General features: G+C 51.4%; 64 pseudogenes; all 64 read left to right on the plus strand.

Moving 5' to 3' along the window:
• The first annotated feature begins 50,056 nt into the window (after positions 1 to 50,056).
• LOC141052968 (5S ribosomal RNA) lies at positions 50,057 to 50,175 on the plus strand (annotated as a pseudogene).
• A 273-nt stretch (positions 50,176 to 50,448) lies between these two features.
• On the plus strand, positions 50,449 to 50,567 carry LOC141055781 (5S ribosomal RNA; annotated as a pseudogene).
• Positions 50,568 to 50,840: 273 nt separating this feature from the next.
• Positions 50,841 to 50,959, plus strand: LOC141057114 (5S ribosomal RNA; annotated as a pseudogene).
• Positions 50,960 to 51,232: 273 nt separating this feature from the next.
• LOC141052976 (5S ribosomal RNA) lies at positions 51,233 to 51,351 on the plus strand (annotated as a pseudogene).
• A 77-nt stretch (positions 51,352 to 51,428) lies between these two features.
• LOC141052983 (5S ribosomal RNA) lies at positions 51,429 to 51,547 on the plus strand (annotated as a pseudogene).
• A 1,629-nt stretch (positions 51,548 to 53,176) lies between these two features.
• On the plus strand, positions 53,177 to 53,295 carry LOC141058330 (5S ribosomal RNA; annotated as a pseudogene).
• Positions 53,296 to 53,371: 76 nt separating this feature from the next.
• On the plus strand, positions 53,372 to 53,490 carry LOC141052991 (5S ribosomal RNA; annotated as a pseudogene).
• A 77-nt stretch (positions 53,491 to 53,567) lies between these two features.
• Positions 53,568 to 53,686, plus strand: LOC141058951 (5S ribosomal RNA; annotated as a pseudogene).
• Positions 53,687 to 54,155: 469 nt separating this feature from the next.
• LOC141052998 (5S ribosomal RNA) lies at positions 54,156 to 54,274 on the plus strand (annotated as a pseudogene).
• Positions 54,275 to 54,547: 273 nt separating this feature from the next.
• On the plus strand, positions 54,548 to 54,666 carry LOC141055788 (5S ribosomal RNA; annotated as a pseudogene).
• Positions 54,667 to 55,331: 665 nt separating this feature from the next.
• Positions 55,332 to 55,450, plus strand: LOC141058686 (5S ribosomal RNA; annotated as a pseudogene).
• Positions 55,451 to 55,526: 76 nt separating this feature from the next.
• LOC141053006 (5S ribosomal RNA) lies at positions 55,527 to 55,645 on the plus strand (annotated as a pseudogene).
• A 1,041-nt stretch (positions 55,646 to 56,686) lies between these two features.
• Positions 56,687 to 56,805, plus strand: LOC141057116 (5S ribosomal RNA; annotated as a pseudogene).
• A 469-nt stretch (positions 56,806 to 57,274) lies between these two features.
• Positions 57,275 to 57,393, plus strand: LOC141053010 (5S ribosomal RNA; annotated as a pseudogene).
• Positions 57,394 to 57,666: 273 nt separating this feature from the next.
• Positions 57,667 to 57,785, plus strand: LOC141055792 (5S ribosomal RNA; annotated as a pseudogene).
• A 273-nt stretch (positions 57,786 to 58,058) lies between these two features.
• On the plus strand, positions 58,059 to 58,177 carry LOC141051801 (5S ribosomal RNA; annotated as a pseudogene).
• A 665-nt stretch (positions 58,178 to 58,842) lies between these two features.
• LOC141057130 (5S ribosomal RNA) lies at positions 58,843 to 58,961 on the plus strand (annotated as a pseudogene).
• Positions 58,962 to 59,234: 273 nt separating this feature from the next.
• On the plus strand, positions 59,235 to 59,353 carry LOC141053014 (5S ribosomal RNA; annotated as a pseudogene).
• Positions 59,354 to 59,430: 77 nt separating this feature from the next.
• LOC141053018 (5S ribosomal RNA) lies at positions 59,431 to 59,549 on the plus strand (annotated as a pseudogene).
• Positions 59,550 to 60,018: 469 nt separating this feature from the next.
• LOC141053031 (5S ribosomal RNA) lies at positions 60,019 to 60,137 on the plus strand (annotated as a pseudogene).
• Positions 60,138 to 61,562: 1,425 nt separating this feature from the next.
• On the plus strand, positions 61,563 to 61,681 carry LOC141057138 (5S ribosomal RNA; annotated as a pseudogene).
• A 273-nt stretch (positions 61,682 to 61,954) lies between these two features.
• On the plus strand, positions 61,955 to 62,073 carry LOC141055439 (5S ribosomal RNA; annotated as a pseudogene).
• Positions 62,074 to 62,346: 273 nt separating this feature from the next.
• LOC141057145 (5S ribosomal RNA) lies at positions 62,347 to 62,465 on the plus strand (annotated as a pseudogene).
• Positions 62,466 to 62,738: 273 nt separating this feature from the next.
• On the plus strand, positions 62,739 to 62,857 carry LOC141053038 (5S ribosomal RNA; annotated as a pseudogene).
• A 77-nt stretch (positions 62,858 to 62,934) lies between these two features.
• Positions 62,935 to 63,053, plus strand: LOC141053046 (5S ribosomal RNA; annotated as a pseudogene).
• Positions 63,054 to 63,522: 469 nt separating this feature from the next.
• On the plus strand, positions 63,523 to 63,641 carry LOC141057153 (5S ribosomal RNA; annotated as a pseudogene).
• Positions 63,642 to 63,915: 274 nt separating this feature from the next.
• LOC141053050 (5S ribosomal RNA) lies at positions 63,916 to 64,034 on the plus strand (annotated as a pseudogene).
• Positions 64,035 to 64,111: 77 nt separating this feature from the next.
• LOC141053056 (5S ribosomal RNA) lies at positions 64,112 to 64,230 on the plus strand (annotated as a pseudogene).
• Positions 64,231 to 66,243: 2,013 nt separating this feature from the next.
• On the plus strand, positions 66,244 to 66,362 carry LOC141057161 (5S ribosomal RNA; annotated as a pseudogene).
• Positions 66,363 to 66,831: 469 nt separating this feature from the next.
• Positions 66,832 to 66,950, plus strand: LOC141053066 (5S ribosomal RNA; annotated as a pseudogene).
• Positions 66,951 to 67,223: 273 nt separating this feature from the next.
• On the plus strand, positions 67,224 to 67,342 carry LOC141055796 (5S ribosomal RNA; annotated as a pseudogene).
• A 273-nt stretch (positions 67,343 to 67,615) lies between these two features.
• On the plus strand, positions 67,616 to 67,734 carry LOC141058570 (5S ribosomal RNA; annotated as a pseudogene).
• Positions 67,735 to 68,007: 273 nt separating this feature from the next.
• On the plus strand, positions 68,008 to 68,126 carry LOC141053073 (5S ribosomal RNA; annotated as a pseudogene).
• Positions 68,127 to 68,203: 77 nt separating this feature from the next.
• On the plus strand, positions 68,204 to 68,322 carry LOC141053081 (5S ribosomal RNA; annotated as a pseudogene).
• Positions 68,323 to 68,791: 469 nt separating this feature from the next.
• Positions 68,792 to 68,910, plus strand: LOC141053087 (5S ribosomal RNA; annotated as a pseudogene).
• A 1,237-nt stretch (positions 68,911 to 70,147) lies between these two features.
• Positions 70,148 to 70,266, plus strand: LOC141058387 (5S ribosomal RNA; annotated as a pseudogene).
• Positions 70,267 to 70,342: 76 nt separating this feature from the next.
• On the plus strand, positions 70,343 to 70,461 carry LOC141053091 (5S ribosomal RNA; annotated as a pseudogene).
• Positions 70,462 to 71,698: 1,237 nt separating this feature from the next.
• On the plus strand, positions 71,699 to 71,817 carry LOC141057168 (5S ribosomal RNA; annotated as a pseudogene).
• Positions 71,818 to 72,286: 469 nt separating this feature from the next.
• Positions 72,287 to 72,405, plus strand: LOC141059258 (5S ribosomal RNA; annotated as a pseudogene).
• A 273-nt stretch (positions 72,406 to 72,678) lies between these two features.
• On the plus strand, positions 72,679 to 72,797 carry LOC141055802 (5S ribosomal RNA; annotated as a pseudogene).
• A 273-nt stretch (positions 72,798 to 73,070) lies between these two features.
• Positions 73,071 to 73,189, plus strand: LOC141057176 (5S ribosomal RNA; annotated as a pseudogene).
• A 273-nt stretch (positions 73,190 to 73,462) lies between these two features.
• LOC141053101 (5S ribosomal RNA) lies at positions 73,463 to 73,581 on the plus strand (annotated as a pseudogene).
• Positions 73,582 to 74,246: 665 nt separating this feature from the next.
• On the plus strand, positions 74,247 to 74,365 carry LOC141053105 (5S ribosomal RNA; annotated as a pseudogene).
• Positions 74,366 to 75,414: 1,049 nt separating this feature from the next.
• LOC141053110 (5S ribosomal RNA) lies at positions 75,415 to 75,533 on the plus strand (annotated as a pseudogene).
• Positions 75,534 to 76,002: 469 nt separating this feature from the next.
• On the plus strand, positions 76,003 to 76,121 carry LOC141053116 (5S ribosomal RNA; annotated as a pseudogene).
• Positions 76,122 to 77,358: 1,237 nt separating this feature from the next.
• On the plus strand, positions 77,359 to 77,477 carry LOC141058464 (5S ribosomal RNA; annotated as a pseudogene).
• A 76-nt stretch (positions 77,478 to 77,553) lies between these two features.
• Positions 77,554 to 77,672, plus strand: LOC141053121 (5S ribosomal RNA; annotated as a pseudogene).
• Positions 77,673 to 79,497: 1,825 nt separating this feature from the next.
• Positions 79,498 to 79,616, plus strand: LOC141053126 (5S ribosomal RNA; annotated as a pseudogene).
• Positions 79,617 to 79,889: 273 nt separating this feature from the next.
• Positions 79,890 to 80,008, plus strand: LOC141055808 (5S ribosomal RNA; annotated as a pseudogene).
• Positions 80,009 to 80,281: 273 nt separating this feature from the next.
• Positions 80,282 to 80,400, plus strand: LOC141057183 (5S ribosomal RNA; annotated as a pseudogene).
• Positions 80,401 to 81,057: 657 nt separating this feature from the next.
• LOC141057186 (5S ribosomal RNA) lies at positions 81,058 to 81,176 on the plus strand (annotated as a pseudogene).
• A 469-nt stretch (positions 81,177 to 81,645) lies between these two features.
• LOC141053128 (5S ribosomal RNA) lies at positions 81,646 to 81,764 on the plus strand (annotated as a pseudogene).
• A 273-nt stretch (positions 81,765 to 82,037) lies between these two features.
• LOC141055814 (5S ribosomal RNA) lies at positions 82,038 to 82,156 on the plus strand (annotated as a pseudogene).
• A 273-nt stretch (positions 82,157 to 82,429) lies between these two features.
• Positions 82,430 to 82,548, plus strand: LOC141057193 (5S ribosomal RNA; annotated as a pseudogene).
• A 273-nt stretch (positions 82,549 to 82,821) lies between these two features.
• LOC141053133 (5S ribosomal RNA) lies at positions 82,822 to 82,940 on the plus strand (annotated as a pseudogene).
• Positions 82,941 to 83,017: 77 nt separating this feature from the next.
• On the plus strand, positions 83,018 to 83,136 carry LOC141053137 (5S ribosomal RNA; annotated as a pseudogene).
• A 469-nt stretch (positions 83,137 to 83,605) lies between these two features.
• LOC141057202 (5S ribosomal RNA) lies at positions 83,606 to 83,724 on the plus strand (annotated as a pseudogene).
• A 273-nt stretch (positions 83,725 to 83,997) lies between these two features.
• LOC141053143 (5S ribosomal RNA) lies at positions 83,998 to 84,116 on the plus strand (annotated as a pseudogene).
• Positions 84,117 to 84,389: 273 nt separating this feature from the next.
• Positions 84,390 to 84,508, plus strand: LOC141055821 (5S ribosomal RNA; annotated as a pseudogene).
• A 273-nt stretch (positions 84,509 to 84,781) lies between these two features.
• On the plus strand, positions 84,782 to 84,900 carry LOC141057210 (5S ribosomal RNA; annotated as a pseudogene).
• A 273-nt stretch (positions 84,901 to 85,173) lies between these two features.
• LOC141053152 (5S ribosomal RNA) lies at positions 85,174 to 85,292 on the plus strand (annotated as a pseudogene).
• A 77-nt stretch (positions 85,293 to 85,369) lies between these two features.
• Positions 85,370 to 85,488, plus strand: LOC141053158 (5S ribosomal RNA; annotated as a pseudogene).
• Positions 85,489 to 85,957: 469 nt separating this feature from the next.
• Positions 85,958 to 86,076, plus strand: LOC141057219 (5S ribosomal RNA; annotated as a pseudogene).
• A 273-nt stretch (positions 86,077 to 86,349) lies between these two features.
• Positions 86,350 to 86,468, plus strand: LOC141053163 (5S ribosomal RNA; annotated as a pseudogene).
• The last annotated feature ends 43,777 nt before the right edge of the window (positions 86,469 to 130,245 follow it).

Below are 130,245 nucleotides of genomic sequence, written 5' to 3' on the forward strand. Positions count from 1 at the left end.
CAGATCGCAGCCGCTAAGCAGCTTGAGGCCGGGCCAGTACCGGCATGGGAGACTGGCTGGGAATCCCTGGTCCTGTTGACATTTTGAATGTTTTTTTTCCAAGCTTGCCCTTCCGAGTTTATCCTTCTTGAAAAGAACGTCAGAGATGGCACGCTTCCGTCAACGGCCATTCTAAGCTGAATATGCATGCCCTCGTCAGATCGCAGCAGCTTGAGGCCGGGCCAGTACCGGCATGGGAGACTGGCTGGGAATCCCTGGTCCTGTTGACATTTTGTACGTTTTATTTCCAAGCTTGCCCTTCCGAGTTTATCCTTCTTGAAAAAAACGTCAGAGATGGCACGCTTCCGTCAACGGCCATTCTAAGCTGAATATGCATGCCCTCGTCAGATCGCAGCCGCTAAGCAGCTTGAGGCTGGGCCAGTACCGGCATGGGAGACTGGCTGGGAATCCCTGGTCCTGTTGACATTTTGTACGTTTTTTTTCCAAGCTTGCCCTTCCGAGTTTATCCTTCTTGAAAAAAACGTCAGAGATGGCACGCTTCCGTCAACGGCCATTCTAAGCTGAATATGCATGCCCTCGTCAGATCGCAGCTGCTAAGCAGCTTGAGGCCGGGCCAGTGCCGGCATGGGAGACTGGCTGGGAATCCCTGGTCCTGTTGACATTTTGTACGTTTTTTTTCCAAGCTTGCCCTTCCGAGTTTATCCTTCTTGAAAAGAACGTCAGAGATGGCACGCTTCCGTCAACGGCCATTCTAAGCTGAATATGCATGCACTCGTCAGATCGCAGCAGCTTGAGGCCGGGCCAGTACCAGCATGGGAGACTGGCTGGGAATCCCTGGTCCTGTTGACATTTTGTACGTTTTATTTCCAAGCTTGCCCTTCCGAGTTTATCCTTCTTGAAAAGAACGTCAGAGATGGCACACTTCCGTCAATGGCCCTTCTAAGCTGAATATGCATGCCCTCATCAGATCGCAGCCGCTAAGCAGCCAGAGGCCGGGCCAGTACCGGCATGGGAGACTGGCTGGGAATCCCTGGTCCTGTTGACATTTTGTACGTTTTTTTTCCAAGCTTGCCCTTCCGAGTTTATCCTTCTTGAAAAAAACGTCAGAGATGGCACGCTTCTGTCAACGGCCATTCTAAGCTGAATATGCCTGCCCTCGTCAGATCGCAGCCACTAAGCAGCTTGAGGCCGGGCCAGTACCGGCATGGGAGACTGGCTGGGAATCCCTGGTTCTGTTGACATTTTGTACGTTTTTTTTCCAAGCTTGCCCTTCCGAGTTTATCCTTCTTGAAAAGAACGTCAGAGATGGCACGCGTCCGTCAACGGCCATTCTAAGCTGAATATGCATTCCCTCGTCACATCGCAGCCGCTAAGCAGCTTGAAGCCGGGCCAGTACCGGCATAGGAGACTGGCTGGGAATCCCTGGTCCTGTTGACATTTTGTACATTTTTTTTCCAAGCTTGCCCTTCCGAGTTTATCCTTCTTGAAAAGAACGTCAGAGATGGCACGCTTCCGTCAACGGCCATTCTAAGATGAATATGCATGCCCTCGTCAGATCGCAGCCGCTAAGCAGCTTGAGGCTGGGCCAGTACCAGCATGGGAGACTGGCTGGGAATCCCTCGTCCTGTTGACATTTTGTACGTTTTATTTCCAAGCTTGCCCTTCCGAGTTTATCCTTCTTGAAAAGAACGTCAGAGATGGCACGCTTCCGTCAACGGCCATTCTAAGCTGAATATGCATGCCCTCGTCAGATCGCAGCCGCTAAGCAGCTTGAGGCCGGGCCAGTACCGGCATGGGAGACTGGCTGGGAATCCCTGGTCCTGTTGACATTTTGTACATTTTATTTCCAAGCTTGCCCTTCCGAGTTTATCCTTCTTGAAAAGAACGTCAGAGATTGCACACTTCCGTCAATGGCCATTCTAAGCTAAATATGCATGCCCTCGTCAGATCGCAGCTGCTAAGCAGCCTGAGGCCGGGCCAGTACCGGCATGGGAGACTGGCTGGGAATCCCTGGTCCTGTTAACATTTTGTACGTTTTATTTCCAAGCTTGCCCTTCCGAGTTTATCCTTCTTGAAAAAAACGTCAGAGATGGCACACTTCCGTCAACGGCCATTCTAAGCTGAATATGCATGCCCTCGTCAGATCGCAGCTGCTAAGCAGCTTGAGGCCGGGCCAGTACCGGCATGGGAGACTGGCTGGGAATCCCTGGTCCTGTTGACATTTTGTACGTTTTATTTCCAAGCTTGCCCTTCCGAGTTTATCCTTCTTGAAAAGAACGTCAGAGATGGCACACTTCCGTCAATGGCCCTTCTAAGCTGAATATGCATGCCCTCATCAGATCGCAGCCGCTAAGCAGCCGGAGGCCGGGCCAGTACCGGCATGGGAGACTGGCTGGGAATCCCTGGTCCTGTTGACATTTTGTACGTTTTTTTTCCAAGCTTGCCCTTCCGAGTTTATCCTTCTTGAAAAAAACGTCAGAGATGGCACGCTTCTGTCAACGGCCATTCTAAGCTGAATATGCCTGCCCTCGTCAGATCGCAGCCACTAAGCAGCTTGAGGCCGGGCCAGTACCGGCATGGGAGACTGGCTGGGAATCCCTGGTCCTGTTGACATTTTGTACGTTTTTTTTCCAAGCTTGCCCTTCCGAGTTTATCCTTCTTGAAAAGAACGTCAGAGATGGCACGCGTCCGTCAACGGCCATTCTAAGCTGAATATGCATTCCCTCGTCACATTGCAGCCGCTAAGCAGCTTGAGGCCGGGCCAGTACCGGCATAGGAGACTGGCTGGGAATCCCTGGTCCTGTTGACATTTTGTACATTTTTTTTCCAAGCTTGCCCTTCCGAGTTTATCCTTCTTGAAAAGAACGTCAGAGATGACACGCTTCCGTCAACGGCCATTCTAAGCTGAATATGCATGCCCTCGTCAGATCGCAGCCGCTAAGCAGCTTGAGGCCGGGCCAGTACCGGCATGGGAGACTGGCTGGGAATCCCTGGTCCTGTTGACATTTTGTACGTTTTATTTCCAAGCTTGCCCTTCCGAGTTTATCCTTCTTGAAAAGAACGTCAGAGATGGCACGCTTCCGTCAACGGCCATTCTAAGCTGAATATGCATGCCCTCGTCAGATCGCAGCCGCTAAGCAGCTTGAGGCCGGGCCAGTACCGGCATGGGAGACTGGCTGGGAATCCCTGGTCCTGTTGACATTTTGTATGTTTTTTTTCCAAGCTTGCCCTTCCGAGTTTATCCTTCTTGAAAAGAACGTCAGAGATGGCACGCGTCCGTCAACGGCCATTCTAAGCTGAATATGCATTCCCTCGTCACATCGCAGCCGCTAAGCAGCTTGAAGCCGGGCCAGTACCGGCATAGGAGACTGGCTGGGAATCCCTGGTCCTGTTGACATTTTGTACATTTTTTTTCCAAGCTTGCCCTTCCGAGTTTATCCTTCTTGAAAAGAACGTCAGAGATGGCACGCTTCCGTCAACGGCCATTCTAAGCTGAATATGCATTCCCTCGTCACATCGCAGCCGCTAAGCAGCTTGAGGCCGGGCCAGTACCGGCATAGGAGACTGGCTGGGAATCCCTGGTCCTGTTGACATTTTGTACGTTTTTTTTCCAAGCTTGCCCTTCCGAGTTTATCCTTCTTGAAAAAAACGTCAGAGATGGCACGCTTCTGTCAACGGCCATTCTAAGCTGAATATGCCTGCCCTCGTCAGATCGCAGCCACTAAGCAGCTTGAGGCCGGGCCAGTACCGGCATGGGAGACTGGCTGGGAATCCCTGGTCCTGTTGACATTTTGTACGTTTTTTTTCCAAGCTTGCCCTTCCGAGTTTATCCTTCTTGAAAAGAACATCAGAGATGGCACGCGTCCGTCAACGGCCATTCTAAGCTGAATATGCATTCCCTCGTCACATCGCAGCCGCTAAGCAGCTTGAGGCCGGGCCAGTACCGGCATAGGAGACTGGCTGGGAATCCCTGGTCCTGTTGACATTTTGTACATTTTTTTTCCAAGCTTGCCCTTCCGAGTTTATCCTTCTTGAAAAGAACGTCAGAGATGACACGCTTCCGTCAACGGCCATTCTAAGCTGAATATGCATGCCCTCGTCAGATCGCAGCCGCTAAGCAGCTTGAGGCCGGGCCAGTACCGGCATGGGAGACTGGCTGGGAATCCCTGGTCCTGTTGACATTTTGTACGTTTTATTTCCAAGCTTGCCCTTCCGAGTTTATCCTTCTTGAAAAGAACGTCAGAGATGGCACGCTTCCGTCAACGGCCATTCTAAGCTGAATATGCATGCCCTCGTCAGATCGCAGCCGCTAAGCAGCTTGAGGCCGGGCCAGTACCGGCATGGGAGACTGGCTGGGAATCCCTGGTCCTGTTGACATTTTGTATGTTTTTTTTCCAAGCTTGCCCTTCCGAGTTTATCCTTCTTGAAAAGAACGTCAGAGATGGCACGCGTCCGTCAACGGCCATTCTAAGCTGAATATGCATTCCCTCGTCACATCGCAGCCGCTAAGCAGCTTGAAGCCGGGCCAGTACCGGCATAGGAGACTGGCTGGGAATCCCTGGTCCTGTTGACATTTTGTACATTTTTTTTCCAAGCTTGCCCTTCCGAGTTTATCCTTCTTGAAAAGAACGTCAGAGATGGCACGCTTCCGTCAACGGCCATTCTAAGATGAATATGCATGCCCTCGTCAGATCGCAGCCGCTAAGCAGCTTGAGGCCGGGCCAGTACCAGCATGGGAGACTGGCTGGGAATCCCTGGTCCTGTTGACATTTTGTACGTTTTATTTCCAAGCTTGCCCTTCCGAGTTTATCCTTCTTGAAAAGAACGTCAGAGATGGCACGCTTCCGTCAACGGCCATTCTAAGCTGAATATGCATGCCCTCGTCAGATCGCAGCCGCTAAGCAGCTTGAGGCCGGGCCAGTACCGGCATGGGAGACTGGCTGGGAATCCCTGGTCCTGTTGACATTTTGTACGTTTTTTTTCCAAGCTTGCCCTTCCGAGTTTATCCTTCTTGAAAAGAACGTCAGAGATGGCACGCTTCCGTCAACGGCCATTCTAAGCTGAATATGCATGCCCTCGTCACATCGCAGCAGCTTGAGGCCGGGCCAGTACCGGCATGGGAGACTGGCTGGGAATCCCTGGTCCTGTTGACATTTTGTACGTTTTATTTCCAAGCTTGCCCTTCCGAGTTTATCCTTCTTGAAAAGAACGTCAGAGATGGCACGCTTCTGTCAACGGCCATTCTAAGCTGAATATGCATTCCCTCGTCAGATCGCAGCCGCTAAGCAGCTTGAGGCCGGGCCAGTAACGGCATGGGAGACTGGCTGGGAATCCCTGGTCCTGTTGACATTTTGAATGTTTTTTTTCCAAGCTTGCCCTTCCGAGTTTATCCTTCTTGAAAAGAACGTCAGAGATGGCACGCTTCCGTCAACGGCCATTATAAGCTGAATATGCATGCCCTCGTCAGATCGCAGCAGCTTGAGGCCGGGCCAGTACCGGCATGGGAGACTGGCTGGGAATCCCTGGTCCTGTTGACATTTTGTACGTTTTATTTCCAAGCTTGCCCTTCCGAGTTTATCCTTCTTGAAAAAAACGTCAGAGATGGCACGCTTCCGTCAACGGCCATTCTAAGCTGAATATGCATGCCCTCGTCAGATCGCAGCCGCTAAGCAGCTTGAGGCTGGGCCAGTACCGGCATGGGAGACTGGCTGGGAATCCCTGGTCCTGTTGACATTTTGTACGTTTTTTTTCCAAGCTTGCCCTTCCGAGTTTATCCTTCTTGAAAAAAACGTCAGAGATGGCACGCTTCCGTCAACGGCCATTCTAAGCTGAATATGCATGCCCTCGTCAGATCGCAGCTGCTAAGCAGCTTGAGGCCGGGCCAGTGCCGGCATGGGAGACTGGCTGGGAATCCCTGGTCCTGTTGACATTTTGTACGTTTTTTTTCCAAGCTTGCCCTTCCGAGTTTATCCTTCTTGAAAAGAACGTCAGAGATGGCACGCTTCCGTCAACGGCCATTCTAAGCTGAATATGCATGCCCTCGTCAGATCGCAGCAGCTTGAGGACGGGCCAGTACCAGCATGGGAGACTGGCTGGGAATCCCTGGTCCTGTTGACATTTTGTACGTTTTATTTCCAAGCTTGCCCTTCCGAGTTTATCCTTCTTGAAAAGAACGTCAGAGATGGCACACTTCCGTCAATGGCCCTTCTAAGCTGAATATGCATGCCCTCATCAGATCGCAGCCGCTAAGCAGCCAGAGGCCGGGCCAGTACCGGCATGGGAGACTGGCTGGGAATCCCTGGTCCTGTTGACATTTTGTACGTTTTTTTTCCAAGCTTGCCCTTCCGAGTTTATCCTTCTTGAAAAAAACGTCAGAGATGGCACGCTTCTGTCAACGGCCATTCTAAGCTGAATATGCCTGCCCTCGTCAGATCGCAGCCACTAAGCAGCTTGAGGCCGGGCCAGTACCGGCATGGGAGACTGGCTGGGAATCCCTGGTCCTGTTGACATTTTGTACGTTTTATTTCCAAGCTTGCCCTTCCGAGTTTATCCTTCTTGAAAAGAACGTCAGAGATTGCACACTTCCGTCAATGGCCATTCTAAGCTAAATATGCATGCCCTCGTCAGATCGCAGCTGCTAAGCAGCCTGAGGCCGGGCCAGTACCGGCATGGGAGACTGGCTGGGAATCCCTGGTCCTGTTAACATTTTGTACGTTTTATTTCCAAGCTTGCCCTTCCGAGTTTATCCTTCTTGAAAAAAACGTCAGAGATGGCACACTTCCGTCAACGGCCATTCTAAGCTGAATATGCATGCCCTCGTCAGATCGCAGCTGCTAAGCAGCTTGAGGCCGGGCCAGTACCGGCATGGGAGACTGGCTGGGAATCCCTGGTCCTGTTGACATTTTGTACGTTTTATTTCCAAGCTTGCCCTTCCGAGTTTATCCTTCTTGAAAAGAACGTCAGAGATGGCACACTTCCGTCAATGGCCCTTCTAAGCTGAATATGCATGCCCTCATCAGATCGCAGCCGCTAAGCAGCCGGAGGCCGGGCCAGTACCGGCATGGGAGACTGGCTGGGAATCCCTGGTCCTGTTGACATTTTGTACGTTTTTTTTCCAAGCTTGCCCTTCCGAGTTTATCCTTCTTGAAAAAAACGTCAGAGATGGCACGCTTCTGTCAACGGCCATTCTAAGCTGAATATGCCTGCCCTCGTCAGATCGCAGCCACTAAGCAGCTTGAGGCCGGGCCAGTACCGGCATGGGAGACTGGCTGGGAATCCCTGGTCCTGTTGACATTTTGTACGTTTTTTTTCCAAGCTTGCCCTTCCGAGTTTATCCTTCTTGAAAAGAACGTCAGAGATGGCACGCGTCCGTCAACGGCCATTCTAAGCTGAATATGCATTCCCTCGTCACATCGCAGCCGCTAAGCAGCTTGAGGCCGGGCCAGTACCGGCATAGGAGACTGGCTGGGAATCCCTGGTCCTGTTGACATTTTGTACATTTTTTTTCCAAGCTTGCCCTTCCGAGTTTATCCTTCTTGAAAAGAACGTCAGAGATGACACTCTTCCGTCAACGGCCATTCTAAGCTGAATATGCATGCCCTCGTCAGATCGCAGCCGCTAAGCAGCTTGAGGCCGGGCCAGTACCGGCATGGGAGACTGGCTGGGAATCCCTGGTCCTGTTGACATTTTGTACGTTTTATTTCCAAGCTTGCCCTTCCGAGTTTATCCTTCTTGAAAAGAACGTCAGAGATGGCACGCTTCCGTCAACGGCCATTCTAAGCTGAATATGCATGCCCTCGTCAGATCGCAGCCGCTAAGCAGCTTGAGGCCGGGCCAGTACCGGCATGGGAGACTGGCTGGGAATCCCTGGTCCTGTTGACATTTTGTATGTTTTTTTTCCAAGCTTGCCCTTCCGAGTTTATCCTTCTTGAAAAGAACGTCAGAGATGGCACGCGTCCGTCAACGGCCATTCTAAGCTGAATATGCATTCCCTCGTCACATCGCAGCCGCTAAGCAGCTTGAAGCCGGGCCAGTACCGGCATAGGAGACTGGCTGGGAATCCCTGGTCCTGTTGACATTTTGTACATTTTTTTTCCAAGCTTGCCCTTCCGAGTTTAAACTTCTTGAAAAGAACGTCAGAGATGGCACGCTTCCGTCAACGGCCATTCTAAGCTGAATATGCATTCCCTCGTCACATCGCAGCCGCTAAGCAGCTTGAGGCCGGGCCAGTACCGGCATAGGAGACTGGCTGGGAATCCCTGGTCCTGTTGACATTTTGTACGTTTTTTTTCCAAGCTTGCCCTTCCGAGTTTATCCTTCTTGAAAAAAACGTCAGAGATGGCACGCTTCTGTCAACGGCCATTCTAAGCTGAATATGCCTGCCCTCGTCAGATCGCAGCCACTAAGCAGCTTGAGGCCGGGCCTGTACCGGCATGGGAGACTGGCTGGGAATCCCTGGTCCTGTTGACATTTTGTACGTTTTTTTTCCAAGCTTGCCCTTCCGAGTTTATCCTTCTTGAAAAGAACGTCAGAGATGGCACGCGTCCGTCAACGGCCATTCTAAGCTGAATATGCATTCCCTCGTCACATCGCAGCCGCTAAGCAGCTTGAGGCCGGGCCAGTACCGGCATAGGAGACTGGCTGGGAATCCCTGGTCCTGTTGACATTTTGTACATTTTTTTTCCAAGCTTGCCCTTCCGAGTTTATCCTTCTTGAAAAGAACGTCAGAGATGACACGCTTCCGTCAACGGCCATTCTAAGCTGAATATGCATGCCCTCGTCAGATCGCAGCCGCTAAGCAGCTTGAGGCCGGGCCAGTACCGGCATGGGAGACTGGCTGGGAATCCCTGGTCCTGTTGACATTTTGTACGTTTTATTTCCAAGCTTGCCCTTCCGAGTTTATCCTTCTTGAAAAGAACGTCAGAGATGGCACGCTTCCGTCAACGGCCATTCTAAGCTGAATATGCATGCCCTCGTCAGATCGCAGCCGCTAAGCAGCTTGAGGCCGGGCCAGTACCGGCATGGGAGACTGGCTGGGAATCCCTGGTCCTGTTGACATTTTGTATGTTTTTTTTCCAAGCTTGCCCTTCCGAGTTTATCCTTCTTGAAAAGAACGTCAGAGATGGCACGCGTCCGTCAACGGCCATTCTAAGCTGAATATGCATTCCCTCGTCACATCGCAGCCGCTAAGCAGCTTGAAGCCGGGCCAGTACCGGCATAGGAGACTGGCTGGGAATCCCTGGTCCTGTTGACATTTTGTACATTTTTTTTCCAAGCTTGCCCTTCCGAGTTTATCCTTCTTGAAAAGAACGTCAGAGATGGCACGCTTCCGTCAACGGCCATTCTAAGATGAATATGCATGCCCTCGTCAGATCGCAGCCGCTAAGCAGCTTGAGGCCGGGCCAGTACCAGCATGGGAGACTGGCTGGGAATCCCTGGTCCTGTTGACATTTTGTACGTTTTATTTCCAAGCTTGCCCTTCCGAGTTTATCCTTCTTGAAAAGAACGTCAGAGATGGCACGCTTCCGTCAACGGCCATTCTAAGCTGAATATGCATGCCCTCGTCAGATCGCAGCCGCTAAGCAGCTTGAGGCCGGGCCAGTACCGGCATGGGAGACTGGCTGGGAATCCCTGGTCCTGTTGACATTTTGTACGTTTTTTTTCCAAGCTTGCCCTTCCGAGTTTATCCTTCTTGAAAAGAACGTCAGAGATGGCACGCTTCCGTCAACGGCCATTCTAAGCTGAATATGCATGCCCTCGTCACATCGCAGCAGCTTGAGGCTGGGCCAGTACCGGCATGGGAGACTGGCTGGGAATCCCTGGTCCTGTTGACATTTTGTACGTTTTATTTCCAAGCTTGCCCTTCCGAGTTTATCCTTCTTGAAAAGAACGTCAGAGATGGCACGCTTCTGTCAACGGCCATTCTAAGCTGAATATGCATTCCCTCGTCAGATCGCAGCCGCTAAGCAGCTTGAGGCCGGGCCAGTAACGGCATGGGAGACTGGCTGGGAATCCCTGGTCCTGTTGACATTTTGAATGTTTTTTTTCCAAGCTTGCCCTTCCGAGTTTATCCTTCTTGAAAAGAACGTCAGAGATGGCACGCTTCCGTCAACGGCCATTCTAAGCTGAATATGCATGCCCTCGTCAGATCGCAGCAGCTTGAGGCCGGGCCAGTACCGGCATGGGAGACTGGCTGGGAATCCCTGGTCCTGTTGACATTTTGTACGTTTTATTTCCAAGCTTGCCCTTCCGAGTTTATCCTTCTTGAAAAAAACGTCAGAGATGGCACACTTCCGTCAACGGCCATTCTAAGCTGAATATGCATGCCCTCGTCAGATCGCAGCCGCTAAGCAGCTTGAGGCTGGGCCAGTACCGGCATGGGAGACTGGCTGGGAATCCCTGGTCCTGTTGACATTTTGTACGTTTTTTTTCCAAGCTTGCCCTTCCGAGTTTATCCTTCTTGAAAAAAACGTCAGAGATGGCACGCTTCCGTCAACGGCCATTCTAAGCTGAATATGCATGCCCTCGTCAGATCGCAGCTGCTAAGCAGCTTGAGGCCGGGCCAGTGCCGGCATGGGAGACTGGCTGGGAATCCCTGGTCCTGTTGACATTTTGTACGTTTTTTTTCCAAGCTTGCCCTTCCGAGTTTATCCTTCTTGAAAAGAACGTCAGAGATGGCACGCTTCCGTCAACGGCCATTCTAAGCTGAATATGCATGCCCTCGTCAGATCGCAGCAGCTTGAGGCCGGGCCAGTACCAGCATGGGAGACTGGCTGGGAATCCCTGGTCCTGTTGACATTTTGTACGTTTTATTTCCAAGCTTGCCCTTCCGAGTTTATCCTTCTTGAAAAGAACGTCAGAGATGGCACACTTCCGTCAATGGCCCTTCTAAGCTGAATATGCATTCCCTCATCAGATCGCAGCCGCTAAGCAGCCAGAGGCCGGGCCAGTACCGGCATGGGAGACTGGCTGGGAATCCCTGGTCCTGTTGACATTTTGTACGTTTTTTTTCCAAGCTTGCCCTTCCGAGTTTATCCTTCTTGAAAAAAACGTCAGAGATGGCACGCTTCTGTCAACGGCCATTCTAAGCTGAATATGCCTGCCCTTGTCAGATCGCAGCCACTAAGCAGCTTGAGGCCGGGCCAGTACCGGCATGGGAGACTGGCTGGGAATCCCTGGTCCTGTTGACATTTTGTACGTTTTTTTTCCAAGCTTGCCCTTCCGAGTTTATCCTTCTTGAAAAGAACGTCAGAGATGGCACGCGTCCGTCAACGGCCATTCTAAGCTGAATATGCATTCCCTCGTCACATCGCAGCCGCTAAGCAGCTTGAAGCCGGGCCAGTACCGGCATAGGAGACTGGCTGGGAATCCCTGGTCCTGTTGACATTTTGTACATTTTTTTTCCAAGCTTGCCCTTCCGAGTTTATCCTTCTTGAAAAGAACGTCAGAGATGGCACGCTTCCGTCAACGGCCATTCTAAGATGAATATGCATGCCCTCGTCAGATCGCAGCCGCTAAGCAGCTTGAGGCTGGGCCAGTACCAGCATGGGAGACTGGCTGGGAATCCCTGGTCCTGTTGACATTTTGTACGTTTTATTTCCAAGCTTGCCCTTCCGAGTTTATCCTTCTTGAAAAGAACGTCAGAGATGGCACGCTTCCGTCAACGGCCATTCTAAGCTGAATATGCATGCCCTCGTCAGATCGCAGCCGCTAAGCAGCTTGAGGCCGGGCCAGTACCGGCATGGGAGACTGGCTGGGAATCCCTGGTCCTGTTGACATTTTGTACGTTTTATTTCCAAGCTTGCCCTTCCGAGTTTATCCTTCTTGAAAAGAACTTCAGAGATTGCACACTTCCGTCAATGGCCATTCTAAGCTAAATATGCATGCCCTCGTCAGATCGCAGCTGCTAAGCAGCCTGAGGCCGGGCCAGTACCGGCATGGGAGACTGGCTGGGAATCCCTGGTCCTGTTAACATTTTGTACGTTTTATTTCCAAGCTTGCCCTTCCGAGTTTATCCTTCTTGAAAAAAACGTCAGAGATGGCACACTTCCGTCAACGGCCATTCTAAGCTGAATATGCATGCCCTCGTCAGATCGCAGCTGCTAAGCAGCTTGAGGCCGGGCCAGTACCGGCATGGGAGACTGGCTGGGAATCCCTGGTCCTGTTGACATTTTGTACGTTTTATTTCCAAGCTTGCCCTTCCGAGTTTATCCTTCTTGAAAAGAACGTCAGAGATGGCACACTTCCGTCAATGGCCCTTCTAAGCTGAATATGCATGCCCTCATCAGATCGCAGCCGCTAAGCAGCCGGAGGCCGGGCCAGTACCGGCATGGGAGACTGGCTGGGAATCCCTGGTCCTGTTGACATTTTGTACGTTTTTTTTCCAAGCTTGCCCTTCCGAGTTTATCCTTCTTGAAAAAAACGTCAGAGATGGCACGCTTCTGTCAACGGCCATTCTAAGCTGAATATGCCTGCCCTCGTCAGATCGCAGCCACTAAGCAGCTTGAGGCCGGGCCAGTACCGGCATGGGAGACTGGCTGGGAATCCCTGGTCCTGTTGACATTTTGTACGTTTTTTTTCCAAGCTTGCCCTTCCGAGTTTATCCTTCTTGAAAAGAACGTCAGAGATGGCACGCGTCCGTCAACGGCCATTCTAAGCTGAATATGCATTCCCTCGTCACATCGCAGCCGCTAAGCAGCTTGAGGCCGGGCCAGTACCGGCATAGGAGACTGGCTGGGAATCCCTGGTCCTGTTGACATTTTGTACATTTTTTTTCCAAGCTTGCCCTTCCGAGTTTATCCTTCTTGAAAAGAACGTCAGAGATGACACGCTTCTGTCAACGGCCATTCTAAGCTGAATATGCATGCCCTCGTCAGATCGCAGCCGCTAAGCAGCTTGAGGCTGGGCCAGTACCGGCATGGGAGACTGGCTGGGAATCCCTGGTCCTGTTGACATTTTGTACGTTTTATTTCCAAGCTTGCCCTTCCGAGTTTATCCTTCTTGAAAAGAACGTCAGAGATGGCACGCTTCCGTCAACGGCCATTCTAAGCTGAATATGCATGCCCTCGTCAGATCGCAGCCGCTAAGCAGCTTGAGGCCGGGCCAGTACCGGCATGGGAGACTGGCTGGGAATCCCTGGTCCTGTTGACATTTTGTATGTTTTTTTTCCAAGCTTGCCCTTCCGAGTTTATCCTTCTTGAAAAGAACGTCAGAGATGGCACGCGTCCGTCAACGGCCATTCTAAGCTGAATATGCATTCCCTCGTCACATCGCAGCCGCTAAGCAGCTTGAAGCCGGGCCAGTACCGGCATAGGAGACTGGCTGGGAACCCCTGGTCCTGTTGACATTTTGTACATTTTTTTTCCAAGCTTGCCCTTCCGAGTTTATCCTTCTTGAAAAGAACGTCAGAGATGGCACGCTTCCGTCAACGGCCATTCTAAGATGAATATGCATGCCCTCGTCAGATCGCAGCCGCTAAGCAGCTTGAGGCCGGGCCAGTACCAGCATGGGAGACTGGCTGGGAATCCCTGGTCCTGTTGACATTTTGTACGTTTTATTTCCAAGCTTGCCCTTCCGAGTTTATCCTTCTTGAAAAGAACGTCAGAGATGGCACGCTTCCGTCAACGGCCATTCTAAGCTGAATATGCATGCCCTCGTCAGATCGCAGCCGCTAAGCAGCTTGAGGCCGGGCCAGTACAGGCATGGGAGACTGGCTGGGAATCCCTGGTCCTGTTGACATTTTGTACGTTTTTTTTCTAAGCTTGCCCTTCCGAGTTTATCCTTCTTGAAAAGAACGTCAGAGATGGCACGCTTCCGTCAACGGCCATTCTAAGCTGAATATGCATGCCCTCGTCACATCGCAGCAGCTTGAGGCCGGGCCAGTACCGGCATGGGAGACTGGCTGGGAATCCCTGGTCCTGTTGACATTTTGTACGTTTTATTTCCAAGCTTGCCCTTCCGAGTTTATCCTTCTTGAAAAGAACGTCAGAGAGGGCACGCTCCTGTCAACGGCCATTCTAAGCTGAATATGCATGCCCTTGTCAGATTGCAGCTGCTAAGCAGCTTGAGGCCGGGCCAGTACCGGCATGGGAGACTGGCTGGGAATCCCTGGTCCTGTTAACATTTTGTATGTTTTATTTCCAAGCTTGCCCTTCCGAGTTTATCCTTCTTGAAAAAAACGTCAGAGATGGCACGCTTCTGTCAACGGCCATTCTAAGCTGAATATGCATGCCCTCGTCAGATTGCAGCCGCTAAGCAGCTTGAGGCCGGGCCAGTACCGGCATGGGAGACTGGCTGGGAATCCCTGGTCCTGTTGACATTTTGTACGTTTTATTTCCAAGCTTGCCCTTCCGAGTTTATCCTTCTTGAAAAGAACGTCAGAGATGGCACACTTCCGTCAATGGCCATTCTAAGCTGAATATGCATGCCCTTGTCAGATTGCAGCCGCTAAGCAGCTTGAGGCTGTGCCAGTACTGGCATGGGAGACTGGCTGGGAATCCCTGGTCGTGTTGACATTTTGTACGTTTTTTTTCCAAGCTTGCCCTTCCGAGTTTATCCTTCTTGAAAAGAACGTCAGAGATGGCACACTTCCGTCAATGGCCATTCTAAGCTGAATATGCATGCCCTTGTCAGATCGCAGCAGCTTGAGGCCGGGCCAGTACCGGCATGGGAGACTGGCTGGGAATCCCTGGTCCTGTTGACATTTTGTACGTTTTATTTCCAAGCTTGCCCTTCCGAGTTTATCCTTCTTGAAAAGAACGTCAGAGATTGCACACTTCCGTCAATGGCCATTCTAAGCTAAATATGCATGCCCTCGTCAGATCGCAGCTGCTAAGCAGCCTGAGGCCGGGCCAGTACCGGCATGGAAGACTGGCTGGGAATCCCTGGTCCTGTTGACATTTTGTACGTTTTTTTTCCAAGCTTGCCCTACCGAGTTTATCCTTCTTGAAAAAAACGTCAGAGATGGCACGCTTCCGTCAACGGCCATTCTAAGCTGAATATGCCTGCCCTCGTCAGATCGCAGCCGCTAAGCAGCTTGAGGCCGGGGCAGTACTGGCATGGGAGACTGGCTGGGAATCCCTGGTCCTGTTGACATTTTGTACGTTTTTTTCCAAGCTTGCCCTTCCGAGTTTATTCTTCTTGAAAAAAACGTCAGAGATGGCACGCTTCCGTCAACGGCCATTCTAAGCTGAATATGCATGCCCTCGTCAGATCGCAGCCGCTAAGCAGCTTGAGGCCGGGCCAGTACCGGCATGGGAGACTGGCTGGGAATCCCTGGTCCTGTTGACATTTTGTACGTTTTATTTCCAAGCTTGCCCTTCCGAGTTTATCCTTCTTGAAAAGAACGTCAGAGATGGCACGCTTCTGTCAACGGCCATTCTAAGCTGAATATGCATTCCCTCGTCAGATCGCAGCCGCTAAGCAGCTTGAGGTCGGGCCAGTACCGGCATGGGAGACTGGCTGGGAATCCCTGGTCCTGTTGACATTTTGAATGTTTTTTTTCCAAGCTTGCCCTTCCGAGTTTATCCTTCTTGAAAAGAACGTCAGAGATGGCACGCTTCCGTCAACGGCCATTCTAAGCTGAATATGCATGCCCTCGTCAGATCGCAGCAGCTTGAGGCCGGGCCAGTACCGGCATGGGAGACTGGCTGGGAATCCCTGGTCCTGTTGACATTTTGTACGTTTTATTTCCAAGCTTGCCCTTCCGAGTTTATCCTTCTTGAAAAAAACGTCAGAGATGGCACGCTTCCGTCAACAGCCATTCTAAGCTGAATATGCATGCCCTCGTCAGATCGCAGCCGCTAAGCAGCTTGAGGCTGGGCCAGTACCGGCATGGGAGACTGGCTGGGAATCCCTGGCCCTGTTGACATTTTGTACGTTTTTTTTCCAAGCTTGCCCTTCCGAGTTTATCCTTCTTGAAAAAAACGTCAGAGATGGCACGCTTCCGTCAACGGCCATTCTAAGCTGAATATGCATGCCCTCGTCAGATCGCAGCTGCTAAGCAGCTTGAGGCCGGGCCAGTGCCGGCATGGGAGACTGGCTGGGAATCCCTGGTCCTGTTGACATTTTGTACGTTTTTTTTCCAAGCTTGCCCTTCCGAGTTTATCCTTCTTGAAAAGAACGTCAGAGATGGCACGCTTCCGTCAACGGCCATTCTAAGCTGAATATGCATGCCCTCGTCAGATCGCAGCAGCTTGAGGCCGGGCCAGTACCAGCATGGGAGACTGGCTGGGAATCCCTGGTCCTGTTGACATTTTGTACGTTTTATTTCCAAGCTTGCCCTTCCGAGTTTATCCTTCTTGAAAAGAACGTCAGAGATGGCACACTTCCGTCAATGGCCCTTCTAAGCTGAATATGCATGCCCTCATCAGATCGCAGCCGCTAAGCAGCCAGAGGCCGGGCCAGTACCGGCATGGGAGACTGGCTGGGAATCCCTGGTCCTGTTGACATTTTGTACGTTTTTTTTCCAAGCTTGCCCTTCCGAGTTTATCCTTCTTGAAAAAAACGTCAGAGATGGCACGCTTCTGTCAACGGCCATTCTAAGCTGAATATGCCTGCCCTCGTCAGATCGCAGCCACTAAGCAGCTTGAGGCCGGGCCAGTACTGGCATGGGAGACTGGCTGGGAATCCCTGGTCCTGTTGACATTTTGTACGTTTTTTTTCCAAGCTTGCCCTTCCGAGTTTATCCTTCTTGAAAAGAACGTCAGAGATGGCACGCGTCCGTCAACGGCCATTCTAAGCTGAATATGCATTCCCTCGTCACATCGCAGCCGCTAAGCAGCTTGAAGCCGGGCCAGTACCGGCATAGGAGACTGGCTGGGAATCCCTGGTCCTGTTGACATTTTGTACATTTTTTTTCCAAGCTTGCCCTTCCGAGTTTATCCTTCTTGAAAAGAACGTCAGAGATGGCACGCTTCCGTCAACGGCCATTCTAAGATGAATATGCATTCCCTCGTCAGATCGCAGCCGCTAAGCAGCTTGAGGCTGGGCCAGTACCAGCATGGGAGACTGGCTGGGAATCCCTGGTCCTGTTGACATTTTGTACGTTTTATTTCCAAGCTTGCCCTTCCGAGTTTATCCTTCTTGAAAAGAACGTCAGAGATGGCACGCTTCCGTCAACGGCCATTCTAAGCTGAATATGCATGCCCTCGTCAGATCGCAGCCGCTAAGCAGCTTGAGGCCGGGCCAGTACCGGCATGGGAGACTGGCTGGGAATCCCTGGTCCTGTTGACATTTTGTACGTTTTATTTCCAAGCTTGCCCTTCCGAGTTTATCCTTCTTGAAAAGAACGTCAGAGATTGCACACTTCCGTCAATGGCCATTCTAAGCTAAATATGCATACCCTCGTCAGATCGCAGCTGCTAAGCAGCCTGAGGCCGGGCCAGTACCGGCATGGGAGACTGGCTGGGAATCCCTGGTCCTGTTAACATTTTGTACGTTTTATTTCCAAGCTTGCCCTTCCGAGTTTATCCTTCTTGAAAAAAACGTCAGAGATGGCACACTTCCGTCAACGGCCATTCTAAGCTGAATATGCATGCCCTCGTCAGATCGCAGCTGCTAAGCAGCTTGAGGCCGGGCCAGTACCGGCATGGGAGACTGGCTGGGAATCACTGGTCCTGTTGACATTTTGTACGTTTTATTTCCAAGCTTGCCCTTCCGAGTTTATCCTTCTTGAAAAGAACGTCAGAGATGGCACACTTCCGTCAATGGCCCTTCTAAGCTGAATATGCATGCCCTCATCAGATCGCAGCCGCTAAGCAGCCGGAGGCCGGGCCAGTACCGGCATGGGAGACTGGCTGGGAATCCCTGGTCCTGTTGACATTTTGTACGTTTTTTTTCCAAGCTTGCCCTTCCGAGTTTATCCTTCTTGAAAAAAACGTCAGAGATGGCACGCTTCTGTCAACGGCCATTCTAAGCTGAATATGCCTGCCCTCGTCAGATCGCAGCCACTAAGCAGCTTGAGGCCGTGCCAGTACCGGCATGGGAGACTGGCTGGGAATCCCTGGTCCTGTTGACATTTTGTACGTTTTTTTTCCAAGCTTGCCCTTCCGAGTTTATCCTTCTTGAAAAGAACGTCAGAGATGGCACGCGTCCGTCAACGGCCATTCTAAGCTGAATATGCATTCCCTCGTCACATCGCAGCCGCTAAGCAGCTTGAGGCCGGGCCAGTACCGGCATAGGAGACTGGCTGGGAATCCCTGGTCCTGTTGACATTTTGTACATTTTTTTTCCAAGCTTGCCCTTCCGAGTTTATCCTTCTTGAAAAGAACGTCAGAGATGACACGCTTCCGTCAACGGCCATTCTAAGCTGAATATGCATGCCCTCGTCAGATCGCAGCCGCTAAGCAGCTTGAGGCCGGGCCAGTACCGGCATGGGAGACTGGCTGGGAATCCCTGGTCCTGTTGACATTTTGTACGTTTTATTTCCATGCTTGCCCTTCCGAGTTTATCCTTCTTGAAAAGAACGTCAGAGATGGCACGCTTCCGTCAACGGCCGTTCTAAGCTGAATATGCATGCCCTCGTCAGATCGCAGCCGCTAAGCAGCTTGAGGCCGGGCCAGTACCGGCATGGGAGACTGGCTGGGAATCCCTGGTCCTGTTGACATTTTGTATGTTTTTTTTCCAAGCTTGCCCTTCCGAGTTTATCCTTCTTGAAAAGAACGTCAGAGATGGCACGCGTCCGTCAACGGCCATTCTAAGCTGAATATGCATTCCCTCGTCACATCGCAGCCGCTAAGCAGCTTGAAGCCGGGCCAGTACCGGCATAGGAGACTGGCTGGGAATCCCTGGTCCTGTTGACATTTTGTACATTTTTTTTCCAAGCTTGCCCTTCCGAGTTTATCCTTCTTGAAAAGAACGTCAGAGATGGCACGCTTCCGTCAACGGCCATTCTAAGATGAATATGCATGCCCTCGTCAGATCGCAGCCGCTAAGCAGCTTGAGGCCGGGCCAGTACCAGCATGGGAGACTGGCTGGGAATCCCTGGTCCTGTTGACATTTTGTACGTTTTATTTCCAAGCTTGCCCTTCCGAGTTTATCCTTCTTGAAAAGAACGTCAGAGATGGCACGCTTCCGTCAACGGCCATTCTAAGCTGAATATGCATGCCCTCGTCAGATCGCAGCCGCTAAGCAGCTTGAGGCCGGGCCAGTACCGGCATGGGAGACTGGCTGGGAATCCCTGGTCCTGTTGACATTTTGTACGTTTTTTTTCCAAGCTTGCCCTTCCGAGTTTATCCTTCTTGAAAAGAACGTCAGAGATGGCACGCTTCCGTCAACGGCCATTCTAAGCTGAATATGCATGCCCTCGTCACATCGCAGCAGCTTGAGGCCGGGCCAGTACCGGCATGGGAGACTGGCTGGGAATCCCTGGTCCTGTTGACATTTTGTACGTTTTATTTCCAAGCTTGCCCTTCCGAGTTTATCCTTCTTGAAAAGAACGTCAGAGAGGGCACGCTCCTGTCAACGGCCATTCTAAGCTGAATATGCATGCCCTTGTCAGATTGCAGCTGCTAAGCAGCTTGAGGCCGGGCCAGTACCGGCATGGGAGACTGGCTGGGAATCCCTGGTCCTGTTAACATTTTGTATGTTTTATTTCCAAGCTTGCCCTTCCGAGTTTATCCTTCTTGAAAAAAACGTCAGAGATGGCACGCTTCTGTCAACGGCCATTCTAAGCTGAATATGCATGCCCTCGTCAGATTGCAGCCGCTAAGCAGCTTGAGGCCGGGCCAGTACCGGCATGGGAGACTGGCTGGGAATCCCTGGTCCTGTTGACATTTTGTACGTTTTATTTCCAAGCTTGCCCTTCCGAGTTTATCCTTCTTGAAAAGAACGTCAGAGATGGCACACTTCCGTCAATGGCCATTCTAAGCTGAATATGCATGCCCTTGTCAGATTGCAGCCGCTAAGCAGCTTGAGGCTGGGCCAGTACTGGCATGGGAGACTGGCTGGGAATCCCTGGTCGTGTTGACATTTTGTACGTTTTTTTTCCAAGCTTGCCCTTCCGAGTTTATCCTTCTTGAAAAGAACGTCAGAGATGGCACACTTCCGTCAATGGCCATTCTAAGCTGAATATGCATGCCCTTGTCAGATCGCAGCAGCTTGAGGCCGGGCCAGTACCGGCATGGGAGACTGGCTGGGAATCCCTGGTCCTGTTGACATTTTGTACGTTTTATTTCCAAGCTTGCCCTTCCGAGTTTATCCTTCTTGAAAAGAACGTCAGAGATTGCACACTTCCGTCAATGGCCATTCTAAGCTAAATATGCATGCCCTCGTCATATCGCAGCTGCTAAGCAGCCTGAGGCCGGGCCAGTACCGGCATGGAAGACTGGCTGGGAATCCCTGGTCCTGTTGACATTTTGTACGTTTTTTTTCCAAGCTTGCCCTACCGAGTTTATCCTTCTTGAAAAAAACGTCAGAGATGGCACGCTTCCGTCAACGGCCATTCTAAGCTGAATATGCCTGCCCTCGTCAGATCGCAGCCGCTAAGCAGCTTGAGGCCGGGGCAGTACTGGCATGGGAGACTGGCTGGGAATCCCTGGTCCTGTTGACATTTTGTACGTTTTTTTCCAAGCTTGCCCTTCCGAGTTTATTCTTCTTGAAAAAAACGTCAGAGATGGCACGCTTCCGTCAACGGCCATTCTAAGCTGAATATGCATGCCCTCGTCAGATCGCAGCCGCTAAGCAGCTTGAGGCCGGGCCAGTACCGGCATGGGAGACTGGCTGGGAATCCCTGGTCCTGTTGACATTTTGTACGTTTTATTTCCAAGCTTGCCCTTCCGAGTTTATCCTTCTTGAAAAGAACGTCAGAGATGGCACGCTTCTGTCAACGGCCATTCTAAGCTGAATATGCATTCCCTCGTCAGATCGCAGCCGCTAAGCAGCTTGAGGCCGGGCCAGTACCGGCATGGGAGACTGGCTGGGAATCCCTGGTCCTGTTGACATTTTGAATGTTTTTTTTCCAAGCTTGCCCTTCCGAGTTTATCCTTCTTGAAAAGAACGTCAGAGATGGCACGCTTCCGTCAACGGCCATTCTAAGCTGAATATGCATGCCCTCGTCAGATCGCAGCAGCTTGAGGCCGGGCCAGTACCGGCATGGGAGACTGGCTGGGAATCCCTGGTCCTGTTGACATTTTGTACGTTTTATTTCCAAGCTTGCCCTTCCGAGTTTATCCTTCTTGAAAAAAACGTCAGAGATGGCACGCTTCCGTCAACGGCCATTCTAAGCTGAATATGCATGCCCTCGTCAGATCGCAGCCGCTAAGCAGCTTGAGGCTGGGCCAGTACCGGCATGGGAGACTGGCTGGGAATCCCTGGTCCTGTTGACATTTTGTACGTTTTTTTTCCAAGCTTGCCCTTCCGAGTTTATCCTTCTTGAAAAAAACGTCAGAGATGGCACGCTTCCGTCAACGGCCATTCTAAGCTGAATATGCATGCCCTCGCCAGATCGCAGCTGCTAAGCAGCTTGAGGCCGGGCCAGTGCCGGCATGGGAGACTGGCTGGGAATCCCTGGTCCTGTTGACATTTTGTACGTTTTTTTTCCAAGCTTGCCCTTCCGAGTTTATCCTTCTTGAAAAGAACGTCAGAGATGGCACGCTTCCGTCAACGGCCATTCTAAGCTGAATATGCATGCCCTCGTCAGATCGCAGCAGCTTGAGGCCGGGCCAGTACCAGCATGGGAGACTGGCTGGGAATCCCTGGTCCTGTTGACATTTTGTACGTTTTATTTCCAAGCTTGCCCTTCCGAGTTTATCCTTCTTGAAAAGAACGTCAGAGATGGCACACTTCCGTCAATGGCCCTTCTAAGCTGAATATGCATGCCCTCATCAGATCGCAGCCGCTAAGCAGCCAGAGGCCGGGCCAGTACCGGCATGGGAGACTGGCTGGGAATCCCTGGTCCTGTTGACATTTTGTACGTTTTTTTTCCAAGCTTGCCCTTCCGAGTTTATCCTTCTTGAAAAAAACGTCAGAGATGGCACGCTTCTGTCAACGGCCATTCTAAGCTGAATATGCCTGCCCTCGTCAGATCGCAGCCACTAAGCAGCTTGAGGCCGGGCCAGTACCGGCATGGGAGACTGGCTGGGAATCCCTGGTCCTGTTGACATTTTGTACGTTTTTTTTCCAAGCTTGCCCTTCCGAGTTTATCCTTCTTGAAAAGAACGTCAGAGATGGCACGCGTCCGTCAACGGCCATTCTAAGCTGAATATGCATTCCCTCGTCACATCGCAGCCGCTAAGCAGCTTGAAGCCGGGCCAGTACCGGCATAGGAGACTGGCTGGGAATCCCTGGTCCTGTTGACATTTTGTACATTTTTTTTCCAAGCTTGCCCTTCCGAGTTTATCCTTCTTGAAAAGAACGTCAGAGATGGCACGCTTCCGTCAACGGCCATTCTAAGATGAATATGCATGCCCTGGTCAGATCGCAGCCGCTAAGCAGCTTGAGGCTGGGCCAGTACCAGCATGGGAGACTGGCTGGGAATCCCTGGTCCTGTTGACATTTTGTACGTTTTATTTCCAAGCTTGCCCTTCCGAGTTTATCCTTCTTGAAAAGAACGTCAGAGATGGCACGCTTCCGTCAACGGCCATTCTAAGCTGAATATGCATGCCCTCGTCAGATCGCAGCCGCTAAGCAGCTTGAGGCCGGGCCAGTACCGGCATGGGAGACTGGCTGGGAATCCCTGGTCCTGTTGACATTTTGTACGTTTTATTTCCAAGCTTGCCCTTCCGAGTTTATCCTTCTTGAAAAGAACGTCAGAGATTGCACACTTCCGTCAATGGCCATTCTAAGCTAAATATGCATGCCCTCGTCAGATCGCAGCTGCTAAGCAGCCTGAGGCCGGGCCAGTACCGGCATGGGAGACTGGCTGGGAATCCCTGGTCCTGTTAACATTTTGTACGTTTTATTTCCAAGCTTGCCCTTCCGAGTTTATCCTTCTTGAAAAAAACGTCAGAGATGGCACACTTCCGTCAACGGCCATTCTAAGCTGAATATGCATGCCCTCGTCAGATCGCAGCTGCTAAGCAGCTTGAGGCCGGGCCATTACCGGCATGGGAGACTGGCTGGGAATCCCTGGTCCTGTTGACATTTTGTACGTTTTATTTCCAAGCTTGCCCTTCCGAGTTTATCCTTCTTGAAAAGAACGTCAGAGATGGCACACTTCCGTCAATGGCCCTTCTAAGCTGAATATGCATGCCCTCATCAGATCGCAGCCGCTAAGCAGCCGGAGGCCGGGCCAGTACCGGCATGGGAGACTGGCTGGGAATCCCTGGTCCTGTTGACATTTTGTACGTTTTTTTTCCAAGCTTGCCCTTCCGAGTTTATCCTTCTTGAAAAAAACGTCAGAGATGGCACGCTTCTGTCAACGGCCATTCTAAGCTGAATATGCCTGCCCTCGTCAGATCGCAGCCACTAAGCAGCTTGAGGCCGGGCCAGTACCGGCATGGGAGACTGGCTGGGAATCCCTGGTCCTGTTGACATTTTGTACGTTTTTTTTCCAAGCTTGCCCTTCCGAGTTTATCCTTCTTGAAAAGAACGTCAGAGATGGCACGCGTCCGTCAACGGCCATTCTAAGCTGAATATGCATTCCCTCGTCACATCGCAGCCGCTAAGCAGCTTGAGGCCGGGCCAGTACCGGCATAGGAGACTGGCTGGGAATCCCTGGTCCTGTTGACATTTTGTACATTTTTTTTCCAAGCTTGCCCTTCCGAGTTTATCCTTCTTGAAAAGAACGTCAGAGATGACACGCTTCCGTCAACGGCCATTCTAAGCTGAATATGCATGCCCTCGTCAGATCGCAGCCGCTAAGCAGCTTGAGGCCGGGCCAGTACCGGCATGGGAGACTGGCTGGGAATCCCTGGTCCTGTTGACATTTTGTACGTTTTATTTCCAAGCTTGCCCTTCCGAGTTTATCCTTCTTGAAAAGAACGTCAGAGATGGCACGCTTCCGTCAACGGCCATTCTAAGCTGAATATGCATGCCCTCGTCAGATCGCAGCCGCTAAGCAGCTTGAGGCCGGGCCAGTACCGGCATGGGAGACTGGCTGGGAATCCCTGGTCCTGTTGACATTTTGTATGTTTTTTTTCCAAGCTTGCCCTTCCGAGTTTATCCTTCTTGAAAAGAACGTCAGAGATGGCACGCGTCCGTCAACGGCCATTCTAAGCTGAATATGCATTCCCTCGTCACATCGCAGCCGCTAAGCAGCTTGAAGCCGGGCCAGTACCGGCATAGGAGACTGGCTGGGAATCCCTGGTCCTGTTGACATTTTGTACATTTTTTTTCCAAGCTTGCCCTTCCGAGTTTATCCTTCTTGAAAAGAACGTCAGAGATGGCACGCTTCCGTCAACGGCCATTCTAAGATGAATATGCATGCCCTCGTCAGATCGCAGCCGCTAAGCAGCTTGAGGCCGGGCCAGTACCAGCATGGGAGACTGGCTGGGAATCCCTGGTCCTGTTGACATTTTGTACGTTTTATTTCCAAGCTTGCCCTTCCGAGTTTATCCTTCTTGAAAAGAACGTCAGAGATGGCACGCTTCCGTCAACGGCCATTCTAAGCTGAATATGCATGCCCTCGTCAGATCGCAGCCGCTAAGCAGCTTGAGGCCGGGCCAGTACCGGCATGGGAGACTGGCTGGGAATCCCTGGTCCTCTTGACATTTTGTACGTTTTTTTTCCAAGCTTGCCCTTCCGAGTTTATCCTTCTTGAAAAGAACGTCAGAGATGGCACGCTTCCGTCAACGGCCATTCTAAGCTGAATATGCATGCCCTCGTCACATCGCAGCAGCTTGAGGCCGGGCCAGTACCGGCATGGGAGACTGGCTGGGAATCCCTGGTCCTGTTGACATTTTGTACGTTTTATTTCCAAGCTTGCCCTTCCGAGTTTATCCTTCTTGAAAAGAACGTCAGAGATGGCACGCTCCTGTCAACGGCCATTCTAAGCTGAATATGCATGCCCTTGTCAGATTGCAGCTGCTAAGCAGCTTGAGGCCGGGCCAGTACCGGCATGGGAGACTGGCTGGGAATCCCTGGTCCTGTTAACATTTTGTATGTTTTATTTCCAAGCTTGCCCTTCCGAGTTTATCCTTCTTGAAAAAAACGTCAGAGATGGCACGCTTCTGTCAACGGCCATTCTAAGCTGAATATGCATGCCCTCGTCAGATTGCAGCCGCTAAGCAGCTTGAGGCCGGGCCAGTACCGGCATGGGAGACTGGCTGGGAATCCCTGGTCCTGTTGACATTTTGTACGTTTTATTTCCAAGCTTGCCCTTCCGAGTTTATCCTTCTTGAAAAGAACGTCAGAGATGGCACACTTCCGTTAATGGCCATTCTAAGCTGAATATGCATGCCCTTGTCAGATTGCAGCCGCTAAGCAGCTTGAGGCTGGGCCAGTACTGGCATGGGAGACTGGCTGGGAATCCCTGGTCGTGTTGACATTTTGTACGTTTTTTTTCCAAGCTTGCCCTTCCGAGTTTATCCTTCTTGAAAAGAACGTCAGAGATGGCACACTTCCGTCAATGGCCATTCTAAGCTGAATATGCATGCCCTTGTCAGATCGCAGCAGCTTGAGGCCGGGCCAGTACCGGCATGGGAGACTGGCTGGGAATCCCTGGTCCTGTTGACATTTTGTACGTTTTATTTCCAAGCTTGCCCTTCCGAGTTTATCCTTCTTGAAAAGAACGTCAGAGATTGCACACTTCCGTCAATGGCCATTCTAAGCTAAATATGCATGCCCTCGTCAGATCGCAGCTGCTAAGCAGCCTGAGGCCGGGCCAGTACCGGCATGGAAGACTGGCTGGGAATCCCTGGTCCTGTTGACATTTTGTACGTTTTTTTTCCAAGCTTGCCCTACCGAGTTTATCCTTCTTGAAAAAAACGTCAGAGATGGCACGCTTCCGTCAACGGCCATTCTAAGCTGAATATGCCTGCCCTCGTCAGATCGCAGCCGCTAAGCAGCTTGAGGCCGGGGCAGTACTGGCATGGGAGACTGGCTGGGAATCCCTGGTCCTGTTGACATTTTGTACGTTTTTTTCCAAGCTTGCCCTTCCGAGTTTATTCTTCTTGAAAAAAACGTCAGAGATGGCACGCTTCCGTCAACGGCCATTCTAAGCTGAATATGCATGCCCTCGTCAGATCGCAGCCGCTAAGCAGCTTGAGGCCGGGCCAGTACCGGCATGGGAGACTGGCTGGGAATCCCTGGTCCTGTTGACATTTTGTACGTTTTATTTCCAAGCTTGCCCTTCCGAGTTTATCCTTCTTGAAAAGAACGTCAGAGATGGCACGCTTCTGTCAACGGCCATTCTAAGCTGAATATGCATTCCCTCGTCAGATCGCAGCCGCTAAGCAGCTTGAGGCCGGGCCAGTACCGGCATGGGAGACTGGCTGGGAATCCCTGGTCCTGTTGACATTTTGAATGTTTTTTTTCCAAGCTTGCCCTTCCGAGTTTATCCTTCTTGAAAAGAACGTCAGAGATGGCACGCTTCCGTCAACGGCCATTCTAAGCTGAATATGCATGCCCTCGTCAGATCGCTGCAGCTTGAGGCCGGGCCAGTACCGGCATGGGAGACTGGCTGGGAATCCCTGGTCCTGTTGACATTTTGTACGTTTTTTTTCCAAGCTTGCCCTTCCGAGTTTATCCTTCTTGAAAAAAACGTCAGAGATGGCACGCTTCCGTCAACGGCCATTCTAAGCTGAATATGCATGCCCTCGTCAGATCGCAGCTGCTAAGCAGCTTGAGGCCGGGCCAGTGCCGGCATGGGAGACTGGCTGGGAATCCCTGGTCCTGTTGACATTTTGTACGTTTTTTTTCCAAGCTTGCCCTTCCGAGTTTATCCTTCTTGAAAAGAACGTCAGAGATGGCACGCTTCCGTCAACGGCCATTCTAAGCTGAATATGCATGCCCTCGTCAGATCGCAGCAGCTTGAGGCCGGGCCAGTACCAGCATGGGAGACTGGCTGGGAATCCCTGGTCCTGTTGACATTTTGTACGTTTTATTTCCAAGCTTGCCCTTCCGAGTTTATCCTTCTTGAAAAGAACGTCAGAGATGGCACACTTCCGTCAATGGCCCTTCTAAGCTGAATATGCATGCCCTCATCAGATCGCAGCCGCTAAGCAGCCAGAGGCCGGGCCAGTACCGGCATGGGAGACTGGCTGGGAATCCCTGGTCCTGTTGACATTTTGTACGTTTTTTTTCCAAGCTTGCCCTTCCGAGTTTATCCTTCTTGAAAAAAACGTCAGACATGGCACGCTTCTGTCAACGGCCATTCTAAGCTGAATATGCCTGCCCTCGTCAGATCGCAGCCACTAAGCAGCTTGAGGCCGGGCCAGTACCGGCATGGGAGACTGGCTGGGAATCCCTGGTCCTGTTGACATTTTGTACGTTTTTTTTCCAAGCTTGCCCTTCCGAGTTTATCCTTCTTGAAAAGAACGTCAGAGATGGCACGCGTCCGTCAACGGCCATTCTAAGCTGAATATGCATTCCCTCGTCACATCGCAGCCGCTAAGCAGCTTGAAGCCGGGCCAGTACCGGCATAGGAGACTGGCTGGGAATCCCTGGTCCTGTTGACATTTTGTACATTTTTTTTCCAAGCTTGCCCTTCCGAGTTTATCCTTCTTGAAAAGAACGTCAGAGATGGCACGCTTCCGTCAACGGCCATTCTAAGATGAATATGCATGCCCTCGTCAGATCGCAGCCGCTAAGCAGCTTGAGGCTGGGCCAGTACCAGCATGGGAGACTGGCTGGGAATCCCTCGTCCTGTTGACATTTTGTACGTTTTATTTCCAAGCTTGCCCTTCCGAGTTTATCCTTCTTGAAAAGAACGTCAGAGATGGCACGCTTGCGTCAACGGCCATTCTAAGCTGAATATGCATGCCCTCGTCAGATCGCAGCCGCTAAGCAGCTTGAGGCCGGGCCAGTACCGGCATGGGAGACTGGCTGGGAATCCCTGGTCCTGTTGACATTTTGTACGTTTTATTTCCAAGCTTGCCCTTCCGAGTTTATCCTTCTTGAAAAGAACGTCAGAGATTGCACACTTCCGTCAATGGCCATTCTAAGCTAAATATGCATACCCTCGTCAGATCGCAGCTGCTAAGCAGCCTGAGGCCGGGCCAGTACCGGCATGGGAGACTGGCTGGGAATCCCTGGTCCTGTTAACATTTTGTACGTTTTATTTCCAAGCTTGCCCTTCCGAGTTTATCCTTCTTGAAAAAAACGTCAGAGATGGCACACTTCCGTCAACGGCCATTCTAAGCTGAATATGCATGCCCTCGTCAGATCGCAGCTGCTAAGCAGCTTGAGGCCGGGCCAGTACCGGCATGGGAGACTGGCTGGGAATCCCTGGTCCTGTTGACATTTTGTACGTTTTATTTCCAAGCTTGCCCTTCCGAGTTTATCCTTCTTGAAAAGAACGTCAGAGATGGCACACTTCCGTCAATGGCCCTTCTAAGCTGAATATGCATGCCCTCATCAGATCGCAGCCGCTAAGCAGCCGGAGGCCGGGCCAGTACCGGCATGGGAGACTGGCTGGGAATCCCTGGTCCTGTTGACATTTTGTACGTTTTTTTTCCAAGCTTGCCCTTCCGAGTTTATCCTTCTTGAAAAAAACGTCAGAGATGGCACGCTTCTGTCAACGGCCATTCTAAGCTGAATATGCCTGCCCTCGTCAGATCGCAGCCACTAAGCAGCTTGAGGCCGGGCCAGTACCGGCATGGGAGACTGGCTGGGAATCCCTGGTCCTGTTGACATTTTGTACGTTTTTTTTCCAAGCTTGCCCTTCCGAGTTTATCCTTCTTGAAAAGAACGTCAGAGATGGCACGCGTCCGTCAACGGCCATTCAAAGCTGAATATGCATTCCCTCGTCACATTGCAGCCGCTAAGCAGCTTGAGGCCGGGCCAGTACCGGCATAGGAGACTGGCTGGGAATCCCTGGTCCTGTTGACATTTTGTACATTTTTTTTCCAAGCTTGCCCTTCCGAGTTTATCCTTCTTGAAAAGAACGTCAGAGATGACACGCTTCCGTCAACGGCCATTCTAAGCTGAATATGCATGCCCTCGTCAGATCGCAGCCGCTAAGCAGCTTGAGGCCGGGCCAGTACCGGCATGGGAGACTGGCTGGGAATCCCTGGTCCTGTTGACATTTTGTACGTTTTATTTCCAAGCTTGCCCTTCCGAGTTTATCCTTCTTGAAAAGAACGTCAGAGATGGCACGCTTCCGTCAACGGCCATTCTAAGCTGAATATGCATGCCCTCGTCAGATCGCAGCAGCTTGAGGCCGGGCCAGTACCGGCATGGGAGACTGGCTGGGAATCCCTGGTCCTGTTGACATTTTATACGTTTTATTTCCAAGCTTGCCCTTCCGAGTTTATCCTTCTTGAAAAAAACGTCAGAGATGGCACGCTTCCGTCAACGGCCATTCTAAGCTGAATATGCATGCCCTCGTCAGATCGCAGCCGCTAAGCAGCTTGAGGCTGGGCCAGTACCGGCATGGGAGACTGGCTGGGAATCCCTGGTCCTGTTGACATTTTGTACGTTTTTTTTCCAAGCTTGCCCTTCCGAGTTTATCCTTCTTGAAAAGAACGTCAGAGATGGCACGCTTCCGTCAACGGCCATTCTAAGCTGAATATGCATGCCCTCGTCAGATCGCAGCAGCTTGAGGCCGGGCCAGTACCAGCATGGGAGACTGGCTGGGAATCCCTGGTCCTGTTGACGTTTTGTACGTTTTATTTCCAAGCTTGCCCTTCCGAGTTTATCCTTCTTGAAAAGAACGTCAGAGATGGCACACTTCCGTCAATGGCCCTTCTAAGCTGAATATGCATGCCCTCATCAGATCGCAGCCGCTAAGCAGCCAGAGGCCGGGCCAGTACCGGCATGGGAGACTGGCTGGGAATCCCTGGTCCTGTTGACATTTTGTACGTTTTTTTTCCAAGCTTGCCCTTCCGAGTTTATCCTTCTTGAAAAAAACGTCAGAGATGGCACGCTTCTGTCAACGGCCATTCTAAGCTGAATATGCCTGCCCTCGTCAGATCGCAGCCACTAAGCAGCTTGAGGCCGGGCCAGTACCGGCATGGGAGACTGGCTGGGAATCCCTGGTCCTGTTGACATTTTGTACGTTTTATTTCCAAGCTTGCCCTTCCGAGTTTATCCTTCTTGAAAAGAACGTCAGAGATTGCACACTTCCGTCAATGGCCATTCTAAGCTAAATATGCATGCCCTCGTCAGATCGCAGCTGCTAAGCAGCCTGAGGCCGGGCCAGTACCGGCATGGGAGACTGGCTGGGAATCCCTGGTCCTGTTAACATTTTGTACGTTTTATTTCCAAGCTTGCCCTTCCGAGTTTATCCTTCTTGAAAAAAACGTCAGAGATGGCACACTTCCGTCAACTGCCATTCTAAGCTGAATATGCATGCCCTCGTCAGATCGCAGCTGCTAAGCAGCTTGAGGCCGGGCCAGTACCGGCATGGGAGACTGGCTGGGAATCCCTGGTCCTGTTGACATTTTGTACGTTTTATTTCCAAGCTTGCCCTTCCGAGTTTATCCTTCTTGAAAAGAACGTCAGAGATGGCACACTTCCGTCAATGGCCCTTCTAAGCTGAATATGCATGCCCTCATCAGATCGCAGCCGCTAAGCAGCTGGAGGCCGGGCCAGTACCGGCATGGGAGACTGGCTGGGAATCCCTGGTCCTGTTGACATTTTGTACGTTTTTTTTCCAAGCTTGCCCTTCCGAGTTTATCCTTCTTGAAAAAAACGTCAGAGATGGCACGCTTCTGTCAACGGCCATTCTAAGCTGAATATGCCTGCCCTCGTCAGATCGCAGCCACTAAGCAGCTTGAGGCCGGGCCAGTACCGGCATGGGAGACTGGCTGGGAATCCCTGGTCCTGTTGACATTTTGTACGTTTTTTTTCCAAGCTTGCCCTTCCGAGTTTATCCTTCTTGAAAAGAACGTCAGAGATGGCACGCGTCCGTCAACGGCCATTCTAAGCTCAATATGCATTCCCTCGTCACATCGCAGCCGCTAAGCAGCTTGAGGCCGGGCCAGTACCGGCATAGGAGACTGGCTGGGAATCCCTGGTCCTGTTGACATTTTGTACATTTTTTTTCCAAGCTTGCCCTTCCGAGTTTATCCTTCTTGAAAAGAACGTCAGAGATGACACGCTTCCGTCAACGGCCATTCTAAGCTGAATATGCATGCCCTCGTCAGATCGCAGCCGCTAAGCAGCTTGAGGCCGGGCCAGTACCGGCATGGGAGACTGGCTGGGAATCCCTGGTCCTGTTGACATTTTGTACGTTTTATTTCCAAGCTTGCCCTTCCGAGTTTATCCTTCTTGAAAAGAACGTCAGAGATGGCACGCTTCCGTCAACGGCCATTCTAAGCTGAATATGCATGCCCTCGTCAGATCGCAGCCGCTAAGCAGCTTGAGGCCGGGCCAGTACCGGCATGGGAGACTGGCTGGGAATCCCTGGTCCTGTTGACATTTTGTATGTTTTTTTTCCAAGCTTGCCCTTCCGAGTTTATCCTTCTTGAAAAGAACGTCAGAGATGGCACGCGTCCGTCAACGGCCATTCTAAGCTGAATATGCATTCCCTCGTCACATCGCAGCCGCTAAGCAGCTTGAAGCCGGGCCAGTACCGGCATAGGAGACTGGCTGGGAATCCCTGGTCCTGTTGACATTTTGTACATTTTTTTTCCAAGCTTGCCCTTCCGAGTTTATCCTTCTTGAAAAGAACGTCAGAGATGGCACGCTTCCGTCAACGGCCATTCTAAGCTGAATATGCATTCCCTCGTCACATCGCAGCCGCTAAGCAGCTTGAGGCCGGGCCAGTACCGGCATAGGAGACTGGCTGGGAATCCCTGGTCCTGTTGACATTTTGTACGTTTTTTTTCCAAGCTTGCCCTTCCGAGTTTATCCTTCTTGAAAAAAACGTCAGAGATGGCACGCTTCTGTCAACGGCCATTCTAAGCTGAATATGCCTGCCCTCGTCAGATCGCAGCCACTAAGCAGCTTGAGGCCGGGCCAGTACCGGCATGGGAGACTGGCTGGGAATCCCTGGTCCTGTTGACATTTTGTACGTTTTATTTCCAAGCTTGCCCTTCCGAGTTTATCCTTCTTGAAAGGAACGTCAGAGATTGCACACTTCCGTCAATGGCCATTCTAAGCTAAATATGCATGCCCTCGTCAGATCGCAGCTGCTAAGCAGCCTGAGGCCGGGCCAGTACCGGCATGGGAGACTGGCTGGGAATCCCTGGTCCTGTTAACATTTTGTACGTTTTATTTCCAAGCTTGCCCTTCCGAGTTTATCCTTCTTGAAAAAAACGTCAGAGATGGCACACTTCCGTCAACTGCCATTCTAAGCTGAATATGCATGCCCTCGTCAGATCGCAGCTGCTAAGCAGCTTGAGGCCGGGCCAGTACCGGCATGGGAGACTGGCTGGGAATCCCTGGTCCTGTTGACATTTTGTACGTTTTATTTCCAAGCTTGCCCTTCCGAGTTTATCCTTCTTGAAAAGAACGTCAGAGATGGCACACTTCCGTCAATGGCCCTTCTAAGCTGAATATGCATGCCCTCATCAGATCGCAGCCGCTAAGCAGCCGGAGGCCGGGCCAGTACCGGCATGGGAGACTGGCTGGGAATCCCTGGTCCTGTTGACATTTTGTACGTTTTTTTTCCAAGCTTGCCCTTCCGAGTTTATCCTTCTTGAAAAAAACGTCAGAGATGGCACGCTTCTGTCAACGGCCATTCTAAGCTGAATATGCCTGCCCTCGTCAGATCGCAGCCACTAAGCAGCTTGAGGCCGGGCCAGTACCGGCATGGGAGACTGGCTGGGAATCCCTGGTCCTGTTGACATTTTGTACGTTTTTTTTCCAAGCTTGCCCTTCCGAGTTTATCCTTCTTGAAAAGAACGTCAGAGATGGCACGCGTCCGTCAACGGCCATTCTAAGCTCAATATGCATTCCCTCGTCACATCGCAGCCGCTAAGCAGCTTGAGGCCGGGCCAGTACCGGCATAGGAGACTGGCTGGGAATCCCTGGTCCTGTTGACATTTTGTACATTTTTTTTCCAAGCTTGCCCTTCCGAGTTTATCCTTCTTGAAAAGAACGTCAGAGATGACACGCTTCCGTCAACGGCCATTCTAAGCTGAATATGCATGCCCTCGTCAGATCGCAGCCGCTAAGCAGCTTGAGGCCGGGCCAGTACCGGCATGGGAGACTGGCTGGGAATCCCTGGTCCTGTTGACATTTTGTACGTTTTATTTCCAAGCTTGCCCTTCCGAGTTTATCCTTCTTGAAAAGAACGTCAGAGATGGCACGCTTCCGTCAACGGCCATTCTAAGCTGAATATGCATGCCCTCGTCAGATCGCAGCCGCTAAGCAGCTTGAGGCCGGGCCAGTACCGGCATGGGAGACTGGCTGGGAATCCCTGGTCCTGTTGACATTTTGTATGTTTTTTTTCCAAGCTTGCCCTTCCGAGTTTATCCTTCTTGAAAAGAACGTCAGAGATGGCACGCTTCCGTCAACGGCCATTCTAAGATGAATATGCATGCCCTCGTCAGAGCGCAGCCACTAAGCAGCTTGAGGCTGGGCCAGTACCAGCATGGGAGACTGGCTGGGAATCCCTGGTCCTGTTGACATTTTGTACGTTTTATTTCCAAGCTTGCCCTTCCGAGTTTATCCTTCTTGAAAAGAACGTCAGAGATGGCACGCTTCCGTCAACGGCCATTCTAAGCTGAATATGCATGCCCTCGTCAGATCGCAGCCGCTAAGCAGCTTGAGGCCGGGCCAGTACCGGCATGGGAGACTGGCTGGGAATCCCTGGTCCTGTTGACATTTTGTACGTTTTATTTCCAAGCTTGCCCTTCCGAGTTTATCCTTCTTGAAAAGAACGTCAGAGATTGCACACTTCCGTCAATGGCCATTCTAAGCTAAATATGCATGCCCTCGTCAGATCGCAGCTGCTAAGCAGCCTGAGGCCGGGCCAGTACCGGCATGGGAGACTGGCTGGGAATCCCTGGTCCTGTTAACATTTTGTACGTTTTATTTCCAAGCTTGCCCTTCCGAGTTTATCCTTCTTGAAAAAAACGTCAGAGATGGCACACTTCCGTCAACGGCCATTCTAAGCTGAATATGCATGCCCTCGTCAGATCGCAGCTGCTAAGCAGCTTGAGGCCGGGCCAGTACCGGCATGGGAGACTGGCTGGGAATCCCTGGTCCTGTTGACATTTTGTACGTTTTATTTCCAAGCTTGCCCTTCCGAGTTTATCCTTCTTGAAAAGAACGTCAGAGATGGCACACTTCCGTCAATGGCCCTTCTAAGCTGAATATGCATGCCCTCATCAGATCGCAGCCGCTAAGCAGCCGGAGGCCGGGCCAGTACCGGCATGGGAGACTGGCTGGGAATCCCTGGTCCTGTTGACATTTTGTACGTTTTTTTTCCAAGCTTGCCCTTCCGAGTTTATCCTTCTTGAAAAAAACGTCAGAGATGGCACGCTTCTGTCAACGGCCATTCTAAGCTGAATATGCCTGCCCTCGTCAGATCGCAGCCACTAAGCAGCTTGAGGCCGGGCCAGTACCGGCATGGGAGACTGGCTGGGAATCCCTGGTCCTGTTGACATTTTGTACGTTTTTTTTCCAAGCTTGCCCTTCCGAGTTTATCCTTCTTGAAAAGAACGTCAGAGATGGCACGCGTCCGTCAACGGCCATTCTAAGCTGAATATGCATTCCCTCGTCACATCGCAGCCGCTAAGCAGCTTGAGGCCGGGCCAGTACCGGCATAGGAGACTGGCTGGGAATCCCTGGTCCTGTTGACATTTTGTACATTTTTTTTCCAAGCTTGCCCTTCCGAGTTTATCCTTCTTGAAAAGAACGTCAGAGATGACACGCTTCTGTCAACGGCCATTCTAAGCTGAATATGCATGCCCTCGTCAGATCGCAGCCGCTAAGCAGCTTGAGGCCGGGCCAGTACCGGCATGGGAGACTGGCTGGGAATCCCTGGTCCTGTTGACATTTTGTACGTTTTATTTCCAAGCTTGCCCTTCCGAGTTTATCCTTCTTGAAAAGAACGTCAGAGATGGCACGCTTCCGTCAACGGCCATTCTAAGCTGAATATGCATGCCCTCGTCAGATCGCAGCCGCTAAGCAGCTTGAGGCCGGGCCAGTACCGGCATGGGAGACTGGCTGGGAATCCCTGGTCCTGTTGACATTTTGTATGTTTTTTTTCCAAGCTTGCCCTTCCGAGTTTATCCTTCTTGAAAAGAACGTCAGAGATGGCACGCGTCCGTCAACGGCCATTCTAAGCTGAATATGCATTCCCTCGTCACATCGCAGCCGCTAAGCAGCTTGAAGCCGGGCCAGTACCGGCATAGGAGACTGGCTGGGAATCCCTGGTCCTGTTGACATTTTGTACATTTTTTTTCCAAGCTTGCCCTTCCGAGTTTATCCTTCTTGAAAAGAACGTCAGAGATGGCACGCTTCCGTCAACGGCCATTCTAAGATGAATATGCATGCCCTCGTCAGATCGCAGCCGCTAAGCAGCTTGAGGCCGGGCCAGTACCAGCATGGGAGACTGGCTGGGAATCCCTGGTCCTGTTGACATTTTGTACGTTTTATTTCCAAGCTTGCCCTTCCGAGTTTATCCTTCTTGAAAAGAACGTCAGAGATGGCACGCTTCCGTCAACGGCCATTCTAAGCTGAATATGCATGCCCTCGTCAGATCGCAGCCGCTAAGCAGCTTGAGGCCGGGCCAGTACCGGCATGGGAGACTGGCTGGGAATCCCTGGTCCTGTTGACATTTTGTACGTTTTTTTTCCAAGCTTGCCCTTCCGAGTTTATCCTTCTTGAAAAGAACGTCAGAGATGGCACGCTTCCGTCAACGGCCATTCTAAGCTGAATATGCATGCCCTCGTCACATCGCAGCAGCTTGAGGCCGGGCCAGTACCGGCATGGGAGACTGGCTGGGAATCCCTGGTCCTGTTGACATTTTGTACGTTTTATTTCCAAGCTTGCCTTTCCGAGTTTATCCTTCTTGAAAAGAACGTCAGAGAGGGCACGCTCCTGTCAACGGCCATTCTAAGCTGAATATGCATTCCCTTGTCAGATTGCAGCTGCTAAGCAGCTTGAGGCCGGGCCAGTACCGGCATGGGAGACTGGCTGGGAATCCCTGGTCCTGTTAACATTTTGTATGTTTTATTTCCAAGCTTGCCCTTCCGAGTTTATCCTTCTTGAAAAAAACGTCAGAGATGGCACGCTTCTGTCAACGGCCATTCTAAGCTGAATATGCATGCCCTCGTCAGATTGCAGCCGCTAAGCAGCTTGAGGCCGGGCCAGTACCGGCATGGGAGACTGGCTGGGAATCCCTGGTCCTGTTGACATTTTGTACGTTTTATTTCCAAGCTTGCCCTTCCGAGTTTATCCTTCTTGAAAAGAACGTCAGAGATGGCACACTTCCGTCAATGGCCATTCTAAGCTGAATATGCATGCCCTTGTCAGATTGCAGCCGCTAAGCAGCTTGAGGCTGGGCCAGTACTGGCATGGGAGACTGGCTGGGAATCCCTGGTCGTGTTGACATTTTGTACGTTTTTTTTCCAAGCTTGCCCTTCCGAGTTTATCCTTCTTGAAAAGAACGTCAGAGATGGCACACTTCCGTCAATGGCCATTCTAAGCTGAATATGCATGCCCTTGTCAGATCGCAGCAGCTTGAGGCCGGGCCAGTACCGGCATGGGAGACTGGCTGGGAATCCCTGGTCCTGTTGACATTTTGTACGTTTTATTTCCAAGCTTGCCCTTCCGAGTTTATCCTTCTTGAAAAGAACGTCAGAGATTGCACACTTCCGTCAATGGCCATTCTAAGCTAAATATGCATGCCCTCGTCAGATCGCAGCTGCTAAGCAGCCTGAGGCCGGGCCAGTACCGGCATGGAAGACTGGCTGGGAATCCCTGGTCCTGTTGACATTTTGTACGTTTTTTTTCCAAGCTTGCCCTACCGAGTTTATCCTTCTTGAAAAAAACGTCAGAGATGGCACGCTTCCGTCAACGGCCATTCTAAGCTGAATATGCCTGCCCTCGTCAGATCGCAGCCGCTAAGCAGCTTGAGGCCGGGGCAGTACTGGCATGGGAGACTGGCTGGGAATCCCTGGTCCTGTTGACATTTTGTACGTTTTTTTCCAAGCTTGCCCTTCCGAGTTTATTCTTCTTGAAAAAAACGTCAGAGATGGCACACTTCCGTCAACGGCCATTCTAAGCTGAATATGCATGCCCTCGTCAGATCGCAGCCGCTAAGCAGCTTGAGGCCGGGCCAGTACCGGCATGGGAGACTGGCTGGGAATCCCTGGTCCTGTTGACATTTTGTACGTTTTATTTCCAAGCTTGCCCTTCCGAGTTTATCCTTCTTGAAAAGAACGTCAGAGATGGCACGCTTCTGTCAACGGCCATTCTAAGCTGAATATGCATTCCCTCGTCAGATCGCAGCCGCTAAGCAGCTTGAGGCTGGGCCAGTACCGGCATGGGAGACTGGCTGGGAATCCCTGGTCCTGTTGACATTTTGAATGTTTTTTTTCCAAGCTTGCCCTTCCGAGTTTATCCTTCTTGAAAAGAACGTCAGAGATGGCACGCTTCCGTCAACGGCCATTCTAAGCTGAATATGCATGCCCTCGTCAGATCGCAGCAGCTTGAGGCCGGGCCAGTACCGGCATGGGAGACTGGCTGGGAATCCATGGTCCTGTTGACATTTTGTACGTTTTATTTCCAAGCTTGCCCTTCCGAGTTTATCCTTCTTGAAAAAAACGTCAGAGATGGCACGCTTCCGTCAACGGCCATTCTAAGCTGAATATGCATGCCCTCGTCAGATCGCAGCCGCTAAGCAGCTTGAGGCTGGGCCAGTACCGGCATGGGAGACTGGCTGGGAATCCCTGGTCCTGTTGACATTTTGTACGTTTTTTTTCCAAGCTTGCCCTTCCGAGTTTATCCTTCTTGAAAAAAACGTCAGAGATGGCACGCTTCCGTCAACGGCCATTCTAAGCTGAATATGCATGCCCTCGTCAGATCGCAGCTGCTAAGCAGCTTGAGGCCGGGCCAGTGCCGGCATGGGAGACTGGCTGGGAATCCCTGGTCCTGTTGACATTTTGTATGTTTTTTTTCCAAGCTTGCCCTTCCGAGTTTATCCTTCTTGAAAAGAACGTCAGAGATGGCACGCTTCCGTCAACGGCCATTCTAAGCTGAATATGCATGCCCTCGTCAGATCGCAGCAGCTTGAGGCCGGGCCAGTACCAGCATGGGAGACTGGCTGGGAATCCCTGGTCCTGTTGACATTTTGTACGTTTTATTTCCAAGCTTGCCCTTCCGAGTTTATCCTTCTTGAAAAGAACGTCAGAGATGGCACACTTCCGTCAATGGCCCTTCTAAGCTGAATATGCATGCCCTCATCAGATCGCAGCCGCTAAGCAGCCAGAGGCCGGGCCAGTACCGGCATGGGAGACTGGCTGGGAATCCCTGGTCCTGTTGACATTTTGTACGTTTTTTTTCCAAGCTTGCCCTTCCGAGTTTATCCTTCTTGAAAAAAACGTCAGAGATGGCACGCTTCTGTCAACGGCCATTCTAAGCTGAATATGCCTGCCCTCGTCAGATCGCAGCCACTAAGCAGCTTGAGGCCGGGCCAGTACCGGCATGGGAGACTGGCTGGGAATCCCTGGTCCTGTTGACATTTTGTACGTTTTTTTTCCAAGCTTGCCCTTCCGAGTTTATCCTTCTTGAAAAGAACGTCAGAGATGGCACGCGTCCGTCAACGGCCATTCTAAGCTGAATATGCATTCCCTCGTCACATCGCAGCCGCTAAGCAGCTTGAAGCCGGGCCAGTACCGGCATAGGAGACTGGCTGGGAATCCCTGGTCCTGTTGACATTTTGTACATTTTTTTTCCAAGCTTGCCCTTCCGAGTTTATCCTTCTTGAAAAGAACGTCAGAGATGGCACGCTTCCGTCAACGGCCATTCTAAGATGAATATGCATGCCCTCGTCAGATCGCAGCCGCTAAGCAGCTTGAGGCTGGGCCAGTACCAGCATGGGAGACTGGCTGGGAATCCCTGGTCCTGTTGACATTTTGTACGTTTTATTTCCAAGCTTGCCCTTCCGAGTTTATCCTTCTTGAAAAGAACGTCAGAGATGGCACGCTTCCGTCAACGGCCATTCTAAGCTGAATATGCATGCCCTCGTCAGATCGCAGCCGCTAAGCAGCTTGAGGCCGGGCCAGTACCGGCATGGGAGACTGGCTGGGAATCCCTGGTCCTGTTGACATTTTGCACGTTTTATTTCCAAGCTTGCCCTTCCGAGTTTATCCTTCTTGAAAAGAACGTCAGAGATTGCACACTTCCGTCAATGGCCATTCTAAGCTAAATATGCATGCCCTCGTCAGATCGCAGCTGCTAAGCAGCCTGAGGCCGGGCCAGTACCGGCATGGGAGACTGGCTGGGAATCCCTGGTCCTGTTAACATTTTGTACGTTTTATTTCCAAGCTTGCCCTTCCGAGTTTATCCTTCTTGAAAAAAACGTCAGAGATGGCACACTTCCGTCAACGGCCATTCTAAGCTGAATATGCATTCCCTCGTCAGATCGCAGCTGCTAAGCAGCTTGAGGCCGGGCCAGTACCGGCATGGGAGACTGGCTGGGAATCCCTGGTCCTGTTGACATTTTGTACGTTTTATTTCCAAGCTTGCCCTTCCGAGTTTATCCTTCTTGAAAAGAACGTCAGAGATGGCACACTTCCGTCAATGGCCCTTCTAAGCTGAATATGCATGCCCTCATCAGATCGCAGCCGCTAAGCAGCCGGAGGCCGGGCCAGTACCGGCATGGGAGACTGGCTGGGAATCCCTGGTCCTGTTGACATTTTGTACGTTTTTTTTCCAAGCTTGCCCTTCCGAGTTTATCCTTCTTGAAAAAAACGTCAGAGATGGCACGCTTCTGTCAACGGCCATTCTAAGCTGAATATGCCTGCCCTCGTCAGATCGCAGCCACTAAGCAGCTTGAGGCCGGGCCAGTACCGGCATGGGAGACTGGCTGGGAATCCCTGGTCCTGTTGACATTTTGTACGTTTTTTTTCCAAGCTTGCCCTTCCGAGTTTATCCTTCTTGAAAAGAACGTCAGAGATGGCACGCGTCCGTCAACGGCCATTCTAAGCTGAATATGCATTCCCTCGTCACATCGCAGCCGCTAAGCAGCTTGAGGCCGGGCCAGTACCGGCATAGGAGACTGGCTGGGAATCCCTGGTCCTGTTGACATTTTGTACATTTTTTTTCCAAGCTTGCCCTTCCGAGTTTATCCTTCTTGAAAAGAACGTCAGAGATGACACGCTTCCGTCAACGGCCATTCTAAGCTGAATATGCATGCCCTCGTCAGATCGCAGCCGCTAAGCAGCTTGAGGCCGGGCCAGTACCGGCATGGGAGACTGGCTGGGAATCCCTGGTCCTGTTGACATTTTGTACGTTTTATTTCCAAGCTTGCCCTTCCGAGTTTATCCTTCTTGAAAAGAACGTCAGAGATGGCACGCTTCCGTCAACGGCCATTCTAAGCTGAATATGCATGCCCTCGTCAGATCGCAGCCGCTAAGCAGCTTGAGGCCGGGCCAGTACCGGCATGGGAGACTGGCTGGGAATCCCTGGTCCTGTTGACATTTTGTATGTTTTTTTTCCAAGCTTGCCCTTCCGAGTTTATCCTTCTTGAAAAGAACGTCAGAGATGGCACGCGTCCGTCAACGGCCATTCTAAGCTGAATATGCATTCCCTCGTCACATCGCAGCCGCTAAGCAGCTTGAAGCCGGGCCAGTACCGGCATAGGAGACTGGCTGGGAATCCCTGGTCCTGTTGACATTTTGTACATTTTTTTTCCAAGCTTGCCCTTCCGAGTTTATCCTTCTTGAAAAGAACGTCAGAGATGGCACGCTTCCGTCAACGGCCATTCTAAGATGAATATGCATGCCCTCGTCAGATCGCAGCCGCTAAGCAGCTTGAGGCCGGGCCAGTACCAGCATGGGAGACTGGCTGGGAATCCCTGGTCCTGTTGACATTTTGTACGTTTTATTTCCAAGCTTGCCCTTCCGAGTTTATCCTTCTTGAAAAGAACGTCAGAGATGGCACGCTTCCGTCAACGGCCATTCTAAGCTGAATATGCATGCCCTCGTCAGATCGCAGCCGCTAAGCAGCTTGAGGCCGGGCCAGTACCGGCATGGGAGACTGGCTGGGAATCCCTGGTCCTGTTGACATTTTGTACGTTTTTTTTCCAAGCTTGCCCTTCCGAGTTTATCCTTCTTGAAAAGAACGTCAGAGATGGCACGCTTCCGTCAACGGCCATTCTAAGCTGAATATGCATGCCCTCGTCACATCGCAGCAGCTTGAGGCCGGGCCATTACAGGCATGGGAGACTGGCTGGGAATCCCTGGTCCTGTTGACATTTTGTACGTTTTATTTCCAAGCTTACCCTTCCGAGTTTATCCTTCTTGAAAAGAACGTCAGAGAGGGCACGCTCCTGTCAACGGCCATTCTAAGCTGAATATGCATGCCCTTGTCAGATTGCAGCTGCTAAGCAGCTTGAGGCTGGGCCAGTACCGGCATGGGAGACTGGCTGGGAATCCCTGGTCCTGTTAACATTTTGTATGTTTTATTTCCAAGCTTGCCCTTCCGAGTTTATCCTTCTTGAAAAAAACGTCAGAGATGGCACGCTTCTGTCAACGGCCATTCTAAGCTGAATATGCATGCCCTCGTCAGATTGCAGCCGCTAAGCAGCTTGAGGCCGGGCCAGTACCGGCATGGGAGACTGGCTGGGAATCCCTGGTCCTGTTGACATTTTGTACGTTTTATTTCCAAGCTTGCCCTTCCGAGTTTATCCTTCTTGAAAAGAACGTCAGAGATGGCACACTTCCGTTAATGGCCATTCTAAGCTGAATATGCATGCCCTTGTCAGATTGCAGCCGCTAAGCAGCTTGAGGCTGGGCCAGTACTGGCATGGGAGACTGGCTGGGAATCCCTGGTCGTGTTGACATTTTGTACGTTTTTTTTCCAAGCTTGCCCTTCCGAGTTTATCCTTCTTGAAAAGAACGTCAGAGATGGCACACTTCCGTCAATGGCCATTCTAAGCTGAATATGCATGCCCTTGTCAGATCGCAGCAGCTTGAGGCCGGGCCAGTACCGGCATGGGAGACTGGCTGGGAATCCCTGGTCCTGTTGACATTTTGTACGTTTTATTTCCAAGCTTGCCCTTCCGAGTTTATCCTTCTTGAAAAGAACGTCAGAGATTGCACACTTCCGTCAATGGCCATTCTAAGCTAAATATGCATGCCCTCGTCAGATCGCAGCTGCTAAGCAGCCTGAGGCCGGGCCAGTACCGGCATGGAAGACTGGCTGGGAATCCCTGGTCCTGTTGACATTTTGTACGTTTTTTTTCCAAGCTTGCCCTACCGAGTTTATCCTTCTTGAAAAAAACGTCAGAGATGGCACGCTTCCGTCAACGGCCATTCTAAGCTGAATATGCCTGCCCTCGTCAGATCGCAGCCGCTAAGCAGCTTGAGGCCGGGGCAGTACTGGCATGGGAGACTGGCTGGGAATCCCTGGTCCTGTTGACATTTTGTACGTTTTTTTCCAAGCTTGCCCTTCCGAGTTTATTCTTCTTGAAAAAAACGTCAGAGATGGCACGCTTCCGTCAACGGCCATTCTAAGCTGAATATGCATGCCCTCGTCAGATCGCAGCCGCTAAGCAGCTTGAGGCCGGGCCAGTACCGGCATGGGAGACTGGCTGGGAATCCCTGGTCCTGTTGACATTTTGTACGTTTTATTTCCAAGCTTGCCCTTCCGAGTTTATCCTTCTTGAAAAGAACGTCAGAGATGGCACGCTTCTGTCAACGGCCATTCTAAGCTGAATATGCATTCCCTCGTCAGATCGCAGCCGCTAAGCAGCTTGAGGCCGGGCCAGTACCGGCATGGGAGACTGGCTGGGAATCCCTGGTCCTGTTGACATTTTGAATGTTTTTTTTCCAAGCTTGCCCTTCCGAGTTTATCCTTCTTGAAAAGAACGTCAGAGATGGCACGCTTCCGTCAACGGCCATTCTAAGCTGAATATGCATGCCCTCGTCAGATCGCAGCAGCTTGAGGCCGGGCCAGTACCGGCATGGGAGACTGGCTGGGAATCCCTGGTCCTGTTGACATTTTGTACGTTTTATTTCCAAGCTTGCCCTTCCGAGTTTATCCTTCTTGAAAAAAACGTCAGAGATGGCACGCTTCCGTCAACGGCCATTCTAAGCTGAATATGCATGCCCTCGTCAGATCGCAGCCGCTAAGCAGCTTGAGGCTGGGCCAGTACCGGCATGGGAGACTGGCTGGGAATCCCTGGTCCTGTTGACATTTTGTACGTTTTTTTTCCAAGCTTGCCCTTCCGAGTTTATCCTTCTTGAAAAAAACGTCAGAGATGGCACGCTTCCGTCAACGGCCATTCTAAGCTGAATATGCATGCCCTCGTCAGATCGCAGCTGCTAAGCAGCTTGAGGCCTGGCCAGTGCCGGCATGGGAGACTGGCTGGGAATCCCTGGTCCTGTTGACATTTTGTACGTTTTTTTTCCAAGCTTGCCCTTCCGAGTTTATCCTTCTTGAAAAGAACGTCAGAGATGGCACGCTTCCGTCAACGGCCATTCTAAGCTGAATATGCATGCCCTCGTCAGATCGCAGCAGCTTGAGGCCGGGCCAGTACCAGCATGGGAGACTGGCTGGGAATCCCTGGTCCTGTTGACATTTTGTACGTTTTATTTCCAAGCTTGCCCTTCCGAGTTTATCCTTCTTGAAAAGAACGTCAGAGATGGCACACTTCCGTCAATGGCCCTTCTAAGCTGAATATGCATGCCCTCATCAGATCGCAGCCGCTAAGCAGCCAGAGGCCGGGCCAGTACCGGCATGGGAGACTGGCTGGGAATCCCTGGTCCTGTTGACATTTTGTACGTTTTTTTTCCAAGCTTGCCCTTCCGAGTTTATCCTTCTTGAAAAAAACGTCAGAGATGGCACGCTTCTGTCAACGGCCATTCTAAGCTGAATATGCCTGCCCTCGTCAGATCGCAGCCACTAAGCAGCTTGAGGCCGGGCCAGTACCGGCATGGGAGACTGGCTGGGAATCCCTGGTCCTGTTGACATTTTGTACGTTTTTTTTCCAAGCTTGCCCTTCCGAGTTTATCCTTCTTGAAAAGAACGTCAGAGATGGCACGCGTCCGTCAACGGCCATTCTAAGCTGAATATGCATTCCCTCGTCACATCGCAGCCGCTAAGCAGCTTGAAGCCGGGCCAGTACCGGCATAGGAGACTGGCTGGGAATCCCTGGTCCTGTTGACATTTTGTACATTTTTTTTCCAAGCTTGCCCTTCCGAGTTTATCCTTCTTGAAAAGAACGTCAGAGATGGCACGCTTCCCTCAACGGCCATTCTAAGATGAATATGCATGCCCTCGTCAGATCGCAGCCGCTAAGCAGCTTGAGGCTGGGCCAGTACCAGCATGGGAGACTGGCTGGGAATCCCTGGTCCTGTTGACATTTTGTACGTTTTATTTCCAAGCTTGCCCTTCCGAGTTTATCCTTCTTGAAAAGAACGTCAGAGATGGCACGCTTCCGTCAACGGCCATTCTAAGCTGAATATGCATGCCCTCGTCAGATCGCAGCCGCTAAGCAGCTTGAGGCCGGGCCAGTACCGGCATGGGAGACTGGCTGGGAATCCCTGGTCCTGTTGACATTTTGTACGTTTTATTTCCAAGCTTGCCCTTCCGAGTTTATCCTTCTTGAAAAGAACGTCAGAGATTGCACACTTCCGTCAATGGCCATTCTAAGCTAAATATGCATGCCCTCGTCAGATCGCAGCTGCTAAGCAGTCTGAGGCCGGGCCAGTACCGGCATGGGAGACTGGCTGGGAATCCCTGGTCCTGTTAACATTTTGTACGTTTTATTTCCAAGCTTGCCCTTCCGAGTTTATCCTTCTTGAAAAAAACGTCAGAGATGGCACACTTCCGTCAACGGCCATTCTAAGCTGAATATGCATGCCCTCGTCAGATCGCAGCTGCTAAGCAGCTTGAGGCCGGGCCAGTACCGGCATGGGAGACTGGCTGGGAATCCCTGGTCCTGTTGACATTTTGTACGTTTTATTTCCAAGCTTGCCCTTCCGAGTTTATCCTTCTTGAAAAGAACGTCAGAGATGGCACACTTCCGTCAATGGCCCTTCTAAGCTGAATATGCATGCCCTCATCAGATCGCAGCCGCTAAGCAGCCGGAGGCCGGGCCAGTACCGGCATGGGAGACTGGCTGGGAATCCCTGGTCCTGTTGACATTTTGTACGTTTTTTTTCCAAGCTTGCCCTTCCGAGTTTATCCTTCTTGAAAAAAACGTCAGAGATGGCATGCTTCTGTCAACGGCCATTCTAAGCTGAATATGCCTGCCCTCGTCAGATCGCAGCCACTGAGCAGCTTGAGGCCGGGCCAGTACCGGCATGGGAGACTGGCTGGGAATCCCTGGTCCTGTTGACATTTTGTACGTTTTTTTTCCAAGCTTGCCCTTCCGAGTTTATCCTTCTTGAAAAGAACGTCAGAGATGGCACGCGTCCGTCAACGGCCATTCTAAGCTGAATATGCATTCCCTCGTCACATCGCAGCCGCTAAGCAGCTTGAGGCCGGGCCAGTACCGGCATAGGAGACTGGCTGGGAATCCCTGGTCCTGTTGACATTTTGTACATTTTTTTTCCAAGCTTGCCCTTCCGAGTTTATCCTTCTTGAAAAGAACGTCAGAGATGACACGCTTCCGTCAACGGCCATTCTAAGCTGAATATGCATGCCCTCGTCAGATCGCAGCCGCTAAGCAGCTTGAGGCCGGGCCAGTACCGGCATGGGAGACTGGCTGGGAATCCCTGGTCCTGTTGACATTTTGTACGTTTTATTTCCAAGCTTGCCCTTCCGAGTTTATCCTTCTTGAAAAGAACGTCAGAGATGGCACGCTTCCGTCAACGGCCATTCTAAGCTGAATATGCATGCCCTCGTCAGATCGCAGCCGCTAAGCAGCTTGAGGCCGGGCCAGTACCGGCATGGGAGACTGGCTGGGAATCCCTGGTCCTGTTGACATTTTGTATGTTTTTTTTTCAAGCTTGCCCTTCCGAGTTTATCCTTCTTGAAAAGAACGTCAGAGATGGCACGCGTCCGTCAACGGCCATTCTAAGCTGAATATGCATTCCCTCGTCACATCGCAGCCGCTAAGCAGCTTGAAGCCGGGCCAGTACCGGCATAGGAGACTGGCTGGGAATCCCTGGTCCTGTTGACATTTTGTACATTTTTTTTCCAAGCTTGCCCTTCCGAGTTTATCCTTCTTGAAAAGAACGTCAGAGATGGCACGCTTCCGTCAACGGCCATTCTAAGATGAATATGCATGCCCTCGTCAGATCGCAGCCGCTAAGCAGCTTGAGGCCGGGCCAGTACCAGCATGGGAGACTGGCTGGGAATCCCTGGTCCTGTTGACATTTTGTACGTTTTATTTCCAAGCTTGCCCTTCCGAGTTTATCCTTCTTGAAAAGAACGTCAGAGATGGCACGCTTCCGTCAACGGCCATTCTAAGCTGAATATGCATGCCCTCGTCAGATCGCAGCCGCTAAGCAGCTTGAGGCCGGGCCAGTACCGGCATGGGAGACTGGCTGGGAATCCCTGGTCCTGTTGACATTTTGTACGTTTTTTTTCCAAGCTTGCCCTTCCGAGTTTATCCTTCTTGAAAAGAACGTCAGAGATGGCACGCTTCCGTCAACGGCCATTCTAAGCTGAATATGCATTCCCTCGTCACATCGCAGCAGCTTGAGGCCGGGCCAGTACCGGCATGGGAGACTGGCTGGGAATCCCTGGTCCTGTTGACATTTTGTACGTTTTATTTCCAAGCTTGCCCTTCCGAGTTTATCCTTCTTGAAAAGAACGTCAGAGATGGCACGCTCCTGTCAACGGCCATTCTAAGCTGAATATGCATGCCCTTGTCAGATTGCAGCTGCTAAGCAGCTTGAGGCCGGGCCAGTACCGGCATGGGAGACTGGCTGGGAATCCCTGGTCCTGTTAACATTTTGTATGTTTTATTTCCAAGCTTGCCCTTCCGAGTTTATCCTTCTTGAAAAAAACGTCAGAGATGGCACGCTTCTGTCAACGGCCATTCTAAGCTGAATATGCATGCTCTCGTCAGATTGCAGCCGCTAAGCAGCTTGAGGCCGGGCCAGTACCGGCATGGGAGACTGGCTGGGAATCCCTGGTCCTGTTGACATTTTGTACGTTTTATTTCCAAGCTTGCCCTTCCGAGTTTATCCTTCTTGAAAAGAACGTCAGAGATGGCACACTTCCGTCAATGGCCATTCTAAGCTGAATATGCATGCCCTTGTCAGATTGCAGCCGCTAAGCAGCTTGAGGCTGGGCCAGTACTGGCATGGGAGACTGGCTGGGAATCCCTGGTCGTGTTGACATTTTGTACGTTTTTTTTCCAAGCTTGCCCTTCCGAGTTTATCCTTCTTGAAAAGAACGTCAGAGATGGCACACTTCCGTCAATGGCCATTCTAAGCTGAATATGCATGCCCTTGTCAGATCGCAGCAGCTTGAGGCCGGGCCAGTACCGGCATGGGAGACTGGCTGGGAATCCCTGGTCCTGTTGACATTTTGTACGTTTTATTTCCAAGCTTGCCCTTCCGAGTTTATCCTTCTTGAAAAGAACGTCAGAGATTGCACACTTCCGTCAATGGCCATTCTAAGCTAAATATGCATGCCCTCGTCAGATCGCAGCTGCTAAGCAGCCTGAGGCCGGGCCAGTACCGGCATGGAAGACTGGCTGGGAATCCCTGGTCCTGTTGACATTTTGTACGTTTTTTTTCCAAGCTTGCCCTACCGAGTTTATCCTTCTTGAAAAAAACGTCAGAGATGGCACGCTTCCGTCAACGGCCATTCTAAGCTGAATATGCCTGCCCTCGTCAGATCGCAGCCGCTAAGCAGCTTGAGGCCGGGGCAGTACTGGCATGGGAGACTGGCTGGGAATCCCTGGTCCTGTTGACATTTTGTACGTTTTTTTCCAAGCTTGCCCTTCCGAGTTTATTCTTCTTGAAAAAAACGTCAGAGATGGCACGCTTCCGTCAACGGCCATTCTAAGCTGAATATGCATGCCCTCGTCAGATCGCAGCCGCTAAGCAGCTTGAGGCCGGGCCAGTACCGGCATGGGAGACTGGCTGGGAATCCCTGGTCCTGTTGACATTTTGTACGTTTTATTTCCAAGCTTGCCCTTCCGAGTTTATCCTTCTTGAAAAGAACGTCAGAGATGGCACGCTTCTGTCAACGGCCATTCTAAGCTGAATATGCATTCCCTCGTCAGATCGCAGCCGCTAAGCAGCTTGAGGCCGGGCCAGTACCGGCATGGGAGACTGGCTGGGAATCCCTGGTCCTGTTGACATTTTGAATGTTTTTTTTCCAAGCTTGCCCTTCCGAGTTTATCCTTCTTGAAAAGAACGTCAGAGATGGCACGCTTCCGTCAACGGCCATTCTAAGCTGAATATGCATGCCCTCGTCAGATCGCAGCAGCTTGAGGCCGGGCCAGTACCGGCATGGGAGACTGGCTGGGAATCCCTGGTCCTGTTGACATTTTGTACGTTTTATTTCCAAGCTTGCCCTTCCGAGTTTATCCTTCTTGAAAAAAACGTCAGAGATGGCACGCTTCCGTCAACGGCCATTCTAAGCTGAATATGCCTGCCCTCGTCAGATCGCAGCCGCTAAGCAGCTTGAGGCTGGGCCAGTACCGGCATGGGAGACTGGCTGGGAATCCCTGGTCCTGTTGACATTTTGTACGTTTTTTTTCCAAGCTTGCCCTTCCGAGTTTATCCTTCTTGAAAAAAACGTCAGAGATGGCACGCTTCCGTCAACGGCCATTCTAAGCTGAATATGCATGCCCTCGTCAGATCGCAGCTGCTAAGCAGCTTGAGGCCGGGCCAGTGCCGGCATGGGAGACTGGCTGGGAATCCCTGGTCCTGTTGACATTTTGTACGTTTTTTTTCCAAGCTTGCCCTTCCGAGTTTATCCTTCTTGAAAAGAACGTCAGAGATGGCACGCTTCCGTCAACGGCCATTCTAAGCTGAATATGCATGCCCTCGTCAGATCGCAGCAGCTTGAGGCCGGGCCAGTACCAGCATGGGAGACTGGCTGGGAATCCCTGGTCCTGTTGACATTTTGTACGTTTTATTTCCAAGCTTGCCCTTCCGAGTTTATCCTTCTTGAAAAGAACGTCAGAGATGGCACACTTCCGTCAATGGCCCTTCTAAGCTGAATATGCATGCCCTCATCAGATCGCAGCCGCTAAGCAGCCAGAGGCCGGGCCAGTACCGGCATGGGAGACTGGCTGGGAATCCCTGGTCCTGTTGACATTTTGTACGTTTTTTTTCCAAGCTTGCCCTTCCGAGTTTATCCTTCTTGAAAAAAACGTCAGAGATGGCACACTTCTGTCAACGGCCATTCTAAGCTGAATATGCCTGCCCTCGTCAGATCGCAGCCACTAAGCAGCTTGAGGCCGGGCCAGTACCGGCATGGGAGACTGGCTGGGAATCCCTGGTCCTGTTGACATTTTGTACGTTTTTTTTCCAAGCTTGCCCTTCCGAGTTTATCCTTCTTGAAAAGAACGTCAGAGATGGCACGCGTCCGTCAACGGCCATTCTAAGCTGAATATGCATTCCCTCGTCACATCGCAGCCGCTAAGCAGCTTGAAGCCGGGCCAGTACCGGCATAGGAGACTGGCTGGGAATCCCTGGTCCTGTTGACATTTTGTACATTTTTTTTCCAAGCTTGCCCTTCCGAGTTTATCCTTCTTGAAAAGAACGTCAGAGATGGCACGCTTCCGTCAACGGCCATTCTAAGATGAATATGCATGCCCTCGTCAGATCGCAGCCGCTAAGCAGCTTGAGGCTGGGCCAGTACCAGCATGGGAGACTGGCTGGGAATCCCTCGTTCTGTTGACATTTTGTACGTTTTATTTCCAAGCTTGCCCTTCCGAGTTTATCCTTCTTGAAAAGAACGTCAGAGATGGCACGCTTCCGTCAACGGCCATTCTAAGCTGAATATGCATGCCCTCGTCAGATCGCAGCCGCTAAGCAGCTTGAGGCCGGGCCAGTACCGGCATGGGAGACTGGCTGGGAATCCCTGGTCCTGTTGACATTTTGTACGTTTTATTTCCAAGCTTGCCCTTCCGAGTTTATCCTTCTTGAAAAGAACGTCAGAGATTGCACACTTCCGTCAATGGCCATTCTAAGCTAAATATGCATGCCCTCGTCAGATCGCAGCTGCTAAGCAGCCTGAGGCCGGGCCAGTACCGGCATGGGAGACTGGCTGGGAATCCCTGGTCCTGTTAACATTTTGTACGTTTTATTTCCAAGCTTGCCCTTCCGAGTTTATCCTTCTTGAAAAAAACGTCAGAGATGGCACACTTCCGTCAACGGCCATTCTAAGCTGAATATGCATGCCCTCGTCAGATCGCAGCTGCTAAGCAGCTTGAGGCCGGGCCAGTACCGGCATGGGAGACTGGCTGGGAATCCCTGGTCCTGTTGACATTTTGTACGTTTTATTTCCAAGCTTGCCCTTCCGAGTTTATCCTTCTTGAAAAGAACGTCAGAGATGGCACACTTCCGTCAATGGCCCTTCTAAGCTGAATATGCATGCCCTCATCAGATCGCAGCCGCTAAGCAGCCGGAGGCCGGGCCAGTACCGGCATGGGAGACTGGCTGGGAATCCCTGGTCCTGTTGACATTTTGTACGTTTTTTTTCCAAGCTTGCCCTTCCGAGTTTATCCTTCTTGAAAAAAACGTCAGAGATGGCACGCTTCTGTCAACGGCCATTCTAAGCTGAATATGCCTGCCCTCGTCAGATCGCAGCCACTAAGCAGCTTGAGGCCGGGCCAGTACCGGCATGGGAGACTGGCTGGGAATCCCTGGTCCTGTTGACATTTTGTACGTTTTTTTTCCAAGCTTGCCCTTCCGAGTTTATCCTTCTTGAAAAGAACGTCAGAGATGGCACGCGTCCGTCAACGGCCATTCTAAGCTGAATATGCATTCCCTCGTCACATCGCAGCCGCTAAGCAGCTTGAGGCCGGGCCAGTACCGGCATAGGAGACTGGCTGGGAATCCCTGGTCCTGTTGACATTTTGTACATTTTTTTTCCAAGCTTGCCCTTCCGAGTTTATCCTTCTTGAAAAGAACGTCAGAGATGACACGCTTCCGTCAACGGCCATTCTAAGCTGAATATGCATGCCCTCGTCAGATCGCAGCCGCTAAGCAGCTTGAGGCCGGGCCAGTACCGGCATGGGAGACTGGCTGGGAATCCCTGGTCCTGTTGACATTTTGTACGTTTTATTTCCAAGCTTGCCCTTCCGAGTTTATCCTTCTTGAAAAGAACGTCAGAGATGGCACGCTTCCGTCAACGGCCATTCTAAGCTGAATATGCATGCCCTCGTCAGATCGCAGCCGCTAAGCAGCTTGAGGCCGGGCCAGTACCGGCATGGGAGACTGGCTGGGAATCCCTGGTCCTGTTGACATTTTGTATGTTTTTTTTCCAAGCTTGCCCTTCCGAGTTTATCCTTCTTGAAAAGAACGTCAGAGATGGCACGCGTCCGTCAACGGCCATTCTAAGCTGAATATGCATTCCCTCGTCACATCGCAGCAGCTAAGCAGCTTCAAGCCGGGCCAGTACCGGCATAGGAGACTGGCTGGGAATCCCTGGTCCTGTTGACATTTTTTACATTTTTTTTCCAAGCTTGCCCTTCCGAGTTTATCCTTCTTGAAAAGAACGTCAGAGATGGCACGCTTCCGTCAACGGCCATTCTAAGATGAATATGCATGCCCTCGTCAGATCGCAGCCGCTAAGCAGCTTGAGGCCGGGCCAGTACCAGCATGGGAGACTGGCTGGGAATCCCTGGTCCTGTTGACATTTTGTACGTTTTATTTCCAAGCTTGCCCTTCCGAGTTTATCCTTCTTGAAAAGAACGTCAGAGATGGCACGCTTCCGTCAACGGCCATTCTAAGCTGAATATGCATGCCCTCGTCACATCGCAGCAGCTTGAGGCCGGGCCAGTACCGGCATGGGAGACTGGCTGGGAATCCCTGGTCCTGTTGACATTTTGTACGTTTTATTTCCAAGCTTACCCTTCCGAGTTTATCCTTCTTGAAAAGAACGTCAGAGAGGGCACGCTCCTGTCAACGGCCATTCTAAGCTGAATATGCATGCCCTTGTCAGATTGCAGCTGCTAAGCAGCTTGAGGCTGGGCCAGTACCGGCATGGGAGACTGGCTGGGAATCCCTGGTCCTGTTAACATTTTGTATGTTTTATTTCCAAGCTTGCCCTTCCGAGTTTATCCTTCTTGAAAAAAACGTCAGAGATGGCACGCTTCTGTCAACGGCCATTCTAAGCTGAATATGCATGCCCTCGTCAGATTGCAGCCGCTAAGCAGCTTGAGGCCGGGCCAGTACCGGCATGGGAGACTGGCTGGGAATCCCTGGTCCTGTTGACATTTTGTACGTTTTATTTCCAAGCTTGCCCTTCCGAGTTTATCCTTCTTGAAAAGAACGTCAGAGATGGCACACTTCCGTTAATGGCCATTCTAAGCTGAATATGCATGCCCTTGTCAGATTGCAGCCGCTAAGCAGCTTGAGGCTGGGCCAGTACTGGCATGGGAGACTGGCTGGGAATCCCTGGTCGTGTTGACATTTTGTACGTTTTTTTTCCAAGCTTGCCCTTCCGAGTTTATCCTTCTTGAAAAGAACGTCAGAGATGGCACACTTCCGTCAATGGCCATTCTAAGCTGAATATGCATGCCCTTGTCAGATCGCAGCAGCTTGAGGCCGGGCCAGTACCGGCATGGGAGACTGGCTGGGAATCCCTGGTCCTGTTGACATTTTGTACGTTTTATTTCCAAGCTTGCCCTTCCGAGTTTATCCTTCTTGAAAAGAACGTCAGAGATTGCACACTTCCGTCAATGGCCATTCTAAGCTAAATATGCATGCCCTCGTCAGATCGCAGCTGCTAAGCAGCCTGAGGCCGGGCCAGTACCGGCATGGAAGACTGGCTGGGAATCCCTGGTCCTGTTGACATTTTGTACGTTTTTTTTCCAAGCTTGCCCTACCGAGTTTATCCTTCTTGAAAAAAACGTCAGAGATGGCACGCTTCCGTCAACGGCCATTCTAAGCTGAATATGCCTGCCCTCGTCAGATCGCAGCCGCTAAGCAGCTTGAGGCCGGGGCAGTACTGGCATGGGAGACTGGCTGGGAATCCCTGGTCCTGTTGACATTTTGTACGTTTTTTTCCAAGCTTGCCCTTCCGAGTTTATTCTTCTTGAAAAAAACGTCAGAGATGGCACGCTTCCGTCAACGGCCATTCTAAGCTGAATATGCATGCCCTCGTCAGATCGCAGCCGCTAAGCAGCTTGAGGCCGGGCCAGTACCGGCATGGGAGACTGGCTGGGAATCCCTGGTCCTGTTGACATTTTGTACGTTTTATTTCCAAGCTTGCCCTTCCGAGTTTATCCTTCTTGAAAAGAACGTCAGAGATGGCACGCTTCTGTCAACGGCCATTCTAAGCTGAATATGCCTGCCCTCGTCAGATCGCAGCCACTAAGCAGCTTGAGGCCGGGCCAGTACCGGCATGGTAGACTGGCTGGGAATCCCTGGTCCTGTTGACATTTTGTACGTTTTTTTTCCAAGCTTGCCCTTCCGAGTTTATCCTTCTTGAAAAGAACGTCAGAGATGGCACGCGTCCGTCAACGGCCATTCTAAGCTGAATATGCATTCCCTCGTCACATCGCAGCCGCTAAGCAGCTTGAAGCCGGGCCAGTACCGGCATAGGAGACTGGCTGGGAATCCCTGGTCCTGTTGACATTTTGTACATTTTTTTTCCAAGCTTGCCCTTCCGAGTTTATCCTTCTTGAAAAGAACGTCAGAGATGGCACGCTTCCATCAACGGGCATTCTAAGATGAATATGCATGCCCTCGTCAGATCGCAGCCGCTAAGCAGCTTGAGGCTGGGCCAGTACCAGCATGGGAGACTGGCTGGGAATCCCTGGTCCTGTTGACATTTTGTACGTTTTATTTCCAAGCTTGCCCTTCCGAGTTTATCCTTCTTGAAAAGAACGTCAGAGATGGCACGCTTCCGTCAACGGCCATTCTAAGCTGAATATGCATGCCCTCGTCAGATCGCAGCCGCTAAGCAGCTTGAGGCCGGGCCAGTACCGGCATGGGAGACTGGCTGGGAATCCCTGGTCCTGTTGACATTTTGTACGTTTTATTTCCAAGCTTGCCCTTCCGAGTTTATCCTTCTTGAAAAGAACGTCAGAGATTGCACACTTCCGTCAATGGCCATTCTAAGCTAAATATGCATGCCCTCGTCAGATCGCAGCTGCTAAGCAGCCTGAGGCCGGGCCAGTACCGGCATGGGAGACTGGCTGGGAATCCCTGGTCCTGTTAACATTTTGTACGTTTTATTTCCAAGCTTGCCCTTCCGAGTTTATCCTTCTTGAAAAAAACGTCAGAGATGGCACACTTCTGTCAACGGCCATTCTAAGCTGAATATGCATGCCCTCGTCAGATCGCAGCTGCTAAGCAGCTTGAGGCCGGGCCAGTACCGGCATGGGAGACTGGCTGGGAATCCCTGGTCCTGTTGACATTTTGTACGTTTTATTTCCAAGCTTGCCCTTCCGAGTTTATCCTTCTTGAAAAGAACGTCAGAGATGGCACACTTCCGTCAATGGCCCTTCTAAGCTGAATATGCATGCCCTCATCAGATCGCAGCCGCTAAGCAGCCGGAGGCCGGGCCAGTACCGGCATGGGAGACTGGCTGGGAATCCCTGGTCCTGTTGACATTTTGTACGTTTTTTTTCCAAGCTTGCCCTTCCGAGTTTATCCTTCTTGAAAAAAACGTCAGAGATGGCATGCTTCTGTCAACGGCCATTCTAAGCTGAATATGCCTGCCCTTGTCAGATCGCAGCCACTGAGCAGCTTGAGGCCGGGCCAGTACCGGCATGGGAGACTGGCTGGGAATCCCTGGTCCTGTTGACATTTTGTACGTTTTTTTTCCAAGCTTGCCCTTCCGAGTTTATCCTTCTTGAAAAGAACGTCAGAGATGGCACGCGTCCGTCAACGGCCATTCTAAGCTGAATATGCATTCCCTCGTCACATCGCAGCCGCTAAGCAGCTTGAGGCCGGGCCAGTACCGGCATAGGAGACTGGCTGGGAATCCCTGGTCCTGTTGACATTTTGTACATTTTTTTTCCAAGCTTGCCCTTCCGAGTTTATCCTTCTTGAAAAGAACATCAGAGATGACACGCTTCCGTCAACGGCCATTCTAAGCTGAATATGCATGCCCTCGTCAGATCGCAGCCGCTAAGCAGCTTGAGGCCGGGGCAGTACTGGCATGGGAGACTGGCTGGGAATCCCTGGTCCTGTTGACATTTTGTACGTTTTTTTCCAAGCTTGCCCTTCCGAGTTTATTCTTCTTGAAAAAAACGTCAGAGATGGCACGCTTCCGTCAACGGCCATTCTAAGCTGAATATGCATGCCCTCGTCAGATCGCAGCCGCTAAGCAGCTTGAGGCCGGGCCAGTACCGGCATGGGAGACTGGCTGGGAATCCCTGGTCCTGTTGACATTTTGTACGTTTTATTTCCAAGCTTGCCCTTCCGAGTTTATCCTTCTTGAAAAGAACGTCAGAGATGGCACGCTTCTGTCAACGGCCATTTTAAGCTGAATATGCATTCCCTCGTCAGATCGCAGCCGCTAAGCAGCTTGAGGCCGGGCCAGTACCGGCATGGGAGACTGGCTGGGAATCCCTGGTCCTGTTGACATTTTGAATGTTTTTTTTCCAAGCTTGCCCTTCCGAGTTTATCCTTCTTGAAAAGAACGTCAGAGATGGCACACTTCCGTCAACGGCCATTCTAAGCTGAATATGCATGCCCTCGTCAGATCGCAGCAGCTTGAGGCCGGGCCAGTACCGGCATGGGAGACTGGCTGGGAATCCCTGGTCCTGTTGACATTTTGTACGTTTTATTTCCAAGCTTGCCCTTCCGAGTTTATCCTTCTTGAAAAAAACGTCAGAGATGGCACACTTCCGTCAACGGCCATTCTAAGCTGAATATGCATGCCCTCGTCAGATCGCAGCTGCTAAGCAGCTTGAGGCCGGGCCAGTGCCGGCATGGGAGACTGGCTGGGAATCCCTGGTCCTGTTGACATTTTGTACGTTTTTTTTCCAAGCTTGCCCTTCCGAGTTTATCCTTCTTGAAAAGAACGTCAGAGATGGCACGCTTCCGTCAACGGCCATTCTAAGCTGAATATGCATGCCCTCGTCAGATCGCAGCAGCTTGAGGCCGGGCCAGTACCAGCATGGGAGACTGGCTGGGAATCCCTGGTCCTGTTGACATTTTGTACGTTTTATTTCCAAGCTTGCCCTTCCGAGTTTATCCTTCTTGAAAAGAACGTCAGAGATGGCACACTTCCGTCAATGGCCCTTCTAAGCTGAATATGCATGCCCTCATCAGATCGCAGCCGCTAAGCAGCCAGAGGCCGGGCCAGTACCGGCATGGGAGACTGGCTGGGAATCCCTGGTCCTGTTGACATTTTGTACGTTTTTTTTCCAAGCTTGCCCTTCCGAGTTTATCCTTCTTGAAAAAAACGTCAGAGATGGCACGCTTCTGTCAACGGCCATTCTAAGCTGAATATGCCTGCCCTCGTCAGATCGCAGCCACTAAGCAGCTTGAGGCCGGGCCAGTACCGGCATGGGAGACTGGCTGGGAATCCCTGGTCCTGTTGACATTTTGTACGTTTTTTTTCCAAGCTTGCCCTTCCGAGTTTATCCTTCTTGAAAAGAACGTCAGAGATGGCACGCGTCCGTCAACGGCCATTCTAAGCTGAATATGCATTCCCTCGTCACATCGCAGCCGCTAAGCAGCTTGAAGCCGGGCCAGTACCGGCATAGGAGACTGGCTGGGAATCCCTGGTCCTGTTGACATTTTGTACATTTTTTTTCCAAGCTTGCCCTTCCGAGTTTATCCTTCTTGAAAAGAACGTCAGAGATGGCACGCTTCCGTCAACGGCCATTCTAAGATGAATATGCATGCCCTCGTCAGATCGCAGCCGCTAAGCAGCTTGAGGCTGGGCCAGTACCAGCATGGGAGACTGGCTGGGAATCCCTCGTCCTGTTGACATTTTGTACGTTTTATTTCCAAGCTTGCCCTTCCGAGTTTATCCTTCTTGAAAAGAACGTCAGAGATGGCACGCTTCCGTCAACGGCCATTCTAAGCTGAATATGCATGCCCTCGTCAGATCGCAGCCGCTAAGCAGCTTGAGGCCGGGCCAGTACCGGCATGGGAGACTGGCTGGGAATCCCTGGTCCTGTTGACATTTTGTACGTTTTATTTCCAAGCTTGCCCTTCCGAGTTTATCCTTCTTGAAAAGAACGTCAGAGATTGCACACTTCCGTCAATGGCCATTCTAAGCTAAATATGCATGCCCTCGTCAGATCGCAGCTGCTAAGCAGCCTGAGGCCGGGCCAGTACCGGCATGGGAGACTGGCTGGGAATCCCTGGTCCTGTTAACATTTTGTACGTTTTATTTCCAAGCTTGCCCTTCCGAGTTTATCCTTCTTGAAAAAAACGTCAGAGATGGCACACTTCCGTCAACGGCCATTCTAAGCTGAATATGCATGCCCTCGTCAGATCGCAGCTGCTAAGCAGCTTGAGGCCGGGCCAGTACCGGCATGGGAGACTGGCTGGGAATCCCTGGTCCTGTTGACATTTTGTACGTTTTATTTCCAAGCTTGCCCTTCCGAGTTTATCCTTCTTGAAAAGAACGTCAGAGATGGCACACTTCCGTCAATGTCCCTTCTAAGCTGAATATGCATGCCCTCATCAGATCGCAGCCGCTAAGCAGCCGGAGGCCGGGCCAGTACCGGCATGGGAGACTGGCTGGGAATCCCTGGTCCTGTTGACATTTTGTACGTTTTTTTTCCAAGCTTGCCCTTCCGAGTTTATCCTTCTTGAAAAAAACGTCAGAGATGGCACGCTTCTGTCAACGGCCATTCTAAGCTGAATATGCCTGCCCTCGTCAGATCGCAGCCACTAAGCAGCTTGAGGCCGGGCCAGTACCGGCATGGGAGACTGGCTGGGAATCCCTGGTCCTGTTGACCTTTTGTACGTTTTTTTTCCAAGCTTGCCCTTCCGAGTTTATCCTTCTTGAAAAGAACGTCAGAGATGGCACGCGTCCGTCAACGGCCATTCTAAGCTGAATATGCATTCCCTCGTCAGATCGCAGCCGCTAAGCAGCTTGAGGCCGGGCCAGTACCGGCATGGGAGACTGGCTGGGAATCCCTGGTCCTGTTAACATTTTGTATGTTTTTTTTCCAAGCTTGCCCTTCCGAGTTTATCCTTCTTGAAAAGAACGTCAGAGATGGCACGCGTCCGTCAACGGCCATTCTAAGCTGAATATGCATTCCCTCGTCACATCGCAGCTGCTAAGCAGCTTGAAGCCGGGCCAGTACCGGCATAGGAGACTGGCTGGGAATCCCTGGTCCTGTTGACATTTTGTACATTTTTTTTCCAAGCTTGCCCTTCCGAGTTTATCCTTCTTGAAAAGAACGTCAGAGATGGCACGCTTCCGTCAACGGCCATTCTAAGCTGAATATGCATTCCCTCGTCACATCGCAGCCGCTAAGCAGCTTGAGGCCGGGCCAGTACCGGCATAGGAGACTGGCTGGGAATCCCTGGTCCTGTTGACATTTTGTACGTTTTTTTTCCAAGCTTGCCCTTCCGAGTTTATCCTTCTTGAAAAAAACGTCAGAGATGGCACGCTTCTGTCAACGGCCATTCTAAGCTGAATATGCCTGCCCTCGTCAGATCGCAGCCACTAAGCAGCTTGAGGCCGGGCCAGTACCGGCATGGGAGACTGGCTGGGAATCCCTGGTCCTGTTGACATTTTGTACGTTTTTTTTCCAAGCTTGCCCTTCCGAGTTTATCCTTCTTGAAAAGAACGTCAGAGATGGCACGCGTCCGTCAACGGCCATTCTAAGCTGAATATGCATTCCCTCGTCACATCGCAGCCGCTAAGCAGCTTGAGGCCGGGCCAGTACCGGCATAGGAGACTGGCTGGGAATCCCTGGTCCTGTTGACATTTTGTACATTTTTTTTCCAAGCTTGCCCTTCCGAGTTTATCCTTCTTGAAAAGAACGTCAGAGATGACACGCTTCCGTCAACGGCCATTCTAAGCTGAATATGCATGCCCTCGTCAGATCGCAGCCGCTAAGCAGCTTGAGGCCGGGCCAGTACCGGCATGGGAGACTGGCTGGGAATCCCTGGTCCTGTTGACATTTTGTACGTTTTATTTCCAAGCTTGCCCTTCCGAGTTTATCCTTCTTGAAAAGAACGTCAGAGATGGCACGCTTCCGTCAACGGCCATTCTAAGCTGAATATGCATGCCCTCGTCAGATCGCAGCCGCTAAGCAGCTTGAGGCCGGGCCAGTACCGGCATGGGAGACTGGCTGGGAATCCCTGGTCCTGTTGACATTTTGTATGTTTTTTTTCCAAGCTTGCCCTTCCGAGTTTATCCTTCTTGAAAAGAACGTCAGAGATGGCACGCGTCCGTCAACGGCCATTCTAAGCTGAATATGCATTCCCTCGTCACATCGCAGCCGCTAAGCAGCTTGAAGCCGGGCCAGTACCGGCATAGGAGACTGGCTGGGAATCCCTGGTCCTGTTGACATTTTGTACATTTTTTTTCCAAGCTTGCCCTTCCGAGTTTATCCTTCTTGAAAAGAACGTCAGAGATGGCACGCTTCCGTCAACGGCCATTCTAAGATGAATATGCATGCCCTCGTCAGATCGCAGCCGCTAAGCAGCTTGAGGCCGGGCCAGTACCAGCATGGGAGACTGGCTGGGAATCCCTGGTCCTGTTGACATTTTGTACGTTTTATTTCCAAGCTTGCCCTTCCGAGTTTATCCTTCTTGAAAAGAACGTCAGAGATGGCACGCTTCCGTCAACGGCCATTCTAAGCTGAATATGCATGCCCTCGTCAGATCGCAGCCGCTAAGCAGCTTGAGGCCGGGCCAGTACCGGCATGGGAGACTGGCTGGGAATCCCTGGTCCTGTTGACATTTTGTACGTTTTTTTTCCAAGCTTGCCCTTCCGAGTTTATCCTTCTTGAAAAGAACGTCAGAGATGGCACGCTTCCGTCAACGGCCATTCTAAGCTGAATATGCATGCCCTCGTCACATCGCAGCAGCTTGAGGCCGGGCCAGTACCGGCATGGGAGACTGGCTGGGAATCCCTGGTCCTGTTGACATTTTGTACGTTTTATTTCCAAGCTTGCCCTTCCGAGTTTATCCTTCTTGAAAAGAACGTCAGAGATGGCACGCTTCTGTCAACGGCCATTCTAAGCTGAATATGCATTCCCTCGTCAGATCGCAGCCGCTAAGCAGCTTGAGGCCGGGCCAGTAACGGCATGGGAGACTGGCTGGGAATCCCTGGTCCTGTTGACATTTTGAATGTTTTTTTTCCAAGCTTGCCCTTCCGAGTTTATCCTTCTTGAAAAGAACGTCAGAGATGGCACGCTTCCGTCAACGGCCATTCTAAGCTGAATATGCATGCCCTCGTCAGATCGCAGCAGCTTGAGGCCGGGCCAGTACCGGCATGGGAGACTGGCTGGGAATCCCTGGTCCTGTTGACATTTTGTACGTTTTATTTCCAAGCTTGCCCTTCCGAGTTTATCCTTCTTGAAAAAAACGTCAGAGATGGCACGCTTCCGTCAACGGCCATTCTAAGCTGAATATGCATGCCCTCGTCAGATCGCAGCCGCTAAGCAGCTTGAGGCTGGGCCAGTACCGGCATGGGAGACTGGCTGGGAATCCCTGGTCCTGTTGACATTTTGTACGTTTTTTTTCCAAGCTTGCCCTTCCGAGTTTATCCTTCTTGAAAAAAACGTCAGAGATGGCACGCTTCCGTCAACGGCCATTCTAAGCTGAATATGCATGCCCTCGTCAGATCGCAGCTGCTAAGCAGCTTGAGGCCGGGCCAGTGCCGGCATGGGAGACTGGCTGGGAATCCCTGGTCCTGTTGACATTTTGTACGTTTTTTTTCCAAGCTTGCCCTTCCGAGTTTATCCTTCTTGAAAAGAACGTCAGAGATGGCACGCTTCCGTCAACGGCCATTCTAAGCTGAATATGCATGCCCTCGTCAGATCGCAGCAGCTTGAGGCCGGGCCAGTACCAGCATGGGAGACTGGCTGGGAATCCCTGGTCCTGTTGACATTTTGTACGTTTTATTTCCAAGCTTGCCCTTCCGAGTTTATCCTTCTTGAAAAGAACGTCAGAGATGGCACACTTCCGTCAATGGCCCTTCTAAGCTGAATATGCATGCCCTCATCAGATCGCAGCTGCTAAGCAGCCAGAGGCCGGGCCAGTACCGGCATGGGAGACTGGCTGGGAATCCCTGGTCCTGTTGACATTTTGTACGTTTTTTTTCCAAGCTTGCCCTTCCGAGTTTATCCTTCTTGAAAAAAACGTCAGAGATGGCACGCTTCTGTCAACGGCCATTCTAAGCTGAATATGCCTGCCCTCGTCAGATCGCAGCCACTAAGCAGCTTGAGGCCGGGCCAGTACCGGCATGGGAGACTGGCTGGGAATCCCTGGTCCTGTTGACATTTTGTACGTTTTATTTCCAAGCTTGCCCTTCCGAGTTTATCCTTCTTGAAAAGAACGTCAGAGATTGCACACTTCCGTCAATGGCCATTCTAAGCTAAATATGCATGCCCTCGTCAGATCGCAGCTGCTAAGCAGCCTGAGGCCGGGCCAGTACCGGCATGGGAGACTGACTGGGAATCCCTGGTCCTGTTAACATTTTGTACGTTTTATTTCCAAGCTTGCCCTTCCGAGTTTATCCTTCTTGAAAAAAACGTCAGAGATGGCACACTTCCGTCAACGGCCATTCTAAGCTGAATATGCATGCCCTCGTCAGATCGCAGCTGCTAAGCAGCTTGAGGCCGGGCCAGTACCAGCATGGGAGACTGGCTGGGAATCCCTGGTCCTGTTGACATTTTGTACGTTTTATTTCCAAGCTTGCCCTTCCGAGTTTATCCTTCTTGAAAAGAACGTCAGAGATGGCACACTTCCGTCAATGGCCCTTCTAAGCTGAATATGCATGCCCTCATCAGATCGCAGCCGCTAAGCAGCCGGAGGCCGGGCCAGTACCGGCATGGGAGACTGGCTGGGAATCCCTGGTCCTGTTGACATTTTGTACGTTTTTTTTCCAAGCTTGCCCTTCCGAGTTTATCCTTCTTGAAAAAAACGTCAGAGATGGCACGCTTCTGTCAACGGCCATTCTAAGCTGAATATGCCTGCCCTCGTCAGATCGCAGCCACTAAGCAGCTTGAGGCCGGGCCAGTACCGGCATGGGAGACTGGCTGGGAATCCCTGGTCCTGTTGACATTTTGTACGTTTTTTTTCCAAGCTTGCCCTTCCGAGTTTATCCTTCTTGAAAAGAACGTCAGAGATGGCACGCGTCCGTCAACGGCCATTCTAAGCTGAATATGCATTCCCTCGTCACATCGCAGCCGCTAAGCAGCTTGAGGCCGGGCCAGTACCGGCATAGGAGACTGGCTGGGAATCCCTGGTCCTGTTGACATTTTGTACATTTTTTTTCCAAGCTTGCCCTTCCGAGTTTATCCTTCTTGAAAAGAACGTCAGAGATGACACGCTTCCGTCAACGGCCATTCTAAGCTGAATATGCATGCCCTCGTCAGATCGCAGCCGCTAAGCAGCTTGAGGCCGGGCCAGTACCGGCATGGGAGACTGGCTGGGAATCCCTGGTCCTGTTGACATTTTGTACGTTTTATTTCCAAGCTTGCCCTTCCGAGTTTATCCTTCTTGAAAAGAACGTCAGAGATGGCACGCTTCCGTCAACGGCCATTCTAAGCTGAATATGCATGCCCTCGTCAGATCGCAGCCGCTAAGCAGCTTGAGGCCGGGCCAGTACCGGCATGGGAGACTGGCTGGGAATCCCTGGTCCTGTTGACATTTTGTATGTTTTTTTTCCAAGCTTGCCCTTCCGAGTTTATCCTTCTTGAAAAGAACGTCAGAGATGGCACGCGTCCGTCAACGGCCATTCTAAGCTGAATATGCATTCCCTCGTCACATCGCAGCCGCTAAGCAGCTTGAAGCCGGGCCAGTACCGGCATAGGAGACTGGCTGGGAATCCCTCGTCCTGTTGACATTTTGTACATTTTTTTTCCAAGCTTGCCCTTCCGAGTTTATCCTTCTTGAAAAGAACGTCAGAGATGGCACGCTTCCGTCAACGGCCATTCTAAGCTGAATATGCATTCCCTCGTCACATCGCAGCCGCTAAGCAGCTTGAGGCCGGGCCAGTACCGGCATAGGAGACTGGCTGGGAATCCCTGGTCCTGTTGACATTTTGTACGTTTTTTTTCCAAGCTTGCCCTTCCGAGTTTATCCTTCTTGAAAAAAACGTCAGAGATGGCACGCTTCTGTCAACGGCCATTCTAAGCTGAATATGCCTGCCCTCGTCAGATCGCAGCCACTAAGCAGCTTGAGGCCGGGCCAGTACCGGCATGGGAGACTGGCTGGGAATCCCTGGTCCTGTTGACATTTTGTACGTTTTTTTTTCCAAGCTTGCCCTTCCGAGTTTATCCTTCTTGAAAAGAACGTCAGAGATGGCACGCGTCCGTCAACGGCCATTCTAAGCTGAATATGCATTCCCTCGTCACATCGCAGCCGCTAAGCAGCTTGAGGCCGGGCCAGTACCGGCATAGGAGACTGGCTGGGAATCCCTGGTCCTGTTGACATTTTGTACATTTTTTTTCCAAGCTTGCCCTTCCGAGTTTATCCTTCTTGAAAAGAACGTCAGAGATTACACGCTTCCGTCAACGGCCATTCTAAGCTGAATATGCATGCCCTCGTCAGATCGCAGCCGCTAAGCAGCTTGAGGCCGGGCCAGTACCGGCATGGGAGACTGGCTGGGAATCCCTGGTCCTGTTGACATTTTGTACGTTTTATTTCCAAGCTTGCCCTTCCGAGTTTATCCTTCTTGAAAAGAACGTCAGAGATGGCACGCTTCCGTCAACGGCCATTCTAAGCTGAATATGCATGCCCTCGTCAGATCGCAGCCGCTAAGCAGCTTGAGGCCGGGCCAGTACCGGCATGGGAGACTGGCTGGGAATCCCTGGTCCTGTTGACATTTTGTATGTTTTTTTTCCAAGCTTGCCCTTCCGAGTTTATCCTTCTTGAAAAGAACGTCAGAGATGGCACGCGTCCGTCAACGGCCATTCTAAGCTGAATATGCATTCCCTCGTCACATCGCAGCCGCTAAGCAGCTTGAAGCCGGGCCAGTACCGGCATAGGAGACTGGCTGGGAATCCCTGGTCCTGTTGACATTTTGTACATTTTTTTTCCAAGCTTGCCCTTCCGAGTTTATCCTTCTTGAAAAGAACGTCAGAGATGGCACGCTTCCGTCAACGGCCATTCTAAGATGAATATGCATGCCCTCGTCAGATCGCAGCCGCTAAGCAGCTTGAGGCCGGGCCAGTACCAGCATGGGAGACTGGCTGGGAATCCCTGGTCCTGTTGACATTTTGTACGTTTTATTTCCAAGCTTGCCCTTCCGAGTTTATCCTTCTTGAAAAGAACGTCAGAGATGGCACGCTTCCGTCAACGGCCATTCTAAGCTGAATATGCATGCCCTCGTCACATCGCAGCCGCTAAGCAGCTTGAGGCCGGGCCAGTACCGGCATGGGAGACTGGCTGGGAATCCCTGGTCCTGTTGACATTTTGTACGTTTTTTTTCCAAGCTTGCCCTTCCGAGTTTATCCTTCTTGAAAAGAACGTCAGAGATGGCACGCTTCCGTCAACGGCCATTCTAAGCTGAATATGCATGCCCTCGTCACATCGCAGCAGCTTGAGGCCGGGCCAGTACCGGCATGGGAGACTGGCTGGGAATCCCTGGTCCTGTTGACATTTTGTACGTTTTATTTCCAAGCTTGCCCTTCCGAGTTTATCCTTCTTGAAAAGAACGTCAGAGATGGCACGCTTCTGTCAACGGCCATTCTAAGCTGAATATGCATTCCCTCGTCAGATCGCAGCCGCTAAGCAGCTTGAGGCCGGGCCAGTAACGGCATGGGAGACTGGCTGGGAATCCCTGGTCCTGTTGACATTTTGAATGTTTTTTTTCCAAGCTTGCCCTTCCGAGTTTATCCTTCTTGAAAAGAACGTCAGAGATGGCACGCTTCCGTCAACGGCCATTCTAAGCTGAATATGCATGCCCTCGTCAGATCGCAGCAGCTTGAGGCCGGGCCAGTACCGGCATGGGAGACTGGCTGGGAATCCCTGGTCCTGTTGACATTTTGTACGTTTTATTTCCAAGCTTGCCCTTCCGAGTTTATCCTTCTTGAAAAAAACGTCAGAGATGGCACGCTTCCGTCAACGGCCATTCTAAGCTGAATATGCATGCCCTCGTCAGATCGCAGCCGCTAAGCAGCTTGAGGCTGGGCCAGTACCGGCATGGGAGACTGGCTGGGAATCCCTGGTCCTGTTGACATTTTGTACGTTTTTTTTCCAAGCTTGCCCTTCCGAGTTTATCCTTCTTGAAAAAAACGTCAGAGATGGCACGCTTCCGTCAACGGCCATTCTAAGCTGAATATGCATGCCCTCGTCAGATCGCAGCTGCTAAGCAGCTTGAGGCCGGGCCAGTGCCGGCATGGGAGACTGGCTGGGAATCCCTGGTCCTGTTGACATTTTGTACGTTTTTTTTCCAAGCTTGCCCTTCCGAGTTTATCCTTCTTGAAAAGAACGTCAGAGATGGCACGCTTCCGTCAACGGCCATTCTAAGCTGAATATGCATGCCCTCGTCAGATCGCAGCAGCTTGAGGCCGGGCCAGTACCAGCATGGGAGACTGGCTGGGAATCCCTGGTCCTGTTGACATTTTGTACGTTTTATTTCCAAGCTTGCCCTTCCGAGTTTATCCTTCTTGAAAAGAACGTCAGAGATGGCACACTTCCGTCAATGGCCCTTCTAAGCTGAATATGCATTCCCTCATCAGATCGCAGCCGCTAAGCAGCCAGAGGCCGGGCCAGTACCGGCATGGGAGACTGGCTGGGAATCCCTGGTCCTGTTGACATTTTGTACGTTTTTTTTCCAAGCTTGCCCTTCCGAGTTTATCCTTCTTGAAAAAAACGTCAGAGATGGCACGCTTCTGTCAACGGCCATTCTAAGCTGAATATGCCTGCCCTCGTCAGATCGCAGCCACTAAGCAGCTTGAGGCCGGGCCAGTACCGGCATGGGAGACTGGCTGGGAATCCCTGGTCCTGTTGACATTTTGTACGTTTTTTTTCCAAGCTTGCCCTTCCGAGTTTATCCTTCTTGAAAAGAACGTCAGAGATGGCACGCGTCCGTCAACGGCCATTCTAAGCTGAATATGCATTCCCTCGTCACATCGCAGCCGCTAAGCAGCTTGAAGCCGGGCCAGTACCGGCATAGGAGACTGGCTGGGAATCCCTGGTCCTGTTGACATTTTGTACATTTTTTTTCCAAGCTTGCCCTTCCGAGTTTATCCTTCTTGAAAAGAACGTCAGAGATGGCACGCTTCCGTCAACGGCCATTCTAAGATGAATATGCATGCCCTCGTCAGATCGCAGCCGCTAAGCAGCTTGAGGCTGGGCCAGTACCAGCATGGGAGACTGGCTGGGAATCCCTGGTCCTGTTGACATTTTGTACGTTTTATTTCCAAGCTTGCCCTTCCGAGTTTATCCTTCTTGAAAAGAACGTCAGAGATGGCACGCTTCCGTCAACGGCCATTCTAAGCTGAATATGCATGCCCTCGTCAGATCGCAGCCGCTAAGCAGCTTGAGGCCGGGCCAGTACCGGCATGGGAGACTGGCTGGGAATCCCTGGTCCTGTTGACATTTTGTACGTTTTATTTCCAAGCTTGCCCTTCCGAGTTTATCCTTCTTGAAAAGAACGTCAGAGATTGCACACTTCCGTCAATGGCCATTCTAAGCTAAATATGCATGCCCTCGTCAGATCGCAGCTGCTAAGCAGCCTGAGGCCGGGCCAGTACCGGCATGGGAGACTGGCTGGGAATCCCTGGTCCTGTTAACATTTTGTACGTTTTATTTCCAAGCTTGCCCTTCCGAGTTTATCCTTCTTGAAAAAAACGTCAGAGATGGCACACTTCCGTCAACGGCCATTCTAAGCTGAATATGCATGCCCTCGTCAGATCGCAGCTGCTAAGCAGCTTGAGGCCGGGCCAGTACCGGCATGGGAGACTGGCTGGGAATCCCTGGTCCTGTTGACATTTTGTACGTTTTATTTCCAAGCTTGCCCTTCCGAGTTTATCCTTCTTGAAAAGAACGTCAGAGATGGCACACTTCCGTCAATGGCCCTTCTAAGCTGAATATGCATGCCCTCATCAGATCGCAGCCGCTAAGCAGCCGGAGGCCGGGCCAGTACCGGCATGGGAGACTGGCTGGGAATCCCTGGTCCTGTTGACATTTTGTACGTTTTTTTTCCAAGCTTGCCCTTCCGAGTTTATCCTTCTTGAAAAAAACGTCAGAGATGGCACGCTTCTGTCAACGGCCATTCTAAGCTGAATATGCCTGCCCTCGTCAGAGCGCAGCCACTAAGCAGCTTGAGGCCGGGCCAGTACCGGCATGGGAGACTGGCTGGGAATCCCTGGTCCTGTTGACATTTTGTACGTTTTTTTTCCAAGCTTGCCCTTCCGAGTTTATCCTTCTTGAAAAGAACATCAGAGATGGCACGCGTCCGTCAACGGCCATTCTAAGCTGAATATGCATTCCCTCGTCACATCGCAGCCGCTAAGCAGCTTGAGGCCGGGCCAGTACCGGCATAGGAGACTGGCTGGGAATCCCTGGTCCTGTTGACATTTTGTACATTTTTTTTCCAAGCTTGCCCTTCCGAGTTTATCCTTCTTGAAAAGAACGTCAGAGATGAAACGCTTCTGTCAACGGCCATTCTAAGCTGAATATGCATGCCCTCGTCAGATCGCAGCCGCTAAGCAGCTTGAGGCCGGGCCAGTACCGGCATGGGAGACTGGCTGGGAATCCCTGGTCCTGTTGACATTTTGTACGTTTTATTTCCAAGCTTGCCCTTCCGAGTTTATCCTTCTTGAAAAGAACGTCAGAGATGGCACGCTTCCGTCAACGGCCATTCTAAGCTGAATATGCATGCCCTCGTCAGATCGCAGCCGCTAAGCAGCTTGAGGCCGGGCCAGTACCGGCATGGGAGACTGGCTGGGAATCCCTGGTCCTGTTGACATTTTGTATGTTTTTTTTCCAAGCTTGCCCTTCCGAGTTTATCCTTCTTGAAAAGAACGTCAGAGATGGCACGCGTCCGTCAACGGCCATTCTAAGCTGAATATGCATTCCCTCGTCACATCGCAGCCGCTAAGCAGCTTGAAGCCGGGCCAGTACCGGCATAGGAGACTGGCTGGGAATCCCTGGTCCTGTTGACATTTTGTACATTTTTTTTCCAAGCTTGCCCTTCCGAGTTTATCCTTCTTGAAAAGAACGTCAGAGATGGCACGCTTCCGTCAACGGCCATTCTAAGATGAATATGCATGCCCTCGTCAGATCGCAGCCGCTAAGCAGCTTGAGGCCGGGCCAGTACCAGCATGGGAGACTGGCTGGGAATCCCTGGTCCTGTTGACATTTTGTACGTTTTATTTCCAAGCTTGCCCTTCCGAGTTTATCCTTCTTGAAAAGAACGTCAGAGATGGCACGCTTCCGTCAACGGCCATTCTAAGCTGAATATGCATGCCCTCGTCAGATCGCAGCCGCTAAGCAGCTTGAGGCCGGGCCAGTACCGGCATGGGAGACTGGCTGGGAATCCCTGGTCCTGTTGACATTTTGTACGTTTTTTTTCCAAGCTTGCCCTTCCGAGTTTATCCTTCTTGAAAAGAACGTCAGAGATGGCACGCTTCCGTCAACGGCCATTCTAAGCTGAATATGCATGCCCTCGTCACATCGCAGCAGCTTGAGGCCGGGCCAGTACCGGCATGGGAGACTGGCTGGGAATCCCTGGTCCTGTTGACATTTTGTACGTTTTATTTCCAAGCTTGCCCTTCCGAGTTTATCCTTCTTGAAAAGAACGTCAGAGATGGCACGCTCCTGTCAACGGCCATTCTAAGCTGAATATGCATGCCCTTGTCAGATTGCAGCTGCTAAGCAGCTTGAGGCCGGGCCAGTACCGGCATGGGAGACTGGCTGGGAATCCCTGGTCCTGTTAACATTTTGTATGTTTTATTTCCAAGCTTGCCCTTCCGAGTTTATCCTTCTTGAAAAAAACATCAGAGATGGCACGCTTCTGTCAACGGCCATTCTAAGCTGAATATGCATGCCCTCGTCAGATTGCAGCCGCTAAGCAGCTTGAGGCCGGGCCAGTACCGGCATGGGAGACTGGCTGGGAATCCCTGGTCCTGTTGACATTTTGTACGTTTTATTTCCAAGCTTGCCCTTCCGAGTTTATCCTTCTTGAAAAGAACGTCAGAGATGGCACACTTCCGTCAATGGCCATTCTAAGCTGAATATGCATGCCCTTGTCAGATTGCAGCCGCTAAGCAGCTTGAGGCTGGGCCAGTACTGGCATGGGAGACTGGCTGGGAATCCCTGGTCGTGTTGACATTTTGTACGTTTTTTTTCCAAGCTTGCCCTTCCGAGTTTATCCTTCTTGAAAAGAACGTCAGAGATGGCACACTTCCGTCAATGGCCATTCTAAGCTGAATATGCATGCCCTTGTCAGATCGCAGCAGCTTGAGGCCGGGCCAGTACCGGCATGGGAGACTGGCTGGGAATCCCTGGTCCTGTTGACATTTTGTACGTTTTATTTCCAAGCTTGCCCTTCCGAGTTTATCCTTCTTGAAAAGAACGTCAGAGATTGCACACTTCCGTCAATGGCCATTCTAAGCTAAATATGCATGCCCTCGTCAGATCGCAGCTGCTAAGCAGCCTGAGGCCGGGCCAGTACCGGCATGGAAGACTGGCTGGGAATCCCTGGTCCTGTTGACATTTTGTACGTTTTTTTTCCAAGCTTGCCCTACCGAGTTTATCCTTCTTGAAAAAAACGTCAGAGATGGCACGCTTCCGTCAACGGCCATTCTAAGCTGAATATGCCTGCCCTCGTCAGATCGCAGCCGCTAAGCAGCTTGAGGCCGGGGCAGTACTGGCATGGGAGACTGGCTGGGAATCCCTGGTCCTGTTGACATTTTGTACGTTTTTTTCCAAGCTTGCCCTTCCGAGTTTATTCTTCTTGAAAAAAACGTCAGAGATGGCATGCTTCCGTCAACGGCCATTCTAAGCTGAATATGCATGCCCTCGTCAGATCGCAGCCGCTAAGCAGCTTGAGGCCGGGCCAGTACCGGCATGGGAGACTGGCTGGGAATCCCTGGTCCTGTTGACATTTTGTACGTTTTATTTCCAAGCTTGCCCTTCCGAGTTTATCCTTCTTGAAAAGAACGTCAGAGATGGCACGCTTCTGTCAACGGCCATTCTAAGCTGAATATGCATTCCCTCGTCAGATCGCAGCCGCTAAGCAGCTTGAGGCCGGGCCAGTACCGGCATGGGAGACTGGCTGGGAATCCCTGGTCCTGTTGACATTTTGAATGTTTTTTTTCCAAGCTTGCCCTTCCGAGTTTATCCTTCTTGAAAAGAACGTCAGAGATGGCACGCTTCCGTCAACGGCCATTCTAAGCTGAATATGCATGCCCTCGTCAGATCGCAGCAGCTTGAGGCCGGGCCAGTACCGGCATGGGAGACTGGCTGGGAATCCCTGGTCCTGTTGACATTTTGTACGTTTTATTTCCAAGCTTGCCCTTCCGAGTTTATCCTTCTTGAAAAAAACGTCAGAGATGGCACGCTTCCGTCAACGGCCATTCTAAGCTGAATATGCATGCCCTCGTCAGATCGCAGCCGCTAAGCAGCTTGAGGCTGGGCCAGTACCGGCATGGGAGACTGGCTGGGAATCCCTGGTCCTGTTGACATTTTGTACGTTTTTTTTCCAAGCTTGCCCTTCCGAGTTTATCCTTTTTGAAAAAAACGTCAGAGATGGCACGCTTCCGTCAACGGCCATTCTAAGCTGAATATGCATGCCCTCGTCAGATCGCAGCTGCTAAGCAGCTTGAGGCCGGGCCAGTGCCGGCATGGGAGACTGGCTGGGAATCCCTGGTCCTGTTGACATTTTGTACGTTTTTTTTCCAAGCTTGCCCTTCCGAGTTTATCCTTCTTGAAAAGAACGTCAGAGATGGCACGCTTCCGTCAACGGCCATTCTAAGCTGAATATGCATGCCCTCGTCAGATCGCAGCAGCTTGAGGCCGGGCCAGTACCAGCATGGGAGACTGGCTGGGAATCCCTGGTCCTGTTGACATTTTGTACGTTTTATTTCCAAGCTTGCCCTTCCGAGTTTATCCTTCTTGAAAAGAACGTCAGAGATGGCACACTTCCGTCAATGGCCCTTCTAAGCTGAATATGCATGCCCTCATCAGATCGCAGCCGCTAAGCAGCCAGAGGCCGGGCCAGTACCGGCATGGGAGACTGGCTGGGAATCCCTGGTCCTGTTGACATTTTGTACGTTTTTTTTCCAAGCTTGCCCTTCCGAGTTTATCCTTCTTGAAAAAAACGTCAGAGATGGCACGCTTCTGTCAACGGCCATTCTAAGCTGAATATGCCTGCCCTCGTCAGATCGCAGCCACTAAGCAGCTTGAGGCCGGGCCAGTACCGGCATGGGAGACTGGCTGGGAATCCCTGGTCCTGTTGACATTTTGTACGTTTTTTTTCCAAGCTTGCCCTTCCGAGTTTATCCTTCTTGAAAAGAACGTCAGAGATGGCACGCGTCCGTCAACGGCCATTCTAAGCTGAATATGCATTCCCTCGTCACATCGCAGCCGCTAAGCAGCTTGAAGCCGGGCCAGTACCGGCATAGGAGACTGGCTGGGAATCCCTGGTCCTGTTGACATTTTGTACATTTTTTTTCCAAGCTTGCCCTTCCGAGTTTATCCTTCTTGAAAAGAACGTCAGAGATGGCACGCTTCCGTCAACGGCCATTCTAAGATGAATATGCATGCCCTCGTCAGATCGCAGCCGCTAAGCAGCTTGAGGCTGGGCCAGTACCAGCATGGGAGACTGACTGGGAATCCCTGGTCCTGTTGACATTTTGTACGTTTTATTTCCAAGCTTGCCCTTCCGAGTTTATCCTTCTTGAAAAGAACGTCAGAGATGGCACGCTTCCGTCAACGGCCATTCTAAGCTGAATATGCATGCCCTCGTCAGATCGCAGCCGCTAAGCAGCTTGAGGCCGGGCCAGTACTGGCATGGGAGACTGGCTGGGAATCCCTGGTCCTGTTGACATTTTGTACGTTTTATTTCCAAGCTTGCCCTTCCGAGTTTATCCTTCTTGAAAAGAACGTCAGAGATTGCACACTTCCGTCAATGGCCATTCTAAGCTAAATATGCATGCCCTCGTCAGATCGCAGCTGCTAAGCAGCCTGAGGCCGGGCCAGTACCGGCATGGGAGACTGGCTGGGAATCCCTGGTCCTGTTAACATTTTGTACGTTTTATTTCCAAGCTTGCCCTTCCGAGTTTATCCTTCTTGAAAAAAACGTCAGAGATGGCACACTTCCGTCAACGGCCATTCTAAGCTGAATATGCATGCCCTCGTCAGATCGCAGCTGCTAAGCAGCTTGAGGCCGGGCCAGTACCGGCATGGGAGACTGGCTGGGAATCCCTGGTCCTGTTGACATTTTGTACGTTTTATTTCCAAGCTTGCCCTTCCGAGTTTATCCTTCTTGAAAAGAACGTCAGAGATGGCACACTTCCGTCAATGGCCCTTCTAAGCTGAATATGCATGCCCTCATCAGATCGCAGCCGCTAAGCAGCCGGAGGCCGGGCCAGTACCGGCATGGGAGACTGGCTGGGAATCCCTGGTCCTGTTGACATTTTGTACGTTTTTTTTCCAAGCTTGCCCTTCCGAGTTTATCCTTCTTGAAAAAAACGTCAGAGATGGCACGCTTCTGTCAACGGCCATTCTAAGCTGAATATGCCTGCCCTCGTCAGATCGCAGCCACTAAGCAGCTTGAGGCCGGGCCAGTACCGGCATGGGAGACTGGCTGGGAATCCCTGGTCCTGTTGACATTTTGTACGTTTTTTTTCCAAGCTTGCCCTTCCGAGTTTATCCTTCTTGAAAAGAACGTCAGAGATGGCACGCGTCCGTCAACGGCCATTCTAAGCTCAATATGCATTCCCTCGTCACATCGCAGCCGCTAAGCAGCTTGAGGCCAGGCCAGTACCGGCATAGGAGACTGGCTGGGAATCCCTGGTCCTGTTGACATTTTGTACATTTTTTTTCCAAGCTTGCCCTTCCGAGTTTATCCTTCTTGAAAAGAACGTCAGAGATGACACGCTTCTGTCAACGGCCATTCTAAGCTGAATATGCATGCCCTCGTCAGATCGCAGCCGCTAAGCAGCTTGAGGCCGGGCCAGTACCGGCATGGGAGACTGGCTGGGAATCCCTGGTCCTGTTGACATTTTGTACGTTTTATTTCCAAGCTTGCCCTTCCGAGTTTATCCTTCTTGAAAAGAACGTCAGAGATGGCACGCTTCCGTCAACGGCCATTCTAAGCTGAATATGCATGCCCTCGTCAGATCGCAGCCGCTAAGCAGCTTGAGGCCGGGCCAGTACCGGCATGGGAGACTGGCTGGGAATCCCTGGTCCTGTAGACATTTTGTATGTTTTTTTTCCAAGCTTGCCCTTCCGAGTTTATCCTTCTTGAAAAGAACGTCAGAGATGGCACGCGTCCGTCAACGGCCATTCTAAGCTGAATATGCATTCCCTCGTCACATCGCAGCCGCTAAGCAGCTTGAAGCCGGGCCAGTACCGGCATAGGAGACTGGCTGGGAATCCCTGGTCCTGTTGACATTTTGTATGTTTTTTTTCCAAGCTTGCCCTTCCGAGTTTATCCTTCTTGAAAAGAACGTCAGAGATGGCACGCTTCCGTCAACGGCCATTCTAAGATGAATATGCATGCCCTCGTCAGATCGCAGCCGCTAAGCAGCTTGAGGCCGGGCCAGTACCAGCATGGGAGACTGGCTGGGAATCCCTGGTCCTGTTGACATTTTGTACGTTTTATTTCCAAGCTTGCCCTTCCGAGTTTATCCTTCTTGAAAAGAACGTCAGAGATGGCACGCTTCCGTCAACGGCCATTCTAAGCTGAATATGCATGCCCTCGTCAGATCGCAGCCGCTAAGCAGCTTGAGGCCGGGCCAGTACCGGCATGGGAGACTGGCTGGGAATCCCTGGTCCTGTTGACATTTTGTACGTTTTTTTTCCAAGCTTGCCCTTCCGAGTTTATCCTTCTTGAAAAGAACGTCAGAGATGGCACGCTTCCGTCAACGGCCATTCTAAGCTGAATATGCATGCCCTCGTCACATCGCAGCAGCTTGAGGCCGGGCCAGTACCGGCATGGGAGACTGGCTGGGAATCCCTGGTCCTGTTGACATTTTGTACGTTTTATTTCCAAGCTTGCCCTTCCGAGTTTATCCTTCTTGAAAAGAACGTCAGAGAGGGCACGCTCCTGTCAACGGCGATTCTAAGCTGAATATGCATGCCCTTGTCAGATTGCAGCTGCTAAGCAGCTTGAGGCCGGGCCAGTACCGGCATGGGAGACTGGCTGGGAATCCCTGGTCCTGTTAACATTTTGTATGTTTTATTTCCAAGCTTGCCCTTCCGAGTTTATCCTTCTTGAAAAAAACGTCAGAGATGGCACGCTTCTGTCAACGGCCATTCTAAGCTGAATATGCATGCCCTCGTCAGATTGCAGCCGCTAAGCAGCTTGAGGCCGGGCCAGTACCGGCATGGGAGACTGGCTGGGAATCCCTGGTCCTGTTGACATTTTGTACGTTTTTTTTCCAAGCTTGCCCTTCCGAGTTTATCCTTCTTGAAAAGAACGTCAGAGATGGCACGCGTCCGTCAACGGCCATTCTAAGCTGAATATGCATTCCCTCGTCACATCGCAGCCGCTAAGCAGCTTGAGGCCGGGCCAGTACCGGCATAGGAGACTGGCTGGGAATCCCTGGTCCTGTTGACATTTTGTACATTTTTTTTCCAAGCTTTCCCTTCCGAGTTTATCCTTCTTGAAAAGAACGTCAGAGATGACACGCTTCCGTCAACGGCCATTCTAAGCAGAATATGCATGCCCTCGTCAGATCGCAGCCGCTAAGCAGCTTGAGGCCGGGCCAGTACCGGCATGGGAGACTGGCTGGGAATCCCTGGTCCTGTTGACATTTTGTACGTTTTATTTCCAAGCTTGCCCTTCCGAGTTTATCCTTCTTGAAAAGAACGTCAGAGATGGCACGCTTCCGTCAACGGCCATTCTAAGCTGAATATGCATGCCCTCGTCAGATCGCAGCCGCTAAGCAGCTTGAGGCCGGGCCAGTACCGGCATGGGAGACTGGCTGGGAATCCCTGGTCCTGTTGACATTTTGTATGTTTTTTTTCCAAGCTTGCCCTTCCGAGTTTATCCTTCTTGAAAAGAACGTCAGAGATGGCACGCGTCCGTCAACGGCCATTCTAAGCTGAATATGCATTCCCTCGTCACATCGCAGCCGCTAAGCAGCTTGAAGCCGGGCCAGTACCGGCATAGGAGACTGGCTGGGAATCCCTGGTCCTGTTGACATTTTGTACATTTTTTTTCCAAGCTTGCCCTTCCGAGTTTATCCTTCTTGAAAAGAACGTCAGAGATGGCACGCTTCCGTCAACGGCCATTCTAAGATGAATATGCATGCCCTCGTCAGATCGCAGCCGCTAAGCAGCTTGAGGCCGGGCCAGTACCAGCATGGGAGACTGGCTGGGAATCCCTGGTCCTGTTGACATTTTGTACGTTTTATTTCCAAGCTTGCCCTTCCGAGTTTATCCTTCTTGAAAAGAACGTCAGAGATGGCACGCTTCCGTCAACGGCCATTCTAAGCTGAATATGCATGCCCTCGTCAGATCGCAGCCGCTAAGCAGCTTGAGGCCGGGCCAGTACCGGCATGGGAGACTGGCTGGGAATCCCTGGTCCTGTTGACATTTTGTACGTTTTTTTTCCAAGCTTGCCCTTCCGAGTTTATCCTTCTTGAAAAGAACGTCAGAGATGGCACGCTTCCGTCAACGGCCATTCTAAGCTGAATATGCATGCCCTCGTCACATCGCAGCAGCTTGAGGCCGGGCCAGTACCGGCATGGGAGACTGGCTGGGAATCCCTGGTCCTGTTGACATTTTGTACGTTTTATTTCCAAGCTTGCCCTTCCGAGTTTATCCTTCTTGAAAAGAACGTCAGAGATGGCACGCTCCTGTCAACGGCCATTCTAAGCTGAATATGCATGCCCTTGTCAGATTGCAGCTGCTAAGCAGCTTGAGGCCGGGCCAGTACCGGCATGGGAGACTGGCTGGGAATCCCTGGTCCTGTTAACATTTTGTATGTTTTATTTCCAAGCTTGCACTTCCGAGTTTATCCTTCTTGAAAAAAACGTCAGAGATGGCACGCTTCTGTCAACGGCCATTCTAAGCTGAATATGCATGCCCTCGTCAGATTGCAGCCGCTAAGCAGCTTGAGGCCGGGCCAGTACCGGCATGGGAGACTGGCTGGGAATCCCTGGTCCTGTTGACATTTTGTACGTTTTATTTCCAAGCTTGCCCTTCCGAGTTTATCCTTCTTGAAAAGAACGTCAGAGATGGCACACTTCCGTCAATGGCCATTCTAAGCTGAATATGCATGCCCTTGTCAGATTGCAGCCGCTAAGCAGCTTGAGGCTGGGCCAGTACTGGCATGGGAGACTGGCTGGGAATCCCTGGTCGTGTTGACATTTTGTACGTTTTTTTTCCAAGCTTGCCCTTCCGAGTTTATCCTTCTTGAAAAGAACGTCAGAGATGGCACACTTCCGTCAATGGCCATTCTAAGCTGAATATGCATGCCCTTGTCAGATCGCAGCAGCTTGAGGCCGGGCCAGTACCGGCATGGGAGACTGGCTGGGAATCCCTGGTCCTGTTGACATTTTGTACGTTTTATTTCCAAGCTTGCCCTTCCGAGTTTATCCTTCTTGAAAAGAACGTCAGAGATTGCACACTTCCGTCAATGGCCATTCTAAGCTAAATATGCATGCCCTCGTCAGATCGCAGCTGCTAAGCAGCCTGAGGCCGGGCCAGTACCGGCATGGAAGACTGGCTGGGAATCCCTGGTCCTGTTGACATTTTGTACGTTTTTTTTCCAAGCTTGCCCTACCGAGTTTATCCTTCTTGAAAAAAACGTCAGAGATGGCACGCTTCCGTCAACGGCCATTCTAAGCTGAATATGCCTGCCCTCGTCAGATCGCAGCCGCTAAGCAGCTTGAGGCCGGGGCAGTACTGGCATGGGAGACTGGCTGGGAATCCCTGGTCCTGTTGACATTTTGTACGTTTTTTTCCAAGCTTGCCCTTCCGAGTTTATTCTTCTTGAAAAAAACGTCAGAGATGGCACGCTTCCGTCAACGGCCATTCTAAGCTGAATATGCATGCCCTCGTCAGATCGCAGCCGCTAAGCAGCTTGAGGCCGGGCCAGTACCGGCATGGGAGACTGGCTGGGAATCCCTGGTCCTGTTGACATTTTGTACGTTTTATTTCCAAGCTTGCCCTTCCGAGTTTATCCTTCTTGAAAAGAACGTCAGAGATGGCACGCTTCTGTCAACGGCCATTCTAAGCTGAATATGCATTCCCTCGTCAGATCGCAGCCGCTAAGCAGCTTGAGGCCGGGCCAGTACCGGCATGGGAGACTGGCTGGGAATCCCTGGTCCTGTTGACATTTTGAATGTTTTTTTTCCAAGCTTGCCCTTCCGAGTTTATCCTTCTTGAAAAGAACGTCAGAGATGGCACGCTTCCGTCAACGGCCATTCTAAGCTGAATATGCATGCCCTCGTCAGATCGCAGCAGCTTGAGGCCGGGCCAGTACCGGCATGGGAGACTGGCTGGGAATCCCTGGTCCTGTTGACATTTTGTACGTTTTATTTCCAAGCTTGCCCTTCCGAGTTTATCCTTCTTGAAAAAAACGTCAGAGATGGCACGCTTCCGTCAACGGCCATTCTAAGCTGAATATGCATGCCCTCGTCAGATCGCAGCCGCTAAGCAGCTTGAGGCTGGGCCAGTACCGGCATGGGAGACTGGCTGGGAATCCCTGGTCCTGTTGACATTTTGTACGTTTTTTTTCCAAGCTTGCCCTTCCGAGTTTATCCTTCTTGAAAAAAACGTCAGAGATGGCACGCTTCCGTCAACGGCCATTCTAAGCTGAATATGCATGCCCTCGTCAGATCGCAGCTGCTAAGCAGCTTGAGGCCGGGCCAGTGCCGGCATGGGAGACTGGCTGGGAATCCCTGGTCCTGTTGACATTTTGTACGTTTTTTTTCCAAGCTTGCCCTTCCGAGTTTATCCTTCTTGAAAAGAACGTCAGAGATGGCATGCTTCCGTCAACGGCCATTCTAAGCTGAATATGCATGCCCTCGTCAGATCGCAGCAGCTTGAGGCCGGGCCAGTACCAGCATGGGAGACTGGCTGGGAATCCCTGGTCCTGTTGACATTTTGTACGTTTTATTTCCAAGCTTGCCCTTCCGAGTTTATCCTTCTTGAAAAGAACGTCAGAGATGGCACACTTCCGTCAATGGCCCTTCTAAGCTGAATATGCATGCCCTCATCAGATCGCAGCCGCTAAGCAGCCAGAGGCCGGGCCAGTACCGGCATGGGAGACTGGCTGGGAATCCCTGGTCCTGTTGACATTTTGTACGTTTTTTTTCCAAGCTTGCCCTTCCGAGTTTATCCTTCTTGAAAAAAACGTCAGAGATGGCACGCTTCTGTCAACGGCCATTCTAAGCTGAATATGCCTTCCCTCGTCAGATCGCAGCCACTAAGCAGCTTGAGGCCGGGCCAGTACCGGCATGGGAGACTGGCTGGGAATCCCTGGTCCTGTTGACATTTTGTACGTTTTTTTTCCAAGCTTGCCCTTCCGAGTTTATCCTTCTTGAAAAGAACGTCAGAGATGGCACGCGTCCGTCAACGGCCATTCTAAGCTGAATATGCATTCCCTCGTCACATCGCAGCCGCTAAGCAGCTTGAAGCCGGGCCAGTACCGGCATAGGAGACTGGCTGGGAATCCCTGGTCCTGTTGACATTTTGTACATTTTTTTTCCAAGCTTGCCCTTCCGAGTTTATCCTTCTTGAAAAGAACGTCAGAGATGGCACGCTTCCGTCAACGGCCATTCTAAGATGAATATGCATGCCCTCGTCAGATCGCAGCCGCTAAGCAGCTTGAGGCTGGGCCAGTACCAGCATGGGAGACTGGCTGGGAATCCCTCGTCCTGTTGACATTTTGTACGTTTTATTTCCAAGCTTGCCCTTCCGAGTTTATCCTTCTTGAAAAGAACGTCAGAGATGGCGCGCTTCCGTCAACGGCCATTCTAAGCTGAATATGCATGCCCTCGTCAGATCGCAGCCGCTAAGCAGCTTGAGGCCGGGCCAGTACCGGCATGGGAGACTGGCTGGGAATCCCTGGTCCTGTTGACATTTTGTACGTTTTATTTCCAAGCTTGCCCTTCCGAGTTTATCCTTCTTGAAAAGAACGTCAGAGATTGCACACTTCCGTCAATGGCCATTCTAAGCTAAATATGCATGCCCTCGTCAGATCGCAGCTGCTAAGCAGCCTGAGGCCGGGCCAGTTCCGGCATGGGAGACTGGCTGGGAATCCCTGGTCCTGTTAACATTTTGTACGTTTTATTTCCAAGCTTGCCCTTCCGAGTTTATCCTTCTTGAAAAAAACGTCAGAGATGGCACACTTCCGTCAACGGCCATTCTAAGCTGAATATGCATGCCCTCGTCAGATCGCAGCTGCTAAGCAGCTTGAGGCCGGGCCAGTACCGGCATGGGAGACTGGCTGGGAATCCCTGGTCCTGTTGACATTTTGTACGTTTTATTTCCAAGCTTGCCCTTCCGAGTTTATCCTTCTTGAAAAGAACGTCAGAGATGGCACACTTCCGTCAATGGCCCTTCTAAGCTGAATATGCATGCCCTCATCAGATCGCAGCCGCTAAGCAGCCGGAGGCCGGGCCAGTACCGGCATGGGAGACTGGCTGGGAATCCCTGGTCCTGTTGACATTTTGTACGTTTTTTTTCCAAGCTTGCCCTTCCGAGTTTATCCTTCTTGAAAAAAACGTCAGAGATGGCACGCTTCTGTCAACGGCCATTCTAAGCTGAATATGCCTGCCCTCGTCAGATCGCAGCCACTAAGCAGCTTGAGGCCGGGCCAGTACCGGCATGGGAGACTGGCTGGGAATCCCTGGTCCTGTTGACATTTTGTACGTTTTTTTTCCAAGCTTGCCCTTCCGAGTTTATCCTTCTTGAAAAGAACGTCAGAGATGGCACGCGTCCGTCAACGGCCATTCTAAGCTGAATATGCATTCCCTCGTCACATCGCAGCCGCTAAGCAGCTTGAGGCCGGGCCAGTACCGGCATAGGAGACTGGCTGGGAATCCCTGGTCCTGTTGACATTTTGTACATTTTTTTTCCAAGCTTGCCCTTCCGAGTTTATCCTTCTTGAAAAGAACGTCAGAGATGGCACGCTTCCGTCAACGGCCATTCTAAGCTGAATATGCATGCCCTCGTCAGATCGCAGCAGCTTGAGGCCGGGCCAGTACCAGCATGGGAGACTGGCTGGGAATCCCTGGTCCTGTTGACATTTTGTACGTTTTATTTCCAAGCTTGCCCTTCCGAGTTTATCCTTCTTGAAAAGAACGTCAGAGATGGCACACTTCCGTCAATGGCCCTTCTAAGCTGAATATGCATGCCCTCATCAGATCGCAGCCGCTAAGCAGCCAGAGGCCGGGCCAGTACCGGCATGGGAGACTGGCTGGGAATCCCTGGTCCTGTTGACATTTTGTACGTTTTTTTTCCAAGCTTGCCCTTCCGAGTTTATCCTTCTTGAAAAAAACGTCAGAGATGGCACGCTTCTGTCAACGGCCATTCTAAGCTGAATATGCCTGCCCTCGTCAGATCGCAGCCACTAAGCAGCTTGAGGCCGGGCCAGTACCGGCATGGGAGACTGGCTGGGAATCCCTGGTCCTGTTGACATTTTGTACGTTTTTTTTCCAAGCTTGCCCTTCCGAGTTTATCCTTCTTGAAAAGAACGTCAGAGATGGCACGCGTCCGTCAACGGCCATTCTAAGCTGAATATGCATTCCCTCGTCACATCGCAGCCGCTAAGCAGCTTGAAGCCGGGCCAGTACCGGCATAGGAGACTGGCTGGGAATCCCTGGTCCTGTTGACATTTTGTACATTTTTTTTCCAAGCTTGCCCTTCCGAGTTTATCCTTCTTGAAAAGAACGTCAGAGATGGCACGCTTCCGTCAACGGCCATTCTAAGATGAATATGCATGCCCTCGTCAGATCGCAGCCGCTAAGCAGCTTGAGGCTGGGCCAGTACCAGCATGGGAGACTGGCTGGGAATCCCTCGTCCTGTTGACATTTTGTACGTTTTATTTCCAAGCTTGCCCTTCCGAGTTTATCCTTCTTGAAAAGAACGTCAGAGATGGCACGCTTCCGTCAACGGCCATTCTAAGCTGAATATGCATGCCCTCGTCAGATCGCAGCCGCTAAGCAGCTTGAGGCCGGGCCAGTACCGGCATGGGAGACTGGCTGGGAATCCCTGGTCCTGTTGACATTTTGTACGTTTTATTTCCAAGCTTGCCCTTCCGAGTTTATCCTTCTTGAAAAGAACGTCAGAGATTGCACACTTCCGTCAATGGCCATTCTAAGCTAAATATGCATGCCCTCGTCAGATCGCAGCTGCTAAGCAGCCTGAGGCCGGGCCAGTTCCGGCATGGGAGACTGGCTGGGAATCCCTGGTCCTGTTAACATTTTGTACGTTTTATTTCCAAGCTTGCCCTTCCGAGTTTATCCTTCTTGAAAAAAACGTCAGAGATGGCACACTTCCGTCAACGGCCATTCTAAGCTGAATATGCATGCCCTCGTCAGATCGCAGCTGCTAAGCAGCTTGAGGCCGGGCCAGTACCGGCATGGGAGACTGGCTGGGAATCCCTGGTCCTGTTGACATTTTGTACGTTTTATTTCCAAGCTTGCCCTTCCGAGTTTATCCTTCTTGAAAAGAACGTCAGAGATGGCACACTTCCGTCAATGGCCCTTCTAAGCTGAATATGCATGCCCTCATCAGATCGCAGCCGCTAAGCAGCCGGAGGCCGGGCCAGTACCGGCATGGGAGACTGGCTGGGAATCCCTGGTCCTGTTGACATTTTGTACGTTTTTTTTCCAAGCTTGCCCTTCCGAGTTTATCCTTCTTGAAAAAAACGTCAGAGATGGCACGCTTCTGTCAACGGCCATTCTAAGCTGAATATGCCTGCCCTCGTCAGATCGCAGCCACTAAGCAGCTTGAGGCCGGGCCAGTACCGGCATGGGAGACTGGCTGGGAATCCCTGGTCCTGTTGACATTTTGTACGTTTTTTTTCCAAGCTTGCCCTTCCGAGTTTATCCTTCTTGAAAAGAACGTCAGAGATGGCACGCGTCCGTCAACGGCCATTCTAAGCTGAATATGCATTCCCTCGTCACATCGCAGCCGCTAAGCAGCTTGAGGCCGGGCCAGTACCGGCATAGGAGACTGGCTGGGAATCCCTGGTCCTGTTGACATTTTGTACATTTTTTTTCCAAGCTTGCCCTTCCGAGTTTATCCTTCTTGAAAAGAACGTCAGAGATGACACGCTTCCGTCAACGGCCATTCTAAGCTGAATATGCATGCCCTCGTCAGATCGCAGCCGCTAAGCAGCTTGAGGCCGGGCCAGTACCGGCATGGGAGACTGGCTGGGAATCCCTGGTCCTGTTGACATTTTGTACGTTTTATTTCCAAGCTTGCCCTTCCGAGTTTATCCTTCTTGAAAAGAACGTCAGAGATGGCACGCTTCCGTCAACGGCCATTCTAAGCTGAATATGCATGCCCTCGTCAGATCGCAGCCGCTAAGCAGCTTGAGGCCGGGCCAGTACCGGCATGGGAGACTGGCTGGGAATCCCTGGTCCTGTTGACATTTTGTATGTTTTTTTTCCAAGCTTGCCCTTCCGAGTTTATCCTTCTTGAAAAGAACGTCAGAGATGGCACGCGTCCGTCAACGGCCATTCTAAGCTGAATATGCATTCCCTCGTCACATCGCAGCCGCTAAGCAGCTTGAAGCCGGGCCAGTACCGGCATAGGAGACTGGCTGGGAATCCCTGGTCCTGTTGACATTTTGTACATTTTTTTTCCAAGCTTGCCCTTCCGAGTTTATCCTTCTTGAAAAGAACGTCAGAGATGGCACGCTTCCGTCAACGGCCATTCTAAGCTGAATATGCATTCCCTCGTCACATCGCAGCCGCTAAGCAGCTTGAGGCCGGGCCAGTACCGGCATAGGAGACTGGCTGGGAATCCCTGGTCCTGTTGACATTTTGTACGTTTTTTTTCCAAGCTTGCCCTTCCGAGTTTATCCTTCTTGAAAAAAACGTCAGAGATGGCACGCTTCTGTCAACGGCCATTCTAAGCTGAATATGCCTGCCCTCGTCAGATCGCAGCCACTAAGCAGCTTGAGGCCGGGCCAGTACCGGCATGGGAGACTGGCTGGGAATCCCTGGTCCTGTTGACATTTTGTACGTTTTTTTTCCAAGCTTGCCCTTCCGAGTTTATCCTTCTTGAAAAGAACGTCAGAGATGGCACGCGTCCGTCAACGGCCATTCTAAGCTGAATATGCATTCCCTCGTCACATCGCAGCCGCTAAGCAGCTTGAGGCCGGGCCAGTACCGGCATAGGAGACTGGCTGGGAATCCCTCGTCCTGTTGACATTTTGTACGTTTTATTTCCAAGCTTGCCCTTCCGAGTTTATCCTTCTTGAAAAGAACGTCAGAGATGGCACGCTTCCGTCAACGGCCATTCTAAGCTGAATATGCATGCCCTCGTCAGATCGCAGCCGCTAAGCAGCTTGAGGCCGGGCCAGTACCGGCATGGGAGACTGGCTGGGAATCCCTGGTCCTGTTGACATTTTGTACGTTTTATTTCCAAGCTTGCCCTTCCGAGTTTATCCTTCTTGAAAAGAACGTCAGAGATTGCACACTTCCGTCAATGGCCATTCTAAGCTAAATATGCATGCCCTCGTCAGATCGCAGCTGCTAAGCAGCCTGAGGCCGGGCCAGTTCCGGCATGGGAGACTGGCTGGGAATCCCTGGTCCTGTTAACATTTTGTACGTTTTATTTCCAAGCTTGCCCTTCCGAGTTTATCCTTCTTGAAAAAAACGTCAGAGATGGCACACTTCCGTCAACGGCCATTCTAAGCTGAATATGCATGCCCTCGTCAGATCGCAGCTGCTAAGCAGCTTGAGGCCGGGCCAGTACCGGCATGGGAGACTGGCTGGGAATCCCTGGTCCTGTTGACATTTTGTACGTTTTATTTCCAAGCTTGCCCTTCCGAGTTTATCCTTCTTGAAAAGAACGTCAGAGATGGCACACTTCCGTCAATGGCCCTTCTAAGCTGAATATGCATGCCCTCATCAGATCGCAGCCGCTAAGCAGCCGGAGGCCGGGCCAGTACCGGCATGGGAGACTGGCTGGGAATCCCTGGTCCTGTTGACATTTTGTACGTTTTTTTTCCAAGCTTGCCCTTCCGAGTTTATCCTTCTTGAAAAAAACGTCAGAGATGGCACGCTTCTGTCAACGGCCATTCTAAGCTGAATATGCCTGCCCTCGTCAGATCGCAGCCACTAAGCAGCTTGAGGCCGGGCCAGTACCGGCATGGGAGACTGGCTGGGAATCCCTGGTCCTGTTGACATTTTGTACGTTTTTTTTCCAAGCTTGCCCTTCCGAGTTTATCCTTCTTGAAAAGAACGTCAGAGATGGCACGCGTCCGTCAACGGCCATTCTAAGCTGAATATGCATTCCCTCGTCACATCGCAGCCGCTAAGCAGCTTGAGGCCGGGCCAGTACCGGCATAGGAGACTGGCTGGGAATCCCTGGTCCTGTTGACATTTTGTACATTTTTTTTCCAAGCTTGCCCTTCCGAGTTTATCCTTCTTGAAAAGAACGTCAGAGATGACACGCTTCCGTCAACGGCCATTCTAAGCTGAATATGCATGCCCTCGTCAGATCGCAGCCGCTAAGCAGCTTGAGGCCGGGCCAGTACCGGCATGGGAGACTGGCTGGGAATCCCTGGTCCTGTTGACATTTTGTACGTTTTATTTCCAAGCTTGCCCTTCCGAGTTTATCCTTCTTGAAAAGAACGTCAGAGATGGCACGCTTCCGTCAACGGCCATTCTAAGCTGAATATGCATGCCCTCGTCAGATCGCAGCCGCTAAGCAGCTTGAGGCCGGGCCAGTACCGGCATGGGAGACTGGCTGGGAATCCCTGGTCCTGTTGACATTTTGTATGTTTTTTTTCCAAGCTTGCCCTTCCGAGTTTATCCTTCTTGAAAAGAACGTCAGAGATGGCACGCGTCCGTCAACGGCCATTCTAAGCTGAATATGCATTCCCTCGTCACATCGCAGCCGCTAAGCAGCTTGAAGCCGGGCCAGTACCGGCATAGGAGACTGGCTGGGAATCCCTGGTCCTGTTGACATTTTGTACATTTTTTTTCCAAGCTTGCCCTTCCGAGTTTATCCTTCTTGAAAAGAACGTCAGAGATGGCACGCTTCCGTCAACGGCCATTCTAAGCTGAATATGCATTCCCTCGTCACATCGCAGCCGCTAAGCAGCTTGAGGCCGGGCCAGTACCGGCATAGGAGACTGGCTGGGAATCCCTGGTCCTGTTGACATTTTGTACGTTTTTTTTCCAAGCTTGCCCTTCCGAGTTTATCCTTCTTGAAAAAAACGTCAGAGATGGCACGCTTCTGTCAACGGCCATTCTAAGCTGAATATGCCTGCCCTCGTCAGATCGCAGCCACTAAGCAGCTTGAGGCCGGGCCAGTACCGGCATGGGAGACTGGCTGGGAATCCCTGGTCCTGTTGACATTTTGTACGTTTTTTTTCCAAGCTTGCCCTTCCGAGTTTATCCTTCTTGAAAAGAACGTCAGAGATGGCACGCGTCCGTCAACGGCCATTCTAAGCTGAATATGCATTCCCTCGTCACATCGCAGCCGCTAAGCAGCTTGAGGCCGGGCCAGTACCGGCATAGGAGACTGGCTGGGAATCCCTCGTCCTGTTGACATTTTGTACGTTTTATTTCCAAGCTTGCCCTTCCGAGTTTATCCTTCTTGAAAAGAACGTCAGAGATGGCACGCTTCCGTCAACGGCCATTCTAAGCTGAATATGCATGCCCTCGTCAGATCGCAGCCGCTAAGCAGCTTGAGGCCGGGCCAGTACCGGCATGGGAGACTGGCTGGGAATCCCTGGTCCTGTTGACATTTTGTACGTTTTATTTCCAAGCTTGCCCTTCCGAGTTTATCCTTCTTGAAAAGAACGTCAGAGATTGCACACTTCCGTCAATGGCCATTCTAAGCTAAATATGCATGCCCTCGTCAGATCGCAGCTGCTAAGCAGCCTGAGGCCGGGCCAGTTCCGGCATGGGAGACTGGCTGGGAATCCCTGGTCCTGTTAACATTTTGTACGTTTTATTTCCAAGCTTGCCCTTCCGAGTTTATCCTTCTTGAAAAAAACGTCAGAGATGGCACACTTCCGTCAACGGCCATTCTAAGCTGAATATGCATGCCCTCGTCAGATCGCAGCTGCTAAGCAGCTTGAGGCCGGGCCAGTACCGGCATGGGAGACTGGCTGGGAATCCCTGGTCCTGTTGACATTTTGTACGTTTTATTTCCAAGCTTGCCCTTCCGAGTTTATCCTTCTTGAAAAGAACGTCAGAGATGGCACACTTCCGTCAATGGCCCTTCTAAGCTGAATATGCATGCCCTCATCAGATCGCAGCCGCTAAGCAGCCGGAGGCCGGGCCAGTACCGGCATGGGAGACTGGCTGGGAATCCCTGGTCCTGTTGACATTTTGTACGTTTTTTTTCCAAGCTTGCCCTTCCGAGTTTATCCTTCTTGAAAAAAACGTCAGAGATGGCACGCTTCTGTCAACGGCCATTCTAAGCTGAATATGCCTGCCCTCGTCAGATCGCAGCCACTAAGCAGCTTGAGGCCGGGCCAGTACCGGCATGGGAGACTGGCTGGGAATCCCTGGTCCTGTTGACATTTTGTACGTTTTTTTTCCAAGCTTGCCCTTCCGAGTTTATCCTTCTTGAAAAGAACGTCAGAGATGGCACGCGTCCGTCAACGGCCATTCTAAGCTGAATATGCATTCCCTCGTCACATCGCAGCCGCTAAGCAGCTTGAGGCCGGGCCAGTACCGGCATAGGAGACTGGCTGGGAATCCCTGGTCCTGTTGACATTTTGTACATTTTTTTTCCAAGCTTGCCCTTCCGAGTTTATCCTTCTTGAAAAGAACGTCAGAGATGACACGCTTCCGTCAACGGCCATTCTAAGCTGAATATGCATGCCCTCGTCAGATCGCAGCCGCTAAGCAGCTTGAGGCCGGGCCAGTACCGGCATGGGAGACTGGCTGGGAATCCCTGGTCCTGTTGACATTTTGTACGTTTTATTTCCAAGCTTGCCCTTCCGAGTTTATCCTTCTTGAAAAGAACGTCAGAGATGGCACGCTTCCGTCAACGGCCATTCTAAGCTGAATATGCATGCCCTCGTCAGATCGCAGCCGCTAAGCAGCTTGAGGCCGGGCCAGTACCGGCATGGGAGACTGGCTGGGAATCCCTGGTCCTGTTGACATTTTGTATGTTTTTTTTCCAAGCTTGCCCTTCCGAGTTTATCCTTCTTGAAAAGAACGTCAGAGATGGCACGCGTCCGTCAACGGCCATTCTAAGCTGAATATGCATTCCCTCGTCACATCGCAGCCGCTAAGCAGCTTGAAGCCGGGCCAGTACCGGCATAGGAGACTGGCTGGGAATCCCTGGTCCTGTTGACATTTTGTACATTTTTTTTCCAAGCTTGCCCTTCCGAGTTTATCCTTCTTGAAAAGAACGTCAGAGATGGCACGCTTCCGTCAACGGCCATTCTAAGCTGAATATGCATTCCCTCGTCACATCGCAGCCGCTAAGCAGCTTGAGGCCGGGCCAGTACCGGCATAGGAGACTGGCTGGGAATCCCTGGTCCTGTTGACATTTTGTACGTTTTTTTTCCAAGCTTGCCCTTCCGAGTTTATCCTTCTTGAAAAAAACGTCAGAGATGGCACGCTTCTGTCAACGGCCATTCTAAGCTGAATATGCCTGCCCTCGTCAGATCGCAGCCACTAAGCAGCTTGAGGCCGGGCCAGTACCGGCATGGGAGACTGGCTGGGAATCCCTGGTCCTGTTGACATTTTGTACGTTTTTTTTCCAAGCTTGCCCTTCCGAGTTTATCCTTCTTGAAAAGAACGTCAGAGATGGCACGCGTCCGTCAACGGCCATTCTAAGCTGAATATGCATTCCCTCGTCACATCGCAGCCGCTAAGCAGCTTGAGGCCGGGCCAGTACCGGCATAGGAGACTGGCTGGGAATCCCTGGTCCTGTTGACATTTTGTACATTTTTTTTCCAAGCTTGCCCTTCCGAGTTTATCCTTCTTGAAAAGAACGTCAGAGATGACACGCTTCCGTCAACGGCCATTCTAAGCTGAATATGCATGCCCTCGTCAGATCGCAGCCGCTAAGCAGCTTGAGGCCGGGCCAGTACCGGCATGGGAGACTGGCTGGGAATCCCTGGTCCTGTTGACATTTTGTACGTTTTATTTCCAAGCTTGCCCTTCCGAGTTTATCCTTCTTGAAAAGAACGTCAGAGATGGCACGCTTCCGTCAACGGCCATTCTAAGCTGAATATGCATGCCCTCGTCAGATCGCAGCCGCTAAGCAGCTTGAGGCCGGGCCAGTACCGGCATGGGAGACTGGCTGGGAATCCCTGGTCCTGTTGACATTTTGTATGTTTTTTTTCCAAGCTTGCCCTTCCGAGTTTATCCTTCTTGAAAAGAACGTCAGAGATGGCACGCGTCCGTCAACGGCCATTCTAAGCTGAATATGCATTCCCTCGTCACATCGCAGCCGCTAAGCAGCTTGAAGCCGGGCCAGTACCTGCATAGGAGACTGGCTGGGAATCCCTGGTCCTGTTGACATTTTGTACATTTTTTTTCCAAGCTTGCCCTTCCGAGTTTATCCTTCTTGAAAAGAACGTCAGAGATGGCACGCTTCCGTCAACGGCCATTCTAAGATGAATATGCATGCCCTCGTCAGATCGCAGCCGCTAAGCAGCTTGAGGCCGGGCCAGTACCAGCATGGGAGACTGGCTGGGAATCCCTGGTCCTGTTGACATTTTGTACGTTTTATTTCCAAGCTTGCCCTTCCGAGTTTATCCTTCTTGAAAAGAACGTCAGAGATGGCACGCTTCCGTCAACGGCCATTCTAAGCTGAATATGCATGCCCTCGTCAGATCGCAGCCGCTAAGCAGCTTGAGGCCGGGCCAGTACCAGCATGGGAGACTGGCTGGGAATCCCTGGTCCTGTTGACATTTTGTACGTTTTTTTTCCAAGCTTGCCCTTCCGAGTTTATCCTTCTTGAAAAGAACGTCAGAGATGGCACGCTTCCGTCAACGGCCATTCTAAGCTGAATATGCATGCCCTCGTCACATCGCAGCAGCTTGAGGCCGGGCCAGTACCGGCATGGGAGACTGGCTGGGAATCCCTGGTCCTGTTGACATTTTGTACGTTTTATTTCCAAGCTTGCCCTTCCGAGTTTATCCTTCTTGAAAAGAACGTCAGAGATGGCACGCTTCTGTCAACGGCCATTCTAAGCTGAATATGCATTCCCTCGTCAGATCGCAGCCGCTAAGCAGCTTGAGGCCGGGCCAGTAACGGCATGGGAGACTGGCTGGGAATCCCTGGTCCTGTTGACATTTTGAATGTTTTTTTTCCAAGCTTGCCCTTCCGAGTTTATCCTTCTTGAAAAGAACGTCAGAGATGGCACGCTTCCGTCAACGGCCATTCTAAGCTGAATATGCATGCCCTCGTCAGATCGCAGCAGCTTGAGGCCGGGCCAGTACCGGCATGGGAGACTGGCTGGGAATCCCTGGTCCTGTTGACATTTTGTACGTTTTATTTCCAAGCTTGCCCTTCCGAGTTTATCCTTCTTGAAAAAAACGTCAGAGATGGCACGCTTCCGTCAACGGCCATTCTAAGCTGAATATGCATGCCCTCGTCAGATCGCAGCCGCTAAGCAGCTTGAGGCTGGGCCAGTACCGGCATGGGAGACTGGCTGGGAATCCCTGGTCCTGTTGACATTTTGTACGTTTTTTTTCCAAGCTTGCCCTTCCGAGTTTATCCTTCTTGAAAAAAACGTCAGAGATGGCACGCTTCCGTCAACGGCCATTCTAAGCTGAATATGCATGCCCTCGTCAGATCGCAGCTGCTAAGCAGCTTGAGGCCGGGCCAGTGCCGGCATGGGAGACTGGCTGGGAATCCCTGGTCCTGTTGACATTTTGTACGTTTTTTTTCCAAGCTTGCCCTTCCGAGTTTATCCTTCTTGAAAAGAACGTCAGAGATGGCACGCTTCCGTCAACGGCCATTCTAAGCTGAATATTCATGCCCTCGTCAGATCGCAGCAGCTTGAGGCCGGGCCAGTACCAGCATGGGAGACTGGCTGGGAATCCCTGGTCCTGTTGACATTTTGTACGTTTTATTTCCAAGCTTGCCCTTCCGAGTTTATCCTTCTTGAAAAGAACGTCAGAGATGGCACACTTCCGTCAATGGCCCTTCTAAGCTGAATATGCATGCCCTCATCAGATCGCAGCCGCTAAGCAGCCAGAGGCCGGGCCAGTACCGGCATGGGAGACTGGCTGGGAATCCCTGGTCCTGTTGACATTTTGTACGTTTTTTTTCCAAGCTTGCCCTTCCGAGTTTATCCTTCTTGAAAAAAACGTCAGAGATGGCACGCTTCTGTCAACGGCCATTCTAAGCTGAATATGCCTGCCCTCGTCAGATCGCAGCCACTAAGCAGCTTGAGGCCGGGCCAGTACCGGCATGGGAGACTGGCTGGGAATCCCTGGTCCTGTTGACATTTTGTACGTTTTTTTTCCAAGCTTGCCCTTCCGAGTTTATCCTTCTTGAAAAGAACGTCAGAGATGGCACGCGTCCGTCAACGGCCATTCTAAGCTGAATATGCATTCCCTCGTCACATCGCAGCCGCTAAGCAGCTTGAAGCCGGGCCAGTACCGGCATAGGAGACTGGCTGGGAATCCCTGGTCCTGTTGACATTTTGTACATTTTTTTTCCAAGCTTGCCCTTCCGAGTTTATCCTTCTTGAAAAGAACGTCAGAGATGGCACGCTTCCGTCAACGGCCATTCTAAGCTGAATATGCATGCCCTCGTCAGATCGCAGCCGCTAAGCAGCTTGAGGCCGGGCCAGTACCGGCATGGGAGACTGGCTGGGAATCCCTGGTCCTGTTGACATTTTGTACGTTTTATTTCCAAGCTTGCCCTTCCGAGTTTATCCTTCTTGAAAAGAACGTCAGAGATTGCACACTTCCGTCAATGGCCATTCTAAGCTAAATATGCATGCCCTCGTCAGATCGCAGCTGCTAAGCAGCCTGAGGCCGGGCCAGTACCGGCATGGGAGACTGGCTGGGAATCCCTGGTCCTGTTAACATTTTGTACGTTTTATTTCCAAGCTTGCCCTTCCGAGTTTATCCTTCTTGAAAAAAACGTCAGAGATGGCACACTTCCGTCAACGGCCATTCTAAGCTCAATATGCATGCCCTCGTCAGATCGCAGCTGCTAAGCAGCTTGAGGCCGGGCCAGTACCGGCATGGGAGACTGGCTGGGAATCCCTGGTCCTGTTGACATTTTGTACGTTTTATTTCCAAGCTTGCCCTTCCGAGTTTATCCTTCTTGAAAAGAACGTCAGAGATGGCACACTTCCGTCAATGGCCCTTCTAAGCTGAATATGCATGCCCTCATCAGATCGCAGCCGCTAAGCAGCCGGAGGCCGGGCCAGTACCGGCATGGGAGACTGGCTGGGAATCCCTGGTCCTGTTGACATTTTGTACGTTTTTTTTCCAAGCTTGCCCTTCCGAGTTTATCCTTCTTGAAAAAAACGTCAGAGATGGCACGCTTCTGTCAACGGCCATTCTAAGCTGAATATGCCTGCCCTCGTCAGATCGCAGCCACTAAGCAGCTTGAGGGCGGGCCAGTACCGGCATGGGAGACTGGCTGGGAATCCCTGGTCCTATTGACATTTTGTACGTTTTTTTTCCAAGCTTGCCCTTCCGAGTTTATCCTTCTTGAAAAGAACGTCAGAGATGGCACGCGTCCGTCAACGGCCATTCTAAGCTGAATATGCATTCCCTCGTCACATCGCAGCCGCTAAGCAGCTTGAGGCCGGGCCAGTACCGGCATAGGAGACTGGCTGGGAATCCCTGGTCCTGTTGACATTTTGTACATTTTTTTTCCAAGCTTGCCCTTCCGAGTTTATCCTTCTTGAAAAGAACGTCAGAGATGACACGCTTCCGTCAACGGCCATTCTAAGCTGAATATGCATGCCCTCGTCAGATCGCAGCCGCTAAGCAGCTTGAGGCCGGGCCAGTACCGGCATGGGAGACTGGCTGGGAATCCCTGGTCCTGTTGACATTTTGTACGTTTTATTTCCAAGCTTGCCCTTCCGAGTTTATCCTTCTTGAAAAGAACGTCAGAGATGGCACGCTTCCGTCAACGGCCATTCTAAGCTGAATATGCATGCCCTCGTCAGATCGCAGCCGCTAAGCAGCTTGAGGCCGGGCCAGTACCGGCATGGGAGACTGGCTGGGAATCCCTGGTCCTGTTGACATTTTGTATGTTTTTTTTCCAAGCTTGCCCTTCCGAGTTTATCCTTCTTGAAAAGAACGTCAGAGATGGCACGCGTCCGTCAACGGCCATTCTAAGCTGAATATGCATTCCCTCGTCACATCGCAGCCGCTAAGCAGCTTGAAGCCGGGCCAGTACCGGCATAGGAGACTGGCTGGGAATCCCTGGTCCTGTTGACATTTTGTACATTTTTTTTCCAAGCTTGCCCTTCCGAGTTTATCCTTCTTGAAAAGAACGTCAGAGATGGCACGCTTCCGTCAACGGCCATTCTAAGATGAATATGCATGCCCTCGTCAGATCGCAGCCGCTAAGCAGCTTGAGGCCGGGCCAGTACCAGCATGGGAGACTGGCTGGGAATCCCTGGTCCTGTTGACATTTTGTACGTTTTATTTCCAAGCTTGCCCTTCCGAGTTTATCCTTCTTGAAAAGAACGTCAGAGATGGCACGCTTCCGTCAACGGCCATTCTAAGCTGAATATGCATGCCCTCGTCAGATCGCAGCCGCTAAGCAGCTTGAGGCCGGGCCAGTACCGGCATGGGAGACTGGCTGGGAATCCCTGGTCCTGTTGACATTTTGTACGTTTTTTTTCCAAGCTTGCCCTTCCGAGTTTATCCTTCTTGAAAAGAACGTCAGAGATGGCACGCTTCCGTCAACGGCCATTCTAAGCTGAATATGCATGCCCTTGTCACATCGCAGCAGCTTGAGGCCGGGCCAGTACCGGCATGGGAGACTGGCTGGGAATCCCTGGTCCTGTTGACATTTTGTACGTTTTATTTCCAAGCTTGCCCTTCCGAGTTTATCCTTCTTGAAAAGAACGTCAGAGATGGCACGCTTCTGTCAACGGCCATTCTAAGCTGAATATGCATTCCCTCGTCAGATCGCAGCCGCTAAGCAGCTTGAGGCCGGGCCAGTACCGGCATGGGAGACTGGCTGGGAATCCTTGGTCCTGTTGACATTTTGAATGTTTTTTTTCCAAGCTTGCCCTTCCGAGTTTATCCTTCTTGAAAAGAACGTCAGAGATGGCACGCTTCCGTCAACGGCCATTCTAAGCTGAATATGCATGCCCTCGTCAGATCGCAGCAGCTTGAGGCCGGGCCAGTACCGGCATGGGAGACTGGCTGGGAATCCCTGGTCCTGTTGACATTTTGTACGTTTTATTTCCAAGCTTGCCCTTCCGAGTTTATCCTTCTTGAAAAAAACGTCAGAGATGGCACGCTTCCGTCAACGGCCATTCTAAGCTGAATATGCATGCCCTCGTCAGATCGCAGCCGCTAAGCAGCTTGAGGCTGGGCCAGTACCGGCATGGGAGACTGGCTGGGAATCCCTGGTCCTGTTGACATTTTGTACGTTTTTTTTCCAAGCTTGCCCTTCCGAGTTTATCCTTCTTGAAAAAAACGTCAGAGATGGCACGCTTCCGTCAACGGCCATTCTAAGCTGAATATGCATGCCCTCGTCAGATCGCAGCTGCTAAGCAGCTTGAGGCCGGGCCAGTGCCGGCATGGGAGACTGGCTGGGAATCCCTGGTCCTGTTGACATTTTGTACGTTTTTTTTCCAAGCTTGCCCTTCCGAGTTTATCCTTCTTGAAAAGAACGTCAGAGATGGCACGCTTCCGTCAACGGCCATTCTAAGCTGAATATGCATGCCCTCGTCAGATCGCAGCAGCTTGAGGCCGGGCCAGTACCAGCATGGGAGACTGGCTGGGAATCCCTGGTCCTGTTGACATTTTGTACGTTTTATTTCCAAGCTTGCCCTTCCGAGTTTATCCTTCTTGAAAAGAACGTCAGAGATGGCACACTTCCGTCAATGGCCCTTCTAAGCTGAATATGCATGCCCTCATCAGATCGCAGCCGCTAAGCAGCCAGAGGCCGGGCCAGTACCGGCATGGGAGACTGGCTGGGAATCCCTGGTCCTGTTGACATTTTGTACGTTTTTTTTCCAAGCTTGCCCATCCGAGTTTATCCTTCTTGAAAAAAACGTCAGAGATGGCATGCTTCTGTCAACGGCCATTCTAAGCTGAATATGCCTGCCCTCGTCAGATCGCAGCCACTAAGCAGCTTGAGGCCGGGCCAGTACCAGCATGGGAGACTGGCTGGGAATCCCTGGTCCTGTTGACATTTTGTACGTTTTTTTTCCAAGCTTGCCCTTCCGAGTTTATCCTTCTTGAAAAGAACGTCAGAGATGGCACGCGTCCGTCAACGGCCATTCTAAGCTGAATATGCATTCCCTCGTCACATCGCAGCCGCTAAGCAGCTTGAAGCCGGGCCAGTACCGGCATAGGAGACTGGCTGGGAATCCCTGGTCCTGTTGACATTTTGTACATTTTTTTTCCAAGCTTGCCCTTCCGAGTTTATCCTTCTTGAAAAGAACGTCAGAGATGGCACGCTTCCGTCAACGGCCATTCTAAGATGAATATGCATGCCCTCGTCAGATCGCAGCCGCTAAGCAGCTTGAGGCTGGGCCAGTACCAGCATGGGAGACTGGCTGGGAATCCCTGGTCCTGTTGACATTTTGTACGTTTTATTTCCAAGCTTGCCCTTCCGAGTTTATCCTTCTTGAAAAAAACGTCAGAGATGGCACGCTTCTGTCAACGGCCATTCTAAGCTGAATATGCCTGCCCTCGTCAGATCGCAGCCACTAAGCAGCTTGAGGGCGGGCCAGTACCGGCATGGGAGACTGGCTGGGAATCCCTGGTCCTATTGACATTTTGTACGTTTTTTTTCCAAGCTTGCCCTTCCGAGTTTATCCTTCTTGAAAAGAACGTCAGAGATGGCACGCGTCCGTCAACGGCCATTCTAAGCTGAATATGCATTCCCTCGTCACATCGCAGCCGCTAAGCAGCTTGAGGCCGGGCCAGTACCGGCATAGGAGACTGGCTGGGAATCCCTGGTCCTGTTGACATTTTGTACATTTTTTTTCCAAGCTTGCCCTTCCGAGTTTATCCTTCTTGAAAAGAACGTCAGAGATGACACGCTTCCGTCAACGGCCATTCTAAGCTGAATATGCATGCCCTCGTCAGATCGCAGCCGCTAAGCAGCTTGAGGCCGGGCCAGTACCGGCATGGGAGACTGGCTGGGAATCCCTGGTCCTGTTGACATTTTGTACGTTTTATTTCCAAGCTTGCCCTTCCAAGTTTATCCTTCTTGAAAAGAACGTCAGAGATGGCACGCTTCCGTCAACGGCCATTCTAAGCTGAATATGCATGCCCTCGTCAGATCGCAGCCGCTAAGCAGCTTGAGGCCGGGCCAGTACCGGCATGGGAGACTGGCTGGGAATCCCTGGTCCTGTTGACATTTTGTATGTTTTTTTTCCAAGCTTGCCCTTCCGAGTTTATCCTTCTTGAAAAGAACGTCAGAGATGGCACGCGTCCGTCAACGGCCATTCTAAGCTGAATATGCATTCCCTCGTCACATCGCAGCCGCTAAGCAGCTTGAAGCCGGGCCAGTACCGGCATAGGAGACTGGCTGGGAATCCCTGGTCCTGTTGACATTTTGTACATTTTTTTTCCAAGCTTGCCCTTCCGAGTTTATCCTTCTTGAAAAGAACGTCAGAGATGGCACGCTTCCGTCAACGGCCATTCTAAGATGAATATGCATGCCCTCGTCAGATCGCAGCCGCTAAGCAGCTTGAGGCCGGGCCAGTACCAGCATGGGAGACTGGCTGGGAATCCCTGGTCCTGTTGACATTTTGTACGTTTTATTTCCAAGCTTGCCCTTCCGAGTTTATCCTTCTTGAAAAGAACGTCAGAGATGGCACGCTTCCGTCAACGGCCATTCTAAGCTGAATATGCATGCCCTCGTCAGATCGCAGCCGCTAAGCAGCTTGAGGCCGGGCCAGTACCGGCATGGGAGACTGGCTGGGAATCCCTGGTCCTGTTGACATTTTGTACGTTTTTTTTCCAAGCTTGCCCTTCCGAGTTTATCCTTCTTGAAAATAACGTCAGAGATGGCACGCTTCCGTCAACGGCCATTCTAAGCTGAATATGCATGCCCTCGTCACATCGCAGCAGCTTGAGGCCGGGCCAGTACCGGCATGGGAGACTGGCTGGGAATCCCTGGTCCTGTTGACATTTTGTAAGTTTTATTTCCAAGCTTGCCCTTCCGAGTTTATCCTTCTTGAAAAGAACGTCAGAGATGGCACGCTTCTGTCAACGGCCATTCTAAGCTGAATATGCATTCCCTCGTCAGATCGCAGCCGCTAAGCAGCTTGAGGCCGGGCCAGTACCGGCATGGGAGACTGGCTGGGAATCCTTGGTCCTGTTGACATTTTGAATGTTTTTTTTCCAAGCTTGCCCTTCCGAGTTTATCCTTCTTGAAAAGAACGTCAGAGATGGCACGCTTCCGTCAACGGCCATTCTAAGCTGAATATGCATGCCCTCGTCAGATCGCAGCAGCTTGAGGCCGGGCCAGTACCGGCATGGGAGACTGGCTGGGAATCCCTGGTCCTGTTGACATTTTGTACGTTTTATTTCCAAGCTTGCCCTTCCGAGTTTATCCTTCTTGAAAAAAACGTCAGAGATGGCACGCTTCCGTCAACGGCCATTCTAAGCTGAATATGCATGCCCTCGTCAGATCGCAGCCGCTAAGCAGCTTGAGGCTGGGCCAGTACCGGCATGGGAGACTGGCTGGGAATCCCTGGTCCTGTTGACATTTTGTACGTTTTTTTTCCAAGCTTGCCCTTCCGAGTTTATCCTTCTTGAAAAAAACGTCAGAGATGGCACGCTTCCGTCAACGGCCATTCTAAGCTGAATATGCATGCCCTCGTCAGATCGCAGCTGCTAAGCAGCTTGAGGCCGGGCCAGTGCCGGCATGGGAGACTGGCTGGGAATCCCTGGTCCTGTTGACATTTTGTACGTTTTTTTTCCAAGCTTGCCCTTCCGAGTTTATCCTTCTTGAAAAGAACGTCAGAGATGGCACGCTTCTGTCAACGGCCATTCTAAGCTGAATATGCATGCCCTCGTCAGATCGCAGCAGCTTGAGGCCGGGCCAGTACCAGCATGGGAGACTGGCTGGGAATCCCTGGTCCTGTTGACATTTTGTACGTTTTATTTCCAAGCTTGCCCTTCCGAGTTTATCCTTCTTGAAAAGAACGTCAGAGATGGCACACTTCCGTCAATGGCCCTTCTAAGCTGAATATGCATGCCCTCATCAGATCGCAGCCGCTAAGCAGCCAGAGGCCGGGCCAGTACCGGCATGGGAGACTGGCTGGGAATCCCTGGTCCTGTTGACATTTTGTACGTTTTTTTTCCAAGCTTGCCCATCCGAGTTTATCCTTCTTGAAAAAAACGTCAGAGATGGCACGCTTCTGTCAACGGCCATTCTAAGCTGAATATGCCTGCCCTCGTCAGATCGCAGCCACTAAGCAGCTTGAGGCCGGGCCAGTACCGGCATGGGAGACTGGCTGGGAATCCCTGGTCCTGTTGACATTTTGTACGTTTTTTTTCCAAGCTTGCCCTTCCGAGTTTATCCTTCTTGAAAAGAACGTCAGAGATGGCACGCGTCCGTCAACGGCCATTCTAAGCTGAATATGCATTCCCTCGTCACATCGCAGCCGCTAAGCAGCTTGAAGCCGGGCCAGTACCGGCATAGGAGACTGGCTGGGAATCCCTGGTCCTGTTGACATTTTGTACATTTTTTTTCCAAGCTTGCCCTTCCGAGTTTATCCTTCTTGAAAAGAACGTCAGAGATGGCACGCTTCCGTCAACGGCCATTCTAAGATGAATATGCATGCCCTCGTCAGATCGCAGCCGCTAAGCAGCTTGAGGCTGGGCCAGTACCAGCATGGGAGACTGGCTGGGAATCCCTGGTCCTGTTGACATTTTGTACGTTTTATTTCCAAGCTTGCCCTTCCGAGTTTATCCTTCTTGAAAAGAACGTCAGAGATGGCACGCTTCCGTCAACGGCCATTCTAAGCTGAATATGCATGCCCTCGTCAGATCGCAGCCGCTAAGCAGCTTGAGGCCGGGCCAGTACCGGCATGGGAGACTGGCTGGGAATCCCTGGTCCTGTTGACATTTTGTACGTTTTATTTCCAAGCTTGCCCTTCCGAGTTTATCCTTCTTGAAAAGAACGTCAGAGATTGCACACTTCCGTCAATGGCCATTCTAAGCTAAATATGCATTCCCTTGTCAGATCGCAGCTGCTAAGCAGCCTGAGGCCGGGCCAGTACCGGCATGGGAGACTGGCTGGGAATCCCTGGTCCTGTTAACATTTTGTACGTTTTATTTCCAAGCTTGCCCTTCCGAGTTTATCCTTCTTGAAAAAAACGTCAGAGATGGCACACTTCCGTCAACGGCCATTCTAAGCTGAATATGCATGCCCTCGTCAGATCGCAGCTGCTAAGCAGCTTGAGGCCGGGCCAGTACCGGCATGGGAGACTGGCTGGGAATCCCTGGTCCTGTTGACATTTTGTACGTTTTATTTCCAAGCTTGCCCTTCCGAGTTTATCCTTCTTGAAAAGAACGTCAGAGATGGCACACTTCCGTCAATGGCCCTTCTAAGCTGAATATGCATGCCCTCATCAGATCGCAGCCGCTAAGCAGCCGGAGGCCGGGCCAGTACCGGCATGGGAGACTGGCTGGGAATCCCTGGTCCTGTTGACATTTTGTACGTTTTTTTTCCAAGCTTGCCCTTCCGAGTTTATCCTTCTTGAAAAAAACGTCAGAGATGGCACGCTTCTGTCAACGGCCATTCTAAGCTGAATATGCCTGCCCTCGTCAGATCGCAGCCACTAAGCAGCTTGAGGCCGGGCCAGTACCGGCATGGGAGACTGGCTGGGAATCCCTGGTCCTGTTGACATTTTGTACGTTTTTTTTCCAAGCTTGCCCTTCCGAGTTTATCCTTCTTGAAAAGAACGTCAGAGATGGCACGCGTCCGTCAACGGCCATTCTAAGCTGAATATGCATTCCCTCGTCACATCGCAGCCGCTAAGCAGCTTGAGGCCGGGCCAGTACCGGCATAGGAGACTGGCTGGGAATCCCTGGTCCTGTTGACATTTTGTACATTTTTTTTCCAAGCTTGCCCTTCCGAGTTTATCCTTCTTGAAAAGAACGTCAGAGATGACACGCTTCTGTCAACGGCCATTCTAAGCTGAATATGCATGCCCTCGTCAGATCGCAGCCGCTAAGCAGCTTGAGGCCGGGCCAGTACCGGCATGGGAGACTGGCTGGGAATCCCTGGTCCTGTTGACATTTTGTACGTTTTTTTTCCAAGCTTGCCCTTCCGAGTTTATCCTTCTTGAAAAAAACGTCAGAGATGGCACGCTTCTGTCAACGGCCATTCTAAGCTGAATATGCCTGCCCTCGTCAGATCGCAGCCACTAAGCAGCTTGAGGCCGGGCCAGTACCGGCATGGGAGACTGGCTGGGAATCCCTGGTCCTGTTGACATTTTGTACGTTTTTTTTCCAAGCTTGCCCTTCCGAGTTTATCCTTCTTGAAAAGAACGTCAGAGATGGCACGCGTCCGTCAACGGCCATTCTAAGCTGAATATGCATTCCCTCGTCACATCGCAGCCGCTAAGCAGCTTGAGGCCGGGCCAGTACCGGCATAGGAGACTGGCTGGGAATCCCTGGTCCTGTTGACATTTTGTACATTTTTTTTCCAAGCTTGCCCTTCCGAGTTTATCCTTCTTGAAAAGAACGTCAGAGATGACACGCTTCCGTCAACGGCCATTCTAAGCTGAATATGCATGCCCTCGTCAGATCGCAGCCGCTAAGCAGCTTGAGGCCGGGCCAGTACCGGCATGGGAGACTGGCTGGGAATCCCTGGTCCTGTTGACATTTTGTACGTTTTATTTCCAAGCTTGCCCTTCCGAGTTTATCCTTCTTGAAAAGAACGTCAGAGATGGCACGCTTCCGTCAACGGCCATTCTAAGCTGAATATGCATGCCCTCGTCAGATCGCAGCCGCTAAGCAGCTTGAGGCCGGGCCAGTACCGGCATGGGAGACTGGCTGGGAATCCCTGGTCCTGTTGACATTTTGTATGTTTTTTTTCCAAGCTTGCCCTTCCGAGTTTATCCTTCTTGAAAAGAACGTCAGAGATGGCACGCGTCCGTCAACGGCCATTCTAAGCTGAATATGCATTCCCTCGTCACATCGCAGCCGCTAAGCAGCTTGAAGCCGGGCCAGTACCGGCATAGGAGACTGGCTGGGAATCCCTGGTCCTGTTGACATTTTGTACATTTTTTTTCCAAGCTTGCCCTTCCGAGTTTATCCTTCTTGAAAAGAACGTCAGAGATGGCACGCTTCCGTCAACGGCCATTCTAAGATGAATATGCATGCCCTTGTCAGATCGCAGCCGCTAAGCAGCTTGAGGCCGGGCCAGTACCAGCATGGGAGACTGGCTGGGAATCCCTGGTCCTGTTGACATTTTGTACGTTTTATTTCCAAGCTTGCCCTTCCGAGTTTATCCTTCTTGAAAAGAACGTCAGAGATGGCACGCTTCCGTCAACGGCCATTCTAAGCTGAATATGCATGCCCTCGTCAGATCGCAGCCGCTAAGCAGCTTGAGGCCGGGCCAGTACCGGCATGGGAGACTGGCTGGGAATCCCTGGTCCTGTTGACATTTTGTACGTTTTTTTTCCAAGCTTGCCCTTCCGAGTTTATCCTTCTTGAAAAGAACGTCAGAGATGGCACGCTTCCGTCAACGGCCATTCTAAGCTGAATATGCATGCCCTCGTCACATCGCAGCAGCTTGAGGCCGGGCCAGTACCGGCATGGGAGACTGGCTGGGAATCCCTGGTCCTGTTGACATTTTGTACGTTTTATTTCCAAGCTTGCCCTTCCGAGTTTATCCTTCTTGAAAAGAACGTCAGAGATGGCACACTTCCGTCAATGGCCCTTCTAAGCTGAATATGCATGCCCTCATCAGATCGCAGCCGCTAAGCAGCCAGAGGCCGGGCCAGTACCGGCATGGGAGACTGGCTGGGAATCCCTGGTCCTGTTGACATTTTGTACGTTTTTTTTCCAAGCTTGCCCTTCCGAGTTTATCCTTCTTGAAAAAAACGTCAGAGATGGCACGCTTCTGTCAACGGCCATTCTAAGCTGAATATGCCTGCCCTCGTCAGATCGCAGCCACTAAGCAGCTTGAGGCCGGGCCAGTACCGGCATGGGAGACTGGCTGGGAATCCCTGGTCCTGTTGACATTTTGTACGTTTTTTTTCCAAGCTTGCCCTTCCGAGTTTATCCTTCTTGAAAAGAACGTCAGAGATGGCACGCGTCCGTCAACGGCCATTCTAAGCTGAATATGCATTCCCTCGTCACATCGCAGCCGCTAAGCAGCTTGAAGCCGGGCCAGTACCGGCATAGGAGACTGGCTGGGAATCCCTGGTCCTGTTGACATTTTGTACATTTTTTTTCCAAGCTTGCCCTTCCGAGTTTATCCTTCTTGAAAAGAACGTCAGAGATGGCACGCTTCCGTCAACGGCCATTCTAAGATGAATATGCATGCCCTCGTCAGATCGCAGCCGCTAAGCAGCTTGAGGCTGGGCCAGTACCGGCATGGGAGACTGGCTGGGAATCCCTGGTCCTGTTGACATTTTGTACGTTTTTTTTCCAAGCTTGCCCTTCCGAGTTTATCCTTCTTGAAAAAAACGTCAGAGATGGCACGCTTCCGTCAACGGCCATTCTAAGCTGAATATGCATGCCCTCGTCAGATCGCAGCTGCTAAGCAGCTTGAGGCCGGGCCAGTGCCGGCATGGGAGACTGGCTGGGAATCCCTGGTCCTGTTGACATTTTGTACGTTTTTTTTCCAAGCTTGCCCTTCCGAGTTTATCCTTCTTGAAAAGAACGTCAGAGATGGCACACTTCCGTCAACGGCCATTCTAAGCTGAATATGCATGCCCTCGTCAGATCGCAGCTGCTAAGCAGCTTGAGGCCGGGCCAGTACCGGCATGGGAGACTGGCTGGGAATCCCTGGTCCTGTTGACATTTTGTACGTTTTATTTCCAAGCTTGCCCTTCCGAGTTTATCCTTCTTGAAAAGAACGTCAGAGATGGCACGCTTCTGTCAACGGCCATTCTAAGCTGAATATGCCTGCCCTCGTCAGATCGCAGCCACTAAGCAGCTTGAGGCCGGGCCAGTACCGGCATGGGAGACTGGCTGGGAATCCCTGGTCCTGTTGACATTTTGTACGTTTTTTTTCCAAGCTTGCCCTTCCGAGTTTATCCTTCTTGAAAAGAACGTCAGAGATGGCACGCGTCCGTCAACGGCCATTCTAAGCTGAATATGCATTCCCTCGTCACATCGCAGCCGCTAAGCAGCTTGAGGCCGGGCCAGTACCGGCATAGGAGACTGGCTGGGAATCCCTGGTCCTGTTGACATTTTGTACATTTTTTTTCCAAGCTTGCCATTCCGAGTTTATCCTTCTTGAAAAGAACGTCAGAGATGACACGCTTCTGTCAACGGCCATTCTAAGCTGAATATGCATTCCCTCGTCAGATCGCAGCCGCTAAGCAGCTTGAGGCCGGGCCAGTACCGGCATGGGAGACTGGCTGGGAATCCCTGGTCCTGTTGACATTTTGTACGTTTTATTTCCAAGCTTGCCCTTCCGAGTTTATCCTTCTTGAAAAGAACGTCAGAGATGGCACGCTTCCGTCAACGGCCATTCTAAGCTGAATATGCATGCCCTCGTCAGATCGCAGCCGCTAAGCAGCTTGAGGCCGGGCCAGTACCGGCATGGGAGACTGGCTGGGAATCCCTGGTCCTGTTGACATTTTGTATGTTTTTTTTCCAAGCTTGCCCTTCCGAGTTTATCCTTCTTGAAAAGAACGTCAGAGATGGCACGCGTCCGTCAACGGCCATTCTAAGCTGAATATGCATTCCCTCGTCACATCGCAGCCGCTAAGCAGCTTGAAGCCGGGCCAGTACCGGCATAGGAGACTGGCTGGGAATCCCTGGTCCTGTTGACATTTTGTACATTTTTTTTCCAAGCTTGCCCTTCCGAGTTTATCCTTCTTGAAAAGAACGTCAGAGATGGCACGCTTCCGTCAACGGCCATTCTAAGATGAATATGCATGCCCTCGTCAGATCGCAGCAGCTTGAGGCCGGGCCAGTACCAGCATGGGAGACTGGCTGGGAATCCCTGGTCCTGTTGACATTTTGTACGTTTTATTTCCAAGCTTGCCCTTCCGAGTTTATCCTTCTTGAAAAGAACGTCAGAGATGGCACACTTCCGTCAATGGCCCTTCTAAGCTGAATATGCATGCCCTCATCAGATCGCAGCCGCTAAGCAGCCAGAGGCCGGGCCAGTACCGGCATGGGAGACTGGCTGGGAATCCCTGGTCCTGTTGACATTTTGTACGTTTTTTTTCCAAGCTTGCCCTTCCGAGTTTATCCTTCTTGAAAAAAACGTCAGAGATGGCACGCTTCTGTCAACGGCCATTCTAAGCTGAATATGCCTGCCCTCGTCAGATCGCAGCCACTAAGCAGCTTGAGGCCGGGCCAGTACCGGCATGGGAGACTGGCTGGGAATCCCTGGTCCTGTTGACATTTTGTACGTTTTTTTTCCAAGCTTGCCCTTCCGAGTTTATCCTTCTTGAAAAGAACGTCAGAGATGGCACGCGTCCGTCAACGGCCATTCTAAGCTGAATATGCATTCCCTCGTCACATCGCAGCCGCTAAGCAGCTTGAAGCCGGGCCAGTACCGGCATAGGAGACTGGCTGGGAATCCCTGGTCCTGTTGACATTTTGTACATTTTTTTTCCAAGCTTGCCCTTCCGAGTTTATCCTTCTTGAAAAGAACGTCAGAGATGGCACGCTTCCGTCAACGGCCATTCTAAGATGAATATGCATGCCCTCGTCAGATCGCAGCCGCTAAGCAGCTTGAGGCTGGGCCAGTACCAGCATGGGAGACTGGCTGGGAATCCCTGGTCCTGTTAACATTTTGTACGTTTTATTTCCAAGCTTGCCCTTCCGAGTTTATCCTTCTTGAAAAAAACGTCAGAGATGGCACACTTCCGTCAACGGCCATTCTAAGCTGAATATGCATGCCCTCGTCAGATCGCAGCTGCTAAGCAGCTTGAGGCCGGGCCAGTACCGGCATGGGAGACTGGCTGGGAATCCCTGGTCCTGTTGACATTTTGTACGTTTTATTTCCAAGCTTGCCCTTCCGAGTTTATCCTTCTTGAAAAGAACGTCAGAGATGGCACACTTCCGTCAATGGCCCTTCTAAGCTGAATATGCATGCCCTCATCAGATCGCAGCCGCTAAGCAGCCGGAGGCCGGGCCAGTACCGGCATGGGAGACTGGCTGGGAATCCCTGGTCCTGTTGACATTTTGTACGTTTTTTTTCCAAGCTTGCCCTTCCGAGTTTATCCTTCTTGAAAAAAACGTCAGAGATGGCACGCTTCTGTCAACGGCCATTCTAAGCTGAATATCCCTGCCCTCGTCAGATCGCAGCCACTAAGCAGCTTGAGGCCGGGCCAGTACCGGCATGGGAGACTGGCTGGGAATCCCTGGTCCTGTTGACATTTTGTACGTTTTTTTTCCAAGCTTGCCCTTCCGAGTTTATCCTTCTTGAAAAGAACGTCAGAGATGGCACGCGTCCGTCAACGGCCATTCTAAGCTGAATATGCATTCCCTCGTCACATCGCAGCCGCTAAGCAGCTTGAGGCCGGGCCAGTACCGGCATAGGAGACTGGCTGGGAATCCCTGGTCCTGTTGACATTTTGTACATTTTTTTTCCAAGCTTGCCCTTCCGAGTTTATCCTTCTTGAAAAGAACGTCAGAGATGACACGCTTCTGTCAACGGCCATTCTAAGCTGAATATGCATGCCCTCGTCAGATCGCAGCCGCTAAGCAGCTTGAGGCCGGGCCAGTACCGGCATGGGAGACTTGCTGGGAATCCCTGGTCCTGTTGACATTTTGTACGTTTTATTTCCAAGCTTGCCCTTCCGAGTTTATCCTTCTTGAAAAGAACGTCAGAGATGGCACGCTTCCGTCAACGGCCATTCTAAGCTGAATATGCATGCCCTCGTCAGATCGCAGCCGCTAAGCAGCTTGAGGCCGGGCCAGTACCGGCATGGGAGACTGGCTGGGAATCCCTGGTCCTGTTGACATTTTGTATGTTTTTTTTCCAAGCTTGCCCTTCCGAGTTTATCCTTCTTGAAAAGAACGTCAGAGATGGCACGCGTCCGTCAACGGCCATTCTAAGCTGAATATGCATTCCCTCGTCACATCGCAGCCGCTAAGCAGCTTGAAGCCGGGCCAGTACCGGCATAGGAGACTGGCTGGGAATCCCTGGTCCTGTTGACATTTTGTACATTTTTTTTCCAAGCTTGCCCTTCCGAGTTTATCCTTCTTGAAAAGAACGTCAGAGATGGCACGCTTCCGTCAACGGCCATTCTAAGATGAATATGCATGCCCTCGTCAGATCGCAGCCGCTAAGCAGCTTGAGGCCGGGCCAGTACCAGCATGGGAGACTGGCTGGGAATCCCTGGTCCTGTTGACATTTTGTACGTTTTATTTCCAAGCTTGCCCTTCCGAGTTTATCCTTCTTGAAAAGAACGTCAGAGATGGCACGCTTCCGTCAACGGCCATTCTAAGCTGAATATGCATGCCCTCGTCAGATCGCAGCCGCTAAGCAGCTTGAGGCCGGGCCAGTACCGGCATGGGAGACTGGCTGGGAATCCCTGGTCCTGTTGACATTTTGTACGTTTTTTTTCCAAGCTTGCCCTTCCGAGTTTATCCTTCTTGAAAAGAACGTCAGAGATGGCACGCTTCCGTCAACGGCCATTCTAAGCTGAATATGCATGCCCTCGTCACATCGCAGCAGCTTGAGGCCGGGCCAGTACCGGCATGGGAGACTGGCTGGGAATCCCTGGTCCTGTTGACATTTTGTACGTTTTATTTCCAAGCTTGCCCTTCCGAGTTTATCCTTCTTGAAAAGAACGTCAGAGATGGCACGCTCCTGTCAACGGCCATTCTAAGCTGAATATGCATGCCCTTGTCAGATTGCAGCTGCTAAGCAGCTTGAGGCCGGGCCAGTACCGGCATGGGAGACTGGCTGGGAATCCCTGGTCCTGTTAACATTTTGTATGTTTTATTTCCAAGCTTGCCCTTCCGAGTTTATCCTTCTTGAAAAAAACGTCAGAGATGGCACGCTTCTGTCAACGGCCATTCTAAGCTGAATATGCATGCCCTCGTCAGATTGCAGCCGCTAAGCAGCTTGAGGCCGGGCCAGTACCGGCATGGGAGACTGGCTGGGAATCCCTGGTCCTGTTGACATTTTGTACGTTTTATTTCCAAGCTTGCCCTTCCGAGTTTATCCTTCTTGAAAAGAACGTCAGAGATGGCACACTTCCGTCAATGGCCATTCTAAGCTGAATATGCATGCCCTTGTCAGATTGCAGCCGCTAAGCAGCTTGAGGCTGGGCCAGTACTGGCATGGGAGACTGGCTGGGAATCCCTGGTCGTGTTGACATTTTGTACGTTTTTTTTCCAAGCTTGCCCTTCCGAGTTTATCCTTCTTGAAAAGAACGTCAGAGATGGCACACTTCCGTCAATGGCCATTCTAAGCTGAATATGCATGCCCTTGTCAGATCGCAGCAGCTTGAGGCCGGGCCAGTACCGGCATGGGAGACTGGCTGGGAATCCCTGGTCCTGTTGACATTTTGTACGTTTTATTTCCAAGCTTGCCCTTCCGAGTTTATCCTTCTTGAAAAGAACGTCAGAGATCGCACACTTCCGTCAATGGCCATTCTAAGCTAAATATGCATGCCCTCGTCAGATCGCAGCTGCTAAGCAGCCTGAGGCCGGGCCAGTACCGGCATGGAAGACTGGCTGGGAATCCCTGTCCTGTTGACATTTTGTACGTTTTTTTTCCAAGCTTGCCCTACCGAGTTTATCCTTCTTGAAAAAAACGTCAGAGATGGCATGCTTCCGTCAACGGCCATTCTAAGCTGAATATGCCTGCCCTCGTCAGATCGCAGCCGCTAAGCAGCTTGAGGCCGGGGCAGTACTGGCATGGGAGACTGGCTGGGAATCCCTGGTCCTGTTGACATTTTGTACGTTTTTTTCCAAGCTTGCCCTTCCGAGTTTATTCTTCTTGAAAAAAACGTCAGAGATGGCACGCTTCCGTCAACGGCCATTCTAAGCTGAATATGCATGCCCTCGTCAGATCGCAGCCGCTAAGCAGCTTGAGGCCGGGCCAGTACCGGCATGGGAGACTGGCTGGGAATCCCTGGTCCTGTTGACATTTTGTACGTTTTATTTCCAAGCTTGCCCTTCCGAGTTTATCCTTCTTGAAAAGAACGTCAGAGATGGCACGCTTCTGTCAACGGCCATTCTAAGCTGAATATGCATTCCCTCGTCAGATCGCAGCCGCTAAGCAGCTTGAGGCCGGGCCAGTACCGGCATGGGAGACTGGCTGGGAATCCCTGGTCCTGTTGACATTTTGAATGTTTTTTTTCCAAGCTTGCCCTTCCGAGTTTATCCTTCTTGAAAAGAACGTCAGAGATGGCACGCTTCCGTCAACGGCCATTCTAAGCTGAATATGCATGCCCTCGTCAGATCGCAGCAGCTTGAGGCCGGGCCAGTACCGGCATGGGAGACTGGCTGGGAATCCCTGGTCCTGTTGACATTTTGTACGTTTTATTTCCAAGCTTGCCCTTCCGAGTTTATCCTTCTTGAAAAAAACGTCAGAGATGGCACGCTTCCGTCAACGGCCATTCTAAGCTGAATATGCATGCCCTCGTCAGATCGCAGCCGCTAAGCAGTTTGAGGCTGGGCCAGTACCGGCATGGGAGACTGGCTGGGAATCCCTGGTCCTGTTGACATTTTGTACGTTTTTTTTCCAAGCTTGCCCTTCCGAGTTTATCCTTCTTGAAAAAAACGTCAGAGATGGCACGCTTCCGTCAACGGCCATTCTAAGCTGAATATGCATGCCCTCGTCAGATCGCAGCTGCTAAGCAGCTTGAGGCCGGGCCAGTGCCGGCATGGGAGACTGGCTGGGAATCCCTGGTCCTGTTGACATTTTGTACGTTTTTTTTCCAAGCTTGCCCTTCCGAGTTTATCCTTCTTGAAAAGAACGTCAGAGACGGCACGCTTCCGTCAACGGCCATTCTAAGCTGAATATGCATGCCCTCGTCAGATCGCAGCAGCTTGAGGCCGGGCCAGTACCAGCATGGGAGACTGGCTGGGAATCCCTGGTCCTGTTGACATTTTGTACGTTTTATTTCCAAGCTTGCCCTTCCGAGTTTATCCTTCTTGAAAAGAACGTCAGAGATGGCACACTTCCGTCAATGGCCCTTCTAAGCTGAATATGCATGCCCTCATCAGATCGCAGCCGCTAAGCAGCCAGAGGCCGGGCCAGTACCGGCATGGGAGACTGGCTGGGAATCCCTGGTCCTGTTGACATTTTGTACGTTTTTTTTCCAAGCTTGCCCTTCCGAGTTTATCCTTCTTGAAAAAAACGTCAGAGATGGCACGCTTCTGTCAACGGCCATTCTAAGCTGAATATGCCTGCCCTCGTCAGATAGCAGCCACTAAGCAGCTTGAGGCCGGGCCAGTACCGGCATGGGAGACTGGCTGGGAATCCCTGGTCCTGTTGACATTTTGTACGTTTTTTTTCCAAGCTTGCCCTTCCGAGTTTATCCTTCTTGAAAAGAACGTCAGAGATGGCACGCGTCCGTCAACGGCCATTCTAAGCTGAATATGCATTCCCTCGTCACATCGCAGCCGCTAAGCAGCTTGAAGCCGGGCCAGTACCGGCATAGGAGACTGGCTGGGAATCCCTGGTCCTGTTGACATTTTGTACATTTTTTTTCCAAGCTTGCCCTTCCGAGTTTATCCTTCTTGAAAAGAACGTCAGAGATGGCACGCTTCCGTCAACGGCCATTCTAAGATGAATATGCATGCCCTCGTCAGATCGCAGCCGCTAAGCAGCTTGAGGCTGGGCCAGTACCAGCATGGGAGACTGGCTGGGAATCCCTGGTCCTGTTAACATTTTGTACGTTTTATTTCCAAGCTTGCCCTTCCGAGTTTATCCTTCTTGAAAAAAACGTCAGAGATGGCACACTTCCGTCAACGGCCATTCTAAGCTGAATATGCATGCCCTCGTCAGATCGCAGCTGCTAAGCAGCTTGAGGCCGGGCCAGTACCGGCATGGGAGACTGGCTGGGAATCCCTGGTCCTGTTGACATTTTGTACGTTTTATTTCCAAGCTTGCCCTTCCGAGTTTATCCTTCTTGAAAAGAACGTCAGAGATGGCACACTTCCGTCAATGGCCCTTCTAAGCTGAATATGCATGCCCTCATCAGATCGCAGCCGCTAAGCAGCCGGAGGCCGGGCCAGTACCGGCATGGGAGACTGGCTGGGAATCCCTGGTCCTGTTGACATTTTGTACGTTTTTTTTCCAAGCTTGCCCTTCCGAGTTTATCCTTCTTGAAAAAAACGTCAGAGATGGCACGCTTCTGTCAACGGCCATTCTAAGCTGAATATGCCTGCCCTCGTCAGATCGCAGCCACTAAGCAGCTTGAGGCCGGGCCAGTACCGGCATGGGAGACTGGCTGGGAATCCCTGGTCCTGTTGACATTTTGTACGTTTTTTTTCCAAGCTTGCCCTTCCGAGTTTATCCTTCTTGAAAAGAACGTCAGAGATGGCACGCGTCCGTCAACGGCCATTCTAAGCTGAATATGCATTCCCTCGTCACATCGCAGCCGCTAAGCAGCTTGAGGCCGGGCCAGTACCGGCATAGGAGACTGGCTGGGAATCCCTGGTCCTGTTGACATTTTGTACATTTTTTTTCCAAGCTTGCCCTTCCGAGTTTATCCTTCTTGAAAAGAACGTCAGAGATGACACGCTTCTGTCAACGGCCATTCTAAGCTGAATATGCATGCCCTCGTCAGATCGCAGCCGCTAAGCAGCTTGAGGCCGGGCCAGTACCGGCATGGGAGACTGGCTGGGAATCCCTGGTCCTGTTGACATTTTGTACGTTTTATTTCCAAGCTTGCCCTTCCGAGTTTATCCTTCTTGAAAAGAACGTCAGAGATGGCACGCTTCCGTCAACGGCCATTCTAAGCTGAATATGCATGCCCTCGTCAGATCGCAGCCGCTAAGCAGCTTGAGGCCGGGCCAGTACCGGCATGGGAGACTGGCTGGGAATCCCTGGTCCTGTTGACATTTTGTATGTTTTTTTTCCAAGCTTGCCCTTCCGAGTTTATCCTTCTTGAAAAGAACGTCAGAGATGGCACGCGTCCGTCAACGGCCATTCTAAGCTGAATATGCATTCCCTCGTCACATCGCAGCCGCTAAGCAGCTTGAAGCCGGGCCAGTACCGGCATAGGAGACTGGCTGGGAATCCCTGGTCCTGTTGACATTTTGTACATTTTTTTTCCAAGCTTGCCCTTCCGAGTTTATCCTTCTTGAAAAGAACGTCAGAGATGGCACGCTTCCGTCAACGGCCATTCTAAGATGAATATGCATGCCCTCGTCAGATCGCAGCCGCTAAGCAGCTTGAGGCCGGGCCAGTACCAGCATGGGAGACTGGCTGGGAATCCCTGGTCCTGTTGACATTTTGTACGTTTTATTTCCAAGCTTGCCCTTCCGAGTTTATCCTTCTTGAAAAGAACGTCAGAGATGGCACGCTTCCGTCAACGGCCATTCTAAGCTGAATATGCATGCCCTCGTCAGATCGCAGCCGCTAAGCAGCTTGAGGCCGGGCCAGTACCGGCATGGGAGACTGGCTGGGAATCCCTGGTCCTGTTGACATTTTGTACGTTTTTTTTCCAAGCTTGCCCTTCCGAGTTTATCCTTCTTGAAAAGAACGTCAGAGATGGCACGCTTCCGTCAACGGCCATTCTAAGCTGAATATGCATGCCCTCGTCACATCGCAGCAGCTTGAGGCCGGGCCAGTACCGGCATGGGAGACTGGCTGGGAATCCCTGGTCCTGTTGACATTTTGTACGTTTTATTTCCAAGCTTGCCCTTCCGAGTTTATCCTTCTTGAAAAGAACGTCAGAGATGGCACGCTCCTGTCAACGGCCATTCTAAGCTGAATATGCATGCCCTTGTCAGATTGCAGCTGCTAAGCAGCTTGAGGCCGGGCCAGTACCGGCATGGGAGACTGGCTGGGAATCCCTGGTCCTGTTAACATTTTGTATGTTTTATTTCCAAGCTTGCCCTTCCGAGTTTATCCTTCTTGAAAAAAACGTCAGAGATGGCACGCTTCTGTCAACGGCCATTCTAAGCTGAATATGCATGCCCTCGTCAGATTGCAGCCGCTAAGCAGCTTGAGGCCGGGCCAGTACCGGCATGGGAGACTGGCTGGGAATCCCTGGTCCTGTTGACATTTTGTACGTTTTATTTCCAAGCTTGCCCTTCCGAGTTTATCCTTCTTGAAAAGAACGTCAGAGATGGCACACTTCCGTCAATGGCCATTCTAAGCTGAATATGCATGCCCTTGTCAGATTGCAGCCGCTAAGCAGCTTGAGGCTGGGCCAGTACTGGCATGGGAGACTGGCTGGGAATCCCTGGTCGTGTTGACATTTTGTACGTTTTTTTTCCAAGCTTGCCCTTCCGAGTTTATCCTTCTTGAAAAGAACGTCAGAGATGGCACACTTCCGTCAATGGCCATTCTAAGCTGAATATGCATGCCCTTGTCAGATCGCAGCAGCTTGAGGCCGGGCCAGTACCGGCATGGGAGACTGGCTGGGAATCCCTGGTCCTGTTGACATTTTGTACGTTTTATTTCCAAGCTTGCCCTTCCGAGTTTATCCTTCTTGAAAAGAACGTCAGAGATTGCACACTTCCGTCAATGGCCATTCTAAGCTAAATATGCATGCCCTCGTCAGATCGCAGCTGCTAAGCAGCCTGAGGCCGGGCCAGTACCGGCATGGAAGACTGGCTGGGAATCCCTGGTCCTGTTGACATTTTGTACGTTTTTTTTCCAAGCTTGCCCTACCGAGTTTATCCTTCTTGAAAAAAACGTCAGAGATGGCACGCTTCCGTCAACGGCCATTCTAAGCTGAATATGCCTGCCCTCGTCAGATCGCAGCCGCTAAGCAGCTTGAGGCCGGGGCAGTACTGGCATGGGAGACTGGCTGGGAATCCCTGGTCCTGTTGACATTTTGTACGTTTTTTTCCAAGCTTGCCCTTCCGAGTTTATTCTTCTTGAAAAAAACGTCAGAGATGGCACGCTTCCGTCAACGGCCATTCTAAGCTGAATATGCATGCCCTCGTCACATCGCAGCCGCTAAGCAGCTTGAGGCCGGGCCAGTACCGGCATGGGAGACTGGCTGGGAATCCCTGGTCCTGTTGACTTTTTGTACGTTTTATTTCCAAGCTTGCCCTTCCGAGTTTATCCTTCTTGAAAAGAACGTCAGAGATGGCACGCTTCTGTCAACGGCCATTCTAAGCTGAATATGCATTCCCTCGTCAGATCGCAGCCGCTAAGCAGCTTGAGGCCGTGCCAGTACCGGCATGGGAGACTGGCTGGGAATCCCTGGTCCTGTTGACATTTTGAATGTTTTTTTTCCAAGCTTGCCCTTCCGAGTTTATCCTTCTTGAAAAGAACATCAGAGATGGCACGCTTCCGTCAACGGCCATTCTAAGCTGAATATGCATGCCCTCGTCAGATCGCAGCAGCTTGAGGCCGGGCCAGTACCGGCATGGGAGACTGGCTGGGAATCCCTGGTCCTGTTGACATTTTGTACGTTTTATTTCCAAGCTTGCCCTTCCGAGTTTATCCTTCTTGAAAAAAACGTCAGAGATGGCACGCTTCCGTCAACGGCCATTCTAAGCTGAATATGCATGCCCTCGTCAGATCGCAGCCGCTAAGCAGCTTGAGGCTGGGCCAGTACCGGCATGGGAGACTGGCTGGGAATCCCTGGTCCTGTTGACATTTTGTACGTTTTTTTTCCAAGCTTGCCCTTCCGAGTTTATCCTTCTTGAAAAAAACGTCAGAGATGGCACGCTTCCGTCAACGGCCATTCTAAGCTGAATATGCATGCCCTCGTCAGATCGCAGCTGCTAAGCAGCTTGAGGCCGGGCCAGTGCCGGCATGGGAGACTGGCTGGGAATCCCTGGTCCTGTTGACATTTTGTACGTTTTTTTTCCAAGCTTGCCCTTCCGAGTTTATCCTTCTTGAAAAGAACGTCAGAGATGGCACGCTTCCGTCAACGGCCATTCTAAGCTGAATATGCATGCCCTCGTCAGATCGCAGCAGCTTGAGGCCGGGCCAGTACCAGCATGGGAGACTGGCTGGGAATCCCTGGTCCTGTTGACATTTTGTACGTTTTATTTCCAAGCTTGCCCTTCCGAGTTTATCCTTCTTGAAAAGAACGTCAGAGATGGCACACTTCCGTCAATGGCCCTTCTAAGCTGAATATGCATGCCCTCATCAGATCGCAGCCGCTAAGCAGCCAGAGGGCGGGCCAGTACCGGCATGGGAGACTGGCTGGGAATCCCTGGTCCTGTTGACATTTTGTACGTTTTTTTTCCAAGCTTGCCCTTCCGAGTTTATCCTTCTTGAAAAAAACGTCAGAGATGGCACGCTTCTGTCAACGGCCATTCTAAGCTGAATATGCCTGCCCTCGTCAGATCGCAGCCGCTAAGCAGCTTGAGGCCGGGCCAGTACCGGCATGGGAGACTGGCTGGGAATCCCTGGTCCTGTTGACATTTTGTACGTTTTTTTTCCAAGCTTGCCCTTCCGAGTTTATCCTTCTTGAAAAGAACGTCAGAGATGGCACGCGTCCGTCAACGGCCATTCTAAGCTGAATATGCATTCCCTCGTCACATCGCAGCCGCTAAGCAGCTTGAAGCCGGGCCAGTACCGGCATAGGAGACTGGCTGGGAATCCCTGGTCCTGTTGACATTTTGTACATTTTTTTTCCAAGCTTGCCCTTCCGAGTTTATCCTTCTTGAAAAGAACGTCAGAGATGGCACGCTTCCGTCAACGGCCATTCTAAGATGAATATGCATGCCCTCGTCAGATCGCAGCCGCTAAGCAGCTTGAGGCTGGGCCAGTACCAGCATGGGAGACTGGCTGGGAATCCTTGGTCCTGTTGACATTTTGTACGTTTTATTTCCAAGCTTGCCCTTCCGAGTTTATCCTTCTTGAAAAGAACGTCAGAGATGGCACGCTTCCGTCAACGGCCATTCTAAGCTGAATATGCATGCCCTCGTCAGATCGCAGCCGCTAAGCAGCTTGAGGCCGGGCCAGTACCGGCATGGGAGACTGGCTGGGAATCCCTGGTCCTGTTGACATTTTGTACGTTTTATTTCCAAGCTTGCCCTTCCGAGTTTATCCTTCTTGAAAAGAACGTCAGAGATTGCACACTTCCGTCAATGGCCATTCTAAGCTAAATATGCATGCCCTCGTCAGATCGCAGCTGCTAAGCAGCCTGAGGCCGGGCCAGTACCGGCATGGGAGACTGGCTGGGAATCCCTGGTCCTGTTAACATTTTGTACGTTTTATTTCCAAGCTTGCCCTTCCGAGTTTATCCTTCTTGAAAAAAACGTCAGAGATGGCACACTTCCGTCAACGGCCATTCTAAGCTGAATATGCATGCCCTCGTCAGATCGCAGCTGCTAAGCAGCTTGAGGCCGGGCCAGTACCGGCATGGGAGACTGGCTGGGAATCCCTGGTCCTGTTGACATTTTGTACGTTTTATTTCCAAGCTTGCCCTTCCGAGTTTATCCTTCTTGAAAAGAACGTCAGAGATGGCACACTTCCGTCAATGGCCCTTCTAAGCTGAATATGCATGCCCTCATCAGATCGCAGCCGCTAAGCAGCCGGAGGCCGGGCCAGTACCGGCATGGGAGACTGGCTGGGAATCCCTGGTCCTGTTGACATTTTGTACGTTTTTTTTCCAAGCTTGCCCTTCCGAGTTTATCCTTCTTGAAAAAAACGTCAGAGATGGCACGCTTCTGTCAACGGCCATTCTAAGCTGAATATGCCTGCCCTCGTCAGATCGCAGCCACTAAGCAGCTTGAGGCCGGGCCAGTACCGGCATGGGAGACTGGCTGGGAATCCCTGGTCCTGTTGACATTTTGTACGTTTTTTTTCCAAGCTTTCCCTTCCGAGTTTATCCTTCTTGAAAAGAACGTCAGAGATGGCACGCGTCCGTCAACGGCCATTCTAAGCTGAATATGCATTCCCTCGTCACATCGCAGCCGCTAAGCAGCTTGAGGCCGGGCCAGTACCGGCATAGGAGACTGGCTGGGAATCCCTGGTCCTGTTGACATTTTGTACATTTTTTTTCCAAGCTTGCCCTTCCGAGTTTATCCTTCTTGAAAAGAACGTCAGAGATGACACGCTTCCGTCAACGGCCATTCTAAGCTGAATATGCATGCCCTCGTCAGATCGCAGCCGCTAAGCAGCTTGAGGCCGGGCCAGTACCGGCATGGGAGACTGGCTGGGAATCCCTGGTCCTGTTGACATTTTGTACGTTTTATTTCCAAGCTTGCCCTTCCGAGTTTATCCTTCTTGAAAAGAACGTCAGAGATGGCACGCTTCCGTCAACGGCCATTCTAAGCTGAATATGCATGCCCTCGTCAGATCGCAGCCGCTAAGCAGCTTGAGGCCGGGCCAGTACCGGCATGGGAGACTGGCTGGGAATCCCTGGTCCTGTTGACATTTTGTATGTTTTTTTTCCAAGCTTGCCCTTCCGAGTTTATCCTTCTTGAAAAGAACGTCAGAGATGGCACGCGTCCGTCAACGGCCATTCTAAGCTGAATATGCATTCCCTCGTCACATCGCAGCCGCTAAGCAGCTTGAAGCCGGGCCAGTACCGGCATAGGAGACTGGCTGGGAATCCCTGGTCCTGTTGACATTTTGTACATTTTTTTTCCAAGCTTGCCCTTCCGAGTTTATCCTTCTTGAAAAGAACGTCAGAGATGGCACGCTTCCGTCAACGGCCATTCTAAGATGAATATGCATGCCCTCGTCAGATCGCAGCCGCTAAGCAGCTTGAGGCCGGGCCAGTACCAGCATGGGAGACTGGCTGGGAATCCCTGGTCCTGTTGACATTTTGTACGTTTTATTTCCAAGCTTGCCCTTCCGAGTTTATCCTTCTTGAAAAGAACGTCAGAGATGGCACGCTTCCGTCAACGGCCATTCTAAGCTGAATATGCATGCCCTCGTCAGATCGCAGCCGCTAAGCAGCTTGAGGCCGGGCCAGTACCGGCATGGGAGACTGGCTGGGAATCCCTGGTCCTGTTGACATTTTGTACATTTTTTTTCCAAGCTTGCCCTTCCGAGTTTATCCTTCTTGAAAAGAACGTCAGAGATGGCACGCTTCCGTCAACGGCCATTCTAAGCTGAATATGCATGCCCTCGTCACATCGCAGCAGCTTGAGGCCGGGCCAGTACCGGCATGGGAGACTGGCTGGGAATCCCTGGTCCTGTTGACATTTTGTACGTTTTATTTCCAAGCTTGCCCTTCCGAGTTTATCCTTCTTGAAAAGAACGTCAGAGATGGCACGCTTCTGTCAACGGCCATTCTAAGCTGAATATGCATTCCCTCGTCAGATCGCAGCCGCTAAGCAGCTTGAGGCCGGGCCAGTACCGGCATGGGAGACTGGCTGGGAATCCCTGGTCCTGTTGACATTTTGAATGTTTTTTTTCCAAGCTTGCCCTTCCGAGTTTATCCTTCTTGAAAAGAACGTCAGAGATGGCACGCTTCCGTCAACGGCCATTCTAAGCTGAATATGCATGCCCTCGTCAGATCGCAGCAGCTTGAGGCCGGGCCAGTACCGGCATGGGAGACTGGCTGGGAATCCCTGGTCCTGTTGACATTTTGTACGTTTTATTTCCAAGCTTGCCCTTCCGAGTTTATCCTTCTTGAAAAAAACGTCAGAGATGGCACGCTTCCGTCAACGGCCATTCTAAGCTGAATATGCATGCCCTCGTCAGATCGCAGCCGCTAAGCAGCTTGAGGCTGGGCCAGTACCGGCATGGGAGACTGGCTGGGAATCCCTGGTCCTGTTGACATTTTGTACGTTTTTTTTCCAAGCTTGCCCTTCCGAGTTTATCCTTCTTGAAAAAAACGTCAGAGATGGCACGCTTCCGTCAACGGCCATTCTAAGCTGAATATGCATGCCCTCATCAGATCGCAGCTGCTAAGCAGCTTGAGGCCGGGCCAGTGCCGGCATGGGAGACTGGCTGGGAATCCCTGGTCCTGTTGACATTTTGTACGTTTTTTTTCCAAGCTTGCCCTTCCGAGTTTATCCTTCTTGAAAAGAACGTCAGAGATGGCACGCTTCCGTCAACGGCCATTCTAAGCTGAATATGCATGCCCTCGTCAGATCGCAGCAGCTTGAGGCCGGGCCAGTACCAGCATGGGAGACTGGCTGGGAATCCCTGGTCCTGTTGACATTTTGTACGTTTTATTTCCAAGCTTGCCCTTCCGAGTTTATCCTTCTTGAAAAGAACGTCAGAGATGGCACACTTCCGTCAATGGCCCTTCTAAGCTGAATATGCATGCCCTCATCAGATCGCAGCCGCTAAGCAGCCAGAGGCCGGGCCAGTACCGGCATGGGAGACTGGCTGGGAATCCCTGGTCCTGTTGACATTTTGTACGTTTTTTTTCCAAGCTTGCCCTTCCGAGTTTATCCTTCTTGAAAAAAACGTCAGAGATGGCACGCTTCTGTCAACGGCCATTCTAAGCTGAATATGCATGCCCTCGTCAGATCGCAGCCGCTAAGCAGCTTGAGGCCGGGCCAGTACCGGCATGGGAGACTGGCTGGGAATCCCTGGTCCTGTTGACATTTTGTATGTTTTTTTTCCAAGCTTGCCCTTCCGAGTTTATCCTTCTTGAAAAGAACGTCAGAGATGGCACGCGTCCGTCAACGGCCATTCTAAGCTGAATATGCATTCCCTCGTCACATCGCAGCCGCTAAGCAGCTTGAAGTCGGGCCAGTACCGGCATAGGAGACTGGCTGGGAATCCCTGGTCCTGTTGACATTTTGTACATTTTTTTTCCAAGCTTGCCCTTCCGAGTTTATCCTTCTTGAAAAGAACGTCAGAGATGGCACGCTTCCGTCAACGGCCATTCTAAGATGAATATGCATGCCCTCGTCAGATCGCAGCCGCTAAGCAGCTTGAGGCTGGGCCAGTACCAGCATGGGAGACTGGCTGGGAATCCCTGGTCCTGTTGACATTTTGTACGTTTTATTTCCAAGCTTGCCCTTCCGAGTTTATCCTTCTTGAAAAGAACGTCAGAGATGGCACGCTTCCGTCAACGGCCATTCTAAGCTGAATATGCATGCCCTCGTCAGATCGCAGCCGCTAAGCAGCTTGAGGCCGGGCCAGTACCGGCATGGGAGACTGGCTGGGAATCCCTGGTCCTGTTGACATTTTGTACGTTTTATTTCCAAGCTTGCCCTTCCGAGTTTATCCTTCTTGAAAAGAACGTCAGAGATTGCACACTTCCGTCAATGGCCATTCTAAGCTAAATATGCATGCCCTCGTCAGATCGCAGCTGCTAAGCAGCCTGAGGCCGGGCCAGTACCGGCATGGGAGACTGGCTGGGAATCCCTGGTCCTGTTAACATTTTGTACGTTTTATTTCCAAGCTTGCCCTTCCGAGTTTATCCTTCTTGAAAAAAACGTCAGAGATGGCACACTTCCGTCAACGGCCATTCTAAGCTGAATATGCATGCCCTCGTCAGATCGCAGCTGCTAAGCAGCTTGAGGCCGGGCCAGTACCGGCATGGGAGACTGGCTGGGAATCCCTGGTCCTGTTGACATTTTGTACGTTTTATTTCCAAGCTTGCCCTTCCGAGTTTATCCTTCTTGAAAAGAACGTCAGAGATGGCACACTTCCGTCAATGGCCCTTCTAAGCTGAATATGCATGCCCTCATCAGATCGCAGCCGCTAAGCAGCCGGAGGCCGGGCCAGTACCGGCATGGGAGACTGGCTGGGAATCCCTGGTCCTGTTGACATTTTGTACGTTTTTTTTCCAAGCTTGCCCTTCCGAGTTTATCCTTCTTGAAAAAAACGTCAGAGATGGCACGCTTCTGTCAACGGCCATTCTAAGCTGAATATGCCTGCCCTCGTCAGATCGCAGCCACTAAGCAGCTTGAGGCCGGGCCAGTACCGGCATGGGAGACTGGCTGGGAATCCCTGGTCCTGTTGACATTTTGTACGTTTTTTTTCCAAGCTTGCCCTTCCGAGTTTATCCTTCTTGAAAAGAACGTCAGAGATGGCACGCGTCCGTCAACGGCCATTCTAAGCTGAATATGCATTCCCTCGTCACATCGCAGCCGCTAAGCAGCTTGAGGCCGGGCCAGTACCGGCATAGGAGACTGGCTGGGAATCCCTGGTCCTGTTGACATTTTGTACATTTTTTTTCCAAGCTTGCCCTTCCGAGTTTATCCTTCTTGAAAAGAACGTCAGAGATGACACGCTTCTGTCAACGGCCATTCTAAGCTGAATATGCATGCCCTCGTCAGATCGCAGCCGCTAAGCAGCTTGAGGCCGGGCCAGTACCGGCATGGGAGACTGGCTGGGAATCCCTGGTCCTGTTGACATTTTGTACGTTTTATTTCCAAGCTTGCCCTTCCGAGTTTATCCTTCTTGAAAAGAACGTCAGAGATGGCACGCTTCCGTCAACGGCCATTCTAAGCTTAATATGCATGCCCTCGTCAGATCGCAGCCGCTAAGCAGCTTGAGGCCGGGCCAGTACCGGCATGGGAGACTGGCTGGGAATCCCTGGTCCTGTTGACATTTTGTATGTTTTTTTTCCAAGCTTGCCCTTCCGAGTTTATCCTTCTTGAAAAGAACGTCAGAGATGGCACGCGTCCGTCAACGGCCATTCTAAGCTGAATATGCATTCCCTCGTCACATCGCAGCCGCTAAGCAGCTTGAAGCCGGGCCAGTACCGGCATAGGAGACTGGCTGGGAATCCCTGGTCCTGTTGACATTTTGTACATTTTTTTTCCAAGCTTGCCCTTCCGAGTTTATCCTTCTTGAAAAGAACGTCAGAGATGGCACGCTTCCGTCAACGGCCATTCTAAGATGAATATGCATGCCCTCGTCAGATCGCAGCCGCTAAGCAGCTTGAGGCCGGGCCAGTACCAGCATGGGAGACTGGCTGGGAATCCCTGGTCCTGTTGACATTTTGTACGTTTTATTTCCAAGCTTGCCCTTCCGAGTTTATCCTTCTTGAAAAGAACGTCAGAGATGGCACGCTTCCGTCAACGGCCATTCTAAGCTGAATATGCATGCCCTCGTCAGATCGCAGCCGCTAAGCAGCTTGAGGCCGGGCCAGTACCGGCATGGGAGACTGGCTGGGAATCCCTGGTCCTGTTGACATTTTGTACGTTTTTTTTCCAAGCTTGCCCTTCCGAGTTTATCCTTCTTGAAAAGAACGTCAGAGATGGCACGCTTCCGTCAACGGCCATTCTAAGCTGAATATGCATGCCCTCGTCACATCGCAGCAGCTTGAGGCCGGGCCAGTACCGGCATGGGAGACTGGCTGGGAATCCCTGGTCCTGTTGACATTTTGTACGTTTTATTTCCAAGCTTGCCCTTCCGAGTTTATCCTTCTTGAAAAGAACGTCAGAGATGGCACGCTCCTGTCAACGGCCATTCTAAGCTGAATATGCATGCCCTTGTCAGATTGCAGCTGCTAAGCAGCTTGAGGCCGGGCCAGTACCGGCATGGGAGACTGGCTGGGAATCCCTGGTCCTGTTAACATTTTGTATGTTTTATTTCCAAGCTTGCCCTTCCGAGTTTATCCTTCTTGAAAAAAACGTCAGAGATGGCACGCTTCTGTCAACGGCCATTCTAAGCTGAATATGCATGCCCTCGTCAGATTGCAGCCGCTAAGCAGCTTGAGGCCGGGCCAGTACCGGCATGGGAGACTGGCTGGGAATCCCTGGTCCTGTTGACATTTTGTACGTTTTATTTCCAAGCTTGCCCTTCCGAGTTTATCCTTCTTGAAAAGAACGTCAGAGATGGCACACTTCCGTCAATGGCCATTCTAAGCTGAATATGCATGCCCTTGTCAGATTGCAGCCGCTAAGCAGCTTGAGGCTGGGCCAGTACTGGCATGGGAGACTGGCTGGGAATCCCTGGTCGTGTTGACATTTTGTACGTTTTTTTTCCAAGCTTGCCCTTCCGAGTTTATCCTTCTTGAAAAGAACGTCAGAGATGGCACACTTCCGTCAATGGCCATTCTAAGCTGAATATGCATGCCCTTGTCAGATCGCAGCAGCTTGAGGCCGGGCCAGTACCGGCATGGGAGACTGGCTGGGAATCCCTGGTCCTGTTGACATTTTGTACGTTTTATTTCCAAGCTTGCCCTTCCGAGTTTATCCTTCTTGAAAAGAACGTCAGAGATTGCACACTTCCGTCAATGGCCATTCTAAGCTAAATATGCATGCCCTCGTCAGATCGCAGCTGCTAAGCAGCCTGAGGCCGGGCCAGTACCGGCATGGAAGACTGGCTGGGAATCCCTGGTCCTGTTGACATTTTGTACGTTTTTTTTCCAAGCTTGCCCTACCGAGTTTATCCTTCTTGAAAAAAACGTCAGAGATGGCACGCTTCCGTCAACGGCCATTCTAAGCTGAATATGCCTGCCCTCGTCAGATCGCAGCCGCTAAGCAGCTTGAGGCCGGGGCAGTACTGGCATGGGAGACTGGCTGGGAATCCCTGGTCCTGTTGACATTTTGTACGTTTTTTTCCAAGCTTGCCCTTCCGAGTTTATTCTTCTTGAAAAAAACGTCAGAGATGGCACGCTTCCGTCAACGGCCATTCTAAGCTGAATATGCATGCCCTCGTCAGATCGCAGCCGCTAAGCAGCTTGAGGCCGGGCCAGTACCGGCATGGGAGACTGGCTGGGAATCCCTGGTCCTGTTGACATTTTGTACGTTTTATTTCCAAGCTTGCCCTTCCGAGTTTATCCTTCTTGAAAAGAACGTCAGAGATGGCACGCTTCTGTCAACGGCCATTCTAAGCTGAATATGCATTCCCTCGTCAGATCGCAGCCGCTAAGCAGCTTGAGGCCGGGCCAGTACCGGCATGGGAGACTGGCTGGGAATCCCTGGTCCTGTTGACATTTTGAATGTTTTTTTTCCAAGCTTGCCCTTCCGAGTTTATCCTTCTTGAAAAGAACGTCAGAGATGGCACGCTTCCGTCAACGGCCATTCTAAGCTGAATATGCATGCCCTCGTCAGATCGCAGCAGCTTGAGGCCGGGCCAGTACCGGCATGGGAGACTGGCTGGGAATCCCTGGTCCTGTTGACATTTTGTGCGTTTTATTTCCAAGCTTGCCCTTCCGAGTTTATCCTTCTTGAAAAAAACGTCAGAGATGGCACGCTTCCGTCAACGGCCATTCTAAGCTGAATATGCATGCCCTCGTCAGATCGCAGCCGCTAAGCAGCTTGAGGCTGGGCCAGTACCGGCATGGGAGACTGGCTGGGAATCCCTGGTCCTGTTGACATTTTGTACGTTTTTTTTCCAAGCTTGCCCTTCCGAGTTTATCCTTCTTGAAAAAAACGTCAGAGATGGCACGCTTCCGTCAACGGCCATTCTAAGCTGAATATGCATGCCCTCGTCAGATCGCAGCTGCTAAGCAGCTTGAGGCCGGGCCAGTGCCGGCATGGGAGACTGGCTGGGAATCCCTGGTCCTGTTGACATTTTGTACGTTTTTTTTCCAAGCTTGCCCTTCCGAGTTTATCCTTCTTGAAAAGAACGTCAGAGATGGCACGCTTCCGTCAACGGCCATTCTAAGCTGAATATGCATGCCCTCGTCAGATCGCAGCAGCTTGAGGCCGGGCCAGTACCAGCATGGGAGACTGGCTGGGAATCCCTGGTCCTGTTGACATTTTGTACGTTTTATTTCCAAGCTTGCCCTTCCGAGTTTATCCTTCTTGAAAAGAACGTCAGAGATGACACACTTCCGTCAATGTCCCTTCTAAGCTGAATATGCATGCCCTCATCAGATCGCAGCCGCTAAGCAGCCAGAGGCCGGGCCAGTACCGGCATGGGAGACTGGCTGGGAATCCCTGGTCCTGTTGACATTTTGTACGTTTTTTTTCCAAGCTTGCCCTTCCGAGTTTATCCTTCTTGAAAAAAACGTCAGAGATGGCACGCTTCTGTCAACGGCCATTCTAAGCTGAATATGCCTGCCCTCGTCAGATCGCAGCCACTAAGCAGCTTGAGGCCGGGCCAGTACCGGCATGGGAGACTGGCTGGGAATCCCTGGTCCTGTTGACATTTTGTACGTTTTTTTTCCAAGCTTGCCCTTCCGAGTTTATCCTTCTTGAAAAGAACGTCAGAGATGGCACACGTCCGTCAACGGCCATTCTAAGCTGAATATGCATTCCCTCGTCACATCGCAGCCGCTAAGCAGCTTGAAGCCGGGCCAGTACCGGCATAGGAGACTGGCTGGGAATCCCTGGTCCTGTTGACATTTTGTACATTTTTTTTCCAAGCTTGCCCTTCCGAGTTTATCCTTCTTGAAAAGAACGTCAGAGATGGCACGCTTCCGTCAACGGCCATTCTAAGATGAATATGCATGCCCTCGTCAGATCGCAGCCGCTAAGCAGCTTGAGGCTGGGCCAGTACCAGCATGGGAGACTGGCTGGGAATCCCTGGTCCTGTTGACATTTTGTACGTTTTATTTCCAAGCTTGCCCTTCCGAGTTTATCCTTCTTGAAAAGAACGTCAGAGATGGCACGCTTCCGTCAACGGCCATTCTAAGCTGAATATGCATGCCCTCGTCAGATCGCAGCCGCTAAGCAGCTTGAGGCCGGGCCAGTACCGGCATGGGAGACTGGCTGGGAATCCCTGGTCCTGTTGACATTTTGTACGTTTTATTTCCAAGCTTGCCCTTCCGAGTTTATCCTTCTTGAAAAGAACGTCAGAGATTGCACACTTCCGTCAATGGCCATTCTAAGCTAAATATGCATGCCCTCGTCAGATCGCAGCTGCTAAGCAGCCTGAGGCCGGGCCAGTACCGGCATGGGAGACTGGCTGGGAATCCCTGGTCCTGTTAACATTTTGTACGTTTTATTTCCAAGCTTGCCCTTCCGAGTTTATCCTTCTTGAAAAAAACGTCAGAGATGGCACACTTCCGTCAACGGCCATTCTAAGCTGAATATGCATGCCCTCGTCAGATCGCAGCTGCTAAGCAGCTTGAGGCCGGGCCAGTACCGGCATGGGAGACTGGCTGGGAATCCCTGGTCCTGTTGACATTTTGTACGTTTTATTTCCAAGCTTGCCCTTCCGAGTTTATCCTTCTTGAAAAGAACGTCAGAGATGGCACACTTCCGTCAATGGCCCTTCTAAGCTGAATATGCATGCCCTCATCAGATCGCAGCCGCTAAGCAGCCGGAGGCCGGGCCAGTACCGGCATGGGAGACTGGCTGGGAATCCCTGGTCCTGTTGACATTTTGTACGTTTTTTTTCCAAGCTTGCCCTTCCGAGTTTATCCTTCTTGAAAAAAACGTCAGAGATGGCACGCTTCTGTCAACGGCCATTCTAAGCTGAATATGCCTGCCCTCGTCAGATCGCAGCCACTAAGCAGCTTGAGGCCGGGCCAGTACCGGCATGGGAGACTGGCTGGGAATCCCTGGTCCTGTTGACATTTTGTACGTTTTTTTTCCAAGCTTGCCCTTCCGAGTTTATCCTTCTTGAAAAGAACGTCAGAGATGGCACGCGTCCGTCAACGGCCATTCTAAGCTGAATATGCATTCCCTCGTCACATCGCAGCCGCTAAGCAGCTTGAGGCCGGGCCAGTACCGGCATAGGAGACTGGCTGGGAATCCCTGGTCCTGTTGACATTTTGTACATTTTTTTTCCAAGCTTGCCCTTCCGAGTTTATCCTTCTTGAAAAGAACGACAGAGATGACACGCTTCCGTCAACGGCCATTCTAAGCTGAATATGCATGCCCTCGTCAGATCGCAGCCGCTAAGCAGCTTGAGGCCGGGCCAGTACCGGCATGGGAGACTGGCTGGGAATCCCTGGTCCTGTTGACATTTTGTACGTTTTATTTCCAAGCTTGCCCTTCCGAGTTTATCCTTCTTGAAAAGAACGTCAGAGATGGCACGCTTCCGTCAACGGCCATTCTAAGCTGAATATGCATGCCCTCGTCAGATCGCAGCCGCTAAGCAGCTTGAGGCCGGGCCAGTACCGGCATGGGAGACTGGCTGGGAATCCCTGGTCCTGTTGACATTTTGTATGTTTTTTTTCCAAGCTTGCCCTTCCGAGTTTATCCTTCTTGAAAAGAACGTCAGAGATGGCACGCGTCCGTCAACGGCCATTCTAAGCTGAATATGCATTCCCTCGTCACATCGCAGCCGCTAAGCAGCTTGAAGCCGGGCCAGTACCGGCATAGGAGACTGGCTGGGAATCCCTGGTCCTGTTGACATTTTGTACATTTTTTTTCCAAGCTTGCCCTTCCGAGTTTATCCTTCTTGAAAAGAACGTCAGAGATGGCACGCTTCCGTCAACGGCCATTCTAAGATGAATATGCATGCCCTCGTCAGATCGCAGCAGCTAAGCAGCTTGAGGCCGGGCCAGTACCAGCATGGGAGACTGGCTGGGAATCCCTGGTCCTGTTGAAATTTTGTACGTTTTATTTCCAAGCTTGCCCTTCCGAGTTTATCCTTCTTGAAAAGAACGTCAGAGATGGCACGCTTCCGTCAACGGCCATTCTAAGCTGAATATGCATGCCCTCGTCAGATCGCAGCCGCTAAGCAGCTTGAGGCCGGGCCAGTACCGGCATGGGAGACTGGCTGGGAATCCCTGGTCCTGTTGACATTTTGTACGTTTTTTTTCCAAGCTTGCCCTTCCGAGTTTATCCTTCTTGAAAAGAACGTCAGAGATGGCACGCTTCCGTCAACGGCCATTCTAAGCTGAATATGCATGCCCTCGTCACATCGCAGCAGCTTGAGGCCGGGCCAGTACCGGCATGGGAGACTGGCTGGGAATCCCTGGTCCTGTTGACATTTTGTACGTTTTATTTCCAAGCTTGCCCTTCCGAGTTTATCCTTCTTGAAAAGAACGTCAGAGATGGCACGCTCCTGTCAACGGCCATTCTAAGCTGAATATGCATGCCCTTGTCAGATTGCAGCTGCTAAGCAGTTTGAGGCCGGGCCAGTACCGGCATGGGAGACTGGCTGGGAATCCCTGGTCCTGTTAACATTTTGTATGTTTTATTTCCAAGCTTGCCCTTCCGAGTTTATCCTTCTTGAAAAAAACGTCAGAGATGGCACGCTTCTGTCAACGGCCATTCTAAGCTGAATATGCATGCCCTCGTCAGATTGCAGCCGCTAAGCAGCTTGAGGCCGGGCCAGTACCGGCATGGGAGACTGGCTGGGAATCCCTGGTCCTGTTGACATTTTGTACGTTTTATTTCCAAGCTTGCCCTTCCGAGTTTATCCTTCTTGAAAAGAACGTCAGAGATGGCACACTTCCGTCAATGGCCATTCTAAGCTGAATATGCATGCCCTTGTCAGATCGCAGCAGCTTGAGGCCGGGCCAGTACCGGCATGGGAGACTGGCTGGGAATCCCTGGTCCTGTTGACATTTTGTACGTTTTATTTCCAAGCTTGCCCTTCCGAGTTTATCCTTCTTGAAAAGAACGTCAGAGATTGAACACTTCCGTCAATGGCCATTCTAAGCTAAATATGCATGCCCTCGTCAGATCGCAGCTGCTAAGCAGCCTGAGGCCGGGCCAGTACCGGCATGGAAGACTGGCTGGGAATCCCTGGTCCTGTTGACATTTTGTACGTTTTTTTTCCAAGCTTGCCCTACCGAGTTTATCCTTCTTGAAAAAAACGTCAGAGATGGCACGCTTCCGTCAACGGCCATTCTAAGCTGAATATGCCTGCCCTCGTCAGATCGCAGCCGCTAAGCAGCTTGAGGCCGGGGCAGTACTGGCATGGGAGACTGGCTGGGAATCCCTGGTCCTGTTGACATTTTGTACGTTTTTTTCCAAGCTTGCCCTTCCGAGTTTATTCTTCTTGAAAAAAACGTCAGAGATGGCACGCTTCCGTCAACGGCCATTCTAAGCTGAATATGCATGCCCTCGTCAGATCGCAGCCGCTAAGCAGCTTGAGGCCGGGCCAGTACCGGCATGGGAGACTGGCTGGGAATCCCTGGTCCTGTTGAAATTTTGTACGTTTTATTTCCAAGCTTACCCTTCCGAGTTTATCCTTCTTGAAAAGAACGTCAGAGATGGCACGCTTCTGTCAACGGCCATTCTAAGCTGAATATGCATTCCCTCGTCAGATCGCAGCCGCTAAGCAGCTTGAGGCCGGGCCAGTACCGGCATGGGAGACTGGCTGGGAATCCCTGGTCCTGTTGACATTTTGAATGTTTTTTTTCCAAGCTTGCCCTTCCGAGTTTATCCTTCTTGAAAAGAACGTCAGAGATGGCACGCTTCCGTCAACGGCCATTCTAAGCTGAATATGCATGCCCTCGTCAGATCGCAGCAGCTTGAGGCCGGGCCAGTACCGGCATGGGAGACTGGCTGGGAATCCCTGGTCCTGTTGACATTTTGTACGTTTTATTTCCAAGCTTGCCCTTCCGAGTTTATCCTTCTTGAAAAAAACGTCAGAGATGGCACGCTTCCGTCAACGGCCATTCTACGCTGAATATGCATGCCCTCGTCAGATCGCAGCCGCTAAGCAGCTTGAGGCTGGGCCAGTACCGGCATGGGAGACTGGCTGGGAATCCCTGGTCCTGTTGACATTTTGTACGTTTTTTTTCCAAGCTTGCCCTTCCGAGTTTATCCTTCTTGAAAAAAACGTCAGAGATGGCACGCTTCCGTCAACGGCCATTCTAAGCTGAATATGCATGCCCTCGTCAGATCGCAGCTGCTAAGCAGCTTGAGGCCGGGCCAGTGCCGGCATGGGAGACTGGCTGGGAATCCCTGGTCCTGTTGACATTTTGTACGTTTTTTTTCCAAGCTTGCCCTTCCGAGTTTATCCTTCTTGAAAAGAACGTCAGAGATGGCACGCTTCCGTCAACGGCCATTCTAAGCTGAATATGCATGCCCTCGTCAGATCGCAGCAGCTTGAGGCCGGGCCAGTACCAGCATGGGAGACTGGCTGGGAATCCCTGGTCCTGTTGACATTTTGTACGTTTTATTTCCAAGCTTGCCCTTCCGAGTTTATCCTTCTTGAAAAGAACGTCAGAGATGGCACACTTCCGTCAATGGCCCTTCTAAGCTGAATATGCATGCCCTCATCAGATCGCAGCCGCTAAGCAGCCAGAGGCCGGGCCAGTACCGGCATGGGAGACTGGCTGGGAATCCCTGGTCCTGTTGACATTTTGTACGTTTTTTTTCCAAGCTTGCCCTTCCGAGTTTATCCTTCTTGAAAAAAACGTCAGAGATGGCACGCTTCTGTCAACGGCCATTCTAAGCTGAATATGCCTGCCCTCGTCAGATCGCAGCCACTAAGCAGCTTGAGGCCGGGCCAGTACCGGCATGGGAGACTGGCTGGGAATCCCTGGTCCTGTTGACATTTTGTACGTTTTTTTTCCAAGCTTGCCCTTCCGAGTTTATCCTTCTTGAAAAGAACGTCAGAGATGGCACGCGTCCGTCAACGGCCATTCTAAGCTGAATATGCATTCCCTCGTCACATCGCAGCCGCTAAGCAGCTTGAAGCCGGGCCAGTACCGGCATAGGAGACTGGCTGGGAATCCCTGGTCCTGTTGACATTTTGTACATTTTTTTTCCAAGCTTGCCCTTCCGAGTTTATCCTTCTTGAAAAGAACGTCAGAGATGGCACGCTTCCGTCAACGGCCATTCTAAGATGAATATGCATGCCCTCGTCAGATCGCAGCCGCTAAGCAGCTTGAGGCTGGGCCAGTACCAGCATGGGAGACTGGCTGGGAATCCCTGGTCCTGTTGACATTTTGTACGTTTTATTTCCAAGCTTGCCCTTCCGAGTTTATCCTTCTTGAAAAGAACGTCAGAGATGGCACGCTTCCGTCAACGGCCATTCTAAGCTGAATATGCATGCCCTCGTCAGATCGCAGCCGCTAAGCAGCTTGAGGCCGGGCCAGTACTGGCATGGGAGACTGGCTGGGAATCCCTGGTCCTGTTGACATTATGTACGTTTTATTTCCAAGCTTGCCCTTCCGAGTTTATCCTTCTTGAAAAGAACGTCAGAGATGGCACGCTTCTGTCAACGGCCATTCTAAGCTGAATATGCATGCCCTCGTCAGATCGCAGCCGCTAAGCAGCTTGAGGCCGGGCCAGTACCGGCATGGGAGACTGGCTGGGAATCCCTGGTCCTGTTGACATTTTGTACGTTTTTTTTCCAAGCTTGCCCTTCCGAGTTTATCCTTCTTGAAAAAAACGTCAGAGATGGCACGCTTCCGTCAACGGCCATTCTAAGCTGAATATGCATGCCCTCGTCAG

This window comes from Dendrobates tinctorius, unplaced genomic scaffold (genome assembly GCF_039654945.1).
Source record: "Dendrobates tinctorius isolate UK_male_01 unplaced genomic scaffold, ASM3965494v1 ptg000011l, whole genome shotgun sequence".
NCBI lineage: Eukaryota > Metazoa > Chordata > Amphibia > Anura > Dendrobatidae > Dendrobates > Dendrobates tinctorius.